We start from the raw sequence: 121343 nt of genomic DNA, 5'->3' as shown, positions 1-121343 counted from the left end.
AGAAAACACGCACCGTCGGCAGCTGAGACGTGGAAATGCTGCAGCTCTGCTCTGTCCAGGAACATGGAAATATAGTTTCCTGATTCCTCGGAGAGAGAGAAATCGGACCCCTGCGACTGAATGAAGCGCCTGAAACATGGCAGCAAATAATCGCGGGTCAAATATCTCCTATTTAACTCTACACTTTTGGACCTGCGCCAGATGCAGAACGGCGCTAACTGCCTGGGACGCCACACATTTTCATCTCGTCGTCGTGTCCGGATTCATTGTTTGCCTTTTATCCTTTCATTCATTTTTTTTCTTTAATATATACATAGTGCTCAGTATAGCACACAATGCAAAGACAGGTCAGCCCCGTCACTTCTGCTGGGAGGCTGTCCCACATATCAACCACCCTCTCAGTAAACCTTCCTTACATTCCATCTAAACCTCAGGCCCTCTAGGTTTAGGCGGCTTTAGCCCCATTGGCAGATGCCACCAGCCTTGGAAAGCCGAGCCGCGATGGATAATAGGCTGTGGGGGTGAAGTGGTTAGGAAGCCGTGGTATTTCGCACCAGTCTCTGCTGCCCTGTGACTCAACTCACAAACTGCTGCAAACACTTGTGGCCGGTGGAAATTTCCCACTATGGTTTAGCCGTGTGTGACTTTCGTTTTCCCAGAAGATTCTGAACACTTAAGATCCGGATTGTTTATGGAACTGGAGGCAAGAAGGCTTCAACAGATCTTAGGGGGAGATCGGTCCTTTTATCACGGCAGAATCCCTTGGCCATGTGTGTACAGAAGGGGTTAAAGTGGTTTCCCCATCAACATAAGTTTAGAAAAAGTTTGGGGAGAAATTTAGGGAAGCTTTGAGTTAATAAAACGTCTTCTTTCCTTTTTGGCAACATTCTCTGACCTGAAGTTGCTGATTGTTGTTGTCTAGAGACGGACTGGTGACGATGTGGCGGCTCCGGCACTTTTAGGCCAGGGGCCGCCTGATGACTTAGTCCGGCCACGGGTTACGTTATGATCAAGTAGCGGGCCAACCCGGCCCATGCCCGTGTATATATATATATATATATATATATATATATGCAGCAAGATCATCAACTTTAATGTCTGTGCCCTGATAAACAGGCATGTGTTTGGCTGAGGGTGATGGGGACAGTCATCTTGCAAAAGCACTAATGTTTTTTGACACGCTGCAAGCTGGGCGTCTGCTGGCTGGCTGAGAGTTGCATCTGAAAAGTAATAAGGAAAGCAGCCTCGCTTTTCCCCCAGAAGAGTTTTCCGTGCCCAGGAAGCTGTATACATCAAATCTCATTACTGAGCAAGGACGTGAAAATCAGAACAAGCTGCCCCTCGGTGCTTAAAACAAATAGCCCCACGTTCGACTTTGTTTTTCTCATGCCTGCGCGCTGATAGGAAGTGGAGGTGGGAGGGTGGCGGGGACAGGACACTCTGTACTCTAATGTATAGGCGGAGGAAGTCACAGTATAGAATTTCAATGTGTTCCCCGTGTGTCGGATGATGAAAGGATCCAGATGAAGCCGGATCCCGTGTTGTTTTGTATTAAAATGTGATGGAGATTTGTTTTCTCGAACGCTTCACATGCAGACTGGGAATAATTCATATTTAGTAATAAAGCGCTGCCAGATGCCATAGTGGAGTACAATAGACACATCTAAAAATCTCTAATACTAAAACCAGAGAGGGATTATGGTGTCAATGAGCCCTAAAATTATGACCCCTAAATTTGCCTTTAACTCACTATATATATATATATATATGTGGGTTACAATAAAAAAAAACATAGAACCTTCCCCGCAGATCGGCCCCATTCAAGCATCCAATCAGTGGCGAGGATCATTGGAGCACAGAGCTTGGGGGAATTCACTGACCGGATCACTGACCGAGACGTATGCAATGAAAATACTAAGCACAGGTAAGTGCAGGCGCTCTACAGGAGCCACGGACGCTATTACAAGACCCCCTGCCCCACCATTCCTCTGACTGCGCAACACTATTGTGGTTTACTGAATGGGGAAGTCCCAGAAAACAAAAAATAATATTACATTTAGCACGTGATTCTATCATACCTGCCAAGTCCCCTGTTTGGCCAGTATCTTATACCTCCCCCTGTTGCCCCTCTTTTCTAGGAGGTCAGAATGTTTGCTGGGTATGAGGGTATCACAGGGTTCTACAGCCCTAAAAGCCCCGATAATGCGTATAGAAACAGCAAGAAATGGCTTTATTACTGAACTTGGTGAATAAAATCCATTTTTCTTCTAAAAGTCTCACTCAAATAACCGCCAGCATGTTACAGCCACATACAGAATCCCGCTTCCTAGCCACGCCTCTGACCACACCCCCTAAAACAAATGTTTCCATTTTTGGACATTTGTTATGGAAACAAAAGACTTTGGAGAGAAAAAAAGAGGTCTGGAGGAAAAAAAGTTAACCCAACAAAGGCCTGAAAAGAAAGATATATATGTGGAAGCTGCAATGGTTTCAAAGCTGGAGAAGTGCAGATGTCTGCTTTCCTCCGGCACGTCCATTAATGGTGAGATGTCCTAGAGTACCCACCATGGAGGACAAAGTAAAACTAAGGAGAGAGAGCAGATTCTGAGCCTCCGTGTAGAAGAAATGTTTTGTAAGAAGGCTGAAGAGAAAGTGAAAGAGATGAGGTTTAGTATCACAGCAGGGAAATTTTATCAAACATTCCACCCCACACTTCTCCATGGATAGAATAGAAAGATAGCATTATCTCGAAAACACAGTTTCCCACTTCTGAAAAATGGAGTTTCCCACCACGAAAAGCCTTATGCCTTTAGGCATCTATACCCCCAGAGCTGGACCAGGCTTTGAAGCCTAAGGCGATGAGTTCTGAGGACCTGGACGCAGCACCCATTGGATAAACCATCCCTTTATTTCGCTGGTTCATCCACTAAATCCTAGGGGGACCCGAGTTGTCCTCCGTTGAGGTTCTAATAGTGAATTTGGAATAGTTCACCACAATAGGGGGTGCATAGGGAGCATTGGCCAGAGTTCACATTCTTGAGGGTATTCATAAGGTGTGTTGGCCTAAGATCCATTCCTTTCCGGGGCCATAAACGTCTAACCAGGTCCATCTGGCTAGGAAACACAAACTGACTTCAGCTGGGTCCAGCAGGGAAGGAGACACAGACTTACCTAAGCTTGAGCCAAGGATATCCTATACTGTATTAACCTGGATATAGTTGTTATGAGATAGAAGGTCCCACCTATAGGGTCTATTATACACAAAGGTCTTCCCTCTGCAGATCACATTGGTTTTGGTTCAGAAGTGGTGGTGTTTTGTACCAAGTGTGCCAGTGGTCAGCAAGCAGCTCTAAAGCCAGGCTAAGACAACTCGTCTGATGCTCTTCACATCACTTGACTGGTTGTGGACGTACAACATCACTAGAGGGCAAGAAGGCAACAAGGTATTATGAATCATTTTAAATATCAACTCTATGAAGATAAATATTGTGTTCCCTAATGGGTATAAAATTAAAGAGGGTCTCCTCAATCTTTTCGCTTAGAGTCCCTTTAAACCCGGTCTCTGAGGATTGCTTTCTTCAATAAAACAAAGCCCTTCCATGACACGCAACGGATGTTCCCTTTCGTGATATCTGAAAGTAGAGCTGTGGGAAGCTTCGATGTTTATGGCTGTTTGGTTTTATGGTCATGTGAGGGCGGCTGGAAACGATCCCAGGCTATTGCAAGACAGGAAGAAGAAAGAAATGTCAGCTATTTCTCCAACTGCATTCACGGAATAAACAACTCCAAACCAAACCAACAGATCTTTTTGAGTCTCATAGAATAATATTCACAGCCATCATTTAGATTTACATTTTATACATTATGGGAAACCTGTGGCTCTTCATGTCAAAGGGGAAAAAGCCCATTGTGGACACGATGATCCTGATAACATAAAACCATTGCAATGCTGAGCTTCTAACCAACCCTATGGGGGCTTCCGAGCAGACGTGACGTCTAATTTACCGGTGACTTTTTACCAAGAGGTAGCCAAGAACAGACTCATTGCGAAATATCTACTCTCCTGTCAGGACCGGTTGCTGCGTTCGGTATAGTTGTTTTTCAGGGAAAAACTTTGGGATGATTCCCATAGCAGGAAACTCTCTGGGTTTGTCTCTGGATTTTTGCCCTAATCTCAGGGTGACGGGGCAGATTCTCAGAGTCACACAGCCCGGAGCTGACCCTTATCTCTTCTCCACTGCTGTGATTCTATATGAGACTCCCAATTGCTGATCTTACTCCCAGTAAGTTGTGTTTGTTATCCCTGCTTGAACGCAGGTGACTGACAAGTCACAGTTTCCATCAGGAGCAGTATTAGAGACATTTGGGTAAAACATTTGACGAGTCCCTACAAAGAATCAAAGGGTTAATATTTCAAGAGCCTCAGGGTCATTGAGACAGTTCCCAGAGGCACCAAGAAGATGTCATTTGTCGGAGGCCAGGAGTGTTGTGCTAAAATATACTTCTTCCATCCACAGGACACGACACGTGTCATCGGCTGATAAGCTTCTGTTTGGAGATAGGAGAGGCCTGCGCATGTTAGAAGAGACTTTCTGCTTTCAAGTAGCCTCTTGTTGTGATAATCAGAGTCATACGCAGATACGGAAAATGTTCTTTCCAATAGCCCTAGAGAAACAGCAGCTAATGCAGGCGAGGATAGCCCAGAACAAAGTGTCCCCTTTCTATTAACTGTCAACGCATTCTCGCCCAAGGAGATATCCGGCCTTTTAATTCAATGCTGGGCTTCATAGAGAGGTATAGGCGACGGCAAAGGAAAGGTTAATAACGCGCATGTATAACTCGTGCTGCTTCTTGAAACAATTAGAGCGGAAGTCTTACTTTACTGAAAGTGTGGTACGTAAGTGGGACCACCTCCCAACAGAAGTGGTAGAGGCTGATACAGCATGGGATAGACAGATGGATGATATGATCTGGCACTGACAGGGGTTAAAAAAATAAGCTGCAGCCGTAAAGTGAGGTTTTACTGTTTGCGTGCAGAAAGATCTAGTACTAGCTCGGGTTAAATAACATAACGGAGCCCGAATGTAACCCCTTGTGTGCCTGGGGCATTCCGAGCCGCTCGTATTATAAATGACCTCACTATTTTTCAGTGTTGTTGCCATTGGAATGGTGCAACATTCTGATGCTTTCACAACAGATTAACACAGAAGAGCGAAAGGAAACTTTCTCCGACCCCGGAGCTTTTTATAGAACCTTTGAATAAAGCATGGGGTTCTGGCCACACCCACTGCGCCAAAAATCCTACATTTACCAAAAAATGGGTTTTCGCGCTGCTACATGGAATTCCTGCTTGAATACAGATGACTTCATTCAGAATATTGTCATGTCAGCGCTTTCTTAGGGACCGTTATTAGAATCATCGTGATGGGTCGTTAAAATGTTAATACTTCAAAGAATTCAGAAACATCCCAGATATGCCGATAAACACGTGTGACTTTGTACGGATTTAGGAAAACAGCCCGCCGTTCCCCTGCTGTTACACGTATGGTATATGTAGACGTGTAATGTGCTCATGCAGGCCCTAGGGAGCAGAATGGAGAGCTGTGGGAGCGAGAGGGAGGGACTGTTTACTGAGCGCAGGGCAAGTCGTAACTAGATGTAAGACCAAGATGTTTATGTGCGGCTGCATTTGGAATTTCGCAACATATTTCTACATCGCACAGCAGAACGAAAACGCTCAAACCTGCAAACAGATGCCCCCCACGCTAAGCATTTCAGAGCTACAAGTTTCAGAGCTACAAGTATAGATCTTTCGCACCCGCAGGACACATAAAGGGTTAATAGTCAAACCCCAAGATTTTGGGGAAATATTCTCTAGGTTGCTAAAGTAATTTCAGTTGGGGAGGGTTTTCTAGCAGGATTAGATGTGTAAAGGGTACATATTCGGATAATATTCCTAGATCTTGGGCTGGCTTTGTCAGTGTTTACTTTGCTGTATAGCTGCCAACAGTCCAGAATTTGCTGGGACTTTCTCAACGGTCACGCTTATGTCCCAGATGTCGACTGACGTGGCAAATGTTTGGTCAATCAAGAATTATGAATCGGTGAAAAAAGGGGCAACGAAGGGCGCTCTGTGGGTGGAGCAACACGATGCCATGATGTCATCCACGTAACATAGACAGCGTATTCCAGTGTGGGTAAAAACACGTGTGACATCACTCTCCCGGGTCCTGGAGTGGAGCCAAGCAGTGCGGTATTTTATCTAAATAAGCAGCTTTTCACTTGCACGGCAGCTGCGCATGTATCGGCATGCTCAAAATGGACCCAGCCTGGCCCTCCCTCCTCCGCTGGCACGCTAGCTTGCTTGATCATGGAAGACGGGGAGATAAGCAGCTCTGCAAGGCACAGAGATATTGGAATGATTTCTAGTTTTCACATTATTTGTTTTCAGACAGCTGTGTCATGTGCGCCCTCGCTCTGTTTTCTTTGTCCAATCTACTAAATAAACAAACCACACCTTTTCAGACTGCCTCGCAGGAAATAATAGAAAGTCTCAGTCTTAATCAACCAGAAAGACTCTCTGACTAATGAAAGCCCATGGGATAAGGCACTTTAATTAAGCAGGACTTCATTAGCATTACTATAAAGCATCAGCTTGCTGTAGGGTCCCAAAATATCGCATGGTTGCCTTCAGTGATAATAACCTCCAGCTCTACAGATAAAGATAATTTGATCTGTAACCGGTTATAGGACAGTCCGTGGAATGTTCTTGCAGTAAAGTGAAGGAACATTCTGGAGCTTCCACTGCTGCCAAAATCCGCTGTATTTCTGAGACACGGAGCGGGTTCGCTTCTTAACGTTGCACCCGGTGATGTATTCCATCTGAATGGATCAATCTTTTGGTTGCTATAGCGATATTTTTGAATATTGCTCCAGAATACATTTTAGATTTCAGCCATTGTTCTCTTTATAATATAACCAGACATGAGCAGGTGCAGATATCATGTGTGTGCGTGTATTAGCTCATGCGATATATACTAGTCACACTTACATGATCTATATTGGTGATAGCACATATTACAGTGCTGAGGGATGCCAGTTTTTGGATATTGCCTTCCCCACTACACACAAGTGAAGGAAGAGTAACATCAAACATTGTAGATCCCTCAGACCTCCAACGTTCCGACACCGTGCAAGCCTATAAAACGGGCAACTAGTCAATAAGGGAAAATTATGCAAAACAGAATATATTCCGAGGACTAACTGTTCCTTTAATAGAACATACTATTAGACCTCCCATCAGCAGATGATGGGTGAGCTTGCATCTTCCCAGTATGTCCCAGTTGTTACTGGGATATTCTTGGTGTTCTGGAATGTGTTACGTGTAGTCCGTGCCTTTCCTGAGCTCCCTCTCCCAACAACAACTTGTTTTTGCATTTGAAAGACATCCTCTTCAAGGGCACACATGTTACCCATACATGCCACCAGAATAACTAGCATACTATGTGGGGGAAAGGTAATGCCTTTGAAGAATTATTTACCTGGCACATTTTCCCCTCTGCAAATGCATGAAGGACTTGCCTTGCGATTATCACCTTGCAGCGAATATCAGTAACAGCGTAGATATTAATAATCCTAAAGTAGAAGTACGTTCGTGTTTTAGCACTGGGCTCTTCGCCTTAGAGGATCAAAAACAATTCACCCCTATTATAATAATTCTTCTATGTTCCAGCCGTGAGGTTCCGTGACCCGTTACATTGCGTGCCGCGAGCGTCGCTACATGAGTTGGGTGACATCAGCGGGTGGATGTTTTAAGGGCATCAGCTTCCCTTCAATGTGAAAAGTGGAACCTTTACAACTTATCCACAAACGTTCCCGTTGGAAGAAAATTACAATTTTTGTCCAGTTCAAGTACAGCATGGACAAATATTTGTAAAAAGAAATTATTAACCCTTTAAGATTGCAACCAGGCCTGGACTGGGGATGACGGAGTGGCCCTCAAACAGTGTAAGTGTGGCTGCTGGCTGGATACGTACGGCTACATATTACACTTTCTACACTGAGCATATCCGGCCAGCAGTGCACTATAGCACCCATTAGAGTAATTATGGGGTGCTGTTGACCAGTGGCCCACCGAGTCTTGAGCCAGGAAGTGGCCACCTGCTCACACTCTAGCTGCAACTTCTGAAACGTTGAAGGAACTCCTGGAGCTCCAAGGATCCCACTTTAACAAAAAAAGTAGAACCATCGTATGAAACGGTTCACAGGACCTTGCACTACTCATGATTCCTCACCAATGCCTGCTGAGCAGGAACATTTGTTCTTGTGAGACGTTGGCAGGGCACTTCTCTGCCTTGAAGACTGTGATGATGTTAGATGATTGAGTCCTCGGGCATTGTCTCTGCAGATAAACTCGTAGGCATCTTCTCTGACCCCTCTGTCAACACAATATTCAAATGAAGCCTTGTTTACCATCACTCTGTGGTATTTGAATATTGGCGGACATCTGAAATAAACCAAGGATGCAACAGATGTGGTTTGGGGAGGGGAAACGGATACGAACTATGGGTTATACCTTTCTAACATCTTAGAACATAACCGAAAGTTTAATTTCCTTTATTAAAAGCCTGTGCAGCTTCTTGTTTTAGAAACAGCTGCTCTCTGGGTTTACCCTGAAAAGGAGAAAGTCACAGATCCCAGAGAGAGAGACATTTGGCCAAGTCGAAGGCGGCCAAAAACCACAGCTGATCATGCAGCTTGTGAATGATCAGGGATATGTAACCAATCAAACGATTCCTCATCTTTCCCCTCGGCCAATAGTGTTCCTTCAGCTATTAGGATCCTGGCAGGGTATCTTGGCCTTCTTTCATGGTATTAATGGCTGGTAATTCTTTTTCATTTTTGGGTAACCTACAAGTCATGTCCTGGGATGAGACTTACGTTCTATTTCGGTTGTAAGAGGAGAGACGCATACACCTGTTTTCTGTCTGGTGTAGATCGTCAATAAACCTGTCCACTTTAACTAGCAGAAAACAAGTTGTTTTGAATATAGGATGAAATAAAATATGTGACTCACTCAGGGGAGGGCTGGCGAGGAGATCTGGGGGCTATTGCCTCCTGGGCTGCACTCATTTAAACATTCTGGGCCACCCCCAGAAACCTTTGTTCCATGTTTTTACTTTCAGCTCAACACAAAAGTGCCCATATTATCAAGGATTTTCTGCATCGTTTACACCATTTCTGGATCGTTTCCATGTTTCTATTCTAGGTAGCCCCCTTTTGATGGTTTTATGTTGCATCCCTAATATGGTCCCATCTGCTATGGGCCACCTGGTTGGGTTTCACCTACGGGATCCACTCATATCAGTAGGAACGTTAATGCCTTATACCGAAAGAACAATATTCCTGGAGAATAATCAGGTCCTTAAAATGGAAACAAAAAATACTTTTTTGAAGATTTTTGACCTATGAGTTTAAACTCATACTTGGAACACAAGTTATTAAACGAGGCTTAATCACCAAGATGGTTCTTGTAGACAGAAATAAACAGCTGGGGTTAGAGAAACTGCATGGTAGGTATTGTGGAAGTGGAGAAACCTAGAATCTGCCGGCAGATCATCTAGTCGCCCGTTTCTTCTGCTGTAAAGATTCAAACCTTCATCAGTCGTTGGTCCCATCTTAGATTCAGGAGCCATATGCCTGTCCCATGCGTGTTTAAATCCCCTCTACTATTTCTGCTGAGATGCTGTTCCCTATATCTACCACCCTCTCCGTAAAGTAAAACTTCTTTATTTCACATCCAAGCCCCTGATAGTCTAGTCTTTATGAACTCTTGTTCTAATGGTTCTCCTGCTTTGAAATATGCTTCCCTCCGGTATAACTGTGTATGGCAGAGATTAGATCTGTGGTTTCCACTGTATTGTCTCGCTGTGTATTGAGCGGATGACCGTTCATGTTTGTGTAAAGTACTGAGAATAATCTGGCTGGCGTGTTGCTGTGTGGTTTGGCTGAGATAGAGTTTAGAATTCCAGGGAATTCTTAAGAACGTTTGGTAAGTGTTCATAGGTTTCAGCCCTTTAACCTCTTGGTTGAGTACATCCGGAAAAGGTAAATATTTTGGATAAATGGTTATTTTGACACATCTGTAAAAGCTGCAGGGTTTCCACTTAAGGGCACGATTTGTCATTTAAAAACAGATTTGGAAGAAGCGGTCAGGGAGGGTTATTCTGAGGATATCACATGTACCTAGGAGAGATCCTAGACGAGACATTTACATAAATAATGCAATTATGTATCTCTGTCTGCTTTTGCCATTATGGGGGAAATCCTAATATGAAAAAACAACCTTTTTAAAGAAATAATTGGTTAGGTATAAACAGGACAGGAGTGGGATGAGGGCACAGCTGGAAAGGAGCACCTCTGAGATATGACTCTATGGAGGTAAGTGACTCTTTAGGTTCTCCAGGTCATGTGGCACCTCTAGTAAGCATTTCACAGCTAGATGTCACATATCGGCCTATAACACACGCTCTAATTGGCATCACTCATGATCGCAAATACACAGGCGAGTGTCTTCTGGCTACAGCTAAATAATAATCAATCCACTCCCAGCCTCCTTATTACATCACACGGTTCTTATCTCTAGAGCAGACACTCACAGCCTTTTTGACCATAATATATCAAGATGACCTCGTTGACTTCTTATACTCTGTGTTGTGTGTTTGTTTCATCATAGCTTCAGTTCTATCATGGGACCAGTAGTATAAAAACCGCAAGGAATGTGCACTTTACACAGACCTCTATTAGTATCAAATTAAAAAAGGCTTTAAAAAATGTGATGTTTTAAAGCAGTAGTAGTTTAACTATAATGTTTTCAGGCAGTTGTTTATTATCCATTTGTATGAGTTCTCTCTCTTATATTGGAGCCCAATCTGCTACTAGACAAACACCCCAACTCTTTATCATACTGCCTGTGTTAAAAATAGAGTGGCTCAGTCTTAATGACCCACTGGGACCACTGCCTAATGAGAGTCAAAAAAGGAACTGACTTTATTATCATTGCCATAAAGCATCAGCTCAGTGTGGTGTTTGAGCCGGGAAAGTCACTCCAAATATCAAATGGCAGAAAACAATGGCGGCCTCCAGGTCTGCAGATAAAGGGAGTTTATTGGGACAAAATGTGATAAAACCAGGTTTTTGTCAGTGGCAACGATATTACTTTATACATTGCTGGGGGTTATTGATGTATACAGCACTGGGGGGTTATTACTGAATACAGCGCTGGGGTTATATTACTGTATACAGAACTTGGGGTTATTACTGTATACAGTGTGAGGGCTTATGCTCAAGGAAAGTAGTTTTTTCATGGCACTTCCCCTTTAAATAATGTTCGGGTTAATAACATATTGGAGTCGCTGCACACAGTTTAATCTGTCACAAGCCCCATGCAGACCGGTGATAACCTTGTTTGTGGTTATTACTCCGTGGGAGGAAGTTATGATTCAGAGACACAACTAACAATGTCACCAATAGCACATAATAATAATAGGAAGATTCCACAGCATGCGGAGAGGCGATGCTCGGTGCATGAACAATTCGTTCAACCAATCAGCTTGTGCCTGATTCCACTCAACAGCCAATCATGCCGTGGTTGAACATGCGCTTTCAGAAGGTATTCCTGGGAAAAGAGGAAGTAGCCCAAGGGATGGGTTTGCTATAATTCACGACTGATAACATTTTGTTGGCCCGTGTAGCAATCCTGTGTATAAGAACTAATGACAACTGGATTATTTGTATAATCACATTTCGCTTGGCAAAATAATCTTCCCCATCCTCTCTGCTTCGGATGCCATATCTCCCAACTGCCCCTGTTTGGTTTGAGCAGTCCCTTTTTTTCCTCCTATGATACTCCTCTTTTCTCGGAGGTCAGAATGTTTGCTGGATATGAGGGTATTACAGGGTTCTACAGCCCTAGAAGCCCCAACAATGTGTATAGAAACCAGGAAATGGCTGTGTGAATAAAATCCATTATTTTTCTTCTAAACATCCACTATTATGCCTCTCCTCAGCCCCCTGATTTGTCTTGGTTGTCGGTGCCTTGCCGTTGGTAGACCTTGTGGACACTGGTGGGTATCCTGGTCAATAGCTGGTTTACAGTGATCCTCAGTGATCGTGGAGGCAGCTCTTTAAAAATGTTCTGGCCACAGAGTGTAATCCACTACATGGCAGAATGCTGATACTTACCTGGGTTCATCTGGTTAGGACAGGTGCGGCTGCTATCTTGTTAGTCTCGACCAATGTTCCGAGAAGTCACCAGTGTGTGACGAGTTCCAGTTTAGCCACATTACAGGCAACTTGGGCAACTGAATGGCCAGAAAGAGAACTTACATCAAGAGAACACCATGTGTCTTGGAACAAGTGTGACACGACTAAATTCTTCACAGAAGGCGGTAGAATGTTGGCAGATTTGCCATTGATGCAGCTTGGAAACCCAAAATGACCCCCCGTCAAAGACCCGTTTTACAACTGTGGGCCCATAAGATTGATGTGGCTTTTAAGGGTTTCATTGTATGTCCTCCATCCATCCTGGGGGGAAAAAAACATGTTCTCATGGATGACAGCCTCAAGTTAACACGGTCTAGGTCTTTCTACAGTCTTTCCTTCTAAATTGTAATTTACCGTTTTGGAAAGAAACTTAAACCCCCCAAATATTGATGGAAAAGACGCTAGACCCTCCTGCGCTAGTACAACACATTTGTAGCGTGGCCACTTTGCCGGATAATGGACGTCAATGTTTTCCAATCATAAGACCTTATTCAGCTGTCTCTAATGCCTTCTCGTTGTGTGATGCCATATACATGTTCTTTGTAAACCCCTATCAAATCTATGTGGATTGCAAGCTCTTTGGGACACTATTATGTTGCTCTCGTCCTGCCCACCATTCGTTTGGTCTCCAATAAGCATACTTTGAAGCCTACGTTACCGGCTAACTGCAAGTTACATTAAAACCATCAGCGCTGCGGCTCATTGTAAAAGAATGCACTGATACCGGTCTCTCTGACTCAACACGGGGAGAAGCCAGAACACGCAGGCAGGCTGTGGGGTTTCACGTGAACATGGCACTTATCCAATCAGGCCGCGGCTGATCTCTACCCGACAGCCAATCACAAACCACTTTCCAAGGAGTGATAAATAATTTTTTTTCTCAAGCCGTTGCAGCCAAAAAGTTTGGAAATTCTGTTTTCCTCAAACTTGTTACATTTTATTTTTATCTCATAATTAAGAAATCTCGCCTGCTTCCTCTTATTGTTCCTCGGGGTTGAGTTTCGTCCCTCGTAATCACCCAAAAGGCAAAACGTAGGCAGTTTCCTTTTAGAAAGAAGCCTCACCCTTTTAGAGGACTCTAGAATGTTCTTTCCAAGGAATAAAACAAGGGGTAGCTCCCCAGATGTTGTTTAAATAGCACTACAGGAGCAACAAGCAACTTTGGGGTAAAGTTAAATGATCATATGTTGGCTGAGGATGATGGAAGTTATAGTTCTGGCTGGCCACATCCTCCATCTCAGCAAATGGAAAGGAAAGAGTCTGTAAACCTGACATTCTTGTTGTAACTGAAAGCAATTAGCTGCTCTGTTATGAGACTTTTTAAAAGGAGCAGAATCTGAGGCAGTGAGGTCTCTACCAGCCTCCCCCCGGCACTGCCTTTATTACATTTAAACGGCAGCATATGACATCATAGCTCACCCAGCAAATACTCCATAAAAGCCCCTATCTGAGGCATACATATTGGGGATTCCGTCACACTATATGGACATATATTGCTTAGCCCCCCCACTAGGTCATAATACCCCAATCTAGGTGTGTCCTATGTAATCCATGCATTGCCTACCATAGAGCTGAATCAGTGGGACTGCACCTCCTTTTAACCCACGGAGACTCTGAAATCTGCAGATTAATCTATTTTTTTTTTTTACTAATATTGGGACATTCTGACTCATGCTTCCCTTTATTCTTCACTTAGTCAGCACAGCCACGTCACAGCAGAGATCTGTATTGATGAGTCTCTCCTCTCCGAGCTTATATTGGAATAAGCTTTGCAAGTGACATTTAATACTGTGTATCTGAGCAGGGTACAGTATTCAGCATTCTTCACAGTCAGAGCCGTCAATCACAGGGTTATATACAGCAGATAAACACACATAACATAATAATAATAACAATATAAAAAAAACTAAATAAATCTTATCACCATTGAAAACCATCATCCTAGAGATTGATTCCATTAGTTGCTATGGTGATAACACAAGCGTTACACCTAAAAGTTTTGTATCTTAAGCTGTAAACACATCATATCAATAAACCACTTGCAGAGTAATATGATTTTTGTGGCTATAATTAGACCAGTTTTATGCCAATGTACCCAATCTGATAGCTGTGGCTGTGAAATCCTCACCTGTGCCCCCGTTTCCTATATCGTGAGCTCCGTCCCTGGCAGAACACTTTATAGAGACGGGAGCGCTGTCAGAGTCAATAAGACAGCCTAAATATCTAGTGAGCTGTGGGTTTTATTTTTAAATGGAGAATTAGCTCAGGCCACCAAGACCAGCAAGATATAGGAAGCAGAAGCGCCAAAGAGCTTTAGCTGCTAAACTAATCAGCAGGAACCAATGGAATGGGTTCGCACATGGAAGGACACAACCCTACATTCATGAAGATGCACTAAAAAAATGTCCAATATTCTATCTTTAAGATGAAAGAGAAACCAAAAGATTAGTATGGCTATCCTGCATCTAAGATGAGACCAAGGACTGACTAAGGTTTCAGTTTTACAGCAGGAAAGACAGGCAGACTAGACGGGGGCCGAATGGGACTGATTTCCTCGCAGATTCTATGTTTCTATGTAGTACCAGAGATGTATTTTCTAGAAAAAAAAGTAATTCAAAGATAGTTGGGTCATATGCAAGCCTCGGCGAAGCATGTCAGAACTCAGAACTAGATGAGAATGTAGGAGCAGATTAAGTTTAGCCATCCCCACCCAACACAACCCACTATGGTGCCTACTGTTTGATCATTTCAACCGTCATTTTCTGATTTTTACCAGACCCAGACTGGTCATCGGGAAAACCCAGCAAATGCCCAATGGTCTGGTTAGCAACAATGTCTCAAATGCCTTTATTGCCCCTCATGTGACACGGCCATCTGTGGGAACTCTACGGGTTTGTCTCGGAGGTCTCCTGGGTCTCTGGGTCACGTCTCACCTTTCTCTGAGAAGGTGAGAGCATCATTTATCCATAACAAATCCCTCTTTCCCTCCTACTACCTTAAAGATATTAACCCCCCCAGCCCAGCCCTCATTCCAACACGTCCTACACAAAATGAATTGCTCTTGAAGCTCTCATATCTTTTTTTCTACACTCATGGTTATGGAAAGAGGTCTTTTCACCACGTTCCCATCATAATGGACAATTTCAATTGGCTCCTTCTGTGATACGAGTATTTTTCAAACTTTTTATCTAAATACATTTTTTAAAGTACACCAGCAGCAGTAAAACCCAGATCTAAAGCAGATGGTTAAACAGAGCGAGCCACGTTTTCCTGTTCCAATAGCGGAATCCACTTATAAATAGAGCCTGTGTCACCTGGCTTTGGTCCAGCCAATAGCGTACAACGGCCTGGGGTTATGTCACCACTAACATAACCAGTTCCCATTTTGGCTTCTTACCTTTGCTCCACTTTACTTTGTAGCAAGAGCACTAAGTTACAAGTAAATAGGCAGCCTCCTGATCTAAAGCCTCACCATTACAGGACCCCTATAGAGAATATAACAACTTGCTACTGTGCACATAGAGCACAACGCATGGGCCCCTACAAATCACCTTCTTGCATAGCTCCCTAGTGTCCTTGTTTAGAAAGCACAGTCCCTCTTTGGGACTCAAGTTCCTTCTTTCTTCCTCCTTCCTTTCTTTGCACATCTTTATTTATCTGCAGATAACACTCAGTAATGTCTGGAGCTTCAGGCTGCGTCTACCTGGAGGGATAAGAATATTTTTTTTATCTCCCCAGTTCCCACATCCCATTTCGCAGCTCAGTATCAGTCAAAAGGTTAATATGTATGCCGTGCAGGGCAATATTACCTGACTAGCAGGTACAATCATACCGTGACAAATACGTTTCAATATCTGGAGTATAAACAGAGGCATGTTATCTGGAGGACCTTCAGAAAAATCTGTCTTATCTACTTACTGCAAAGTAATAAAAACTGGAGATTATACATATTTTCCTTCTGTTAAGGTTCAACCAATTCAGGAAGCCAGTGTAGTTACTGATTAAGGTTAAGGTAGACATAGCTCAATTTCATTAAAACTGGTGAGCTCTCTCTACCAGGGCAGAAGATCGGCCGCTCAGGATGTCATAGGTGCAATATGACGTCATTGATTACTACCAAGACGAAGACCCAGTGGGCCACCATTACTTCATTAAATTAATGAATTTAAAATGACCAAGCAAAGTTTTCTAAGTTTCAAGCGGATTCAGATATTTTTGTGTATTTCATTTACATTATTGATAGCTGTTTATGTAACGTATACGACCATCATATGCTTTTCCAGGTCCGCACTGGAAAACGTCTTGACAGACCCCATTTTCTGCCCCATTTCCACCTTTGAAGACGGTATATCCCGCGACGTCAGTGGGAACGCCCAATGATCAATAGCAAGAATTGTCGGCCCACGGAGGAAAGTTCTTTAAGTTAGGGTCTTTATTTTATTTATAATGCCATTCCCTGCAGTTTATATACACATTCCTGGGGCTTTCAGGGCAGTAGAACCCTGCGATTCCCTCATACCCAGCAAACATTCTGACCTCCTACAAAAAAGAGGGGCATCAGGGGAGGAAAGAGGGGGCACAGAGATTTGGGACTGTCCCTGCTAAAAAAGGCACTTTGCAGGTGTGCAGACCTCAGAATTCGACTTTTTATTATCGCAGAGACCAGGCCTTAAAACGAGGGAATACAGTTATAGTTTTGCAGGCACCAAATTATTGTGGAATAGAATGTTGTGCTGGGTTGTCACGAAAACACGTTCTCTCATCTTTGATGTCCCCTCAGCTTATTGTCACTGAAATTGTGGCCGCGGCTCGTCTCCTCTGTCTGTATTATAGGAAAGTGCTCGAGTTTCTTGTACAACAGATCTAGCCGGGAAGGGATGGGCTTCCTTTCCTTGTAGGGATATGGTTTGGAAACCCCAGTAAACAGGTTCCAAGAACTGCACTGATATATCCCTGAGCCGCCGAATTCCCAGAGACAGCTGCAGGGCTGGAAATCAGTAAACAGCCATGCAGGGGCCGTTACTCTATTCCTGCTGAGTGAACGTCCACAAATATACTTGTTTTTCTGCATCGAAAATATATCAGCTTGTCCTAAGCTCTGTGACAAAAAGAATGTTCTAGAATAGCAGAAGACGCATTGCCGGTGTTATCACAGAGGATACCATAAGGTTGTGTACACGGTGCTGTAAATCAGTTCCCTTCTAAATATACTATTACACATTTTAACCCCTTCAGGACCGGGATTTTTAAGCTAGGGTGTCGCTAAAGGACCAGAGCCGTTTTTGTGTTTTTGCCATGTCTTTCTTCAACTGTAATTTCTCTCTTATCAAGTGGTGCACCCACACAAATCATATATTGTTTTTTTCAGCACAAGTAGGGCTTTCATTTGAAACCATATTAAGCTGGGTAGTACATTGTTTTATTTGAAATAAACTGGAAAAAGTGGGGGGGAAATGAAAAAAACGCATTTTTTTACAGTTTTGTATACATACAAATTGTACACACATTGAACCAATGGGAAAAAATTATCCCAAATATATTCATTAAGTTGTCCTGATTTGGAAACCACCCAACATGGCCAGGATTTTTATCTATTTTGACCAGTATAGGGGAAAATATTGCAAGGCATGCATTACGTTTTTGAAATGTAATTTTTTTCAAACTTGGCATGGTAGTCTAATAACTGCAATAGTTGTCACAGATACTGATTATCCCCCCAAAATTATATGTTTATGAACAGTAGATAAATCAAGGTGTACAACTAGGGTCATTTTGACACTTTTCAAACAGGGATTTTATCGCCAATTGCTGCCATATTTTGAGGTATTTTTATATTTTTTTGTTTTTTTTTGCATATGTTGCAATGTTGCTTTAGATTTTATATTATATTTTGTATAGAATATGTGCAACTGCAGAAAAAAACACCAAATTGTGTTCACCAACATCCCCCGGTTCCAACAAGGCCTCACATGCATGGTTCATGCAATTTTTGAGGAAGCTATGAGGGCAAAACTGGAACATGCGCATTTTCGTTTTCACATTTGGAATTTTCAGAAATTGGTTTCCTGGGCCCATATCCCATTTGGGACATTTTGGAAGCCCCCCACTGTAAATTACCCCATAAAAGTATATATTTATGAACAGTAGACAAGTCAAGGTGTTCAACTAGGGTAGTTTTGACAGTTTTCAGCCAGCCATTTCTTCACTGATGTCTGCCAAACTTCACAGGGACATTATTTTATTGCATTTTTAACGCATACATTTCAATGTTGCACTGAATTTCTTGCACACCATAAGTGCAACAGTGGAAGAAAACACCACATTTTGTTCACCAACATCCCATGAGTCCAACAAGACCTCACATGCATGGTTCATGCATTTTTTTAGGAAGCTATGAGGGCAAAACTGGAACATGCGCATTTACATTTTTTAAAATATTTTTTTCATCAGATTACTTGTAAGTGACAGGTTTAGGCCGCTGACATCAATCAGGGAGAACGATCAATAATCAGCGACTTAAAATGTCACCGACAAGTGATCAGGTAATAATTATGATTTTTTCATTTATTAATAATTTGTGTTTTTTCATAATTACCCTAGATGACCCCTCTCTCTTTGTAGAGCAGGGTCATCCGTGGGCTGCCATAATGATCCGATCACTCCTATTGGCCAGGAGCGATCTGATCAGTCCAGCATTTGACCTGGAAGCACCCTGGACTTTCAGGTCAGTGCTGTTATTTTTTTATTATTATTATTATTATTTTATTAATTTTTTTAAATTAATTTTTTTTTTAATTTTTTTTTATTATTATTTTTTACATTTTTTTTTAACTCTTTCAATGCTGATGCTCCATTGAAGCACAGCATTGACTGGTATTTAGTCCCCACAAGCTTGTGGGGACTAATATTAACCCTTGCAATGCTGCGATGGGGGTCATACACAATCGCAGCATTGAAGGGGTTAATTGAGGAAGAGGGGGGGTAGGGGTTAACTGAGGAAGGGTGAGGGTGGGGGGGCTGGTCTCCACACTCATGTGGAGACCAAAGAACCCCGTCTCCCTGTCCCTGAAGCTGCCTCTGGCAGCTGGGACACAAGCTCCAACAGACTGGAGATTGTAGGGGAGGAGTCTCTCTGATCAGTCCTACAGGACTGATCAGAGGACTTCTGGGGCTCGTTTTTGCTGTTGCTGGTCTGCCTGGGTTTCCAGGCAGACCACCAGCAGCAGAGCCCCCTACAAAACGGAAATTAACCCCTTCAATGCCGCGATCGCGGCATTCAATGCCGCGATCGCGGCATTGAAGGGGTTAACGCTGCACTGACGCTCTCAAGGAGCGATCAGACAGCAGGGGGGTGTTGGATCAGGCCCCCACACTTGTGTGGGGACCCATTCAACACCCCCCCTTTCCCTGAAGCTGCCTGTGGCAGCTGAAACCGCGATTGCAGATCTTTCTGCAATCGCTGTTTCTGCCTACAAAATCACTCCGTGGGAGTGATCGTAGGCTTGGGGGCGGGTTTAGAGAGGCTGTGCTGTCTGCCCAGAACTCCTGGGCAGACAGCAGCAGCAGCGCCTCCACGATCACCGCGATCGTGGTGATGTGGGGGCGTTTTTTGGAGGAGACGTACCTGGTACGTCCCGGTCTACCGGTGACCAGTAACCAGGAAGTACCAGGTACGTCCCGGTGCTGAAGGGGTTAAGGGGTCTATGATGTCCATTTTCATTCCGGGAGATAATTATTTCTACAATTTTGGTGTCCTTTGCAAAGAACATCTCATCTGGAGATGGTGGCATTTCCAAACACGTTCTCTGTAGATCCAAAGTGCCATCAAACCTCCCAAGAGGTGGTAAGTCCACTAGCCTCGGGGCTGTCCGATCTTGGGAGGTATGTAGGTAAAGAAAGGAAGAAAAGCTGAGGCAACTCCAGTCCAGCTCAACAAAGTTTTATTTTACGGTGGGCAAACAAGTGCAGGAGCCATGAAGACCCAAAATGGGACACATTTTGCACAGCCATGTTTAATTGCAAGTCATGCATGCGTCAATTAGGTGGCATGCTGCGAATAGCATACCACGGCAGAGTTTTTTCCTTTACAGTATTTTGTATGAAGTTAGGAGCCAGGTTCAGATAGGGACCGTCCCATCACCGATTCCATAACGCTTAAGACATATGCAAGAATGTTAGCAAACACTATGAGCCTGAGTCCTTTGCACAAAGGACATTTTGGCTCCCTAACGCCACTATGCATTATGAAAGGTCAAGTCCAATGAGCTGCTTCTGTAGCAAGAGCTAAACTAGCCTTGTTTTAATGCATAGTTATAGGGAAGAACGTTTTTCAAAGTCACATCGCTGATTTAATCATTTATTATTCCAGGCTGGTTCATCCCTCGGGAAAAGCTTGCTGGGGTTGACCCTTATTATTGCATAGGGAGTTGAAAGTTTAGCTGGTTGCCTAGAGATAAAGCTTAAATACTGTGATAAAGCCCTTTCTCCTTTTATAGCAGTGTATAGCTTAACAATGTGTTTTTCTCATTCCTGGATCCGGAATACCCATTATTCAGAGCGCGGCGGAATGTCAGGAAGAAGCCGGGTAGAATGTTCTCACTCTCAGGCCGCGTGTGCACAGAGAATGGCATTTTCCATTGGCTGGCTTTACTAGCGATCATGAAATCAGATCAGCGGAGCTGTAAAGGCTTCGGATATTTATTATCTGATGTCTGAGTGAGCTCAGGTCACTTTGTCATCCCGATGACTTTAGGCACACTTACTGTTTGAACAGGGCATCACTAAATATTGCCGAACCATTTGGAAGGACTTCATAAGTTAGAAAGGAGAATCATATCCAACATTGTAACATAAAAAAATGTTTATGGTATTTTTAATACGTTGACTCCCATTGAGCGATTCCCAATTCAACTTGTTTACACAGGCAGCGGGAGGTATTGTAACACCATAAATCATTCGAAATGCACAGGCATAATGGTGAATGAGGCAAATAATTAATTCACCCATTGAGATTAATCACTATTTTATCACCAGATCCCAGTTCTAGTTTCTAGAAATAAGTGCAAAATCATCTACAGAGTCATCATCTGTAAGCGAAGGGAAATAATTCCTAGCAAGCTTATTGTTATCGTTTATAGTATTGGTGAGGAGGTCAAATACTTCAGTCATCTCTGTTTTAGTAAATAGGTATAAACAAACAGATATCCTTTTGAGGGTTTCTTAGACCTCTCTGTTGAACAAGTGATTAGGTTTTAGGGATATGACATCACGTCTTAGTACCTTCAGTCAGGGCTATGTACAATCTATGACATCAAATATCTTACCGATCACCCAACATAGAGCAATAATGAGAGTGCGGGAGGGTTTGGGGGTTTTCAGCAGGATAGTCCAGTCTTTGTATATTTCTTCTTTTAACCCAAACCTCTGGTATCCTTGTCATAAATTGTGACTGCAGCAAAACCCATCTGGCAACCCTACCTAATTCTCCCATTAAAGTTTATGGACCAACCGGATGTTTGGGGCAAAGACTAGATGACATTATTGCAATTAAAAAAAAAAAGTTTTATTAATACTTTGCATCCGGCTCTCACATTTTTCTAACTATGGTTGAGAGTAGAGAGAAAGAAGCCCACTATTTAGACGTCTGCTCAAGATCCACTACCTTGCAGGCCCTGGCTGTGAGACGTTAATGCCGCTTTGACTGATTGTAATCAAACAGAAAGTAATCAGCTCGGTGTAAATGGGAAAAACACAACTTATCACATGGGTTTTCCAAAAGGGTAAGGGCTTTAAAAAAAGGTTAATGCGTTAAGTTAATATTTGCCTTCTCTCTGGGTTTTAATTCTGCTACAGTGGAGTGTGGCCAACAATAAAACCATAATGTGGATCGTTGTGAGTCGTCACTTGGTAACATGTCTTAATTTCAGAAAGATAACTCATTAAGCTAAGCATCGACCATCTGTCTGTCGCTGGTTGCACAGATTCAATGGGTGCATCTCACGGCAACCATTCCTAGGACAGCGATCTCACTCGGCTTTAGCAAATAAGACAACACATACTGCCCTCCTAGCTAAATAATGTGAGAACATTGCCAAAACCTATTACAACAAAGAAATGTCTAAAAGATCAGGCCACTTCTTGGTGGGAAGTAGAGTAGACCCATAGGCAACCATCAGCCATTGGGTTAGAAAGGTACAAACTACCTTAAACCCTGTATAGTTCTATCCTATCTATGATGGAACACTCATATTTTGAACATACATCCCGTTCTAAATGTTTTGCTTCTTTGACTTTATACTTTACAGATCATGTGATCAGCCTCAAAGTGTTTGGGGGAATTCCTTACATTCTGGAATTGTTTTCCTTGAAATACAGAAACCTGTGAACTTTAACTTTGAAAATACCGTAGCCAAAAAAAAAAGCTTTTTATACAAAAGTGCCAAGTGCAAAGTTTTTTGCCATAGAAACCAATCTGTTTTGATGGGGGTAAGACAACTTAACGTTTGACAGTATCAGTTTAACACACACCTCACGGAAGGTCTGTCCTTTCTCACCACTTTTCTATCGTAAGTCATTTCTGAAAGGTCCGTGTTTGGTCACATGTGGAAAGTGGACCTGTTTGGAGCTCACATCTTGTTTGGTTCATTCCAAAAACTGATAAGCAAGCCATGATTCTGGTTCATTGTGGTCCAAACAGAAGTCATGCTGACCATAAGTGAGACTCGTGGGCACTTTTGCTGCCCTCAACCAATACAATGAACATTCTACTATGCAGGTTATGCATTAAGGGGGATTCCAGGACTTGAGAAGTAGTCTTTTGGGGTTCTTTTGTATATTTTAAGATGTCATTTTGGCCCGAATCCAAACACATGGACTATGTATACTGCTATATAGTAACCAGTGTAATGCCTCAGTTTTAATCACTCAGGACTCTTAAGTAACAAAGGTCTATGGGGAAGGGGACTTCATTAGCATACAGTACTTCCAGTATAGGGGCAGTTCAGGTGGGTTTTGAGGTTGGGATGTAACCTAAAATGACACGCAATTGACTACAATGTGGGAGAAAAAAAATTCTATATACAATGTTTGATTTAAAACGAAGATTTTTTAAGTCCCTTTTAAAGCTGTCCATTTTTAATTGAATAATTGTTTGTATTAATGTGTTTTGTGCGCGCAGAGCCCACACCACCTGTTACTTCCAGCAATTAGCGGCCAGAAGTATTACATGCGTAGTTTGCCACTGGATTTTACAGCATTGGTTACTGCCAAGAAATTGAAGTGTAGCTTTAGCGAAGGTTATTTAAGGGGATGGAACATCCAGATACCAGATTACGCCACTGATTTCATGGCGATATCCATTCACAAAAATAAATGTAAAAAGCCAGCAAATATTTAATGCAGAATTTTTAGCTTTATTTAGAAAACAAATGTGCCCTTAAAAAAGGGACAAAATATTACAGTAAAAAATATAATAGTTTATTTCTTATACAAAACAAATACATTTTCTTTTTTTATTACAAAATTCTCAGGGAGGATATATTTTGCAATAAATTGTATACAAGCAAATATTCAGTGCTGAAATACAGTACACATTAAACGAAAAGACTTATGCGTTCTCAGAGAATTTTTCTTAAATACTCTTAAAAAAGTTATCAAAAAAAATCCAGGCCAAGATATTGCAATAGAGAAAATATTGCCTTGTGGTTGCAGGACAAATTCATAATTTTAAGAAACATAAAATAGCTCAAGTGCATGAAGATTTTATGGCTTTATATAGATATGCATAACATGATTTCAGAAAAAGCCCTTAGAAAATAAGTTTCAAGCTATTTTTTCACCAGTGCTGCACGAGGGAGCCACGTTATTGCCTCGCTGCTGAGCAAAGGCTTGTCAAAGTTCCCTTTTTAGACCATACAGGGACATTCAGTATTCCCCCCCCCCCCCCCCGGACGTACAAGAATTTCAGTCGTTAAAGCTGAAAACCTGATTTGGGTAAATATCACCGTCCGGAACACAGAAGTCTGCCATTCTACAGACTAAACATGTAAGCTTTGCATTCAAGCTTCAAACGTGTGGAAGACCCTTCTGGAGACAGCATACGGAGTTCTAGTGGTTATAATTGTCTACAAAGAAAATATCTTAAACATTCAAAGTGCTAGACGGAACAAAAAAATAACACTGCTTTTAGCCATAAAACACTATACCGTCCATACATACATGCAGCATTACAACATACATTTTCTAACAAAGAAACATTGAATTGTTAACATTAATAAGAGCTGGCCATAATTATACAACTCCTGCTAACCTCTTCTTATTAGCCACATCACATATAAGATGCTATATTGTGCAGGTAATGGGCTAATAAGCTAGTTGGAATGATTTTGGAGTGACTTTTTTTGAAGGAGCGGGAGGAGCAGGATAGGCACACAGAGGCAGTTGTAAGCTAAGCTCTTATATGGTTGAAATACTCAAGGCTCTATGAAAATATAAATACAATTTGATCGTTGCCTTACAAAAAATCCCCAAACTAAAAATGGTGTTAAAAAAATGATAGTCAGCATTCGGATCACTAAATACCTCAATGGGTTCGTCCATCTCCTCATCTACTTTGCACCCACTCATACACCTAGCGGTGAGTGAAAAGGGCAAGCCCTATCTCTTTGCATTGGTACACCTGATGAATAGGGTTATCTTTGGATGGCAAATACAGTCAAGTGCTCAATTTTGCATTGTGCTCAACCTCCTGACGTCTATTCCCTGAAACAGAGGGACACGTGAGGTTGTCGAGTTACCACCTCGATAACAGTGCTTTTGGGAAAAGTCAAGTGAGGACATTTCAGAATAAATCAGACGACTGACTTGTGTTCTGTTTAATGCACACAGGTATTCTTATTGAGGTCAACCTGTAAAAAAAAAGAAGATGTCAACATACTGATCGTTCCATTTTGTTCATTTTAAGTATTCAAACCTAAACAGGAAGTCCAACACGGAACCCACCACTGAGTACTCCACCCAAAACAATGTCCCATCTACGATCTACATACAAGATGACCTCATAGTCAAGAAAAGGACTTGTGCCTAAGGATATCGGGATTAAAGGAGCAATTATGGGAACTCACCTCTGTGTAGGTTGGTGGAGGCATGAACTTGAACTCTGGAGCATACATGAAGATAGGGCTGTCACAAGAGTTGTCCAGCTCATCCAGAAGTGGAGTGGTGGGACTCTCGAGTCTGTGATCTTCAGGAACTATGTCCAAGTAACAGGGAGGAGCTGAAGGAAGAAGGTCAACAGCATTAAGCATCAGAACAATAAACACTCTTGGTATTCTAGAAACATTGTGAATATTACAAAATTCTAAAGAGCCTCACCTTCTGGTGTCCCAGGGATGTTCAGCTCTACCCAGCTCATCTCAGAGCTAGTTTGGCTTGCCATGCTTGATGAGCGGCTGCTGAACCCAGAAGAGCTGCTACCAATAACGAGAGGCAAGTCCAGCATTATCTTCTTAGCTCCAGGAACACTGACGTAGACCTTTAAAATAAAATAGAGAAGCAGGTTAGAGTCTGTGTGCCGCATCAATCCAAGGTCCTGAACATGTATGCAACTTCACATCTTCTTTGGCCAAATCATCATCACTGGTCACATTTTGCTTACCAAAATATAGTCAAGTCCACACTTACCAGCAAGGCATATTCGACCCTCAAGATGTTGCAGCCAAGAATGGAAGGCTTTATTTTGGGGACCCGGATGCTCTTTCCCCGCCAAGAATCAGTCATGCCAGAGATTATATGGTTTCCTCTCACACTGCAAAGTTTTTGGGTGAAGACCTTTGTCTGACCATTGGCCAAGTAGGTGTGCTTGGCAACAATGGCTGCTTTTGGGACGACTATACGTGAGCAGGTGTTCTCAAATTCAGCAGAGATACAAATTTCTTCTCCTAGAACATGGAAAAATCAGCAATATTAAAGAATGTACATTATTACTGACTTAAGTAATTTTTAATTTCTTATCTTGGCATAACTAAGGTACAGCAGTGACTGTTTTAAGTCAACTCACCTTCGCAAAATCCTTTACGGTTAATCATGGCACTCATTGAGATGTGTCCATCAGGGATGAAGAGACAGGTCATCTTCTTGTGCTTTTTGCCAGAAACTGGAGACTGTCCAAAACAAAAACAACCCAATTATTTGTGACCTTAGAGACCTTACTGTATACAGAAAAAGCCTTGGGTTACTAATACAGCTACTGCTATGACCTTCTGACCCTTATGGTTAATCTGTAACATCAATTACCAAATATACTAGTCTTTAGCAGTGACCTTAAGACACGTGTGCTTGTCACAAAACTGTATACAATATTGCCAGTTAAATTCCTAAGTTAACATTTTATTGCCACATTCTAGCTTGTACAACAAAAAGAACACTTACCATCAAATCTGGAGTGTTGACATCAACAAAGTCCACCACTTCAAATTTCTTCTGGACTTCTTGGGGAGGGTGTGATGGTCTGTCTAAGAAAGCCTTGACCCTGTACTTCACAGAGCCATATTTCCCTTTGAATGTTGATCCCAGAGGCCTACAAAGGATTCATACTGGTTAGATCATGGACTGGTACCCAGTAAGGAAATTGTCATGTCAACGCAATGGAGGCAATAAGAAAGACTTTATGCTTACCCCTGGGGTAACTCAAATCCAAACTTGTACTCGTATCGGTTACCAGGTCTCATAATCACAGATCCATCTGAATCTAGAATTTTAAAAAATGTTTTGATTACATTGGTATTGATTTAATATCTAACTTCTTAAAACATTGTTGTCTTTTGGGGAAGTAAGGACTCTATATCCTAATGAGTGGCATATTGTTTGATGCTATATTAAGTGTGTTGGAGCCCTTTCATCTCTGCAATGCGTAGTCCAGTTGGATCACTAGACATTCCAAAAACAATTGTTCCTTTCAGGATCAAAGTGTCCTGCCAACAGTGTCATCCTCTACGTAAGCCACACGTCAGGATCTTATGTTACAGTATTAAACACTGTACCGATCTAATGCGGTGGGAATGCATGGCGTTTTAACGCATAAAAATGCGCTGTGTACAGGGTATATGATTTCTTACAAGCGCAAACCTGCATGTGGTCTACATACATGCAATTTCTGATACGGAACATGCAGACACCTAGCTTGCAGCGCAGAATTCTGTAGATGCACATTAGCTTTTCTGCATAGTTGTTTAAAGGGGCAGTTTCCTGCATTACTGTCACTGGTTTAAAGGGACAGCTACCACATGCTGTTGCTCAAAGTGACAGCCCCCCCCCATCCTGTAAGCCCAGAAGGTGCCCTCACCTGTAGGCTGGTCCTCCATCTGCAAGGTGTCCTCATATCTCAGATACTCCATCTCCTGCTTGCAGTGGTGGGAACCTGCGGACCACAGGACCTTAGCCACACCACAAGCCAGGATCTTCACTGCTGTCACCCTGGTCACCTCTGACACTTCCACCATCACTTTGCCAGTCACCTTCTCCCCACCACAATACACCTTCTCTGGATCAGTGAAGGACAGGTCAAAGCACTTGATTTTCTTGAAGACCACCATGATGAAAGCTCCTCCAGAACAATGTCACCCAAATGCAAATAGCAACCTTCTTAGGTGGACTCAACCCTGCAGCTTATAGTGGGGTGTGCCTCTGAAATAGGGATGCTAAAGCTGCTTAACCCTAATTTCCAAGCCTTCCCCTATTAGCCAGCAGTTATTGTATCCACTTCTCTCTAGAATTCAAGCTCTTGTAAACAAGAGCCGGAAGAGTATTTTTATATTAAGCGGAGAAACCACGCCTACACGGGGAAGTCACCGATTACACATAGCCTTTGGAGTCTGGCATGCTCACCTCGTGCACATTGCCCTCATTCGCTAGGCTCCCACGGATGGGAAGTGGATCGGCCAATCGGGAGCCGCACGGCTGCGCGTGGACACAGCATGCATGGAGCTCGATTCAGTTAGTGGGCGGGGCTTCGTATCCGCTCGTGCAGTTTTTTCGTGACGAGAAGGGAGGCGGTTGGCGCGGTGACACAACGACATTAACTGAGGCGCTCAGGTGTTTACCGCTGTCCGTGGCGTAGAAACCGAGGTATCCTGTCAGAAAATGTACCAAACTAGCTCTTCCCTGGGCAGAAAACAGCCAAAATAAGAGAATTTTCAGACAAAAGGGGTATTCACATGCAATAATTCTCCGACTCTAATACAACCCTAATTTAACCCTTCGGTATGTTTTAACACTTGGAAACACTTAAGACATGTTTCTATGTGGTTATAAACAAGTCAAAATGTTAATAAATGAATGTTATTAGCTTCGGGGTTATAGAAAACCTACGGTGGATGCATTTTTTCCTCAAGCCGCCCTAAAAAGCCTGCGTATTCGAACCAAAATCACCGTGAAAGCATCTATAGAACCATTTTATTGTTTAAAACCGCAAGGAAAACCGTAGTTATGTAAGTGCCAAATAAACAGATTAAAATTTGGAGAGATTTTGAGGTAAAAAACGTGAAATACATCAAGGTTGAGTAATAAAAATATATATATTAGAACATATATTACATTTGTTTATTTTGTTATGACACATGTTTATAACTCATAACAAAATATTTATAAATACAAAAGTTATTCATCAGGAGAGCTGGGAAAATATTTTCCCATTTGTAGACCCGATTGGTCTTTCAGGTCAGTCAAAGGGAAGAACTTAGATTGAAACAGTATCACTGCAACAAAAAAAGATACAGAATTGTGTGTCAATATTTTTACGTAACAAATATTTGTAAATATGTTTCCAAGTTCTTCTCAGAGTTCAAGGAAAACCACAGAGCTGCAGCTGTTCTTAAACCCAAATTAGAACATTGCTAATTCTGAATCTCCCCATACTTATCTTGTGTTCTATATTTTTGGGGAACATGAAGACCTCATGGATTAAACCTTTGCATATACCCTCCCACACATCTTCCTGATTGATTTCTGCTCAGTCTTTCTATGCCCTGCTTATAAAGTGTTTACAATAACCCCTTTTTAGGAAGCACGTGCCGTATCTATTGTTTGTGTGCCCCGGGAACGTTGGCAATGATTTTAGTTTGGGATTGGGTAATTCTGGCTCCAACCCGCCCGGCAAGTATGGCCGGACTCCCTGGTGGCCAAACTTTCTAGGAGCTCAGAATGTTTTTCGGGAATGAGTGTATCACAGGATCCAAAAATCACAATAATATTTATAGAAACAGCAGGAAACTGCTTTATAAAATAAAGGCGTTTAGTAATAGAAACTCATGTTCTTCTCGGTTACATAGATATAAGTCACAAAAAGTCATGGTAAAACTCCACCCCCCAGCCATGTCTAACCACACCCCTAATACAAAAGTGCTTCTTTTTGTCTATTTGAGGAGTGTAAGTCACCAGTTTATCTGTCCATAAAGGGTTACCCAGCTTAGGTTTCAAAATGTATTTATGTTCTAGAATGTTACAATATATCATTATCTTGCAGTTAACATTTTGTGTCTCCTTTGTAGGAAAAGGAAGTATTCGTTGACAAGAGAACTTGGCTCACCTAGGTGCAAGAGCTTGCAATCTCAGGTAAGGATTTTTGAAGCATATCTTTTGCTGCCTAAAGCAAATAGTTGAGCATAGAGTGTCATTATGTTGCAGTTCTGAAGTTGCAGCTTCTTCTAAAGGTAGGCACTCTATTTGTATTTCCTAATAGATAAATGCATATTCAATACACTTTTACTAGTGGGGCTGCATGGGACACTAGACTATGCCTTTAATTTTGTCTTACAAAGGGTCAAGTCTCATCTTTTATGACTGCATTATACAGGGCTAAGGAAGCTCCTGATGAAGGAAAATCTCACTGGGGTTGGTCCTTCACACTGCATAGTGAAGTTAATGAATTACAACTGCAGCTCCCCCGCAACCTCACTTTAGTGAACAAACCTCAGGGATACTGATTCACCCATCACTGCTCATGAGATGAGCCTGAAAATGTGTACCACAGACTTAAACACATAAAATACCATGGAGGTAAAAAGTATATAAGCATCTAAGATGCAGAAAAGTTAAAATGGAACTTTCAAGGGTCTAGACAATTCTTCTCTCAGTGGAGTGAAGTATGAAAAGAATCTAATATGTCAAAAATGTCAAGTGGTACTTATTGCAAAAGAAAATTGCTCCACCACCCACAGGAGAGGTTGGGACACACCGCACCCAGAATTATGATAATTACATGATGTTTTGCACTGTTATACATGTTTTAAAGTGAGGGTATTTAAAGATGCTTCTCCATATATTCTTAAATGCAGCATTAGAAACAATTCATAGTACGGTTAGATGTCCAAACCTTTCCCAAAATTCTGCAGGTTCCATGTGGCAGGGGCCTCCAATCCCATATGTACCCAGATCATAATGTTTGCATGACTATTGTACAACTGCATTAATTGCACCTCCTATTTACCACACTGTAAAACCATTAAGCTGTAAGTACATCTGTAAAAACTATACAAAAATTACATACATAAAAATATATCATGTAAAAAAGTTTGTCCCATTCGTTTTTCCTGGGAACACTTAATTGAAATGTAAAAAAAAGATGCATCTCTAAATATTCCGTGAAGTTTTTATGTGATTCAATCTTTAGATTAAACCCTTTTAAGGAGAGGGATCCAAGGGAAACATATCAAACAATTCTGTTTAATGTATTGGCCAGTTGTTTATGTGCGCCACTATATAAGGAAGTGTTCGGTTGGATGGATCCCATTGGATAAAAGCTGTCTGCCTTCCAATGACCAGAATCATACTGTACATAGAAGCGCATTGTAAGAGTTTTATCGATTTGTTTGTAAACAAAATTATCCATTTAATTGAACAAGACACATCGCCATCAAGTTCAGTCTTGAAGTGCCTATTTAAAACATTCAAAAAACACCATAAGGCATTGGTTGATAATATCTAGCAAACTGGGTCATTATTATATTCAAAATTTAAAGCGAATAATGTTTGTAAGAAAAGTTTGCAGTTTTGTTAAGCCAGAATTGTGCCGAGGACGTACTCTTGATGAGTTGTGAATTCCCAAATCCCAAATGAGTATTGCAGTTCCTTCCCCTTCTAGAAGCATGTTAACAGATCTATCGTGACTGACTGTTTGTATTTATAACATGCTCTCTAATGACTGGCCTTACCCAAGCTACCAGTGAATTATTATGACAAGCAGCATGCTGGAGATGAGTGGGTGAAATAGCTGGCTGTCCGTATGGCTTTAAAAATAGCAACATATGTATCTGTAGGTAATACAGTAACAACAAAACAGCCACATGTGTGCAAGCAAAATTGAAGGTACAGTTAAGTATTTTTTCTAATCTGTTGCGAAAAGGGTATTAATAAATGTAAAAATCTTTTATATGTATGGTAGTAGTAGTATGGTTGTATCCATCTACAATCAGAAATTAGAGAGCGGCCGCATGTTTAGGATAAAAAACCACTGGGATTACACAGCAGAAAATCTAATGAATGAAAACTGCTGCAACATAATCTTGATAGCAATGTGAATTTACTAAGGTAGCATCTTTAGAGAGACCGAGCTGGAGGATCGCACACACCGGCGCTTAACAAGCCACTAGCATAAGCCTCCTGGTCTGTCTCTAACAGATGATTCCTTGGTAAATTTGCATCACTGACGAGATTAGGCTGCCATGATATCATTCCTTAAAGTGTTATGACTGAAGCATTCCTCCACGTGTGACGTAACTTGCTGAATACTCCTTTTTAGCATATTTTTTTATTACAGGCAGATATTATTTCTCCCCCCATAGAGTGCCTAGAAGATGAAAGCTCTTCGAGCAGCGCGAGTCTCTTGGTAGAGAAGTAGAGTACCTAAAAAAGAAGGCTGCTAGAGCCATGCCAGTAGCTTTAGAGAGACCAGACAGATTAGATAATGGAGAAACCTGGAAGAAGTGCCCATCATTTAACCATAGAACGTTCCTCTTCCAGTAAACAGGTGGTTTCCACTCATACTGCTTTATGACAGATTATTACGCTGACTGTCAGCTATGAGGGTAGACAACCTTGACAAAAGTAAACAAGATAAAAAACAAAATACAATGAGTAAGGTCAGCGTCCCAGTGGAAAAATCCCACTGAGAAAGAAAGAGGATGGTTAGATACTACATGCACTGGTGAAACCACTGGTGTCCACAGCTGCCATGCTGTCCAGCAACTCTTTCCTTTCCTCCATCCCGCCCTGACCTCATACATAATGCAGCAGAACATGAGGAGCCCTCTGAGCAGGTATCTGTGGCTTTGCACATCAGCCATTTACTGGCATCCTGCCCTTTAGCCATAAAATAAACATGATCTCCAGACAAGCAATGATTACAATGGTGCCTTCAGGACCATGGTTCCAACCACGTGATGCATCTTCCGTGCCTCCTTCCCCAACATCAAAACATATGACGCGGAACCACTTTGTTTATGTGAACTGAAAACTCTTCCAAGAATATTAGGAGTCTCTGATGTTTTTAAAGAAAATACTGAAATGAAAATATTGGTGGTTTCATATCTTTCAGACTTTTTAAATAGGTTATTTAAATCTCCAGGCAATTATTCAAGTAAGCTAGGCAGCCATTATTAGAAGCCTCATGTCCTTGTTTACAGAAAATAGTATTGTTAAGGTTCAGTGACTCCTCTCTGAGTTTATTTTAGCACAACTTCAGAATAGTTTATTTCCTATTACAAAAGATCCGTGGAATGCTTTCTATACCCGACCTCTGATCACATCTTAGGAAAGCCAGATTTCTTTACTCAAGTACTTATTTTGTGCATTTTAGTTTCTAAAGTATTTGGAGTAGGCAAGCAGCGCTACTTATTTGGACTTCAGGTCAAATCAAGTCAGGTAAGTGTTCTATTAGTAAATGGCGGAGATAACCAATTACTGCAACTCCAGCTCCTAGGAAATCCAGTTCCCATAGTAATTACCAAATATCTGCTCACGTTCCTTTGCAAACGTCGCATAGTAGACGTGTAGACACTTTTGGAAGACCACTAAAGGTCTGTATTAACAGTATAAACAGCTTTTTAATAGTCCTTCCATATAGCTCTCTAGTGTCCTGGAAATCATGGGATAGTCACAACTTTAATTACACTTACAAAGCATAGTAGGTATTTATAACACTTAAGTGTTAGTGGGTAGTTCCCATAATCTTTTGTTGTTTTCTGAAAGTGACATGCTCATGGCTTTATTGGCCTATATAACTTTTATAACCATGCAAACAGGTAATTTGATTGTAGAGCACGTGTTTAATTCAGCTAGGAAACATGTGATAAATATTACTTTTTTCCAAGCAACGTGATAAGTGGGTGCAATGACCATTGGACCTCTGAAGAAACTCAGTATACACAGTATGTTTTTAACCAAAGAAACGAAATAAAAAGTTGAATAATATTAACATGCTGGGCAAGAATTTTGAACCAAAAACAAACGTGTTTTTTGTTCTCGATAATCTCGCATTCATGCTGTTGGACAAATAAAATCCATCAGAAGTCAACAGTGAAATCATGAGCCATTTTTTGGCAATGCTGTTAATGCACTAAGCATGCCTAAAGTGTAAGTATGCTCACGGCTCCATCTAAAGCTAGTTTTTAAGCAGCTTTGTACAGATTTTATCTCATTCTATCATCAGTCTTGTTTTATCTTTTGGTCAAGACTTCCATGATCTGCACTGGGCAGATGTTTGCTTTTTTTGATTAAACAAAGCTTGACTTGCTTGATAGGTTAAGCCTACAAATAGCATGCAATGTACATGCTGACATATTCTGTACCGTCTGTAGCAGCATATAGACAATATCCAATGCTAAGCTAACTCTTAGATCTAAATCACAAGACTAGCAGAAAAAGGCAATCTAATGCCGGTCAAACCTCGATAACATCGTTACCATTATTTCTCACCCCAAGCCCAGCCAGGCTTAGCCATAGGGAGAAAGCCAGCACAATAGGCATCTCTTTTCACATGCTTTCCAGTACATATTAAGAATGGGTGCTTACGTTTGGAGCAATGCACTGCAATGATGCATTGCTTCAAAAATAAGCACCATTTTTTTATTAGTATTTTTACCCTGTATTCTTCTACCGAGTCCTGACTTATCTGTATGTTTGTTACAGAACCAATATGTTTGGCCTAAAAACCATACACAAGTACAGCACCACATCTGCCAGTATGTAAAACCACAAGCTGAAACCTAATCTGGCGACGTACAGCAGGGGATGATTTTTTCTGCATAGAAAAACAGATTGGGTTGCATAATACATGCTTGAGTACAGGCACATTTTTGTAGTGTCTTCTCAGCTGGAACATTAGTCACAAGTGACAACCGCGTAATTCACAATCAACTGAGAGCAACAGGTCCCGTGCAAAACACAAGATAGGCTAAACTCATCTTTGTACTCTACGGTGTGTTGGAAACCGCTCAAGGTCAAAATATTAGAGCCTTTTACTCCTGGAGTAGCTAAGGACAGAGTTCCGATCATCCAGTTAAAATAGAATTCCTCTTCTATGTCTCCATCCACCAAGCATGTAAATCTTCTTTAGAACTAGTGCAAACAATAAAGCATGTCTTAAAACGAACATCACACAGTGAGCTTTCAATCTGCTACTTGACATGAAAAATATATATTTTCAAGATACTTAGTATTTATGTTTATTATTTTGCAATACAATATTCCACAATACTTATTTTTAACCTGCTAGTGTTCTTAAGCTGTATTTTATGTAGTGGGTAAATCAGACTCATGTGCATACAGAATTTAATATGACCCGGACCCCATTAATTGCTGAGAGGGCCCTTATAAAGCTTTGTGAATACACACACCATAGTTTACACATCAGTAATAAGGAATATACCTACAAACCAATTTGAAGGCAGAGACAATCAGCACAATATAGTCTGCCCTATTTGTAGCTGCTGTTAGACCTAAACTTTTTTAGTCCTTTGTCTTGTCTAATGCTTTAGATTTTAGAATTATTTCTTCAATTATTTATTCAAAGCATACATAAACTATCTTGCTGTATAAACTTAATTTTATAAAGAACATTGCATGCTCAAGCCAGCCTTTAGTTATTTATTCGCAAATACTTTCAGAGCACAGGGGTGCTATTGTTGGTTACATAAAATTCTGCTTGTTTCTATCAAGGTCCATGCTTTGTTCTGACAACGTCAGCATTTCTAGTTGTTTTAAAAGAAAAACTTGATGTTCTGGAGAGAATGAACTTGTCATAATCCTTATCTGGGCTCAAAACTGAAATTTACCCAAAGAGCCCCCCTGAGGACAGAATATCCTTTCCAAGTGTATGAATGATTGTGAGTGGATCTTGGTGGTACTTTGGAGTTGAAGATTGGTGTAGCTATCACTACCAATTCGTTGTCAGGTGATGAATGGATGTAATAGTTGTTTACCCAGGAAATACAGAGCACTTTTTTTTTTTTTTTATGTTTTCTTATGATTTCCTCAGGTGTGATGTCAGGGCTCTTACTATTTGATTGGTAAAGTTATGTCGCCATCTAGTGGCAAAGAGTAGGAGTCACAGGTTGGTTGTACACGTATAATGGTGCAACCTTATGTTAACAAACCGGGTAGCATTTAACTATTATAATACTTATTACTTAGAGGCAAGGCGCAAGTTATAACATCACACCATCAGAATATATTGCCATGAATGATCAGTCTTAATTATGGAAAGTAGTGTGATTCGAGTTTCTATAAGACTAAGGAAAACAGATACAGCCACATTGGTCCAACATACGATGAAGTTGATAACTCATTCAGTCAACACAGAAAAATACATTACATAAGCAGTCAGGACCTCAAATGAAAAAGACCTCAGAGGTCTAGAAAGCTTTTTCTATGCTGACTGAATATATGTATATGTATTAGACATGTGCAAAAACTTTTAATTTGGAAACAAAATTTGTTGCCCGATGTCCACTTTGGTTCACTCTTCCAATGTTTCCTGACCTTCTCACCCAACCATTCCACTTCTGCCGACCATGTCCCCTTCATCTTTTATCTCCGCTCATCTGCTATCTTCAATCTTCTATCATCGTCTGGATCTCCACGGACATAACCCGGTGGACGTCACCGCAAGCGCCAGCATATCGCCCTCAATTCAATTTGGGGAAAATTGACAACATACCCGCCCCCAACATCCTCTCCCCCAATTGAAGGATCAGGGACAGAAGGACACCATTTTGCCCCGAGTTCAAGTTATCGCAAAATGATGGACGTCACTGAATGCACCACCCTTGTGGCAAAAGCTCCGGGTGAGTAATGTTCACAGCAATGCAGATGAACAAGAAGGAAGATAGAAGAAAATATGAGAAGGGAGAAGATAAGCTAGAAGATGAAGATGCAGAGGTGGTTGGCAGAGAATGTAGGGAACATGAGACTGAGAGTGAGTGTGTGAAAGTGTAAGTGAATGTGGGCCCATGTATTTCAGACAATTCTCAGCTTGTTTCATTTTGATGTTTTCATGTCTTTGTACAAATCAGCATATTTGCCAAAATTTGGTAAATTTTGAATTTGAACAAATCTGAATGCAACAGTCTAGTATATACACAGATATATACACATACATACAGATATATATTGTAGTAAGGTACCCGTTAGGACACTTCTAGTGCTACAGGGACAGTAGGAGACCCAACATTGTTCCAGGCTTTTATTCCACCAAATACACAAGGAAACCTACTCTTATTTAAGAGTCTTACTATACAGCAATTCTCCCCAACAAACAAAGAACTGGCCTGCTACGCTGGTTCCCAGTATAAAATAAAACAGAATAGACTTCTAATAGATTCACAAAAGTCCTCCCTGTAGCACACCAGAGCTGAGGTACACCTCCTGCTCCTTCTAAGATGCAGACAAAATGCAGTGGGGCTGTTCTCAGTCAAAAAGGGAGACTGTCTCCTCCACCCTGCATTTATACCACTGTGCAGATTTAAACCCATTAGTCACTGAGATAAACTGATCTTTCCAATCTCCATCTTTCACCCTGTCACAATATATATATATAGAGAGAGAGGGAGAAAGTATTCTGAATCAACACAGTGGAAGGTAAAATAGGGAGTTTATTACACCGTAAGAAAACTGAATTTATATCCACAAAACATAGAGCCATGTGGTGCTTTAATACTGAAAAGGGATATAACCTGGGTCCAGCTACAATTCCTCCCCAAAAGATAAGGCTTTCAGCTCAATTAATACTATTATGTAAAAAAAAATAGTATTTACAATAACACCAAAGTCCAAAAAACCCCATGCTTTTGACAAAATATTTTCTTCTGTAGGTATTACACTGGAAACATCACCTTGTTACTGGGTCACCGTTTTAATCCAAAGTGATCGCTGGTAAAAGCATTTACAGAAGAAACACCATAAATCTTCCAACACCACGTAATATATCATCTTAGTTTAAAAAAACCAACAAAATAAAAAAATAGAAAGCATTTTAAATAATTCATTCTATATATATTAAATATTTATATAATATTAGCATTGTAACATTTTAATTACAGTGGTTGATTTCCAGTATTTAAAATAAACACTATATGGGGGAGATATAGTACAGTGGGATACATTGTGGTTGTCATGTAATGTATAGCGCCCTCTTGTGGAACGTTGTGGTATAACAAGCACTCTAGAATGGTCGTTGTTAACTAAAAATCTTTGTAGCGATTTGGTGTCATTGTCCACATATGACTGTAACTACCCAGACACATGAATCAGTATTTTATACGATTCCCAATGCGTTTTGGCCTGTTACAATCCCGCCAGTCCTTATGGCTTTGGCAACTGTCTCAGCTGTTTGGAACACTGAGACCCTCACTCATCAACTCAAGACAAATGACATGTGAGATCCTCCCTTTCTGTAGCAAATGTCTTTGCTGTACTTTAAAAACAAAACGCAGCAGATTCACTATTAATTAGTTTCCTATTAATGTAATTTCACAGGCCCACTCTGAGCTACTGGAAAAATTGAATATAGGCTTGTAGTATCACAACAAATGTAATATAGCAATGTTCATATTTTTCTTATTATTATGTATACATAAACAAGGGTAGGTTACAAAAGGAGACATTGGTTTGGGGAGGGATGCTTGATACACTGGAGAGATTCTACTCTACAGGCCATATGTACTCAAGGTTGTAAATCTTTCAGTCACTAAAGTGACACCACTCCAACCTTTTAGCATTAGTGCGTCCCCTTTTTCCCTAGTCACTATAGAAGGAGCTGGCAGGAGAGTTGCAGTTTCATGTAACGATGCATTATAAAGTTCCAACCCCAGTGATCTTCTGCTGCAAGAAGACCATGGCGGACCCTGTATGAGGTTATTTAAATCAGTGAGATTCCTTGAAATTCGTGTCACTGATTCAACTATACTTTATACATGGCCAGCTCAGCCCTTCTTACAGAGAATTTGCGAGATGGACCTTTATAAGTGAATTTAGGGACTTCCTACCGAAACTTTCCTACAAATTCTCCTGCCAACTCCCTCTATAGTGAATAAATGCCACTGAAAACCCACCACATTTCTCTGTATCTCTTAAATTCACATTTAGTATGGCTGCTTCTTTTCCACACACCAACAAGGCAAGTGGCAGCCCAAAGCTAAAGAATCCACACAGCGATAATTAAACAGATCAGAAGTATTGTTTGCTTCAGGTGGGGGTGCTCCACTGCCCCACTGAAGATATGTAATGTTCCTGGTTCAGGGTGAAAATCTTTAGCGTCCTCCAAAGCATGATAAGCGGCGTTTGTCAAGTTAGTGTTTCCTGACACCAGCAAATCGAACACGCATGACTGAAAATACACGTCCTCTACGGGTAACTTCTCCCTGCACAGGGATTTGGCCGTTTCCATGCTCTTGGAAGATGGTCGCCCAACGTCCTTAGTCCTGGATAACCACTGACTCGCTGGGCAGCCCCCAACACACAGCTGTAAATCCTGCTCCTCGAGGAAAGCTTGAGAGATCTCCTCAGCTATGCGTACAGAAAAAGAAAGTTGATTTGCTAATTGCCGTACGCGAATCGTGGTGCCAATGTACGAGGCCTGGATCTCGATGTAGCTCCCAGACTCCCTCTCCTGGATGGTAAGACTTTTCCCACCAGCTCTTCTGCCTCCGTTGACTGATCCATCATCAAATGCCGCTGGCAGGTTGCCCACCTCTGCCTGGTAGACCTTCTGTTCGATGCATTGCTTCATACTCTTGAAAATGATCGTCAGCTATAAAAGGAATGTTGGCACAGTTACAATTAACTTTCCGAACTCTTTTAGAACTAAGTGTATCTCATCAACAAAACACTGCTTTCCAAAACAAAAGTCCTCCAATTCTCTTCTTTAACAAAAAACCCTAAAAACATGTTTTGTATATAGTTTCTAAATACAGCTGCTATAAATTTAAAACCATTCCATGCACCTGCTTTTTAAAATTCATATTACTATAATGTCTCATATTCCTAGAAATGTATGGGACATATTATTAAGCAAAAATATAATATTGGAGAGATTAAGTAAGGGTAAAAGGGGCTTTTTTTAATGAAAGATTAAAAAAAATTTCAATTTTCCGTAATTATTGTGAACATTCCATTGCAAATCGAAATAGAATAGTTTGGATTTCAATCGGGTGGTGGTTGGGCAAAACAAAAGAGCCAGTTGGAAGGGGATGAGAAAGGGAGAGAAGGGGGCAGTTATGGGATGTAGAATAGAGCAGAAGGAGAGGAAATAGAAAATGAAAGAAAGAGACATACACAAGGAGGTATATCGACTAGTATGGAATAAAAAGACTAAGCCAATCATCGCGGGGAAGGCAGAGCGGAGTAGAAGAAATACAAAAAGAGTGGCATACAAGGTCAGGGTGAGGAAAAGAGTGAAGCACAGAGAGAAGAACACATGGTAGGAAAAGAAAGAGACTGAAAAGGGGATGGGTAGGGCTCATTTACATTAGACACAGAGGGGCAAAAGTATAACAACAATTGACGAGGTAGAGTGGCTGTGAAGAAAGTTAAAACCGGGGCTGGCTTTAGTGTTAGGGTGCAGTACAGTGTGCCATGCTGACCTTTCACAAAGGAGCACGAGAATGGCAAATTTTGTTATCTATAAAAATGCGGGGTTGATCTGTGCTGCTGGAAAAAACGTTATCCTTCCACCCACAGTCCACCAGATTTTATGAAAACTGTCCCATCTCAAGGGACCATAATGGAGCACAGTGGAGCTTGGAGGTGTCAGGTAGGTAGCAGAGTGAACTGGGGCCCTGTGCACTTCTTCCAGAGCAGCACACATCTCTTCAGCTACCATGGTTATGGAAAACCAAACGCTACTTCTTACCTTGCTTGTTACAGTGGCATTGGACAAGCTGGTGAGTGGCGTGGTGGTGGCTTGAACAAACAGGTAATCATTGTCCAAAAGAGGCCATGACCCATTTACTCTACATGTCTGGAAGTCCCCACTAAATGTGCGTACATGTGGGTCCCCGAACACCGCACAGTGAAGATACTTTGGGACTTTCCCATGCTTCTCTCGGAAAATCTTCTCATAGTCACATGCCTGTTTCCCAGGGTTTTCAGGGAGCGACTGTGGGGGTTGCCGCCTGGGAGGGGTGGTAAGCCCCTCTTTGGAGCAGTTGTGCTGGATCATGAGGTCCTCGATGATGTGCACTGCAGAGTGGTAGACCAGGTCGCCTCGACATGTACGGGCAGTGTTCCGTGTGCATTGAGAGTAGGAACGTAGGGCATCACAGTACGCAGCATTTCTGTTAGAGACCCTCAGGTTAAAGGTGGCGGAGAGGTATTCTGAATTGCATTTAACGATTTTACATTGAGCATCCACTAAAGGGGGGAAAAAAATAATGTATTGACAATTCATCATGTTTAGCATTTGAAATAATATATATTTTAAAACCTTTCTTATGCCATTGCCTGGATTTCGGCCTTCTTTCAAAGATGTCTAAGAAACTTTAGAAATGGGTTAGCTAATTTCTAGGCCTGGGCAGGCCACAGAGGGACTTTACACACCCAGTTCATGATTTGTGAGCCGGTACAACGCCAATTAAAAGACCAATTACGAATATTTGTGAGGTGTGAGTAGCATTTTACATGCTCTTTGAAAGGTCCTTACCTTGCACACAGATGATAAGCAGGAGGACTGTCTTAAACAGGACGCTATCTGACCATGTCGGGAAATGGCGTCTCCCAGCTGTTCCACCCATTCCAGTCCATTCAAATCACACCGTTTTCACTCATGCATTTTCTGTGCACAGAAACCAAGAAACATTTTAATACACGTTAACTATGAGAGATTCCATCAACTACTTCATGATGCTCTCCGCAAATCACTTGTTGAGAACTAACTTTTGGAACACGTGGTTTATGGTCAATGGGCAGAGAAATAAGAAAGTGCTCTTTTTTTCTAGACAGACCAGTAACATGGTTTGTTAGCTTTGGAATACAGGTCCATCAATCTCTTCCTTGGCCATACTACGTTTAGCACGTTCCTCAAGGACTATCCAAGGGCATCGTCCAGCAACACACATACTTAGTTTGTTTTATTTTTAAAGTTATTTTCTTTACACATGCTTGATAATAACAGTTTCAGTTGTTTATTGGTTTATGGAGTCCCACATTGCCTTCAACTTTTATTAACATGTTTAAGAGGGTGGATGAGTGGCCTCCTTCTGGCCAATGCCTGCGCCAGGACTCTTGTACTTCAGAAGCACATGAATTGAGTACTTCAACTATCCAACCATGTATGCAGCACAACCTCCTGCCAGCTTGGTTTCCCTAGACGTAGGTTATAGACAAGCTGGAGCAGACAAAGCCCTGACCCTGGAGAATTCTGGTTGTAGATAGTCAGGATAACTGGGAGGGACAAACTTACTCCACTTACTCCCCGTCCAGACGAATGCCAGGACAAGGCAGAAACACGGTGGTATTTAAATTCCTTGGGAAACATGTGCTTACATACTGTACATGTGAGCCTGCGCAGGCAGTAAATACATACATATATAGTATTGGTTGCTTATTACATGTAAATAATTGTTTAGTGGATACTCTACCTGTGCCTGGTACTCTTCCTTTAGAATGATACAAACTGGATCATATTTTGTGGCACCAAGCACGTGCCAGCTAATTAATCACTAGATTATATGTTTCTCCGTCAAAACAAAGTATCAGCGGATCTCTAATCCTTTCACCTGCTCTCTTCACGATCAATGATTAGCGGTGTCATTTAATCAAACACTAAATACATTGACATCAACTTGTCCTAGACTGATATATGTGGCCTAGATTTACCCAAAGCTACACATGAACCCTTGCCTATTTTGCTAATTGGCAATATACAACTATTAGCAACATTGCTCAAGATCCAGTCTATTGCGCATGTGCAGTGGTTAGCAGGACCAAAAGAGGACACATGGTTATTGTCCACAAAAATGCTATTTTGTTACTGAATATATATATATATATATATATATATATATATATATATATATATATTTCCAACTAATAAGAGAAAGCCAGATAGTTTTCTGTGAACTCAGTACAATGCTTAGAAGCGTCTTCTTTTTTTGCAGCTTCCTACCGTTTATACTGAAGCTATGATGTCACTCTATACAAATTAGCATTTTATTTCTTCCTTTGCATATGGTGTCACACCCTGATGCCATAAAGGAGACCCACCTGTGACCTTGATCTATGTACTATCTTGCAGCTCTGCTAGCACAGTATATGAATACATACATACGTCTTCTAGATTGTAAGCCTGACTCTCCTCATCCTTTTCTGTAAGTCTCAAGTAACTAACACTACTTGTTATGTCTGGTTTACCCGTTGTGCAACGCTACAGAGTGTGATGGTGCCATAAATACATATAGCATGAATATTACAAACATTGTATATCAATTATAGTAGCAAAGCTGATGATGATTGCGCCCACTACTTTACGGAGGTAGCTGGCCACCATCTGTTGACCGCTCTTTCTCTCCAGCACCGGGTATTAGCTGTGCCGTTTCTGCCTGTCACGTAGAGGAATGCATTGCTAATACCGCCCAGCTGGTAAATATGTCTCATGCATAAGCTGTCAGTGGAGGCCAGCCCTAAGCGCACATAGCAGAAGAGCTAGAAAAGGCGGTCGCTGTTACTGCTTTCTGTTTCCATACATATTATTTAGGATTTTAGAACCCCTGTGATACCCTCACAAACACTCTGAAAAGAAGAGCGTCGGGGGTGGAAAAAGAGGGACAAATGGGTTATATATATATATATATATATATATCATTATATATTTATATATATATATATATATATATATACATATACACATATCATTATATATATATATATATATATATCATTATATATTTATATATATATATATATATATATATATATATATATATATATATATATATATACATATACACATATCATTATATATATATATATATACACATATATACACATATATACCGGGGTGACATCACCATTTTGCCATTTTGCACCAGAATTCCTTTTATACATAACCTTCTTTAAGTATGTTTGGAGGGTTAACAATGCTACATGTACCTTAACAGAACCTAAGTTCTACTAATAATCCCCCTATACGCCTCATAGTCGCCCCAGAGCGCCCATGTCAGACTCTTTTACACAGAGCTGTGCGCACTGTCAGAGCCTTCGCTCTCCGTTATTCTCACATGCTCTGACCTCAGCTGCACGCATCTGTCGTTGTCCAGCTGACAACAACCCTGGGTTACATCATCACTCCCCTGTTTTTTGGGAAGTTGTCTATTAAGCAGTTCCCACACATACCCCTTATGTTGGGCAAGTCTTTTATTTATTTCTTTATTTCTTTATCATATGTTTGCCACCAATGACCTATGACTGTAGTGAGTGTACCATAAAATATTTATTTAACCCCCCTCCCAGTTATCCTAGGAAAATTAATTCAGATTTATGTTCAAATGCAGATGTAAGTTCAGAACATCTGGTTTTCCAGACCTCTGCTTCACCCTCTCAAAAAAATATTTATATCTTTTTTTTTTTTTTCACCTGCACCAGGGACCAAGAAGTTAATCTCGCCTGCCGCAGAGTCGTATTGACTCTGGTCTTAAATAAACCATGGGGCCCAATTGTTTTCTGAGGATCAAAGAGCAGAAGCCAAAGAAACATGCTAATTTAAACGTAATACATGCAAAGGGGGCACCCTGTTTAAAGTCCACCTGCTGTACTCTGCAGCGGCTGCAGCTGGGTTTGGGAGTTTCTTGGCTGAACACAATCTGGAGTTTGGTTAATTGCTCTCCAAAGAAATAGGAAGTATTTCCTTCCAAATCAACATGTGTCCAGATGTCAACAAGAAGATGTCACAGATGTATATTACCGTGCAAACTCGGTGCTCCCCTTCTAGTCCTGATACAAAAACGCTTACTTTGCAAGTTGGGGTCGTTTTTGTGGACAGTCGGAATTCAGTCGTCATCTTATGGCAGAAGAGTACATTTTCTCAGATTTAAGGAAAACAGAAAATGCAGCTGAAATTTACAAGGCAGGTAAAGCTGAAGTTAGGTTCGGAAACCTTCCATAATGCTTTGGTAAAGCTGCTTGTGATACATCCGAATCTGGCACGTAGGATAATACATGTAATTCATTCAATCTTTCATTGATCTTTTCCCATAGCTTGTGGAGTTGGTCATCGCCCTCCATTTCCAATCTAAAACACATTTGTGGTTTCTATCGTTGGTTGTCTTTGATATAAAGTTGCTTTGTGACGGTAACGGTGCAGCGCTTAGCTCAAAAGGCCTTATGAGAATCTTGTTTCTGGTGTAAAGGTGGGGCTCCGGTTCCCCTTTCCCAGTTGCCCCAAAAAATGGCACCACGTTAGTGGATTGAACCCCCCATGGATTTACAAATAAACCTTTTCAAAGCACTATTTCATTTCATTAAAGTAACTCAATGAATCCTAGTGAAGGAGATCAATGTCCCATCTCTGCCCTTCATGCGGTTAAATTCCTACATATGAAACACACGATCAACCTTTGCAAATATTGTGTAATTTAAGGTCAAACTACAGTTTTGTTTGCTGCCCAACAGCAAATATGTACCTTTAAAAAATCCTTATGCAAGGATTATCCAAAATCTTGTTTTCGCAGAGAGGCTTAAACTTTGCGTTTACCTTTAATGTGTTATAGATCCTAATAATACTTGGCTTAACCACTTTAGCTAAAAACGATGTTCCAGGTTCCACTATCCGGTCTTTACGATAGACAGATAATTATTCATCCCCTAACTACATCTAGTTTCGGTTATGTGCCCCATATTAAAAATAATATTTTCCTATAATGTCAAATGCCTATTAATTGTATTTCAGTGGTCGTAACCTGATTCAGAGAAGTGTTTGGAATGACCATCCCCAGTTTGCATGATTTTATTCACAAATTGTTAGAGGCAATGTAAGGAAGTTTTACTTTACTCACGAGTGGTAGATCAATGGACCTTCCAAGCGGTAGAGGCCACTACATGGGAATAGGCATAAAGCTCTACTGAATGTAAGACGAGACCAAGAACTGATTAAAGTACGAGTCTCTACAGCAGGAGAACTGGGCAGAATAAATGGGCCAAATCAGACCTGCCGGTAAATTCCATGTCACAAAAATGAAAAACAACAAAAGAATTCACGCAACTGGTTGACTATCCATGACATTTCACAAGCTGGGGCCTCATTGATTTGTAAAAAAGACTCCGGTGGAGAACTCAAGAAAGAGAACAGTTCTATGTTTTATGGAATCATGTCGGCTATAAAGGGGTTTGACTCTAAATCAAGTTTCACTGTCAACTTTTGCATACGTTTTGATACATTTCCTAATGTGCTTGTACTTGGGTCAAGATGGTCTTTATTAAACAGACCACATTTTGCCGCATTCTATGGCCTAGATACTCAAAGGAGAGAAAAAAGCTCTTATTTTCCTTTTTGGTGCACATAAGGTGACGTTCTGCTAGAGATATCACCCACGGTGCGTTACAAATATCCAATTTCAATGCATTGCAGAAGCAGACTTACTTTTCAGTGCTAGGATCCTTCGCTGATACAGGGAGAGTCGTTATAATCTTCACAGCAACACAGCAAACATTTCTGTAGTAGACAGCTGGGGCGAAAGGCTGCTTCACTTGTTTAGTTCACCTGCGACTCTCTGCAAACTAAGCCAGTGTCCAAAGCTAGAACGGTCCACTATCTTCCTGCCTTTGTTCCATAACAGCGATAATCCAGACTTACAGAAGCAGCTGTCACTGCGTATCCATGCGGACTTCGAATGCTCCTGGAGCTGTCAGTTACAAGATCCGTATCCCAGGCAGAGCTGCCCTTTACATATTAAAACTCAGGAGATCAGAAGGCGTTTTGGCGCTAAACTTATCTATCGCTCTTGTTCCAACTCCACAAGTCCGGAACTCAAACCATATTCACGATGAATCAATCCAGGGTTAGAATCTGTCCAAGTGTGTCTAATTCTAACATAAAAATTCCAAGGAGTCTCCCAAAATATTCTATCACCAAATGAAAAGAAGAAGATAAAAAATATTTCCCCCGTATTAAATGTGTGTTCAGTTAGCTAATATACACGGAAACAGATGGAAAATACCGTGTCCACTTTCCAAAAATCCCTTTTCGTGGCTAATTATCAACTTCTTCCTAGTAAAGACTGCATTACACAAGGAAGCCTCGGTTATTTCCCAGCCAAAGAGCTCGAACAGTCAGATATTCGCAAGCAGTGTTCTACCTGGTTTCTAAAATCACGCTATTTACCTTAAATCTCAATATGTTTCATGTCTTAATCATTCGCAATGTAACGTCACTTCCAGGAAGCAAATCATTTCATTTCGGGAAATTATTCCTCAAATCAAGAGTGAATATTTTATAAAGTTACCTTTATTCATGTAAGTAGTTAATCTATCAGTCTTATCGGATTGAGAAAGGACATTCTGTCTTCAGAATGTAATCGCTGCAAAGTCTTTCCATTTCAGGCAATGGGGAGCAGAGAGAACGGATATTGCTTTCCCAGGCAAGAGGGTGAAGATCATTGACTCCCAATACGGCTTTCTGAACTTACAACCCACAACTAGGTATTCAAGATCTTCTCACAGGTGGAATTTAAATGACTCTTAGCGTTTAACGCATGTTCACGGGAGGACCTGATACAGATCAGCAATATTGGTGAAAGTGGATGAAAGTCCCACACACGAATCCCACAGTACGAATCTCCATTCTAATAGGTTCAAGATCATTTCAAACAGTCGCCCTCGAGGCCCGTTGTTTATTAGTTTCAGTTGGCCAAAACTTCCCTTAACACGGAAGATAAATACATTTTATAGCAGACATGCCCTGTTTATTTTTTAAAAACAATATCGAATCTAAAAATATAAACAAAAATATACCTCTTAAAACCGCCAAAATAAAGTGTGAAACAAGTACATTTTCAAACATTTAAAACCCAAAATGTAACACTCTTGTGGTGACAAAGATCAAGTCAGTGGAATTGGCATAAATACTTGGAAGAATAAAAAAGAATAGAAAAAAAGATGATGTTCCAGTTGTATGCATATAATATAAACATAGTTCTTGGTTCTCTTTTAGGAACGTAAGCCAGAAGTAGATTCTGCTAATGAGTGATCAATGGAGAAATATCTCTCCTTTCAAGCTCGTTTTTAATAACTAAAACATTTTGTAATAACTTTTAATAACTGTCAATACATGTTAGTGTTCATTTCTACTTTGTGTTATATCCTACAACCTATTCTAACTATCCTTACAAAGTTTGGCTACTTTCACAGAATATTATCTCTAAGTTCTCTACCTCCTCTCGCTGAACCCGTCAACAACAATCAGCAACTTTACAGTACGGGAGAGGAAACGGAAGTGGGGGGAAAATCTGTTAAATGTAGCCATATTGGTTAAATAAGAATAATGTGCTGTAAAAGCTATTCATAAATACATATCATGTGCCCCCCCCCACAGAGTTACATGACCTGAGAAGACCCTCAACCCTAAACCTAAAGTTTGCAGCCTTGAAGCTTACATTTTATTTGGCACAGGAGATGGCACAGACTAAATATAGTTATAGCGGCTAACGCAGCTAATTAAAACAGGCACCTGGTGTGTGGCCGGAATAGATGAATTGGGAAGCGGCTGTACAGAACTAGACTCCGGCTAATATTATAGAGGAGGGCTGTTTTAGTACCGAGGCCATTGTCATATGCCGTAAAATTCCAAATGTAAACGCTATTGCACTAAGTGATATGAAAATAAGAGAAACAATGACACTGGAAATAGAATCGGAACGTCCGGCCGCATGGTAAACGTGATGTTACCTTCGTATGCTGGCTCTTCGCATGTGCATTTAATTATAGACAAAATAGTAGTATCAAGGGACAGGTATACACTGAGAAATGAATGACTTCAATTAACAATAGTCGCAAAGATAAGTCTCCAGTGCGGTGCTTTGGGCCAGATGTCGACCAGAGCAGGACGACGACCATGTTGTATTTGTCAGGAGGAACTCTTGGGAAAAGGGCTTGAAATGCATCACTAATGTGTTCCTAGCGGGGCTGCGGACAGCTGTGGAGTCGGATGGGAATCGGGTTTTGTAAAAAGGCAGATTTCACTGTAATCCTTTACTATTTCATTGCGCTGCTCTCGCTCTTTTAAATATTGCCATGTGGATTATAAATGCACTCAAAATATGACATATTCTGTTTGGCAGTAAACATGAACATTATTTATGTGGCTTTTAATACTAGACCCATTAATTAGAACCTGTAGCTTGGACCAGTGCAATTCTTACGGAGATATTACATTTGAAAGTCAACCTTATTGTAGCCGGGATCTGTGGCAGCCTGTGGCAAAGCCAGAATTATCTACACACTTTATCGTTGGCTTATGGTGCAGATCTACACATGCAGTGACTAAGTGGCTTTCACATCGGTCCACGTGAATCATATACTTGCACTCCAACTGTACTATTTCCCTGCCTTTTCATCAGGTGGCTCTGAGTATACTCAGGTGTTTGGCATCCGATGACTAGTGACACATCATGAGTCATTTGTGACTGGAATGGGGCTCTGGGGTAGTGGGGATTTATTTCAGGTTATTTCTTGATTGTACATATGGCCTGATGACTCCTGCTGTGTATGTTGCGCATGCTCTAGTAGAGTGGAATGAAAAGTTTGGGCCATCTGATCTGTATTTTTTTCAAGCCTTCCCTGGTCCTTGGTCTTGGCTTATATACATAACTATCCAATGCATGTTACATTTTCCCAACTGTATTAACCCCCACTCCTTCTGCTGGGAGGCCATTCTATTTATCTACCACCCTCAGTAAAGTTAAACTTCCTTATATTACATCCAGTTTTAGATTATGGTCTCTTGTCCTAACATTTCTCCTCCTTTGAAACATACTTCCGTCTGTTGTACTTATGTAGTTTAATCATATATTTCTGTCGTATCCCCTGTCATCTCTCCTCCAAGCGATACAGGGTGAGATCCTTAGTGTCTCTTGGTCATTCTTATCCTGTAAACCAGTCACCATATCAGTTGGTCATCTTTATCCCCATTTCAGAATATCCCTCTGCAGAATGGGACACAGTACTGTGTAAAACACCACTGGACACATTACACATTGTAGGGTACAACTTGTGTGGCCCCTGTTTCTATTTTAGTACCGAAGGGAATTCACCTCTCTGCTTGTGATCTTTCCATCCCCCCTTACACCCTCCACCCCACCAGGTCCTAAAATACTTATTTGTCCAACAGCAATTAGACAGCTGTAGCGTCACATTGAATGTCAGGGCATGGGTATTCCTCGAAAGGTAGCCACAAACAGCAATACAGTCATCCGCAACAAGAATACCGACCACCAAAATGGGTAACTGAGCACGAAAATAGAAAAATCACCAAGTTAAAAGAAACTCAGACCGTGCTAAATCTAGTTTAAACCATTTACATGCCAGCGGTCTGAGTAAACCAAATGACTCAGCCGTCATTCACTTCCCCGTATCTGAACCGGACACAAAACCATTGGTGTTAAAACCCGGCTTCGCTGCCTGTTAAACGCCATCTGTCAAGGACCACCGTCTACACATACTCACCCGTGTATAGGCAAGGACACGCGTTCGGCTACCAAGAACTGCAAGCTTTGGACTGGCAATAATAAATATGCAGATTTAATGCACTTCTTAGGAATCCACCCGGGTGGCTTTAATAGTTAAATGTGTTTCACAGATGAGTAGCCACAGCTAGCGTCGGTCCTCTATCCAGCCTAAAGACTGGTTAGTCTTCCCAGTTTGAAAGGCAGAACTTTCCAGCAGACGTTAGTTAGAATTCTGTTTTTTAATCCATGCATTTTTTTCCCTGTAAATGTGTTTCACCCAGTAAAGTTTTCTTACCTTGAGTCCCTTACAGGCTAGGTCTTCTTGCATGGCCATTTCTTGTCCTCCGATGCCAAATTACTGGATAACGCAGACACAGATTAGAGGGACTGTATCAGCAAGTTCAGATCATGGTATCAATTGGACACCAAAAGACCCCTAACTGGGACACAAGCATCTAATTCCAAGTGTGTGTCAAATCAGTCCATCCGGCCCCTCGCAGAATCACCCCCTGTGCTGGTCTGTAGCATAACACCACCTTTTTTTAGAGGCTGGGTGCAGTTTTTCTCAGCATGACTCCGGAGATACCAGTGGGAAGATAAATCAACACTCTACGGCACCTGCTTTTTAACGAAACAACTGTGTGTGGCAGCTTTATCCGGGACTCTCTGTAGAGCTCTGTACATAAGCTACAAGCTGGATGGAAGAGAAGTACGGGGTGTGTGAGTGGGAATGGGTGGAGGGGGGACAAAGTACGGGGGTCTAAAAAAAGACTGAAACAGATGTACGGGAATCCAGTATGCTCAATATGTCGACTCTTCCTTCAGCAAAGAATCCATCTGCGCACGCGACACGTGTGGACATTTGAGATTTTTCATTTTTTTGAACCTCCACCTTTAACACAAGTAATAATATGTATTATCTGTAACCAATAGCATGAGCTTTATGATAACATCATTTGAGGTATAACTTTGTGAGGAATCTACATACGGATCTCCTACTTTTCTCCTTAATGGGGCTCCTTTAGAGTGTTGGGGCCCTACGAAGCTGTTTAATCTTCTTATATATCAGCACCGCCTCTGAGCAAAAGTAAAGAACGTGCTAAAAGTTTTGACACACCAAGTGATGAAAAATTGGTAGGTACTGGCCTAAAAGTTTTGCCTTATCTCCAAACAAAAAAGTTTGTGTGGTTGAGTTTGTGCAGTCGCTTGCATCAGTGTTTAAGCCACCTGACAGCACCTGATGTCACAAACACAGGCAACTTTGCCGGATTTTGGCCATTTTCACACTCGTCTTTGCTTGGCCGGAAGTTTCGTCAGAAACCATTCACACAACTCTAATTTTAGAAGAACAAAAATGTTTGCAGGTTTATGATGTTTATTTATCACAGGATTATATACTGAGGATGCTTGTTGCATTGGTTCCAGTCCTGAACAATGTATTTTTGTCCTGTGACCTATATGTACGGCAAGTGTCCTTACAAATCCTTTTTGATTCTTTTTCAGTAGAGAATGCCTATAGTTTATTGTGGTTCAGCATTGGCTTCTCATAAGCTACGCGAACCTAACCGACTTAACGCTGTATTTGAACTCTTTGAAAACCACCACGGTTTGATTTTATGACAAAGCATATAACCAAGAGTGTAGAGATTCTTTATACTGTACGTAAACCATCTGCTTGCGGTTTAATAATGCAAGGAAACTTTTACTGGATTGCACTGTCTGCGGTGGGACTCAGATCCACAGCCAATGCTGCTCTCAGGCCGATGCTAACTGTTTAACAAGTCTGTATGTACAGAGGCGATGGCACTTTACTGATATGCAATGTTCGCATTACACAAGTATTAAAACCCAGCTAGTTTTTGGCAGGGGGCAGCTGTTTGATAATCGTCTCTGCTTGCACGCTGTCAATATTTAAACGGCTTCTGTTGCGTCTTTTAACCTTACAGGGGGAGCAAAATTAAATAATTCTTAAGGTTCACTTAACACTATCCGAAAAATGGCATTTTACAGCATACATAATGAACTATGCAAATTAATATAATATATATTGTATACTTGTATTAATTAGACTTGGGCACCAGGGGGCTCTTCGTCTTCGTGCTCGTCTTCGGGGAAAAAAAAATCTTCGTATTCCGCGAATATTCGCCCGTTCCTGTCTTCTCTTCGGGCGAATATTCGCGGACATTCTTCGTGCTCGTTTAATCTTCGTTTTCCTCCTGGTTGCCTAGCAGGGGTTAATACGGGGTTAATAACACATCACAGCAGCAGCAGCTGCCGTGAAGGTACGTGTGTGCAGCTCTATTGGTCGTTTCGGCAGGGGGCTGGTCTGGCATCAACGAGTGAATTGCAGAACTGCAGAATGCACTTCATTCGTTGATGGCAGGCGAGCCCCCTGCCGAAACGACCAATAGAGTTGCACACACATACCGAGGTGTACTGTCCATAGATGTTTAATAAAAGAATAGGGAATATTTTACATTTTTAAATTGATTTTGGACCACTTTACATGCCTAACATTTGCTACCTATTTACAATGGCATACTTTGCAACAACCCAACTTACTTATTGGACAGGACTGGAAAATAGCAGGACTGTCCACCAAAATCTTGGGTGTGTTGGCAGGTATGCTGATGGAAAAATGTTGGACAAGAACTAAAAAATAGCTTAGGGTTAATGTACGGTTATGTTTAAGATTAGTAGCAGTGCACTGGTTTGGTTAAAGATGGATTATGTCTAAATAATAATAATTTAATTTTAATGTTTTTTTTTAAAAAAAAAATAGGGGTTTATTTAAATGTATTTTAAAGTTAGATTTATTATTTAGTACTTGATTATATTTATTAAATGTTTATAGTAGCGTTACCTACCAAGCTATAACTACCTATGTGTATTTGCATTTTGCATACCTAGTTTAGCTAAATTAGATGGGACAGGACTGGAAAAAAGCAGGACTGTCCCTGAAAAAGTTGGGTCTGTTGGCAGGTATGTGGATGGAAAAATGTTATAGGGTGAAGTGTGAGTTATAGTGTTAATGTAATGCTATTAGTGAGTGAAGGCCAGGGCAAATAACAAGGAAAACGTCCTTGTGTTTTGTGCATTGTAAGTGTGTGTGTATGTGTGTTATGTGTGATGTCACTGTGTGTTATATGTGTTATATGTGTTATTGTGTGTGTTATGTTTGGTTGGTTGTGTATCAGAAGGAAAATAATGAAATGGAAAAGGAAATGGGAAAGGCAAATGAGTGGGCAATTGGCGACCCGCTCACCTGTTTCACCCCAGGGCAAAGCACCCAAACACTGTCAGTCTTAGACGTTTGGCAGCAGACTTCCAGAGCTCAGACACAAGGCCCTAGCGTAAGCTGGCCACTCCGGCGGAGGTAGCAGGCGTTGCCACACCGCAAACAGAGGCAGCCAGGGGGGAGAAACTGCCCTTACCATTAGGGACATTTTGGGCATGACTCTAGCCAGGAAGCGAACTGGCAGAGAAGAGATGCTGGCACCACCACCAGCAGCAGCATTGAAAAGGCGAATGAGTGGGCAATTGGCGACCCACTCACCTGTTTCACCCCAGGGCAAAGCACCCAAACACTGTCAGTCTTAGACGTTTGGCAGCAGACTTCCAGAGCTCAGACACAAGGCCCTAGCGTAAGCTGGCCACTCCGGCGGAGGTAGCAGGCGTTGCCACACCGCAGACAGAGGCAGCCAGGGGGGAGAAACTGCCCTTACCATTAGGGACATTTGATTCATGACACTAGCCAGGAAGCGAACTGGCATCGAAGAGACACTGGCACCACCAGCAGCAGCAGCAGCAGCAGAATTGGGAAAGGCGAATGAGTGGGCAATTGGCGACCCACTCACCTGTTTCACCCCAGGGCAAAGCACCCAAACACTGTCAGTCTTAAACGTTTGGCAGCAGACTTCCAGAGCTCAGACACAAGGCCCTAGCGTAAGCTGGCCACTCCGGCGGAGGTAGCAGGCGTTGCCACACCGCAGACAGAGGCAGCCAGGGGGGAGAAACTGCCCTTACCATTAGGGACATTTGATTCATGACACTAGCCAGGAAGCGAACTGGCAGAGAAGAGACACTGGCACCACCACCAGCAGCAGAATTGGGAAAGGCGAATGAGTGGGCAATTGGCGACCCACTCACCTGTTTCACCCCAGGGCAAAGCACCCAAACACTGTCAGTCTTAGACGTTTGGCAGCAGACTTCCAGAGCTCAGACACAAGGCCCTAGCGTAAGCTGGCCACTCCGGCGGAGGTAGCAGGCGTTGCCACACCGCAGACAGAGGCAGCCAGGGGGGAGAAACTGCCCTTACAATTAGGGACATTTTGGGCATGACTCTAGCCAGGAAGCGAACTGGCAGAGAAGAGATGCTGGCACCACCACCACCACCACCACCACCAGCAGCATTGAAAAATTGGAAAGGCGAATGAGTGGGCAATTGGCGACCCACTCACCTGTTTCACCCCAGGGCAAAGCACCCAAACACTGTCAGTCTTAGACGTTTGGCAGCAGACTTCCAGAGCTCAGACACTAGGCCCTAGCGTAAGCTGGCCACTCCGGCGGAGGTAGCAGGCGTTGCCACACCGCAGACAGAGGCAGCCAGGGGGGAGAAACTGCCCTTACCATTAGGGACATTTGATTCATGACACTAGCCAGGAAGCGAACTGGCATCGAAGAGACACTGGCACCACCAGCAGCAGCAGCAGCAGCAGAATTGGGAAAGGCGAATGAGTGGGCAATTGGCGACCCACTCACCTGTTTCACCCCAGGGCAAAGCACCCAAACACTGTCAGTCTTAGACGTTTGGCAGCAGACTTCCAGAGCTCAGACACTAGGCCCTAGCGTAAGCTGGCCACTCCGGCGGAGGTAGCAGGCGTTGCCACACCGCAGACAGAGGCAGCCAGGGGGGAGAAACTGCCCTTACCATTAGGGACATTTGATTCATGACACTAGCCAGGAAGCGAACTGGCATCGAAGAGACACTGGCACCACCAGCAGCAGCAGCAGCAGCAGAATTGGGAAAGGCGAATGAGTGGGCAATTGGCGACCCACTCACCTGTTTCACCCCAGGGCAAAGCACCCAAACACTGTCAGTCTTAGACGTTTGGCAGCAGACTTCCAGAGCTCAGACACAAGGCCCTAGCGTAAGCTGGCCACTCCGGCGGAGGTAGCAGGCGTTGCCACACCGCAAACAGACGCAGCCAGAGGGGAGAAACTGCCCTTACCACTAGGGACATTTTGGGCATGACTCTAGCCAGGAAGCGAACTGGCAGAGAAGAGATGCTGGCACCACCACCACCACCAGCAGCAGCATTGAAAAATGGGAAAGGCGAATGAGTGGGCAATTGGCGACCCACTCACCTGTTTCACCCCAGGGCAAAGCACCCAAACACTGTCAGTCTTAGACGTTTGGCAGCAGACTTCCAGAGCTCAGACACAAGGCCCTAGCGTAAGCTGGCCACTCCGGCGGAGGTAGCAGGCGTTGCCACACCGCAGACAGAGGCAGCCAGGGGGGAGAAACTGCCCTTACAATTAGGGACATTTTGGGCATGACTCTAGCCAGGAAGCGAACTGGCAGAGAAGAGATGCTGGCACCACCACCAGCAGCAGCATTGAAAAGGCGAATGAGTGGGCAATTGGCGACCCACTCACCTGTTTCACCCCAGGGCAAAGCATCCAAACACTGTCAGTCCTTGGCGTTTGGGAGCGGACTTCCAGAGCTCAGACACAAGGCCCTAGCGTAAGCTGGCTACATTGGCGGAGGTAGCAGGCGTTGCCACACCGCAGCAAGTGCAACCAGGGGGGAGAAACTGCCCTCACCATCAGGGACATTCGAGGCATGACACTAGCCAGGAAGCGAACTGGCATTGAAGAGAGACACTGGCACCACCACCAGCAGCAGCAGAATTGGGAAAGGCAAATGAGTGGGCAATTGACGACCCGCTCACCTGTTTCACCCCAGGGCAAAGCATCCAAACACTGTCAGTCCTTGGCGTTTGGGAGCGGACTTCCAGAGCTCAGACACAAGGCCCTAGCGTAAGCTGGCTACATTGGCGGAGGTAGCAGGCGTTGCCACACCGCAGCAAGTGCAACCAGGGGGGAGAAACTGCCCTTACCATAAGGGACAATTAAGGCATGACACTAGCCAGGAAGCGAACTGGCAGAGAAGAGATGCTGGCACCACCAGCAGCAGCAGCAGCAGCAGCAGCAGCAGCATTGGAAAAGGCAAATGAGTGGGCAATTGACGACCCGCTCACCTGTTTCACCCCAGGGCAAAGCATCCAAACACTGTCAGTCCTTGGCGTTTGGGAGCGGACTTCCAGAGCTCAGACACAAGGCCCTAGCGTAAGCTGGCTACATTGGCGGAGGTAGCAGGCGTTGCCACACCGCAGCAAGTGCAACCAGGGGGGAGAAACTGCCCTTACCATAAGGGACAATTAAGGCATGACACTAGCCAGGAAGCGAACTGGCAGAGAAGAGATGCTGGCACCACCAGCAGCAGCAGCAGCAGCAGCAGCAGCAGCAGCATTGGAAAAGGCAAATGAGTGGGCAATTGACGACCCGCTCACCTGTTTCACCCCAGGGCAAAGCATCCAAACACTGTCAGTCCTTGGCGTTTGGGAGCGGACTTCCAGAGCTCAGACACAAGGCCCTAGCGTAAGCTGGCTACATTGGCGGAGGTAGCAGGCGTTGCCACACCGCAGCAAGTGCAACCAGGGGGGAGAAACTGCCCTTACCATAAGGGACAATTAAGGCATGACACTAGCCAGGAAGCGAACTGGCAGAGAAGAGATGCTGGCACCACCAGCAGCAGCAGCAGCAGCAGCAGCAGCAGCAGCAGCATTGGAAAAGGCAAATGAGTGGGCAATTGACGACCCGCTCACCTGTTTCACCCCAGGGCAAAGCATCCAAACACTGTCAGTCCTTGGCGTTTGGGAGCGGACTTCCAGAGCTCAGACACAAGGCCCTAGCGTAAGCTGGCTACATTGGCGGAGGTAGCAGGCGTTGCCACACCGCAGCAAGTGCAACCAGGGGGGAGAAACTACCCTCACCATCAGGGACATTCGAGGCATGACACTAGCCAGGAAGCGAACTGGCATTGAAGAGAGACACTGGCACCACCACCAGCAGCAGCAGAATTGGGAAAGGCGAATGAGTGGGCAATTGACGACCCGCTCACCTGTTTCACCCCAGGGCAAAGCATCCAAAAACTGTCAGTCCTTGGCGTTTGGGAGCGGACTTCCAGAACTCAGACACAAGGCCCTAGCGTAAGCTGGCTACACCGGCGGAGGTAGCAGGCATTGCCACACCGCAGCAAGTGCAACCAGGGGGGAGAAACTACCCTCACCATCAGGGACATTCGAGGCATGACACTAGCCAGGAAGCGAACTGGCATTGAAGAGAGACACTGGCACCACCACCAGCAGCAGCAGAATTGGGAAAGGCGAATGAGTGGGCAATTGACGACCCGCTCACCTGTTTCACCCCAGGGCAAAGCATCCAAGCACTGTCAGTCCTTGGCGTTTGGGAGCAGACCTACAGAACTCAGACACAAGGCCCTAGCATAAGCTAGCTACACCGGCGGAGGTAGCAGGCGTTGCCACACCGCAGCAAGTGCAACCAGGGGGGAGAAACTACCCTTTCCATTAGGGACATCTGAGGCATGATTTCAGCCAGGAAGCGAACTGGCAAAAGATACTGGCACCACCACCAGCAGCAGCGTTGGAAACGGAAAAAGGTGAATGAGTGGGCAATTGACGACCCACTCACCTGTTTCACCCCAGGGCAAAGCATCCAAAGACTGTCAGTCCTAGGCGTTTGGGAGCGGACTTACAGAACTCAGACACAAGGCCCTAGCGTAAGCTGGCTACACCGGCGGAGGTAGCAGGCGTTGCCACACCGCAGCAAGTGCAACCAGGGGGGAGAAACTACCCTTACCATCAGGGACATTCGAGGCATGACACTAGCCAGGAAGCGAACTGGCATTGAAGAGAGACACTGGCACCACCACCAGCAGCAGCAGAATTGGGAAAGGCGAATGAGTGGGCAATTGACGACCCGCTCACCTGTTTCACCCCAGGGCAAAGCATCCAAGCACTGTCAGTCCTTGGCGTTTGGGAGCAGACCTACAGAACTCAGACACAAGGCCCTAGCATAAGCTAGCTACACCGGCGGAGGTAGCAGGCGTTGCCACACCGCAGCAAGTGCAACCAGGGGGGAGAAACTACCCTTTCCATTAGGGACATCTGAGGCATGATTTCAGCCAGGAAGCGAACTGGCAAAAGATACTGGCACCACCACCAGCAGCAGCGTTGGAAACGGAAAAAGGTGAATGAGTGGGCAATTGACGACCCACTCACCTGTTTCACCCCAGGGCAAAGCATCCAAAGACTGTCAGTCCTAGGCGTTTGGGAGCGGACTTACAGAGCTCAGACACTAGGCCCTAGCGTAAATTGGCTACACCAGCGGAGGTAGCAGGCATTGCCACACCGCAGCAAGTGCAACCAGGGGGAGAAACTACCTTAAACATTAGAGAGAAAAAATTTAACTTTCCAAGCTAAGAGCTGGGTAACCCAATTTGGGCAGATTGAATTTAAGAAAGGCAATCTGCTCCATCAGATGAGGTGCCATGCGTGAGCGCTGTGGACTCAGTATGTTTCCAGTCATAGAAAACACGCGCTCACTTTGAACAGTGGTTGGCGGACATGATAGAAGCTGCTGCGCAACCCATGAGAGTGCAGGCCACACACTCTTCTTTTCATCCCAGTAGCTAAGAGGATCAACATTAGGAGCAGAAGGAACTTCACAGAGGTAAAGTTTGACCATTTCAGCAGCACTACTCTCCTTTCTGCTGCTAGCTCTGTCAGATGGTCCAACTATACTGCCAAGTGCCTCTTCCCAAAACGCAGCTGCTCCACTCAGCTGTGTTGTGCTGCTTGTGGCACTGCTGCTGATGCTGCTGCTAGGGGTAGCAGACCACATCATCTCTTCCTCCTCCTGCACCTCACCCTCCTCGGACAGCATTCCCATTTTACGCTGCCAGTCACGCACCTTGTTGACCAATTGCTCCCGGTAGCTACTGAGAACATTGAATTTCAAAGCTAGCTTTCCCTTAATTCTTGGATCACAAAGGCACGCTAGCATCATTTCGGGACTCTCTTCCATTCGCTTGCGAAGGTGTACTTTTAGCAGATCCTTCAGCTTCCTGACTATGGCTGCTACGTCAGGATGTAGAGTGCCACCTTGAACAGCCTCACGGTTTCCAAGGAACACATCCATCTTGCTGCCTAGATGGGAGAACACTGGGATTACCTGGGCCAGACTGGCAGTGTTTGAGCTTAAATTTTCTGTGGCATCCCTGAATGGTTTAAGGACTGCCACTAGCTGGGCGATCACTGTCCAATCCTCCCTATTCAATGGAGAGGTAATCCCTATATTGTGCTCTGAGGCAAGATTATGGATTGCCCTCTGCTGCTCCAAAATCCTCTCTAGCATGTCTAACGTGGAGTTCCACCGTGTACTGACATCCTGACGTAGGCAGTGTACGGGAAGACCTGACCTCTCTTGCTCTTCCCTCAAAAGTTGGCTAGCCTTAACACTATGGTGAAAGTGCCCAGCGATCTTTCTGCAGCGGGACAGAACTACTGCTGCCACATTAGTTCCTTCTGACATTGCTGCCTTCACTACAAGATGGATGATGTGGGCTGCACAGCGCACACCAACAATATGACCATCTCGCAGCGCTTTCACCATATTGGCACCTCCGTCAGTTACCACAAAACCAACTTCAACATTGGTGCCCGCCTCTGCTCCCACCCAAAGGCTAAACATTTTCCTAATCGCATGCAGAATATTTTGGGAAGTGTGCTTTTCATCCATCACTTCTGCATGGAGAAGGAATGATCGGTAGCCTGCTGCAGCAACTTCCTTAGACACACCGGGCTGCCACCAGTGTGCTGTCAAAGAAAGAAAGGCATGCTGGGCGCTAGGTGCACTCCACAAATCTGTAGTGAAATGAACACACTGACCAGCAGCCTTGGAAAGCTCCTCTTTCACTGCTGCAACACAGGACCGATACAGCGAGGGGACAATGTTCCTGCTGAAAGTGGAACGTGACGGAACTGTGTATTGTGGAGCCACAGCCGCCATCAATTGTTTGAAAGGCTCCCCTTCAATCATGGAGAAGGATGCCCCTCCAACAGCAATGAACTGACCAATAAGTCGCGTTACTTTATTGGCCTGCTGTTTGGGCATCGTTCTCTTGGAGTGGAATGCCCCAAATTCTTCCAGGGTGGGCTGGGCATGCAGTGCTCCAACCTGCCTTGGTCTCTGGCTGCCAGCACTAGTTGCTGCTGCTGCTGCTGCTGCTGCTATTGGCTCAGAAGAAGAAGCTGTTGGGGTTTTTCCACGGCCACCAGCTATGCTGCCTGCACTAAGTTTTACCTCTGCATCTTTCCCCAATAGCACAGCGTTGTGTTGAGTGCTGAGGTGATGCTTCATGCTAGCACTGGTAAAATGGCCAGACACTTTCCCTCTGCTTATTAGCTTCCCACAATGTTTGCACTTTCCATAGCGCCCTTCTTCAACATTTTCAAAGTGCTCCCAAATTGGGGCGCGCATAGCCTTGGAGTGTGCCTTGGGTGCTGCTCTTACTGCTCGGGGTGGATGAACAGAGGCAGAACTAGTGGTGGTGGGACTGGTGGTAACAGTACTGGCCATAGTGGGACTGCTAATTGCTTTAGATTTGCTAGGTTTTGCTGCTGCTGCTGGTGGTGGTGATGGTGATGATCGTAGCGGAGAAGGTGGAGGCTCAGGGGAAAATTGTGCACTAGTCATTTGGACACTGCTCCCTGAGGAATCTGATTCCTGACCACTCATCTCCTCTACTTCCTCTGGCTCATAGTCTAGCTCTTCATTAGCCAGATCGAATGGAATTCCTGCTAGGCTGGAGCTAAGACTGATATCGTCGTGAGACTCGTGACTAGTAGTAGTGCGAGCAGGAAGAATAGACTCTGCACTTGGCCTCTCAGTCTCAGGCTCCTCTGCTACCTCGCTAGGTGGAGTTCCACTATGTGTAGCCCTCTCTCTAACTGTCTTTACAAAAATTTTGTAAGGACTTGGTGGCTTGCTAGAGGTACTAGGAGGACATGGCGTGGCGGTACCAGTGGGAACAGTAGGCGCAGCACTAGTGGTGGTAGAGGCGGTAGAGGTGGGGGTGGTGGTGGTGGTTTTCCCTACAAAGGAATGAGATCGCTTTGGTTTGGGACCCCTCTGAGTCTTGCTGCTAATTTGGCTCTGCTTGGTACCTTGCATGCTGCTGGTGGATGGGGAAGATGCTGCTTGGGGCAAAAGGCACTTCTTTTTAGTCACTGGGCTGGTACTACTTGTGCTACCCTTTAACTTTGAACGTGCTTCTGGTGCTTTAGGCTTTCCGTAAAAAACCATAGAGCTTGTGGGCCTAGCCGCACTACTACTGCCTGCTTTTGGTGCCTTTCCTTTACTTGATGATCCTTCAAGCAATGCTTCCCCAAATGATAAGCGAGAGCTTGGCCTACTTGGCCGACTAGACTGACGCAAAGGCTGCATCTTAGAACTGGTGGTGGTGCTGGTGGTGGTGCTGGTGGTGGTGGTGGTAGATGGAGCTTGTCCCTCCTTAGTCCCAAAAGGAGGATCCATTTCAAATTTTGTGTTGTGTGTGTAGTGTAGTGTAGTGTAGTGTAGTGTAGTGTTTAAAAAACTATAAAAAAAAAATAAAAAAATAAAAATAAAAAAAAGGAAAAACGAATTAAAGACAAAAAAATTAGAGGAAGTTCTCTTCAGTGCTACTGCTTAAAAAGTAAAACTATGCACTACTGCACTGTGCTGTGTGCAATCTGCCAAAATCCTAAAGTTATTTAAATTATTAACTCAAGATTAACTATTTAATAACTAGCAGTATTTTATTTTTAATTTGAATTTACACGGGCCTAAGAGCTTAGCCTACTACTATGCTAGCCTAAAGCTATATTTCCTTACTATAAGTCTACCTCTAGGCAGACGCTCTCAAACCCACTAAGCTAAAGTGAGGTTAAATCAGATTCAGTATATGATTTATTAATTAATATTAAGTTATATAATATTAATAGATTAGAACTAATTTACTTATATATTATGTATTATAGATAGAAGAATATAGATTATGAATTAGAATTTAGAATTAGAATTACTTATATTATAGATTATGAATTAGAATATTATTATTTATAATATATTATAGATTAAGATTAAAGAAGATTAGAATTATTTTAGTACTACAGCTAGTAGCTTGAAGCTTTGCTTAGTACAGCTCGTCACAGTCAATTTTTCTTGAAAAGAATTAGAAATAAAATAAAATGTCACAGCAAAACAGTTATCTTCACTGCTTGCTGCACTCACTAGCCCAACAAGTTCACTTCACTGATGGACTGAGGTGAGCAAAACACTAAGGGTACTTTTAATAAAATTGAAATAAAATGTAAAATAAATGAGAAAATCTTTGCAAAACAGTTAACGTCACTGCTTGCTGATCAAAAAAAAACACAGCACTTATGCGGCTGCACTCACTAGCCCAACAAGTTCACTTCACTGATGGACTGAGGTGAGCAAAACAAATGAAATAAAATGAAAGATTAATTAAGAAAAATTGACTTGGTCTCTTACTGTTGCTAAAACAAAGCACAAACTATAGAGCTGCAGCACCAGTACTAATAAGATTAGCTGAACTATACGCTAGTAGTAATTAATTAATATTATTACTTTTATTTATAGCTAATTTAATTAACTATTAAGATAAGAAAGAATTAGAGAATTATTGATATTACTGATTTTAGATTAGACACTAGTAGATGTTCTGAATGTCTACAGTACACTCTACACTAGTATACTATTACTAACTATAACTGACAAATATATATATTTTATAATGAATTCAATTATTAATTATATTAATTAATATTACTGATTTTAAATTAGACACTAGTAGATGAATGTCTACAGTACACTCTACACTAGTATACTATAGTATATATATATATATGACTGACAAATATATATATATATATATTATAATGAACTATTAAATTATAGATTCTATTAAATTGTAATTTATAAATTCTATTTAATTTATTTAAGCAGGACAGGCAATAGGCACTAGTGCCAGCCCAGGGCAAGGGCACCCCAGTGCCACTGAGGCACTGGGTGCACTGTCAACTCAACAGCACTTACACTAAAGTTGATGACAAATTAATTTTAAAAAAAATAAATTAATCAAATTATTATTATTAAATTAATTATATTAAGTAGCACTGAAGTGAGGATGAAGTACACTGTGAGAAAGGCTTACCAGTCTCACACAGAACAGAACAATCTCTCTCTGTAACGCTCGGATGCAGCACAGCAGTGTTGCCAAAGCAGTCACAGCGAAAAATGAATGGATCTCTCAGGCAAGCTCTGGTCTTATAAAGGCGCCTTCAGAATTCAAAAAACAGCAGCACAGGCATTGGACGAGACCCTTAGCGTTACGTCACAAGAGTGAGCTGATTGGACAGACGAGGATCAGCTCACTCCTGTTTGAAATTTTGGCGGTTGCGCGGCAAAAACGAAGACGATCACGAAGAATCTTCGATTCTTCGTGATTGTGAGTCTTCGTCTTCGCCTACGGTTTGCCGGCACTGTATTCTGTTCTACGTTCCTTCGGAACGAACAAAAAAACGGCCTCTTCGTGCTCGTTTTCATGTTCGCCCGAAGACGAATGCACAAGTCTAGTATTAATATATAACCCTCTGATTACATTGCTTAATATAGATACATTTGGAATTAGAATGTACAATGCTCTGATTGCAGGCCACGTGTAAGTTCCGGACATTTTTTGCAAAAAAAAAAAAAAAAAAGAAAGGTATATGAAATGCTATCCCAGTCTCATTACAGATGCCTGATAATATATATAGATATAAAGCATCCGTTCCCAACCCTATTGTGTCTTCCACAACCTCAGGCCCTCTACCAGAGGCCTGGGAGTTTGAGGGTTCTGTGCAGTATCTTAGCTGTTCCTAGCGCTGAACTCTTCTGGACAGTCTTCTGATGTTCCTGGAATCTGTTGGAGCCACTCTCCCAGCTTAGGAGTCACAGCCCCGGTGCTTCTGTGACCACTGGGACCACTTTGCCCTTCACTCTCCTCATCTTCTCTAGTTCTTCTTTTAGGCCTTGGTAGTTCTCCAGATTCTCATCGTCCTTCTTCCTTAAGTTGCTGTCACTTGGCACTGCTACATCAATCACCACTACTGTCCTCTGGTCCTTGTCTACCACCACAATTATCTTCCTTCCATGTCTGTTGCTGGTTCAGGCATTCTCTCAGCAGCTCATCTTTTAAATGCCACCTTACTGATGTACTCCCAGATGCTTTGGGTTTCATCCAGGACAGTGGCTTTGACACTTACCAGATCCTGCCCGCCATCTTTCCAGCTGGTGTCCGCTCTCTGGGTGTTGGACTTGGGGTAGAAACCTCCATACATTGTGAGGAGCTTCCGGGTCTTCACATTCACAGCATACATGTCCTCCATTGGCCAGCTCACTATGCCAGCAGGGTATCTGATGTCAGGGCGTATGTGTTGATGGCGCAGATCTTGTTCTTCCAGTGGGGCTGGCTCTTCGGTATCTGCCTTATCCTTTAGTGGTACTTCGATGTTGGTGCCCTCCTTGCCTCCTCATCATGGTTCCCATGTGAGTGTGGAATACCAAGGTACATGTAGCTGGTCTATATGTCTGCTATGGGTCTATATGTCCCATGTTCCATCCCATCAGTCTTTCCTCTTTTTACTACAATCTGGCTGCACTTCTCCAGCCCAAAAGTCCCAATATCTTCACAGATATGCACAATATATATATATATATATATATATATATACCGTATTGGCTCGAATATAGGCCGCACTTTTCCCCCCACTTTAAGTCTTTAAAGTGGGGGTGCGGCCTATATTCGGGGTCTAGCGCCCGACGCTCGGGACATGCAGTCCCGGGCGCCGGGCAGGCAGCAGGGTTAGGATACAGATCCCCCGCAGCGGTGCAGGGGACCTGCATCCTACTCCCCCCGATACGCTCAGACAGCCTCCCCTGCCAGCACTTCCCACGGGGGGGGGGGTGCCGGCACGGGAGGTTGTCTAAGCGCATCGTCCGCACGATGCGTTTTACCACCCCCCCCCCCGGGACTTACCGGAGCAGACTCCCGGGTGTCTTGCGGGGCCGGCGGAGGACATCTACGCAATACGCGTATACAACTTCCGGTACCGGCACATCCAGTGCCGACACCGGAAGTTGTATTGCGTAGATGTCCCCCGCCGGCCACGCAAGACACCCGGGAGTCTGCTCCGGTAAGTCGGGGGGGGGGGTCAGAGGAGGACAGTGGTAGCATATCTCGGGGGGGGCAGAGGAGGACAGTGGTAGCATATCTCGGGGGGGGGCAGAGGAGGACAGTGGTAGCATATCTCGGGGAGGGAGGACAGTGGCAGCATATCTCGGGGGGGGGACAGAGTGGCAGCATGTTTTTTTGGTGCTTTTTTAAAGAAAAAAAACTTTTTCATTAAAAAAGCACCAAACTTTTAGGGTGCTGCCTATATACGGGGGCGGCCTATATCCGAGCCAATACGGTATATATATATATATATATTATGATTTTAATGCATGCAGTAGCTGAGGATGATGTATACAATAATTACACTAGGTGGCAGTGTTGTCTAGCAATTACCAAATTAGCAGATTTTAAGGACCGATCAAGTTGTTAGACGTACTAGTAATTGGTATGGTAGAGGGACACTTTGCTTTGTCCTAGAACCATGACTAAGGATCTTGGCACCTGGTGCAAAAAACATGAAAAACATTCTGGCATCAGATGTTACATCTCCTGCTGATGTCACACATAGATGGAGGCCCAGCTATAGAAGCGCAATGAGGTGCAGGGGCTTTGCAACTTGATGGATCAAACATGCCCCTTGTTATCCCTGGGGAGGCTTTCCCTCTTATTCCATGTAACTTATGGCCATGCTTCTTCCCTAAAATATAAAAAAATAAAGGCATCAAAGGTGATTTTGTACCTTGACACACACACACACACACACACACACACACACTGTAATGCATTGCATGCTGCCATGGACAGGGGGTGGTTAAGTGAAATCTGTATTTTGGTGACAGTGATTTTTTCATTAAAATCTATAGATGCATGTTGGCTGAATTCTAGACATAATAAAGCATGTACATTATTTAAGGCTTTAGCGTTAACGCTATTAATCTCTTTCCTAACGCCCGTTGATATGAAAAGTCCCAACTATATATATATATATATATATAATCTTCATCTAAGTAATGAACAAACACAATCTAGTTGAACTAATATCACACTAATTATTGTATTGTTCTTATCCGTATTGAATACATCATTCAAATATTCACAGTGTGGGCTGGAAATAGTATGTGAACCCCTAATCACTTCAACAAAAGCTAATTGGAGTCAGGAGTTAGCAAACCTTCAGTACAAACACGATTGGAGCTACTTTGATATAAAAAAAACACTCAAACATTTGGAATTAGCTATTCTCAAGAAGCAACTGCTGATACGAACCATCAGAAGACCTACAATCAAGAATTGGTGATTTGGATAAAGCTGGAAAGGGTTACAAAAGTAATGTCAAGGAGTTTACATATTAATCAGTCCACGGTTATACAAATTGTTTATAAATGGAGAAGATCTAGTACTGGCTACTCTGCCTTGAAGTGGGAACCCAGCTAAGATGTCTCCAAGGGCACAACACAAAATACTCACTGAGGTAAAAAAAGAATCCTGGAGTAACAGCTAAAGACTCGAAGGAATCATTGGAACTGATTAACATCTTCGTTCATGAGTCTACCATACGCAAGACATTGAACAGGCATGGAGTCGATGGCAGGAGACATCAGAGGAACCTGCTCCTCTACAAAAACACATTGCTGCACTTCTGAAGTTTTCCAAAGAGCACCTTTACACGCCACAATGGATTATGAAAATGTTTTGTGGATTTATGGAACTAAGGTTGAATGGTTCAGGAGGAACACGCGGTACCACATATGGAGTAAAAAAGGGCATTGCGTACCCGCATGAAAACGTCATCCCAATGGTGAGAAGGTAGAGAAAAAGATGCAAGCAATGAAATCAATGAGGGCGCAGTCAGCATTTTGACCACTAGGTGTCAGTATAACACCCTTTTATTCTATGCCTTCCTCATCCCCCCCCCCCATGGACAGGGGGCTTACACATGACCTGCGTGCGGAAGAGCCCGTATTTCTCACCAATGACATATAAAGGAATTCAAGCACTTCATTGGTATATACACCTTGTTATATAGTTATATATTTGGTACTGGAACCTTACAATCAGATTATGAACATATTTTCTTCATCTACTAAATTCACAGATAATAAATGAAAATAAATGTACTTGAATGGAAACAAGATGTTCTATGGAGTAAATTGCATTTTTTTATTTGCCTAAAGCTGAAAAAAACTACTTCAGAAAATACGCATCTTTACAATAGCATTTTGTTACAATTAGGCATGTATTTTTGGAGTCCTATGTAGTCCACAAGGTAAAACAATTGCTTAATTGCATTAAAACATTTTGCATTCTATATTCATTTGAATCAACCAAACCTTTACTTTATAAAAAAATACCTAGAATAAAAATAAGTAGATAATCAGGTCAAAAATACATAGATTTCAATAATGGTTAAAATCATTTAAGAATTCAGTAAGCGTAAAATATTCAATATGGGTGAAAGTAAATCTATTTAATTTTATTTTCATTGTGTTCCATATATATATATATATATGTGTGTGAAAGAAGCTGAAAAAAAAATTAAATAGATTTACTTTCAACCATATTGAATATTTCACGCTTTCTGAATTTATGTATATATATATATATATATATACTTAAGTCCAAGAGATCAAATAATATCAAAATGTATACAAATTATTTTTGTATATAAAAAAGTATTAATAAAATGATTTAACTGCATTTTAATAATAGACAATAATATAAAACTGAAACCATTTAACCAAGTGAAAAAGAAAATCATAATGAGAAAATCAACAAAAACGAATGTTAAGAGATTTCGTATTGGGGTTGCATTTAAACATCCATCATTAATAGCTTGCATCTTTCAAATCATAAATATAAATTAAAATAAATAGAATAAAAATGTGAGCTGAAAATATTTTGACTTAGAACCAATAATGCCCCAGATACAAACAATTATTTTTTTAAAGGCAAATTTGGGCTTTATATATATAATTTGCTTTTAGGTCTGGAACTAAGAGTAAGCAATAATGTAGCCTGTGGAACATAATATTAGCGACGCATTAATGTGCATGTATCCTTATAACAATGTCTACTCTAGTTAATTTTGGAAAAGAAGCAATTACAAGTCTGTAAAACTGCAAAAAAGTGACAATAATAATAATAATAACAATAATAATAATAACAATAATAATAAAGTAACTAATTTAGAAGTATAGCTATCCTAATATCTCTAATGCTGTTGGCCAGTACAACAATTTAAAAATAATATACCGGAGAGTGGAAAAAACAGGTAGTAACCATACTGAATAGTTTTATTCTAATGACTTACATTTGAGGTTTTTATTATGCATTACGATTTTTCCAAACAAAACATAACAAAACAATTGGTTTTATTATTTAAATAATATTTCTGAATTGATATTTGCGCAAACTCAACTTAACATTCATCATCAGAGGAAAATTTCAAGGCAGAACAGTGCTAGATATTGATGTAGGATAAATGAAGCACATCACATGCACATTGTATTATCAAAAGAGAGGAAATCTGGAATCAACCCACAATTTGGGGGTTCCAGGACATTTCTTCCCCTACATGAAGTGTTAGATAGATCAATAGATAGACATGTAGTTCAATAGATAGAGAGAGAGAGATGTTATAGCTATTGATATTATATAGGTAAATGTGATTGTATAGATAGATTTATAGATTAGATACATTTATAAACAAATAATACATAATGTTAATAGATTGATAGATATGTAGATAGATGGCATAGTTATAGGTAAATGTAATCGTATAGATAGATTTCCAGATTAGATAATAATAGATTGATAGCTATGTAGATAAATGTTATAGTTATTGATAGTTTTATAGGTAAATGTAATTGTATAGATAAATGTATAAACAGATAATAAGTAATGATAATAATGAATAGACATTTTGAATTATCTGTGGTTATTCTATCATCTCTTTATTATTTTCTTGCTCTGCCAAAGAGCTCTAAGCTTAGAGCGTTTTGTTTAATAGGTCCCCCGAGTATAGGGTTGGCACAATTCTCTGACTGTCATTTGACAGCTACCCCCTACACCCCCTCTCCCAATTACAGCCCCACGGCACAGAGCCACTCTCACACCCTTGACTCCTCATTGATTGACGTGGCCGTGCTCCCCATGCCTTGCTCACAAGAAGCCCCCCTTTCCTATAAACAAAGCTAATTGTCCTCTGTTGTTGGATGAATAGCCACAGAGAAAATCACTGCTTGTAAGAGATAAGGAACAGCTTTTGATTTAAGAAAAAAAAGAGGGTTGAAAAATACTTAAGGGAGAACTTTTGGAACATTTGCATCGTTAACTGCTTGTTAGCCAGAAAAAAAAGAAGGACTCAAATAGGGATAGGGAGGTGAAAAACAAACGGGCAACAAAATAAATAAAAGTAAATACATCTAAAATATATAAGTCATTTTACAATAATAACTATAAACTTTAATTATCAGGATGTAGGAAAGATACTTAACACCCATATATTATACATAATATTGAATGATGACAAAAGTGATGCCCATTCCTTTAAATATATTTATGTAGAAACATCACCACCAATGACCACAATTTTGTTTTAGGGGTATGGATAGTGGGCCGGCTGGGGATTTACCAACACTTTTTATGTGACTTTGTGACCTAATGGTAACTTTGAGTTATTACATACCTAGGCAATAATAATGTAGGATATCTACGCTACCATTCAAGAGTTTGGGGACGCAGCTTTTTATATGGAAAACGAGGATTTTTCACTGTAACATAATCATGTAACGATCAGTTAGCCTTTAAAACTTATACTTGGATTAGCATTTACAGCATGCCATTGGAACACAGGAGTGATACATTTACAACATTAACCCCGCCTGCGCTGTATTTCTGATACATTTCATGTCATTTTAATGGACAAAAATGTGCTTTAGTTTAATGAACAAGGACTTTTCTAAGCTCCCTCGAACTTGAACGGTAGTATATAGATATATAGATATAGATATATATATATATACACACACATATCTCACTATTTGTACAGTCTTTACCGTGCGTGTAGTTTGATGCATTTAAATATAATTGTCCCTCATTTACCTTAATTGAGCCCCACACACAATACAGCGACAATTAGAGAATAAATGGATGCTGTTATCGAAATAAGTATTTCCCCATTGACTTGCAAGAGCCGATCCAGAATGCTCTGTTGATATTCATATATTTAAATGTTTAAATGAGCAACTTCTTCGTCTGAAAGAGCCAATTGTCTGCATACAGCCAGGGGCTATAAGCTGTTTCCACTGTAATTTCCATCTTTGATACATATGGTAATGGTTTTATCGGCATTTACAAAGACACTCAATTGTGTTCCGAGGGCTGCAACTATTATGTGAATTTATGGAATAATCAATGAATAAAATTGGTAGATCAGTATTTGACCGTTTCATGCACATGTTTAGATAAAGCCGGGGACAAAACTAAAAACTGTGATAAAATATCCCCCATGTTATTATTTCAAATCAAAATGTATGGTCTGGGATAGCTAACAGGACAATTAGGGCATTATCTAATTAACTAATTTAAACTCCCGTAAATGCATAACAACAAAACATGTTTCACTGGTTCAGTGATATCTAAGGACTACTTTATAACCTCAGTAACTGGACCCGATGTGTCCGGATGGTGTTTTGGAGCCTCAAGCTGTTCTCTGACTGTTGGGTTAGGATTGTGAACCCAACTGCCCACCATCATAAAACCCCTGATACAGGCTTAGAGCTTCACTTATTGTTTATCGCTTATTTTTCAGTTTTGTCAACATTTCATCAGACTTTTTTTCTTTTCCCTTCTGTAAGCGCCCGTCTTCTGATCGTCTCTGCTGGGCTTACCTTCCCATTGCCAGCACGTATCAGCTGCGAACGGCAGTTTAATAAATCCACAGAGATAACAATCATACTCTATGAGATTCATTCAGTAAAGTAGGCTTTTATGGATTTGGCAATTTCACTGTAACTACCTGAATGTACTAATTCCATCCAAATTATAAAATAATTTGCTGTTATGCAAATCTAGAAATTTCCACTGAGATTCATGTTTTCTGAGCTTGACTGTGAATTAATACTACAGCCTACCAAATAATTACTTGAATAATAACAGTGGCCAAATACATCGGTCCCCCTCGTCGAGTGCTCACCCTTTTAACCAAGAGTAATGAAATGCAACTAAATTAGGTTCATTGACAATTATTAGTGAGAGGAGAAAGGCTTTCCATAATTCCACCAAAGCACAGCTTGGGACATCAATTGGAGATGGAATCAGAGGAGCCAGTGAAACAAACTACATTTACTTGCACAATTTTACTGTCCGAAGCAGAACAAAGATCGGTGTCCACTCCTGCATGGCCCACCGGACTACGTTCTGCATTCAATGTTGGCCTTATAGACAAGGTGAGTTGTTACGGTGTAGGACTGTGTAAAATCCAGCAAATACACCCTTAAAAGCTGAACGTTACATTCAGAACAGTAGGTGGATCTACTGCGTTTCAAACCGGATCCAAGTACCAGTTCTGTCTTTCATTAAAAAAAAAAAGTTGTACGTTTCTTCTCTCGGCACAGATACAAAGAATTCTGCTGCTTTATCGGTCGAACTCTTAAGGATGCAGCAGGTAGAAGACACCAAGGCTTAACCCCTTAACGACCAATGACGTGCCTGGCACGTCATGGCATTAAACAACATTTTTAAACTCAAAAACCATTAAGAATTAAAATGAGAACTCTGTGGGTACGTGTTCTGGCATTTTGTTTTTACCAAGGAAAATAGCAGGGTTCCTGTGCCGCAGCCTTGTGTTTGGTGCTTTGTGACCATAGTATTTCTGCAAAATATGTAGAATTCTAGCTTAAACTAAACCGAAAGCCCACCTTCCCTTTGTTATGTGGTATTGCAAGATACCGTCTGGACAGAAAATACTATACACTATATTATTTATTTATTTATTTATTTATTTATTTCCATTAAGCTTATTTTCATTCTGAAAGCTTTATAATAAACTGACAATTATTTTATATAATATTGTTCAAACGAAAATGTATCTTTCTTAGAGTAGCCAAACACCATTAAAATATGAATTTCTCCTTCTTAGTGAACGTCTGACAGATATCGGCAGCGTTGTGCTGCATCATTTGTTAAACAGACCACCGACTGCCCGGGACCGGGTTGAGAGAGATGTCAGGAGGTTTTCATGTCGAGAATTGAAATTGCAGTGAGGGTAGCGGGCCAGGAATTTTAATAAATTAGACGTGTCATTCATACGGATTCCCTAGTGAGCCGACGGGGTAAGGGAAGGCTGTGAACTTTTTGCCTGGAAGTGCAAAACCACAAAAATATCCAGAAACAGTAAGAAACAAAAAAAAGAAAATTACATTTCCTACGGCCAATTTATGCAGTTAAATACCACCTCGTAAAAATATCATACTGAATTATGAAGCCGTAACGGTTACAACATGTGACGCAGCTATCTGAAAATCACTGATCCTCCGCAGAGTTCTTTCTCACATCTGGAACGCATTCGGTCTGTATTTCCCTCTTTCTAAATGAGACAATTCTTGTATCTCTCCAGTGCTTCTCTGCTGAATATAACACTTTTATAACTGATTGCAGCAGTCCCAGAAATAATGATTTCACCGTGCAAAATTATGCCTTATTCACATTTTGTATTTATTTTATGCGGCACAAAAGCAGGCGCTCGTGGGCTGTCGCCATGGAAACTGAAGAAGCATCCTGAAAGTTTCTTTGCGATTTAACCCTGAGAGAAAAGAGTAAAACGACAGATCTGCTGAGGTTTATTTGTTTAACATGGTAAAGAGTGCAACTTATGTTATGTCTTAAGTCGAACAGCACCTTTAAAAGGCGTTACACGGTTTCTAGGTGATGAATGGTGCTTGCGTTTTTTTAAGCCTTTAATTTTTATTAGGTTATAGATTTTCCATTTTCCAAGGGAACTCACTTAATAGCGTGTCCTGCACTCATCTGTATGTTGTGCTATACTCTCCTCAATAGAAGGCATTTGTAATTAGTATTATGAATCTTATTTCTATCATGTCTGTTGTAAAACCCATTATGTTCTGAGCGTTTTAGGAACTCACCTAACCTGCCTCCTATCTTCTGTTTCTTGGACGCATCGGGCAGCCGGTGAGGAGGAAGACGGCAGGCGGTGGCAAATATTATGCTCCAAGCGCAGTTTACTATGTTTCTATTTAATTAAAATCAACTTTTTTAGATGGTGTTGGATCTTTTACGGTTGCTCCTGTGCCAAGTAGTCAGAACGGCTGTGACTTTATAGATCCCCCGCGGATAGCTCAGCACAGCTTACTCTTGATAGAGGTGATGGCTAATATGTTCCACCAGAATCTTATTTTTTATTTTTATTTGAAAAAATCATTCTTTTTCTTTATATTGAACTGTTGGATCCAATACTATAGATCCCCACAGATCGATAGGTCCAAGCAGGTTACTCTTAATGCTGTTTGGACACCTGGTCGTGGGCTCACCTGCTCTCCTTCGGGACATGTCCGACCCAACTCCAGTCTGCACTCAGAGCGCAATACATTTAATGTTAAAGAGCCGTTTCAAAGGATTTTCTTAGAAAACAAGTCGTATCTACGGAGATATCTACTACGTAGTTTTCTGTAACGGTCCCAATTTTGCCTTAACCCGTAGAGAAGTAAACAGGAGATACATGGTTGGCAAAAAAAAGGCTAAAGTGCCAGCCACATATATTTCATAAATCACCAGAAATACTTTTTCTTTGACACGATGTACAAAGAAACTCTGTTAACTCTGTTGCTAACATTCTTGTGACATTTAATTAATGAGGGACCATCAAGGTGTGGAGGATGCCAGATATTGGTCAGGGATCGGTACATGAACCTGCCAGCTTAATATTAGTGTCAATGTGCGGCGTGAAAAAACTCTTTCCAAATACTCATTGGTAACACCGTCGGGTTCATCTTTCATTATTTTTCTTATCTTTTATTTATATAGAGTCAGCAATTCACACGGCGCTCCTTACAGTACATACATTCGAAGAGTATGACAAAAGTAGAAGTGACAAATTAAGACAATACATTGGGTAAAGAGGGCCCGGCTCGCCGGCTCACCGGCTCACATGGAAATTCTTTCTCATAAGCAATATTTTTTGTTACTGACCAAAGAAATGTGGAGAAGGAGGTAGGAGAAAATCCCCAGATCTACCATCTAAAAAATGCAGATATCCCTATTCATCCCCTAGCTATGGGCACAACATAGGAGCTGGAACCAGCAGTGTGCCCCGATCCTGTCCGTCATCCTCGGAACAGAGACACAGCTTCAGTGTAGTAGGCAAAGGAGCGGGTGGGATTGCGAGGGAGGTCTCGATTACTATTGATCCTGTGAAGAGTCTCACAGTGTGATACTTCTTTTAATTACCAAGCTTGGCAATTCACTGCAAGCATGCCCCATGCAGTTTCACCCTCCCCAGTCAGAAAAACAATCCTTTCTTTACATCCCCTGAACATACTAACTTTGCTTTCAATACAGAGCCCCTCTGAAAGGAGGCCTCCCTCGGCCCCCCCGCCCCGCTGGTGTTGGGACTAAGTTAGGCATGCTCTAATCCAGTCCGGTAATGAGGTGTAATTAGCTCCAGCATCTTTTAACTATACTCCGCTGTTCAATTGGACTTAGGCAATAATTAAAAAAAGTTTGCTCCAAACCATTCCTTTGGCATCTGCGCTCGGCCACCAGTTTCGCTGGGTCGAGGGACTGCCCGGCAGCTGCTTCTCCTCTGCTTTTCAACATTGATTTGATTATTCTTGTTGGGACAAAAAGACTCTTTTTTTTGCATGTAAATTGTCATTCCTATAGAAGTAAGCTCCAGACAAGAAGATAAACACAAGTACTTATTTTAGCGCGCCTTACTTATCATTGTAAACACCTTGCCTCGCTGTTAAAATAACATGTTCTTTAGTCCCCCCGGGCGGTTTGCGACCCGTTACTATGACTTTAATTTTTAAATATATAAAATGTCCTTGTATTATCCTCTAAATTCACATATAAAAAGCGTAGTGACCAGTTTGGTTACCCCAACTATTTTAAATTTGTAGTGTGGAAAGCGGGGATTATTGGCTTAGAAAATTCTTTGTTCGTCTTCTGTAATGGGACCCCCACTATTATAATTCTGCCATACACATATTCTTAGTAAATATACTTCTTACGTTTCTCTCTCGGTTTTCTGTTCAGAGGGCGTTCTGCCCAGTCTGTCTGACTGTTTCTATTTTCTCTCTATTATTTATTCTTTCCTATGACTTTGTGTGCGAGCTTTCCGTGTTTTCTCTGTAACTCTCTGTGCCTGGCTACCTCACTCATTCCCTCACTTTTCCTCATCTCTGTCCCGTCGCTCTCCTTAAGGACCGGCCTGACTGTCTTTCTGCAACTCCCGAGCTGACTCTCTCCCCGTCTTCCCTGACTCTCTCCCTGACTCTTTCCTAAGACTCCCTCGCTCACCAACTCGCTTCCCATCTCTCTCTCCATGACTTTCTCCCCCTGTCTCTCTCTCTGACACCCTCCTCCTGACTCTCTCCCTGTCTCTCTCATAATAACGCTCTCCTTGTCTTTTTTCACCTAGAATCTATCTCTCCCCGAGTCCCTCTATATGTCTATTTGTGACTTTCTCCCTTACTTTCTCTTTCTAATTCCCATTTGTTTCCTGACTTTCATCCAGACTGTATCGCATCCTTCCTCTCCATGAATCTCCCTTCTTACCTCCCTCAGACTCCCTGTCTTCCTTTGCCATTCTGGAGATTCTTTCTAAATCCATCCCTTCCTGTCTTCTCTCAATAGTCTTGCTTTCCTTCACTCCTTCTCACCCCCATCTATTTCTATAGCTTTCCCCATTCCATTGCTTCTTCTTTCTTCTAAATGCCCAACTCAACTAATATATACACTCATAGAGTATTATGCGTATAAATGTATACTAATACCCCACATCCAATTAACCCCTTTCAGTGTGATATACTCATTGCTTTGGCACGCAAAAGGTTAAAGGGGCCATCTATCCAATTGCCTATAAGAAGGATTGACACGCTTGCATGCGCGGGGCCACCTGTCCCTTTAATGTGCTCTCTCACTTGTGTATTTCCCTGTCTTGTCATGTCTTGTAACCAAAAATAAAAATAAGTTGTTTTAAGAAATGCCTGGCTTTTGTGACCTCTATCTATTTCTGCTTGACCCCTGATCTTTTTTCCTCATGACCCTGATCTTCAACTTGACAGAGTGATGGATGGCCCAGTCTCTATGATTTATCACATGCTTTAATATTTCGAGAGCAAACCACATCCTCGCGCCCGATGAGACGGGAATTAGCCACAGGGGGAGGGACGCCATCAGAGGCTAAAGACTCTCCACGAATTGCCAGCCTTTCGCTACCGGGTGTGCGCGCGAGGGCGCCGCTTGGCCTCTTAATGTCCACAGTGATTTATGTGCAATCGCTAAGATTAAATTGGCCCATGCTAATAATAACTAACTAGTCACCGCTGACCTTTTGATGACGATATGACAAATAGGACTTGTGTCTTCATTGTCTTGATGTTGGTGCGTTGTGTCCAGGGTGTGGGGGTTTTTTTCTACACGCTGCTTAATTTTTTCATTCATGTTTGCTTAAGTTTCAATCATGCACTGACTCATGTCGTCAGTGCTCGTTATGACATCAGTGGGACTTTTGGGAATCATCACGGTCTACTTTTACTTGAGATAGTTTTTTTTTATCAATTCGCATTGGAAGACAAAGACTTCATGGATGTTCCAACCAGAAGAATGGGGCAACAAGCTTCTTGGCTACAAGCATTTCTTCATTTGGCCATGGGATGCATACGTAGTTCCTAAAGGCTAATTTGTGTTGGTCAGGCTGAGCCGACGTCCATTTATCTTTGTCTGGAGTATATGTTTGAAATCTATTCTTGCATAAGAAGGTGGGAATCGTAAGTGCATAGAGCAGCCAGCTTGGATTTTGAGCTATAATAAACAACTTATCTATGGCCACCAGACAGTGGATTTGGACAGACCTTCTTTGCTCCCTTTGTACGCTTTTCTCTCTATGTTCAGCATGGTATTCTACAATGTTCTTGTTTTAATTTCATGAAAACCAAGCTAAGACTTACAGCGTTTATTTAAATACCCATTAAAAAAGGGCATTTGAGATCTTTTTTTTTTTACCACTTCCAAGACACCATGTACCTTTTATAGAACATAATCTAGAACCCAGCTCCATAATACCTTATGTACCTAAACCAGTTTCACAGGCTTACACGCAGCGGCACGCTGGTCAACCACTTCCTGAACCCGGGTGCTTTCTTACCATTTATCGAAGCGCAGGCATTACAGTCGGGTAGAGAGTGCCGCTTCTGAGTATACAGAAAAAAAAAGATATAATCGTCCAAGCAAACCAACGACGCTTACAATTAGGATCCTTCATCGCCGAGCGAGCAAGGCTAATAACCAAGGAACGATAACCACCTGCAAATAATCACCTTAAAAATGCTGTGCCGCAATAGTTAATAGCCAAGCAAGAATTCCGGGACTATATTGGAAAATGTCCTTGACCCTCATTAGTAAGATTACACGCTTAAGTGCTCTGAGATGTTATGACATGTGCAAAATTTATGAAGCTCCTTAACACCTTACAGAGCGTACAATATGGTAATTAGAGAAACCCAAAGAGTTTTCCGATAGAGCCCGTGCAGAATACCCATCAGAGCCGCGTTCTGTTCCGGGGAATGCTCGGATTTATTCCCAGCAGGGGATGAACACTTCGGAAGAAATATATATCTGTAATTGTTCGTTTATGCAGTTTACCAGTAATTCTAAATAAACACTTTTCCGGAGCAGTACATGAAATAGCCATAAACGAAAAAAAAAAAGAATTCTATTTTCTTAAAAGAAATCTTTATAGATATATATATATATATATTATATTTTTTATTTTTTTTTTTTACTGTGCAATAAATCTTTGATCTGCACCGTTTGCTGTTAGGAAATGGAATATGATTTATATCAATTTTTCGGAGCTTCAGATGAAAGGAGACATCAGGTATAAATTAATTATTGTAAATTAATTATTTCTAAATGATGTCAACTTTTAATTATTTATATTTCAAGAAAAATCTGTCTGTGTTCAGGGTTTGATTTCCTATAAGTGCGAACAAGAACTAGCCTATAGTGTAACGGGGAGAGCATTGTGTGCTCCTTAAAAAGGCCAGATACTTTGATTTTTATTGTCTACTCGTTCCATGCTTCTAGGACTACAGTGTAGTTTATACACTCTTATTCAACCACAATTTTGCACTCATGGAAAAGAAGGACATCAGGAGGTAAACCGAAAAGCTTAGTCCCCAAAAAGGAACCATTGGGGTATGACAACAGAAGTAAACCCAAAGTTCATTTCACTCCGCCGTCAGGACACAAAGCCAATGCGACATACAACTCTGTATCGATATGTCAATATATCAAGTCAGAAGCTGTCTTTTGTAATTAGGCTCCCTTGTACACATACAAGAGCAGCGGCTCACATTTATGGTTTACAATCCATTAACCAAGAGAAGAGGACACAATGAGGGCCCACTAATGACCCACAATATCCACTTTGCAAGCCATTTGTTATGGCGGGCTATTACCTCAATTGTATCGAGAGCAAAGTGAATGTCTTCAATGAAGACATTGCTCCCAAGGATGGGAACCAAAAGGAGGAAGGTCCCCTTTGACTTGTCCTGGGAAATTTCCCATCCAAACCTTGGCAAGACATGTCACGTTGATTTGTGTTCTGCACTATAGGTAAAACGGGTCACTTGTGCTTTAGATGAACCGGGGGACATGCAAGAGACTTGGCGTTCCCACGTGCAGGTCATGAGGTTGGGGGAATCCCAGTGGACCATCGATCTCATAAATGGAATCCTTTTGGGCTACATTATTAAGGTTTCTGTCAAAGCTAGCTTTTCTAAACCCAGGGTTAAGATATTTCTAAATCCTCCTATCCAATGAACTAAATTGTATGAACATCTATTAACTTAATTACAAACAAGTATATAGATTGAGAAAATGGCTTTTGAATGTGTTGGAACTCTTCCCAATGTAGGACTTTACCTTGGGGCACCATATGCAAATGAACTCGTTTAGCAGAGAATAATCTATTTGCATATGGTGGCACAAATGGCCGAAAATCCAGTAATGCTCCCTAACACCCTGCGAGCTAGAAGTTTGCTCATATTTCTACTATTTATACCGTGTAGGCAACAGTATGCTTTTATGTATCCCTTTTAAAGAAATGGTCACCCTATGGTAAATATTAGCTTATCCGTGGAGAGGGACAGGGGTCTATGATGTCATCATCTCTGTCGAAAATAAAAAATGACGTATTGGGACAAAATCAGCATCTATAGGCGTGTATACAATTATTCGGGCAAATCTTATTGTTAAGGTGAAGGCTACAGTGGCCAGGCAAAGCAGCGGAGGCTATTATTTGTATGTTTCAATAAATTAACACTTTGCCTCTTCATTTGAGCCTGAAAATGTATTTTCTCTGTCGGATGCGTTCGCTATATTTCTAAACATCTTCATCTTTCCTTGTTTTCTTCTTTCTTACAATTAAACGTCAGGGGTAAAACATCATTTAAACCTAGGAATTAAAACATATGCATCTCTTACTTTGTTTTTCATGATTTAATATATTTTTTGCAAAGGAAAAAAAATAGCCAACTGAAATGTATGGCACAGATAGGCAGGATGGAAATGATCAGAGTTCTATTACATTAACGTGTGAAGAACTAAGGGGTTGTGTCTGCAGTGTATTTCATCTCATCGCATTATACTTAAAGAAGGACCATCTCTCCAGAAAAGCCGAATCATTCCTGTCTATTGTACCAAGATCACGTTCTTTACCCCAACGCATTTAACTCACTTAGTAAATAAATCACTCTGTTATCTGAACGACAACCATGCTATGTTTCTTTTGGTGGTGAAAAGTTTAGTGGCCCCATTAAATAAAAGTCCCATAGGGATCTTAAAATTCACCTCCTCATTTAATACATGATAAGGATTTTTTTCTCTCTTTTTTTTTTTTTTTTACATCTGTGCAATTTTCTGTTAATTTTGACAGTTCTCTATGTTTTGGGTTTTTTCCCATGCGGGGCACGGCGGTGGCAGCTGTCATCTGCTATAAAAGTATTGATTTGTGGAGTTCTCAGCTGGCAAGGGTCGGTTCTGCGAAAGGCTGTGGAGATTATGGGAAGGCTGGTGGACATTAGCTAGAAAAACAAGATAGTGATGGTCAGTGTTCTCTCTCTGTATGGGGGGGGTAAGCACAAAAGGGGGGGTAAAAATGAAAAGTAGAAAAATGTGGCAGTTTTAATTAAATTCCATTAAAGCTCTCCCTCTCTGCTACACTTTGCTAGCATGTGCTCCACATTCTCATGCTAATTGTGGGACATCTGTACAGGGACTCCTTTCTCATCAAAGACGTCTCCCATCAAAGACGTTCCTGGGAAACCCTTCACCTTCGACCTTTAGGGTCACCCTCAAAACAGTGGCCCTATAGATCGGAGTACTGTACAGCTGTAGTATCCTTTTACTCGGACTATCCATCGGGATCTCGTTCTGTAGGCTGAAACATCTCAGGCCTGTTCTCTCGGTGCTGCCCACTTTCCAACTTTCTTTTTAACCACAACCTAAAAAAGGGGGTCTTTATTGTGAACATCGAACTGTTTCCTTTGAATGTTCTACCCATTGAGGTTTTTGCTTACATCGCCGATACAGTTGGGGTCACTTTCTGCCCCCTCACTCTTTACTGATGTAAGCGGCGGTAGATCTAATTAGGAAAATTAGACGGTAAGCTAAAATCTCTTTTTTGTTCTATAGAGCTATACAGAAGCATCCAAGAAAAAAATATGAAGTTAGATTCTCCCCTCTCTTTGTAGTGCATTTTTTCAAACAGCATATTGTAAATGGTTCCAAAATTGGGCATCTTAAAATTCAACGAACGATATAGAAACATTTTCCAGCAGATCAGACCCATTCAGCCTCGTCTGGTCTGGCTATTTCTCCCGCTGTAAAGATTCAAACCTTAATCAGTCGTTGGTCTCGTCTTAGATTCAGGAGCCGTATGTCCATCCCATGCATGTTTAATCCCCTCACTGTATTAACATCTGCTGAGAGGCTGTTCCATTTATCTACCACCCTCAATGAAGTTAATCTTCCTTACATTCCATCTAAGCCTCAGATCATCTCCTTTTAGATTACGGTCTCTCATCCAAACTTTTCTCCTTTGATACATTCTTCCCTCCTGTCACCCTCTGTTATTATGTACTTTATCCACATACTTCTGTCATATCCCCTCTCATCACTCGCTGACAACCCTGACATCCCTAGTCATATATATATATATATATATATATATATATATATACGGTATATATTAACAAATATATTAACATATATAACAGATATAGAAAAATATATGTATATATTATATATATTATATATATAAAACCCCAGTCATATCTTAAAAATAATTAACAAATAGAACAAATGTAATTTCTGTTTGGAATAATGTTGAATTGTTGTAAAGTTTTTTTTAATTAGCGCTTCTAAAAAGTAGAAACAAGAAATATATCATCGATATTGTCACGCTCTACCCAGGCTAAGGAGCTGCATATCTGTCTTGCTTCAATTTTTCTGTTTTGCCGTAATCCATTCCTGGAGTTCCGTATGATCAGTTCTGATCTTCCATTCCTTGCTTCTGCTCCGGCTCTTTGCTTCAGCTCTGTTTCCTTTATAAGGTGAGCCCCACCTGTGTGTTCTGTTTGTCTCGGTCTGCAGCCTACAGGTATGTCTCTCTGATATGTGTTTGGGTTTCATGTTTGGTTTGTTTTGTACCTCTGTTAGCAGGGATTAGCGTTAGGACCCACCGTCATTGGAGTACTTTGGTGTAGTGGTGGGCTAAGCATACTATGGCCACAGGTGTCCTGTCTCGTGTCCCCGGCAGCGGGGGTGTCCTGTCTCGTGTCCCCGGCAGCGGGGGTGTCCTGTCTCGTGTCCCCGGCAGCGGGGGTGTCCTGTCTCGTGTCCCCGGCAGCGGGGGTGTCCTGTCTCGTGTCCTCGGCAGTGGGGGTGTCCTGTCTCGTGTCCCCGGCAGTGGGGGTGTCCTGTCTCGTGTCCCCGGCAGCGGGGTGTCCTGTCCATGTCAGATCTTAAGTATTCCTTGTCTTGTTCCCTGTTGTGCCCTTTAATATGTATATCTTGTCTGTTATGTTTCTTGCCTGGTCTCCCTATCCCTTGCTCGCTATGTTTCAGCTATTACTCTGCTTAGCTTCTATACTCCCAGCCTGCAGCATCCTGCATGTGATTCTAGTGATATGTTTCATGCCTGCTCCAGGGCATGGAGCAGGCGTTTCATTTTGGACTACATCCGCTGATATGTCAGGGTGCTGGTACGTGGCTGCACAACCCTAGGTGCTCAACACCCTGGAGAGTGCAGTCGCCCTGCACCAGGCCCTGTCCATCTCCGCTCCTGCACCGTGACTCCTGCACACAATCTTTGGGCGCGCTGGGTCATTGCAGTCATCTGGTTTATAAAGAAGGCTGTTTTGCAGAGTTTGTCTATAGCGTAGTGTACAAAAACCTAAAACAGCCTTTTCTGACTTTTCTTTGCCTTTTTTTCTCGTTTTTACGGGACAGGAAAGTGAGCCGTGGTGAACTGCTTTACAAACGTTCTTCTCCGTTACGTTTCTCCATAAGGATATCATTTAATGATGTTTGCGGAGATGGCCCCAGATTCTCAACCCTTTATTACTATTTTTGTGATTTTTGTGAAGTTGCAGCCGACTCCTCTGGATTGTTAGTAAGTTATATGTGTTTAAAAGTGCTGCTTCAAATATAAAGCGTAGTAGATCTGACTTTTTACTCTTCGCCCTTCACTCAGAAACCTTTATATAGTTTACACGGCTACAACGCAGGCTTTTGTGTCATGTGACAGTTAATTGATCACAGCAAAAATTATGAATAAGCCAAAATTTGACACAAAGAACTATTTCTGGGGAGGACTTGCTGCATTTAGTGTTGGGTAGATGGAATAAATGTTCAGGGAATACAGGGTGTTTCTGGTGGATTTGGATTGTGCATTATATCTTAGCCACAAGTGTGCTGGCTTCACCATAATACTAATTAATAATAATGAATCATTAATAATAATAGAATACTAAAGCTCCCCATCATGCATATGTTTAATTGGGGGGTGTTAATGTATTTAATATTTAAAATATAATATATAGGACCTTGTTTTAAAAATCTACCTGGCCAAAAATACTGGAACGCTCACAGAGCTTGTAGATGTTACTTAGTATCACAAAGTATTACAAACAGATACATTTCTAATAACAAAACTGTTTTGAGCCCCAGTGGTAATTTGTGAATACCTATTTTGTATCGGAATAATTAATTTCACCCAATGTTTCCGACATACACAAAACCGGCTCTATTTTCTGTAGATTGTAAGTAAAAAAAAAAAAAAAAATGGTAAGCATTCATTTAGGAGTTGAAACGATCCTCACACCCAGAGGAAAGGATGGCTGAGTTACAAATTCTTTAAATATATTTCTAATTTATATAATAAATAGAGCGCCAGCAAAATGCAGAGGGGGCCCAGGGGCCATGCTTCTGAGAAACTCAGTACAATTTACCAGACGTATTAGATCCCATATATTTAAAACTAAATGCAAGAAGGCTCAGTAAGGAATAATCTAAAATTTAATTAATTCTTATATATATATATATATATATATATATATAATAGCTAATTATTGGGGGGGAAAAACATTGCCTTTGTACCCTAACCTGATATGCACTGTTGATAGATATAAATATATATAGACTTTTTTTAGTTTAGAGAGGTAAGCTTCTGCTTAAATACTTCTTTTTTTTTTTTTTTTTTTTTTTACATATTATTCACAAAGGTTATGGAAAAAAAAATTCGATTTGAGATCGAGGGCCACGTCTGAAAAGAGATCTCCCTCTTGCTTTCTCCTCAAATGGTTGATGAATTATCTGCTCGGCTTCATTAAGAAAAGGCTGTATGTGCGAGAGACCACGCATGGGTGACATCGCTAAGCTCCCTCTTTTCTCAGCGGTCTTTTGGCTGGCTTGAATCAAGACAGGAACAAGACAATTGGAGATGGAGAGGAAGCTACGGGGTCAATGAACACTTATGGGAAGTGATGCTAGCTCAGACAAAGCCGCGTGTCAGCTGCCTGTCACGGCGTACTGGCAGGGGAGGGAGGTGTCCTGTTAGGTCACATGCGGGGGCTTTTTACAGGGGACACCGTGCCGCAAAACAGGAGAAGAACTTCACGCCAGGCGTTTCTGGTCAACTGGCCTAACATGGAAATTGGTGTAAGATGATTTCAAAGGTCAACACACTGCTTGTGGGAGTTTGTCTAACGCTCCATCAGGAAGCCTCTCCTTTCTCTTCTTCCAATTGTTTCCAATTCTTGCAGACGACCCTGTAAGAATAATAATCAAGTCTCATCATATGGGGACGTTCACCTCCCCATCAGACCTGAAGATGGGTTTATATATGTAGAAAGCTTCGTAGGGTAGTGCTTACTCAAGCTGGCCTGTTACCGTGTGACAGCCTGTTATGTTTTTTAATCGGCAAAATTACTTATAACCAGTATATTAGACAGACAGTCTTTACTTAACACCGAGAGGTCTCCTTGAGAGAGGTTGGCTCCATAGAAGTTTCAATGTGTGGCTAAAGGTGGCAGGACCTGCATTGTCTGATCTTTGAATTCTGTCCCTTCTCTTATCGTATCATCCTTACAAAGGCTGCCTAAAGAAACCAACAAAAATAAGCAACATGAGGGAGTGATAATGGGGAGGAATAATCATGCAGATGTTGAAAATGGAAATAAAGACATAGTGGCCGTATGGATGCACCCACTGATAAGATTGCCAGGGGCAGCATGGAGGTTGGAGCAGTGAAGGTTGCTTGGGCACTAACATGATTACACATGACAGATGCCAAATATCCCAGCGCCAACCCTGCATTATTAACCCTCCCAGCGAGCCTACTGAGTACCTGCCTTTCCCTGGAACAATTGCAGAAGAACCTTTGAACTTTATAATGCATGCTGGTTATTTCTGCAAATCTGTCATTAACAGCAGGCTTAAAAGCCGTTCATAAAACCCGGTGCCAGTAACAACTTAAATATTTCTGGCCGCGCTTATGCCAAGTGTGAGTGAAGAGTGTTTGATGGAAATATAGTTCCAGACTGTCACTAAACACATCTTTCAGCTTTCCCCGCAGTCCTGACGCGGCTGCATTGTGGACATAAGACATTCACGTATATCTTATTATACAGAACACCATGCTGTCGTCAATTCTACTGATTATCTCTCATATTGCTTAGAACTGTTGAATTCGATTTGGGAATCCAGCCCCCCACTGTTTGGTGGCGCTGTACTATGATGTCATCAAAAATGGCTGCATGTGTTTGCTAGGGCAGGACAAATCCTGGGACTCTTATAATATTACATCTGTCTCTATTCCTGCCTTCCAAATTACTAAACTAGCTCCCGAAACTGTTTCTGTGTCTCCCATAGTCTGCACAAAGTCCCTCTAACCGTGCCTATGGGCAATAGCACACAATAGTACTATTCTCCAACTTGGGCCTTCTGCCTCGGCTCCACCAGACCAAATAGCTTGGCTATGGGCTATTTAAACTCTTCCGAGCCCAACGTCTTCACCCAACCTCCATGACACAATTCTTGGATCGGTAACACGATAAATAAAGAGTGACTTGATTTATCCCTGATAGGTTTAATGATTATAAATATAATATGTATATTGTTGGTGGTATTCATTTTCATATTGAACACTAGCTGGTCCCAATTTTAGGTTCTCTGCTGATACTTTATTATATTCCTTTAGAAGCCATAAAGCCTATGGTAACAGATTTTTGTAAATGGTTTGCATAAGAGAGGGACTTCCGAGTGGTCCATTTCATTTCTTCTGGGTCCAAGGCTGGACTTTTTCCCTACTTATCCATCCCCTGCTGTATCACTTATTATTAAGTCTCTGAATTATAGGTCTGCACAACTCTTGCCAGAACTCAATTGCATATTAATGGAATAAGAATAAGAGCTTATATAGCAAACTGACTGGCACGATAGGTTAATGAAAAAATCTTTTATCGATCTTTACCGATTGTCTCCTCTCATTAAAGGAACAATAAAAGAATAATGGCGGGATCGCCAGGATGGATCATGGCGGAATTTGCAAAATGCATAGATCTGAATTGGAATGCCGGCTCGGCAGGTTAAGGCTCGGTAAGCCATTTTATTTTCTCTGTGACAAAAGCTACCGACATGTGAGTTATAAGACCTTCGCGGAAGAAGCTCATTTCACACAATATGTAATTGTTACAAATGTACGATTTGCAAGGGCCATAATGGGTGTTTACGAAAAGGTAATTAAAATATAATGTTTGTCGGAGTTCCATAAAGACATTTAACTGGAAATAGCCTCTGAAAATGATCAGAAAACAGTTGACAGAAGGTAATTATTTTTAATCAGATATCAAAGGCAATAAATGTAGGCAGATTTCAACAATAATTGTAATTTTCTTACTAGAAAATCAGTTGATAATTTTTAGTTGAAATTTTCATTAAAACAGATTTAAATATAGTTTGTGTTCTATTATTTATTATTATTATTATTCGTTAATCTTCAATGGAAAAATAATAGTAAGGCGGTTAATAATGAATGTATTATGCAAGCGACTTCAACTTAAGGCTCTCCAAAAGATAGCTCCCAAGCCAATGGTAAGTGCCAGAGTGGGGGGCATGTGTATTTATAATTATATATGTACGTATATATTCTAATCTAGCACAACTAAACCTCAGAGAAAAAAAAAAAAGCAATTTAAAAAAACTCGTGCTCCAAGTCAGAGAGGTATCTAAACTCACTGGAAAATGAAGAAAAATCAATTCTCTTTCCCAGCGAAAAAAGGAATTCTCCCTTGGGTTTTAATAAGCTTAATTTCTGTTGATCCAACAGCATGCCTCAGTAATCTGCGTGCTGTTACGGGTACTTACCGTCTGTCTGTAAGTCTACTCTTACATACCCTAAGGCCTCATGGCCTCTGGGGGGCTTCTTGTGCCAAGTGATACTTTCATTGCTTGTGTTTACAGAGTTCCTTAATAACTGTATTCATGGCATGTAGGTTCCTGAGCAAAAGGGAACAAAAATCTTCCTTTTTCTCCCACCCTGATAATGTATCTTTTTATCGTTTGGTAACTGTTCAAGCTAAATGTACACTTAATGAGCCTTCGTCTCCAGCGAGGCTAAACATGACACCTTTGTGCTCAAGGGATTGTGGCGTTTAAAAGGACAAACAATGTTTTTTTTGTGCATCTATGAAAAGTAGTATAGAAGAGTAGAGTTGTGCTGTAAAAAGTGTTTTGTTGTTTCCTTTTGTTTCCATTTTATAGTCTTTTCTCCTGGTCTGCTAATTGATCACATGGCCTGCTCTCGCTTCTTCTTTGTTAAAAACTACGGCTGGCTCTCAGATTATGGCTTTGTTTCTGCAGAGCTTTTACGCAGAGACCAGTAGGTGGGATGGACCAAGAAATACACCGTGCTGCTAAGACTTACATGTGCAAGAAGACAACATTTAAGAAAGCAGTCATAACAAACCAGTGTATTAGACAGACAATCTTTATTAGACCCTGAGAGTTCTGCTTGGAATGAGTCCCGTAGGAGATCCCTTTGGTTAGGGAGCTAATTCCATAAACCTGCTCATCTCTGCCATGCTAAAGTGCAGCCGGTCTTATCCAGCCCTCAGTCGCGTTTGTCATTCGGTGGTCTTAAAGTGCCAGGGCTACCTCATTATTCTCAATCCAGTCTTGCCAAGTAGCCAGCAGTTGTCACTGAAAAGGCCTCTTTATTTTACTACTTCTAGTAGGCCATTCCACCCAGCGAAGTCAAATATCCCTGCATTCCATCTAATCCTCTGACCCCTCTAATTTTAGACTAGATTAGATGTTTTAGCATGTCTCCTCCTGTACTTTGTTAAACCCCCATTTATTTAAATGTGTCTATCATATCCCCTCTTCCTCATTTCCTCCAAGCCGTACAGCGTCAAAGATCTGCTCTGTGAAATGCGTAGGGATTATGAATCTGTCACAGGAGGATGTGCAGAACGGCGCGGGCTCTCATTGTGATCTTGCTACCCAGATTCAAATCTCTTAAACTCTTCGAGTAGAGAATTATTTCAAACCTATCCTTATTCTATAGGCCGTATCTTCTAATCTGTGCTTCTCTTGTCCCCCCCCACACGCCATTGTCTTTCTCTGCGCCCCCCCCTATTTGTTATGCACAGTTAGTTCTTCTTTATCAGAGTTTATTTGGGGGAAAGCAGCGATTTGATTGTTCTATTGTATATTCTTACATATATTTGAGGTCCCTCTGTAGAATTTTGTACCCCCTCCTAACAGCTTGCTAGTACAATCTTATTATTCTCCTTGTCAATTAGATTTTTACCATGTCTCCATATTTTTCTTTTTAGTGGGCATTTTGCAGCTCTGAATGGCAGTGCTTACTATGCAATTATCCAAGACAGAATGGCATTTGGAGAAAAAAATCTCAAACGCTGCATCCCATAGAAATATGCACGGCTAATTTGTAGTCTCCACATCGCAGTCGGGTTTTTTTTCCCTTTTTTTTCTATTGTAGTCTATAATTTCTAGACACATAGACAATGACTCGTTTGTTGAATAATTAATTGCAAGCCAACGTTAACCCATTCTGGAATACCACAAGCACTAGGATTCTCACCTAAGGATCAGGCATCTAATTGCCCGATCCCTGAACCTCTAGCAGAATATTAAGTAGATGTAGAATCCGTCATATTGGATAAATAGGTATCACTTCATGTACACCGTTATCAAGGCCATCTTTAGCCTATATGAGGGCCCTATGGCAAGTGTACCCCAGGACAGTGGGGGGCATGTGGAGCCAACAATGGCACTAATTGCTCCTTTGTGGTTTGTGCACTTCCTCTTGGCGGACTCCATCATGGGATATTGTAACCTGGCGGACTGTTAACATCGGGCTTTAAAAAGAAATGTGATATCAGAAGTATGGAGTTTTGGTGGCTGTTGAGGGGGCCAAGATACAAGATGACCCTGTCTATCTATCTCTCCATCCATCTCTCTTCTTATCCATCCATCTTTCTTTCTACACATAGGAACTGGCAGATTAGACCCATTCAGCCCATCTAGTCTGTTTTTCCTGCGGTAAACATTAAAACCTTCATCAGTTGTTGGTCTCGTCTCGGATACAGGAGCCATATGCTTATCCCACGCATGTTTACATTCCCTCACTATAGCAGCCTCTACCACCCTCAATGTGAAGTAAACTTTCCCTATATCGCATCTAGTTTTAGATTATGGCCTCTCATTGAAATGTTTCTGTCTTCTGCTTTTGTATTAAGCTATAGTATCTCGGGTTAAACATAAAACCTAAAATAATCCTGGGCATGCGGGGCAGGAGGCACGGCTTGGGAGGAAATGGTTCTACTGGTCCCGTTTTGTGGCGGACTCGTCTATACGGGTGCGTCTGGCTGACATGTAGGGTAGCCGCTGGGACCTGGACGGTGTTCTGAGGTTTGCCAAGCCATGTCCTTCTGTATTGTTATTTTTCTGTTTCCTGTACTGGTGTATATATATTTCTTTATTTCTTTTATGTATTTGCGTCTACTGTATTGTTATTATTTCTCATTTGATTTTGTTCTTGTGTTCTGTATACCACACCTTGCCCTGCTGTGTCAGGACTCCCTCGTATGTATGTCCCCGCCCCTATTTTTTTCCCCCTTCTCTGTTGAAAAACAAACAAAATTCAATAAAACTTTGATTTACAAAAAAACCTAAATCTTTGTGGAATTATATATACAGTATGGGTTGGCGTCTGCGTGATGAAATAATTTCATTCATTTTTGGAATTAAGTGTGTTTATTCTAATAAGAATATTTCTGTAGTTCCATTGGACTATGTAAATTTTTTTAGTTGTGATCAATATAAATAATAGGCTTCTCCAATTAATTATAAAATATGATTGTAAAGGATGCTTTAAAATTAAAAAAAAAATTCTTAATAATGCTAATATATATATATATAAATTAGTCTATAAAATCGATAAAATAATTTTAAAATAGCAAATGGAAATATGATATATTTTTATAGTTTGTCTTTTTCTTTATTTTGATTAAGGCCATTTGAAACAAAATTTGCTAGAATATTTTGAGAAATAATAAAATTGTTTAATAGTATATTTACTCCCTTGCTAAATCCGTTAATTGTTTCAATTACCAGTTAAAAAAAAAAAAAAAACATTAAAAATGTATTTAAAAAAAATTCTCAATTCGAGCTTAAACACAAATTAATTTACATTTGCGCCTTTATGGAGTTCTGATGAAGCCGAAAGATTTTAAAGGTGAGTCTTTGTCTTAATTAGGAGTTTTTGTTTAAAAGTGTCCAACAGGGACAGATCCATGTCCAGATCCCAATGGAGAAGCAGCTGACAAATGTTACGATCGCTTCTCACACCTTAGATTCTGTCCTTCCTTTTTAGAAGCTTGACAAGGTCGAGAGGGGGTCAAAGTATGCCTTCTCCTACCCCCTCGGGCTAGAAATGCAGTAAGACAGGGTGTATTTAAAAGACAGTCTGGTACTCTATAAACGAGGGGACCAAGCGGAAGAGCGTGAAACTCTAAAACAAAAAAAAAAAAAGGGGACAGTGTGTGAAAGCTACAAAAGAGCCTCTGAAACTCTACAAAATGTGGGGTATTCTCTGTAACCAAAGGACCTGGAGAAGAGTGTATACTCAGCCTATAGCGAGGGAACTAGTGAAGGGCCGCAGGTACCCCAATATACTGATAAATCATGACAAAGCAAGCAAGACAAGACAATGAAGTGATTTCTAGCAAATTTTCCAATCGAATCCTTTGCCCTCCTCTCTCTGATCCTACTTTCTTCTGTTAATTCCCTCCTCGCTTCTGCGATTTGAATCAGTCTTCGTCGCCCACTTTGCTCTTTACTTATCTCAACAAGAGTCCCCAAATACAAGTGTCGCTCAGTGGAGAATGCTTGGAACCCAATCCTGAGTGTTGCCCGCTAGCTTAGCTCGGTTTTGTGTCAAGTTATCTATTTGTTTCCCGTCAGGCGTCTCGAGGTGCAGAAGATTTCACACTACCTTCTTCCCACATCTGTTATCACGTTGCTATGTAATGTTATAATGCTTCTCCACGTATGTATTGTTCACGTCTTGTTCATTACAGTACTGCGTTCACTCCTCGGTGTTCATACTTTCTTCTTTCATTGCTTAGACTTTCTGGCTTCCTAGTATACCTAACATTGAAATTTTGAAAAATTGTTTTCATAAAAACAACTTTAGAATTTCATCTACTATGTTATTTGTTTTAGGGCTTTTTTTGTGAAATAAGATCAGTTTACTCGTTATGGTGGAAAAATATTGATAAATTAGTTTGGGCCAAAAAAAAAACCCACCTTAAAATCCTTGGAATCGCTTTATTTTTAATGGTTCTTTAAACCTCTCTCTCTGTTGCAGAAATGGGGTGCTTCCTGATGGACATTATGGTGTACAAAGAGTTATGGCCGTTTAAGGCATGTGCGAGCTGCCATTAACCTTTTGAGTGCTGTGGGGTGGAAGATGTTAATCATAAGGTTTTGTAGATTTTGGCTGATTTTTCCAGCCCTGAGATCTTAACCTGAAGGGCTTTCCCAAGGCTTTCACACAGGAGACACTTACAATGGAAACGCGAGAGGAGAGGATCCCATCGGCGTATTGATTACTGACTATTTACAGATTAAAGTGGATTTAGGGAAGTCTGTCAGTGGAGCAGATTGGTTTGTATCACATCTGCTTTACCCTGTCATTCCCGCAGCAGGCTGCCAACTCTACGCTGGATGCAACGCAAATAAATCCTATTCTATGTGTGGGTGCAGCAATGACGACTCCGTCCCTCCTGCCCACTCAGATAAGATGCCTTCGTAAATAACCAAAAATGCTTTGTTTATCCAGCTGTGTTCAAGTAAAAAAAAATAGAAACAAAATAATGCTAATTATACGCATATGAAAAGGTAAAGCTGCCCAACCTGCTAGGACTAGGAGAAACCGCCTTCCCTGCAGCTTGTGCAGATCTTCATCTGTTTTGCCATTAATATCACTTCAATTTGGACGACCAGCCCCAGATCCCTTTTTTCCTCCCCTGATGCACCTCTTTTCTAGGAGCTCAGAATGTTTCCCAGTTTATGAGTGTTTCACAGGGTTCTACGGCCCTAAACGTCACAACATGTACATCGACGGAAGTATCATCAAAAAAGACTTTATTTAAGACTACTGAAAACCAAGAGGTGAGAAGTAGATGGCTTTCTAGATCTATAGAATGTAATCACATCAGATGGTAGGGAACATTTTTTTGTTGCACAGTTGGGCAATTAGCAGCTGACGATAACCCCATCACTTTGGGAGCTTTATCGAAGCTGGCAGGTGTTCGGACGCATTCCCCTATATCTTTTTTTTTTCTTTAGACGCCATTTTTTTCCCCCCAGCGTGGCAGACAGATTTCGGCAAAGAAAAAAATCACAGATCAGCGCACCACCAATGTGCTGCATCTGTTACTTGGAAGGAGCACGGACCTCTCATTAATTCCATCAAATGTAGCCACAGACTAATTGTCGTGCTGCATGCTCATTAATTGTGAGATCAAAAAGAAAGTTATTCAACAATGATCTGTGGAGGTGGAAAAATCCTAATTAGGAAGGAAATAGAGAGAGAGAAAACTCACTCAACTGTTTCAAATGAAAAACATGTAGCATAATTCCGCAGTACAGGTGCATGGAGTTCCGCCAATTAAACAGCTGAGCTATTAAAAATCTTACGGGCTATTATCGCCCCGTCTCCGGGGACATAACCTCTCCCTTTCCATCTCGCATACCCCTACATCTACAATTATAAAGAATCTTTATATCGACCCGCTAAACAATATACATTCTGTTCTTTAACACAAAGATGTCGTCATCTATTATATTATTATCAGTTCAGAGAGATTTCACATTCTCTAACTAATTAAACCCTAATACTGCAGATGATACACTAGAAAGGTCCGGAATTTTTTTTTTATTATTATGGTTTCCTATATGTAAATATATATCCCTATATTTAAAAAAACAGTAGATAATGGTTTAGTAGATAATAATGATCGTGGCATTTATGTGGCATTTGGCAAATTTATTCTCATTTTTCAAAATTTCTGCAAATCGATAAAAATGAGATGTTTCGTTATGCTTCTCGCAGTTTGCCGTAGAACTCCCTGCCATTTTTGACTCTTCATAGTTCTCTGTAGGAGCAAAACTGCTCTTTTCAAATATTTTTGCTCCTTTGTATTTAAAGTTTTAGAAAGTTATGTATTTCACGAGTAAACTACTTCTAACTCATAGTTTTCGTCAATCATTTGCGTGAACTAATCTTTGAATTTATTCTGGAAGAATATTAATCGCGGATATGGGATACCAATGAGATTCGAGAGTGTATATACCGTATGTGTATACGTGTGTGCGTGCGTGTGCGTGCGTATGTGTGAATAGAAGATGAAAATGTAAAAGCCAGGCAAGCAAGAAGATAGAAAAAGTGACAAAAAGGGTGTCAGCAAGAGATAAGGCAAAACATATTTCAGAGAAAAGAACAGAAAGCCGGGAAAAAAGGGCTTACTAAAATCTTTAATCTCCCTTAATCAGAACATATAAAAAAAAAAAAAATCTATTACATTTTCTATATGAAAACTTTCCTTTACGATACTTTTTTCTAACCTCTCAATAAATATTTCCATGCAGCTTTCCTACACTTTTTACCATCTCTGTAACTGCTTGAAGATTAAGAATAAATGTATCATTTGCTTTCTATTTGAAAATCAGGTTTTCTTATGTCAACTGCGGATTATGCACAGATTTACAAACACATGTCCATAATCGTCATGGCGTAATCATTGCATGTGCCAAGGTCCAAGGTGGAATGGGCATGAAGACTGATGGAGAATGGGGGACGATCGGGAGGAGGAGGTATTAAGAATGGATTTTTTCTGAACAGAGAATGAAAGGTTCCGTCGTCAACATTCTGTTATGAATACAGCTTTTGGATTTCTTTTTTATACTAAACTTAGACAACATCAGATATATTATATATAAGATGGTGTAAACGCTATCGTCATAGGTCATGCGATAACATGCAAAACATACTCCGCATTAATAATAATGAGTGATAATGGTGAAAAATGGTCATTCTTGGATCTGGCTCCCGCTCACTTTTCTTCTTCTTTCTTTCTTTTTTTTTCACTCTTAATGTAGAAACTGACACCGCTTAATTTATAAACTACATTATGGAGTCACTAATCTACTAATGGAGTAAAATCCCCTCCACCCCCCTTCTCTCCCGGCTAATCCTTCACTCACACGTTAAGTTGGCTAATACCACAAAAAGCTATAAAATGGTGCTTTTCCTCCAGATCCCCGAGCGCTCGCTTAAAGCCGAACGCTAAACGGGCCAGAAGCAAAGCCGGGGAGGTAAGAAAAGGCTGCTTTTATCCATGGAAGACGGATTGAGCAGATGTTATCAGCGGAGCTCTCACAGATACAGAAGTGTCCTTTTTAGCACCAAACTTTGATTTATACCAAATTTAATTTCCAATACATTTCTGCAGCCGACATTATCAATCAGCGTGATGCCGAAGCATCGGATGTTACCCGGGGTGTCAATACTGAAACTGCCGTTTGCCTCTTAATGTTTTTAAAGCAAAATAAACGTACGCCGCTATGGATATGTTTGAGACATAAAACGAGGATGCACTGTTTGTCACCTTTTTTAAATTGACGCAATCCTGGGGATTTTTATTACTATTATTATGCTTTTAAGTAAGATCTGTGTTGGGCAATAGATTTTAGATCAACACGGCCGGCTGATCTTATAAGTTTACTACGTCTGCAGATGGTGCTTTCCTTACAAATTAGGGGCGTTTAGATCTCCCTGTTAAAAAAACATTTCGATTTTACCCAATGTTATTGCTGTAAACAGTCGGCACTATGGGGGGTTTTGCTGCATTGTGATCCGGGGGGGGGGGGAATAGGACAAATCAGGCTCTGCTGAGAAAGAAGCAACAAAAACAAATTCAGTCTTTGCCAACATTTCTCAAAGCCCAGATTAACAGAGTCCATGTCGCTAACAAATAGGGTTTCATCTGCAACTAGAAATTCAGAGGCAAACGAACCTAAACGAGGCAGTAATTCATTTTACCTATATACGATTTTACATTTTGTAGAATTAAAAACTGAGAAATTATGCTCCCCCCCCCCAGCATCTATAAAATGTCAGGAGCTAGAATAAACCCCCCATACCTTTCATGGTCCCCTATTTAGTTTGGTCAGTCCCTCCTTAAGCCCCTGTGTCCTTGTGTTATGTCTTAATACGTTTATTTTTACTTTAAAATCATTAAGAGGCAAGCAGCAGTTTCAATATCCCACAAACTCACCCCCCGGTTAACATCTGATGCGTCAGCGGCTCGCCGACTGAGGATGCCGGGTGCAGAAATGTGTTTGAAATTAAATGTAATATATTTTTAGGGCCCTGTCCCCTAATGCCCCACTCTGCTCCCCCCTGATGCCCCTTTTTTTCTAGGAGCTCAGTATGAGGGGAATCTCAGGGTTCCACGGCCCAAAAATAAGTATAAAAAAACTGCAGGGAATGGGTTTATTTGTTAAGTTGTGTAAATAAAATACATTATTTGACTTACAGCTACCAGTAGGTCACACAGTCACACGAAAAGCCTGTAAGGGGCAAACATATTGCATTTTATTTGCTGTATAGAGCAATCATTAGCTGCCCGTACCTGTAAAATCACTCAAGAATTTCATGTTCCGGAAAGATTTTACGCCCGGCTGAGACTGTCACATAAAAATAAAACTGTTGCAGAACAGAAGCAAAACACAGCTAAGAAAAGTTTATAAATCCAAAATAAATATCCACCTAAGCAAGCGTCCCAGTACTCATTTATCTACAATTCATGGGAGAGTTGCTTCAAATAACTTTTTCTTTAGGATGTGTTTTTCAGAAAAAAAGAACCCATTTAATAGAATAAAACCCGATGGGCCCAGAATGAATCTATAAGTAGGGGGTCTTTTGTCCAGTGCCGCAAAATGGGGATTAGGCCTCTTGATCGAGGAAGCAGCCGCGCTCTCCTGCAACAAGCGCATAAATCATCGATGAATCCGCCTGCGAAGTCACTTAGGCCTTGCAGATTCAGACGGAGGAAGCGGACGAAGGGGACACGCGGCGAAGATGATTCAACAATGCGACAAATTGTCACCCCGTTTATGGGAATCAGAATAGTTATTATAAATCTTCTCTGCAGCCCGTCACTCCTGCGTTTCCATTTCACCTCCAGTCTGCAGCTCAGTGCAAGGCAAGGGAGCCAAGGACTTCTTTTGAGTGGGACTGCATCCTGCAATGGTTTTATTATTATTATTATTATTATCTTTTATTTATATAGCGCCAACAATCTATACATATACATATACAATACATATATTCAAGGGGTCTGACAAGACGAGAATTGACAGACAGACTCGGCTCAGAAGCTTACAATCTTGTGTTATTAACCAATACATTGCCAGACAAGCCCCAAACATCTGGGTTTATAAAGTGTGGGTTTATAAAGTCCAAAAGTGATTGCCTCGCCCCTTGTTGTGGTTAATACTGGAAATGCCAATCCATTGGGGAAAAATAATTATTTATATATATATATCAGTATATATATGATTGGATGGGAGACTTTTAATACACAGGATCTGTGTGTAAAGAAAACTAGATTTACACAGTAACTTTTACTAATAATTAGTTTCTTTTTTTATTACTTAGGCGTCAATAAATAAGCAGTAAATGAATGACTTTATTACCACGCGTCTGAAACATTCTGTGACGCGCTCCTGTCATTCCGCGGGGCAGGTGGCGGCTCCAACACTTTCCGTAATAAAGCACTTTAACAAAGTCCATCATTCTCCAGCGCTGTTATCAGCTTTAAAGTGCGTATTTACACTTTGCAGGCGTGGAACACGTACCGCTCGGTGCTAGGAGATATTTGGGGTGAGATTGATTTTTTTTTGTGTCCTTGCCTTATGGTTTCTGACCGTGTGTAATGATTCATGATTTCCCAGTTTTATGTTCTGTAATAAACATTTTTAAAAATCCTTTCTTTTGTAATGATTAAGGAGTATTATAATATTCATATATATATATTTATTTATTAAACAATAATAGAATAAGTAATACAATATCCTTCCACCCTTGAGAGCTTTTTCTCCCACACCCCCCCATTCCTGTCACATAGACCCCTTTCTACCAAACCCATAGGACCTCATTTGGCAACATGTCAATGAATCAAATGAGGCTTTATACACCTGACAGGAGGCCTACAGCAAGGTCATCTCCATGCTTAGATTGAGACCACTTAGCTCCGCCGTTTCTTAGCAACCAAATACAGCCACCCAGCATCCTTCAATAGCATCCCACCCTCCCAGCGCGATCACACCAACCCTTCCAATAGCACCAGCCCGGGTGACAATGTCCCTTATCTGTCTGCATATGGTGCCCATTAACATGCGGCCTTCTGGAACACCCCCTAATTAAAAAAAATAGAGGTTACAGCCACGGAGACCTCCACCCAGCCCATTTCACTAATGAAGAACTTTGAAACTGGTCTCCCTCCCAGGCCAACGCGTAGTTTGTTTTATTCGCGTGCACAATAAGTTGGACATAAAATGTTTTTATATATATATATATATACGCAGCAAGCAATCGTCTTGTTATAAATTAACTCCAGAAGCTCTGCCCTTGAAAGAAAAAAGTAAAGTTCTATGATTAAGATCTCCGTCCTTTAATTATTTCTATGACTTGGTTTCCCATAATGTCCCTCTTACGTAGATACAGCTGCCAAGTGACCTACCAGGAAATTGTATATCAGAGACGGTGGAAAAAAAGAATGAAATAGCAGATTGTTAGTGCCGTAGGTCACCTTCGACTCTATGTATTCTTTGCTGTCAAACCTCTAAACGGAACACTTTGGTTGAAGCACAATTTCCGCAGATGTGTAGATTCATTTTCTAGCAAGAGCATCAATGTGAGGGTCTCCTTATTTTGGCAGAATTTATAGATACTTGAAATTGCACACCCTATCTGTAGCAGATGGACAGTCAGGGAAGTAGAAGTTACAGGAGAGGGAGTGCAAGGTATGGCTGGAGAAGCAGAACGCGAAGGTGGCTCATCTTCAGAGGTGTGAGGGCTTAAGAGGAAACAGAGGTTTGTGCCCCACGTGGGGCTTTTCTGCTTCATTTAGACACTTAGGATGGACACATTCATGTATTAGCACAGACTGAAGGGAAAAGGAAAAGAAGTCCTATCATCAGAGCATGGTTTTAACTTGCACCCTGCCACCGGAGTCCTATTCCTCTCTCAGGTTGCAAAGGTTGGGTACATAAAGCCACCTCTACCTTGTGCACCAAGGCAGAGGCAGACAACTCATTCATTTGGCTTTCCCTGTTCCCATAACTTAAAACCACGTGTTCATGGAATCACTAGCCTTATCCAACCAGAAGCTGGGATATTTGAAAGGATTCACCTCTCTTTCTATAGTCTATAAGAAAATTATTGAATCTCAACTGTATAATGTGACCATTCCTTCTGAAACGGTAACATTGTGCTTTGAATCATGATTTATTCAACAGAGCTCCCAAAGAAAAAATAATTTACTACTAATAAAAGGACAAAGCCATGGGAGAATCCCAAATGATAACTGTGAGATTATTGTTAGAAGAGGTGGCATTAATATATAATCTTAAAGACTCCTGATCTTGAAGCTGTCAGAGCGTTAAACCGCTGAGACAGACAGTTTGATGAAACACGTTGGGATCCCGCTGATAGGGTTACTTCGTTTCTGGCCTTAACAATAAAGCACAAGATATCCTGAAATCTGTATATTGCCTCCCAGCACAGCTAAAAGATGGATTTCTTATCCACATTCTAGAGAATGAAGGGTGGATGTCCCTGGCACCACTTGAGAGGACAGAATGGCTCACGTGGACAATGGAACTTACCGTTGTGGGTTATCATTCGAGATTTGGGTGTCACATCCTGATCACACAAGTCACCGATACCGGCGGTTCAGTCATCTCCTCGAAAGGAGATTTTTTTCTGTATGTGGCATGTTTGTAATGTCAGTAGGGGACCTAGCAATGTGCGCTAAGTAAGCAGAAGAGCAGGAAAATGTACGCGTTCCTTCATTTCAGTGGGATTTGCCGGCATTGAATCCGGTGTTTGCTTCAGGTGAACGTTGCCTTTCCTAGCCAGGCTTCTGACACTAATAGACAGTCCTGACCTGAGCTGCGATCGGATGCCCCGTCCGTGAACCAAGGGTATTGTCGCAGGGTATTTTCCTATTGCTGCAGTAATGCGTGCCGTGCTTAAGGAATTAATGTTAATGCAATGCAACACAAAATAAATGATTGCGACAGATATAACATACACATTCCTTACAACAGAGATGACTGTAAACCAAAAAGGTCAAAGATTTCTGCTGTTTCTCGCAGTGCGTCGGGATAAAACCTACAAAGACCAGATTTAACAGAAATACTTCATCTAAAAGCTAAGTAAGGTTTAACAAACTTTACGAATGGGCAACTTGGACTGCGCGGATACTGTTTTTAATAATTTGCCAGATCAAACAAACTTAACAGGGTAGTGTTGCTGGTTTTCCAAAACAAAAACAAAACAACAAAAATCCACAATTCACACCGAAAAAAGAAATATCTTACAAACATAACTTTAGAAGAGTGGAGAGCACGGAAACGGAGGGGAGGAGGGAGGAGAGATATACATGGCGTTTCGTGAAAAAACAGGCAGTTCATACATATCAAATGCCCATTCTGTCCTTTTTATAAATAGTCTATAATTGAACGGCCCGGCGAGGGATTAAGTGTCCACAGCTGATTCAGTGCTTCGCGTTGGAAATTTCAGTGCTTGCCAACCTTTGGCATGAAGTAGCCAATACACAAGTGTCGTCCACCATCAACCACTTATTTTCTCTTTCTTTACCTTCTTTTATTTATTTTGAACACACGACACATTCTTGTTCCATTCATTGAATTCCTTGTTGTAGAACGTCTTAGAATATGCAGTAAACACCAGGAGGCATTCGACGTTCCTCCCGAGGAACACTTGCTGGTGTTGGTAGGAAACCGTACATTCATTTATTTATTTTTACAGTGGAAAACTCAAGTCTGAATTGCACAGTCGCATAAATAAACAGGTGTCCCCCACCCGCAAAACCATCGCTCTCCGTTCTTCGTAAAGAGGCGATATTTGCTGGGTTGTTTTTTTTTTCATTTCTGTTATCATGGGGGATCCTACAAATGTCCAGTCACTGCGCCCTAGAACTTTGAAACCCAATATGAAAAGAAAATGTTGTAAGAAAGATGAAATCCTTCCTGGATCATCAATTCTGGGTGCCCTGTTGCTCGTGAGGATGCTCTACTTGCAAGAGCTGGGTTCCAGGCCGATTAAAACACTTATTATGTCTTTTGCTGGCCCTGCTCGATATATGAAAGGGTTTTTTTTCTGGTTTCTACTCCAGAAAGTTTTCAAACGTCAGTTTCAAGACCGACCGGTTACTGCATAGGCATGTACGGCCAGTTAAAGCTGGACCCAGACAGGAGCATGTCTCGGATTAAAGTCTCGATAGGCGTCTTGCCGACAAGGCGGACAAAGAAGAGCTGCTCTATAACGGGTGCTGAGACAATGCGCAAGGAAGGAAGGCGGAGCAGGAGTCTCCCAAACCGGGTCGGCTGGTTAGGGTACTGGTTCCGAACATATTCTTCCAGCGCGCACTGGGATTTCTCCTGAATGCTTTCCACATGGCCGATGTCTGACAATCCCACAGCATCTGGAAAAGCAAAAGATCATGAGTGAGTTATCTGCTGAATCTACTCCACGTCGACAAAACGCGGTCAAGCTAGATAAAAACGCAGCCTTTAATGTACCTCACGTGCCTTTCCTAGGAACACAAATAAAATGAAAAGATGAAGTATATCCTATGAATACAAGTACATTCCTCGTCACTGTGGTGAAGTGTGTAGCGGGTACAAGTCCTCTATATAAAGAATGAGAAGACACTTGAACAGGTTTGCACCTTACAGACATCCTCAACGTTTGTGGAGACAATTCTTTTTTTGTTTCTCACAATATGGTTTCATATTTTTCCGTTTCTCCGAGTGTTGGGAAATAGGACGATCTTTATCGCAGGTATACGGGGCTGTGGTTTACCGTCCGGTTATCGGTGTGCCTATATCAGCATCAAGTATTCAAACTCTCATTGAGAACAGTCCAGGGCCTGATAAACAGCTTTATTCCAATTAATGCAACAACTTCAAAGGGGTGAAAAAGTATTCTTATACGGCTCTGTGACCTTCTCGTATGTTTTTAAGTAGGACATCTAGAAGAACAATATATTTCATGTAATGCTTAAACAAATTCCCTGCTGTTTCTATATGCATTATTGGGGCTTTTAGGGCTGTAGAACCCTGCGATACCCTCATACCCAGCAAACATTCTGAGCTCTTATACAAGAGGGGCATCAGGGGAGGAAAGGGGGCTGGGAGCTTTATGGCAAAAGAGGGACTACCCAAACTAAACACGGACACATGGGAAGTATAAGCTTACAAAATGCTTAGCATACATGAACACTTAGGTCGCTCACCTCCCTGCGTCCTTGATACAAAGATTACTGTGGCTGTAGGTCTGTCGGAAGGAATGTGTAAAGCATGCATTGTATCAAACAGTCCACACTATGCCCGACACCATATTTATATAATTACTAAGCCGAGCAGGCGGATCGCTGTCGTCACTGCTTGCCTGACAGTTGTTCCCGGTAACCTTACCCTACCGCCGTACACTGGGGAGGGAAAATTCCTAGCGTGTGGTTTGCAGCAGCGTACACTGCTCAACCTCAAGGGGATCGCTGGCTAAGTGGCGTGAGCTCAAAGAAGGAATGTATTGATTGATCTAACACTGTAACAATAAGTCTAATTACAGCAGCCCATTCAGTGCCATTCAGTGGCTGGGGGAGAATTAACCCTTGAAGGTGTGAGAACTCTCTTCCCTGATGTTTCCTAAAGTCTTTTCTCTAACTGGAGTGAATTCTCATTATATATATATATATATATATATATATATAGGCAGGATTTGTTTTTGTTTTTTGCAGTTAATCAAAGCGTTACAAAAAAGACGAGCTGGTTTCCAAGGTTACGCTTATGTTTGAGAATGTATATTATGTAACAATTTCTTTATTTTAGAGAATAACATTTGTTATAAAGGGGGACTGTTTCTTTTTAAGCGAGAGGTGCTCCGCTGTGAAGGAGGGCGATGGGAGTCCCGGTACTGGATGAGACTGGATTAAGAGGGACACCCAGTCACACAGGCACTGAAGGTCAACTAGACAAGAGGGCTTTGTGACTGCCTGACATTATATATCTGACCTGGGAGGCTCCTCTTTTGGGGATGTTGTCTCTTGTGAACAATAAATCATTCCCAATCATTGTTGCTGCTGAGGTTCAACATCAACTTCCCAATGCCTTAACCCCTGGAGTGCCCAAGTGAGACGCTTCAGCTAAATCTGCTACTGGCGACTTAGTAAAACCTAAAGCCGCTGAAAACAATACAAACTTTATATAAATAGCCTAGAACTGGATATTTGTGTTCTATCCTCCGAGGGCCAAACATAATAAGTTACTGTTGTAAAGGTAATAACCAATGTACTAGACCTATTGGCAACAGAAATGTAATGTTCCTATTAAATTCGGTTAGAGAGATTCTCCATGTTAAATGTTTAGAATACCATTAACATAAGTAATAATAATTATTATAATAATTATTATTATTATTATTATTATTATTATTATCTGTGTACTAGGATTTACAAACAACCTATATCTTTTGTAGTCTTATTTTTGCTCTCCCATATAATGGACCGATTTATCTTTCACATGCTCGTGTGAACAAATAAAGGTACACTGCCTTGACAAATTAGACAATCTGACATTGCTAACAATTAAGCGATCAGAAAGTAATTGACATCCACTAAAAGGAGGGGGAATGGTGGATTTTGTTAAAAGATGTAGGAACGAAATATTAAAAGATACAGATTTAATCAGCTCATTTCCCTTACAACTTAGTAAATCAAACCCTCTACTAGTTTTAACTCATGTTTTAGCAGTTTGTGTACTGATAGTTACTGTGTATTACACATTTTTTATGGCAGTAAAACTGTAGCAACCAAAAATATGAAAATACTTGAAAAATGGCCACACAGAGTGACATAAATTATGAAGTAGTTGCAGATATTAGGAAATTTTACTATAATAAGTGACTTTCACTGACTCCCTGCGAACTACTGAGTTACAAAGAAGCAACATGAGCAGCCAATCAGAAAGAGGAGACCAGGTGCGTGCTGGGATGTAACTTGTTCTAAACAGCCTATCGATATCTTCTGCTGCTTAATGTACAGCACTATGGGATATGATGGCAATATATAAATCAATATTAAATGAAGCGTGTACTTTGGAATACATTTCTCCATTGTCTGCCGTATCTCGTACGCTTTTGATGTATGAGTTGAACCGAGACCACTGCTTTTGTCATGTGAAGTCTCTTTCCTTCCGGTTTGCTGCTTCATTAAATCTATTTTCAAACCGTTTCGGTGTTTGTCCTGCTAAGGGGTAGGCTAGAGGGAGCTCCATTCTGTGTCTTTTTTTGTGTGTCATTAAATGATTTACCAGTTTTATTGGGGCGAGGAATGCCATTAACCAAAACCTGTCTTTTTTATATGGAAATATACATTATTATCTTTTAATAATATACACGCTTTCCCCTGACAATTCTTTATGGATATTTAAGTGCCAATTTTTAATATCATTTAGAAATAATAAGATCACTAGGACAAGGTGCCTTGTCAATAATATCTATAAGCATTGAAGCACAATATTAAACATTGATTGATGGAAAATGATTTATTCTGGGAAATTTTTAGGGATTACATTTAATTACGTGTTCAATGGTCGACAAAGAAAAGGGTAGTAATTAACTTTGAATGCAGTCAATTCCTGCCAGCCGGGTTAAAGATTACTATGACCCTTTAACACTAAGATGTACAATGCAGCCATTGATTTAACGGAATGGATACAATAAAAATGTAGGATAGTCCCTACTTTTTTTTTACCGCCTTGCAGTTACAATTACTTCTACCTTCTTGTCTTTTTTTTTTGGAAATTTTGGAAAGCATCTCCACTTTCACATTCTAATCTCTTGATTGTAAAGTTGCCAGAAGAACTTTCTAAATTGTTTGCTACCCTAGAACTACTAAAACTATTTCCCCTTACAATATAGTCATGTAACATAACTAGGGAATACACTGGATGTTCAAAAAGACATCTCATTATTTCCCTTGGTTATTGGGCACATGGCTAATATTTTGGAAGATTATTGGACACTGGAATAGCATCAGATGATTATTAACTTCCATCCAACAGTTTCTTGTTACACAGAAAACAGTCATTTCATCATTGAATACCATTATTATTAACAGTGACTGCGGTGACTGTGATACCTTTGACTGTTGGGTACCCTGAGGCATTTACCTTAATCTGCTTAATGGGAACCCAAAACTGAGGATGTGACTTTGCTACAACTTCAAGGAGCTCACATTTAATCTGGATGAAAATCACTTGATGTGGAGAAGCAAATTAAAAGTAGAGTCCACTGGAGCATTAGGTAACCTTAAGGCCATTATTTCCAAGAACCAATCTCGAAGCCCCCATTGAACAGATCAAACCTAGACATTATCTGTCACTTACAGGCTAATGTAAGACGCTAATTAAGGCAATGAATACTGCCAGTGATCATGAGAGCGTTTCTATTCATAAAACCAACACTGCTTTGGGACTTGGCTAGAAGTTACTAGATGTGCAAAAAGGTTCTGCTGTCAAATTCCATGTGTCTATGCTAAGCAGGAGTCTAAGGGTTGGCATAATGTCACACTGTTATATCATAACTATAGCAAATAACGTTACTCACCAGGTGTAAACAATGCAACGGCTTTCAAACAGGAATACTCGGCAGAGTCGACATGAAGTGCCTTCAGCTTTTCCACCTGCTCCTGAAAGACCCTTATATGGTCCATGAAGGCCACCACACGGTCAGCAGACATGGGCGAGGCATGAAGACCAGCAGCTGCCAGAAGAGGAGCCACATGAAGGGGCATGGAACATTGGGCTGCGTTCAGAACGAAAAGCTCGCTCCATGTCATGCGGAGCAGGGATACTTGGTCCGAGAGCTGGAAATCAGGGAAGAAGGGGATGTTCTTGGCCCACTCGATGGCACTGAACAGCAAACGGGCAGCCAACTCACATATGTTCTCAATGCCCATGATGTTGTTTGGCTGTAGGCACTGTGCTCCATAGCGGGAGGTTGGGTATGGCTCCGCTCGAAGAAGCAAGGAGATGAATCCTGTTAGATAGGAGTGGCCATTGTAGGGGTCGACGTTATTGATGGCATACTGGCCGGGACTGGTCTGTGGGTGCGACATTCGTCCTCTTTGAACTGCTGTTGGGGAAAGACAAGAGCGCTGATCACTATTTGGTTCTGAATTAAATAATAGCTCAAGGAATAGGTAGATTCAATAAAATAGAGTATGACAAACAGAAGTCCAGTTGCCCAATAAATGGCAGCTAGGTCTCCTTACCTCCAAAAAATGGGATAGCGAAGCCAAAGCTTTTATTATTAAAAGTGATGTTCCACAATTAAATGCACGATCCAGTATGTGAAGTAAACAAACCTAAGCAGGCTTACCATTTTATTCTTTCCAGAATGTGTAATTATATGAAAACAAGATGATAACTGCAACCTATGAGTACCTGCGTTTCTGTCACATGACGATTAGTTACAGAAGTCAAATGAACCATAGTAAATGAGCAGCCTCTTTAATATACATTTGACGTAACTATTCAGATTAGCACAGATTACATCCTGCCGGACTTTAAGAACGTAGTGATTTTCCATCCGGACCCTAAACCCTTGTGTGTGTATTTGGTTCAGAATTCACTTTTCCTTAGTAAGTAACATTTGTAGAAATATTCACACGACCTGTCAAAACCCTTATATCCTGTACAGAGAAACCATGCCGATGATTTTCCCATAAGAAACAACAAGAGGAAAAAGTAGTCAAACATGTATATAACAGTTCCATGTCCTACAGGACCAGACAAAGCTACATAGGAGTTAGAGAGGTTTGGATATTTTAGCGCAGGAGGCCTTGATTTACGGGATCATCGCCATATAAAAGTGGAATTGCTTCATTAACTATAAAGAATAGTTTATTTATTTGCGATTTTATGCTCCTGAAATTAATCTTTTAATAACTACTCCAAGATGAGATTATACATTTTTACCCAACATTACAGTAACACAGGCAGTGTTTGTAAAAGTCCACATGATGTAAAGTAGCTGTGTTTATATGAGTGAAAGTACAGCGTCGTCCCTGCGCAGTAGACCTCTCATGGTCAGTGACTGTACGCTGTGGTACGGGGCAGTTCAGCCATACTAAAGGCCCATCGATGTGGATCAAGTTAGTTTATGGTGTAATGTGGTGTGCGGGTAGATTATGCCCCATGATGATTTTCTCTTGCTTCTTGGGGCGACTACAATGACAGATATCCATACTTCAGAAACAAAGAAGACAATGATGGAAGGCATTAAACCAACACATGATATCAGTTTATACGGCTGATGTTACCGACAGAAAGGATGATCTCTAATTGGGTCGAGGGCACAGAGATAACGTTACGGAGGATTTAGTATTACCTCCGAAACATGTAAATACCTGGGTGATGTACAAATACTGATATTATATATCAGATTGTGAAATAGCTTGTTATTACAGAAGAAATGTAAATAATCACTGAATGAAAGAGGTGTGCTCCACAGTTCAGAGCCAAGATGGCTGCCTGCTTTTCTTTTTACTTTATCTGCAAACATAAAATATTTCTACAAATAACTTACAAGTTAAGGTGAAGGGGCATTTTAAGAACGTACAAGCAATGTTCCATCTAATTTTTCTTAGTTGGCGTGCGCAGAAAATTTCTCTTGTGCAAAAAGTTTCACAGAGCAAAAATTTTGTGCGCACAATATCCGCGCCGCATAAAGTTTCAAAAGAATTATAATTTTTTTCCTTTTTTTGGGAAAAACTGTTGTGCGCACAATTTTTGGACGTGTGCGCTCTCTAAAAAAGCTATGTGCGCGCGCACAAGCGCAGAGCTTACAGGGAACACTGCGTACAAGAAATAATCTTTTAAATGTTCCCCGTTTTCTTTAGAAATAATTGCATGAAAAAAATGTAAAGAATGAATACAAAATAAAATTATATTGGGAATCGATTCTCTTTGTATGAAAATGAAATGTAAATTTTGCAGTAATGGGCGGCCTCACTAGAGGAGCGGGGATCATTAGAATAATGGAGAGTTGGAGTTAACGTGCTGGCCATACATCTCTTCAACCCTCTAATTACAGGGGCGAAGTCATGATTTTCTGACGCGTCATTACAAGACTGGGAACCGTCCATCAAGCGCCTGTTTCCAGCTTTAACTTAACTCAGTCCTTTCGTCCTCTTGGTCCATTTTGGGGTTATCGTGGCCGCCATATACTTCAGAACATAATAAACAGAAGAAAGCGGTGTCTTGATTTTATTTTGGATCTCATGTCCCAGGCTACTATAAAATAAAACCAGTGCTATAATGAAGCTTTGCTACACGGTTAAGAGCATTATTTAAAATATTAGCCAGCAGCCTCTGTGGAAGGGATGGCTGCTTTTCAATTACGCAAAATTACTGCCCCAACCCATTTGGAATTTTTCCTTGGGGCAAAAAAAAAAAAAGAATCCACAGAAGGCTATGCTAAATGATATTCTCTTCACTACAGCCCCCTCCCCAGAAATCTGACCCTCCAAAGAACAATGCGGAAAGAAACACTTTATATACATCTGTCAGTGAAAGCGTTAATGGCGTTAGCTCTGTCGCATACTGCAGCGGGACCGCGGAACTAGTCCTTTCCCCAATAAAGAAACAAAACGTCCAACGGAGGTCAAGTGGGTAGAAAATATTTGACAGCCTCTGAGTTGGTGAGATAATTGGCAAGGTGGTTAACTTTTAACTGCCATGCGCAACATCGAATCCCACTGCAAAAAAAAACACAATGCAGAGGGTGCCTTTCTTTAAAGAAGATTTATAAAGAATGTGCTGAAAAATGCCAAATTCCTTCAGTAATGAACATAATAAACCCAAAATTCATAGGAGGGTCTGGGAATCGGATCGGCAGCGATCAGTCATATAGTTCTCCCGGAGAACTACTCCCTAACTTCTACATGAAACTTACGCCATACAACCATTTTGGACCAGCAACAGCCAAGGGAAAACACCCCCCTTTTTGGAAACGTTTTTGGAAACAATTTTGTTGCAACCTCAAATATCAAATATTTCAATTTTTCTGAGGAGTGATGTATACATAGAAAGATACATACAGACACCCAACAGATATTAGAATTATATTGATCTTTTCCATCAATGTGTTTGTGTGTTACACAATGTGTTTTTCTTTTGCTTCTGGGCGCACTTTATCAGCTAAAACACTACAAAAGAAAGAAAATTCCAAATATTATTAGCCCTGCCAAGGAACGTACTGTCCCCTCACCAGCCCGTATGGGAGTCCTGCACGGTTCTGCCTCTGATTCTGGTGCGTGTCCCAAAACACCTCCCTGCAGATGTTACACATTTGTGCAAAGAACTAAAAAAAGTCAAATTGTCAGGGGCCCACAACGCGAGGGGTCCACGTAGAGTTTCTTCATTTACCCCCTAGCTGTTAAGGGTATGGCCGACGTGGTCAAGAAGCACCCACAATTAGAAACACTGATGGATAGAACACTAGAAAGGAAAAAGAAGGCAAGGGGGAGAGAAAGGTCAGAGAAAGAAAAATGAAAGGAAAAAAGGACATTTACGTGTATAAACATTCAGCACCGTATTTTGGCCTCGGAGATCCTTAAAATGCAACAATTCATTTTGTTCTAGGGTTTTGTTTTGACCTATGAAAACTGAATGATAGGTTGTTGCCATAGAAACTAAAAAAAAATCATAAAGGTTCCGGATTTTTTATATGATTAAACTTTCAGAAGAAATAGTAAATTGACAGATCTGCTAAGCGCTATGTGCTTAACATATAGAGAGAGCAATTATTGTTTTGTGTGAGCGGAACACTGCGTACAAGCGATAATTACTCCCTCAAGTTTGTTTAAAACAAGCAATATAAGGTTAGATATAAAAAACATAAATATATATATATTACAGGTATTAGAAAAATACATGGTTTTATGTAACTGGAATTTCTCAGTCTATGCCATAGATTTAAGGGATTATTTTATCATTTTTATATGTATAGAAATTAAATCATGGGAGTTCCAAATCACAAAAAGCCCCAACTCCCGTGTTTTTACAAACGGTCATTGAAGCACAGGGCTCAGTTTCTCTTGTCTTAGCCAAACTTTCTACTGTCGTTTGGTTTATTCAAACTTTTTAATGCTCTCACGTTTCCCTTTTTATATAGATCCTGTCACTGCCTCTTTCTGTAAATTAGCTATTGACTTTAAAATGAAGAATGTCCGTTAGTAGAGTTTTTCTGTCTAATGATGGTTTTTCAAATACGAGAAATATTCACCTGGGGCTAAAAGCAGAGAAAAAAAAAACCTTCGCTGAAATACTCAGAAATAATATCTATGAAAATTGTTTCAGCCAATAAAAGAACGAGGAAGGGAGCACAAAATTGTCCCTGTTGAACGCCAAGTTTTTCATGGAGTGCATTAACCTCAAATTGATTAATCCACTCTTTAAACTGGACGTTGGTGGTTATCTAGCGATCGCCAAATTATTTTACTCTCTTCATTTTAATGTTTGGTTTTGTATTCCTGTGATCAATAATAGGCTAATAGGATTGAATATTTTTCCACACTTGGTAGTAAAAATAAGTTGTTACCTGGCCAATTCTTCAAAAATAGTTATCCCCTCTAATTTTGGAATTATAGAATGGGACGGAATCCAAACAGATCGGAAACCGGAAGAATGCAAGGTTGTGACGCGCTTTGACGTAGGTTGGTGACATGAATCCCATTCGCGCAGAAAGCCTTTTGTATGCTTAAAGAGTTGACGAACCCCAAAGAATTTCCCAACATAATTCATTCACCAGAGCGATTTGTGCGCGTGATCACCCAAAATACACAATATTTTTGGTACATATTTCTGCAGATCTTGAGATATACTCTTGGCCTTTTGGCTGCCTAGTAGCCATGGGAATATTTCTAGGAGGCCAAAATTCTCAGGGTACCAGTGTGGGGTGGAAAGGAAAAAAATAGAATAATGAACGTGGCCCTAAAACAAAGGCGATCCTTATGGGAAGATTTAGGAAGTTATGGAAAGCAAGAGTTTTTACTCTACTGTTGAACAATGAAGTCATCACACCATAGTAACTGCTTACTGTCCCCTAATGATTATGGAAGCGTGAAGTACTTTTCTGTTTGAACCAACATCCTGATTGGAAAATCTTTTAACGTTAAGGTTTCCCTGAAGATGACTCTGAAAGCAGAGGCGCGCTTCAATCTGTTTAAACCAGCTGCGCTCTAATACATCACCCAAGACACACCCTACTCAGTACTTGTAAAACAGGAAGTGATGTCATAACATAATGGCAGCACTTGCAGTTTCTTGTTCAAGCACCAAATGTTCAACATACAGAATTATGAACTTGTATGTAACAGATCCACAGATCCATACCCGTTGGTTTAAACGGATTGGAGGAATTATGAACCATCAACAAAGCACCACGTGTTTCATTTTTAATCAATCATTCTGAACTCATCCCTCAGAATAACGTGATCATAAAAGAAACGACTATAGATTTATTAGAAGTGGGAACCATCACTCTCACATTCTCATTCTCATACACATCCGATTATGTCAACTCATAGCCGTTTTATTACAATACGGGCATATTCTAGAAATCCTTCTATGCCACAACAAGCCACGTGTCTAGGCATTTTGTAATGTCCTAATGTAAGATGTTCAGAACATCCATGTGAAATATATTTAAATAGATTTAGAATAAAATTCCTTTTGCTTCTATATATAAGGCAGACTTTTGGGACGACGACACATTTCATTTATAAAATGTATCTGATTTTTTTTTTTTGATGTTGGAACATATTCCTGGAGATATTCATATGGTGAATGTGTGAATGAACTATGACCCAGGATTTAGTTCACCTGTTGGTTAAACATTTAACCTGTTGGTTAAACATTGGAAATGCCCCTACCCACAAAGAAAATTATATATATATCTATATATAGATATATATCTATATATATACATATATAGATAAAAGGTGATCATTGTTGACCTTGTTTGCATGCGCCTACCCAGAATCCCTTGTGGTTGTGGCAGCACCATGATATATAATGTCATGTATGTAGAGTGTTCTAAGGGCATGAACAGATCACTTGTTACACACACACATATATATTGTAAGCTTGCGAGCAGGGCGCTCTCCACCGAATGTATCGGTTTGTCTTAGTCTGTCAATTCTTGTCTTGTCATATCCCTTGCATTTATGTATTGTATTAAGCGCTGCGTAAACTGTTGGCGCTATATATAGAAATAAAAATAAAATATAAATAAAAGAATAATAATATATATATATATATATATATACTTCTGAAATGATTTACCCCCTCAAACAGGAAAGCTTGCATTAAAAGTTCATAAATAACTAAAACAAATATAAAACTATTGTTATATCACTGGTGCAGCTCAGAAAAGTGTCTTCAAGTGTTCATGAAATGTGGATATATTGGTGAATATCATAGAAATATCACGAATCCAGTGTTTGCCTGCCCCCCCCACACAATAAACTTGTTTGAACAGTTGTGTGTAAGAATGTATAGATATACACGTTTTGACAATGTATACAAAAGAAAAGGGGCAAGATTTATGGATAGAAACAAAGCGTGGGATTAAAACAAGAAATTGAACCAAGGAAAAAATGGTTAAAAAGAACTAGGCGGACAATAAATGCAAAAACCCCCATAAAGTTTAATGTGTGAAGGTGCTTTGTGTATTTGGCGCATGTAAGCTAGATGTGGGCTGCACAGATCAACCAGCTATGAAATCTATCATGGGAAAATGAATTGGAAATGTATGAATCTGCGGAACGCAAGCATACAATAGAATATTTTTATAGAATATTAATTAGTAATGATAATATTTAAAATTCCACATTGCAAGCGGAGGCTAAAAGGCCAAGTGTGCCAAATGAAGGGAGACGGTATATTAGCAGAACAGGTAATATTTCCCAAGGGGGTGATACAGATCTTAAATGATACATCACATGCAAACCACTAGCAGATCTCATCAGTCTGAATTTATAACATTATGGTAATAACTCCAAAGCTTGGGTGTGTGTCTTTGTGCAGCATGCGGAATGCATAAAAAATGCTTAAATTGCTATAGAAATCTCTGCATTGTTAGACGTTAATCACGCAAATTATATATTTATATTAAAATATATTTCTAGTATATGTGTTCCAATATCTCTTTCCTATAGCTTTGTATTCTTCTTTATAATTATAGAACTCTCTCTTTCTCTATATATATATATATATATAAATGTAGTGTCTTTCTTTGATAACCATACATATATTTTTTTGAAACACACTAGTACGCACTTACACATATACACAAACTGACACACACACTTATCTGTGCTGATAAGGTTACAGGAATGTTGTTAAACTGGATTCTTGTTCTGAGTGTGAATTTTCTATAAGAAATGTTTAAGCCACCCTACTGTGTAACTGCTTTTTCTACAAAGGGTTAAAGATGACTCTGGAGCAGTCCTTGGAGACCATATTCTTGTGATAGGGGTTGGTATTTGTACTGTGTATAGCACTTCTGGCCAATTGAAGCCATGATACACCACCTAGAGCTCTCTGGTGGTTAAGGGGTTAACAGTGGCTTAAAGTGCATATGGAGGATCAGTGAACACCCAAAAATACCTGCAGAGCAAACATACATCATTCACATAGGAGGCCAACATTATGTTTGATGGTTAACTCACTGTTAACCCATTGTGTCTGGGAAGGTGACAGTGACAATGCCTGGCGGTGAAAAGGTTAAAAGCCAGCAACCCCTCAGCTTTTCCGGCTTACATGCACACATGGAACACATTTAACTGCAAACAAATGTTGCATGGGCACACACATATATATTAACATGCACACACACACACACATATATATTTACATGCACACACACATATATATTAACATGCACACACACATATATATTTACATGCACACACACATATATATTTACATGCACACACACACCATTATTGTTTTATTTTTACCAGGCTTACTTTGCCTCAATTTATTTTATAACAACATATAGTAATGTGTTTCTAGATAAAGATCTCACTTCTATTAATTACTATTATTACTATATTATAGCAATTACTATTATTACTGTTATTAAAACACATTTGCCATATTTAAATAAATATTACAAACAAGTATTAAAAAAATGAGTATTGTGAATAAAAGAACAGCACAACACACTTGATGTGTGTATATATATATATATATATATATATATATATACACATAGATTGTATAATCCACATATATGTTCACAATGAAATAATTACTACTATTACTTTTAAAGTCTGATTTTAGAATTGTTTGCCATGGTTTTCAGACTATAATTATTATCATTAAGTTGTATTAATGTATAGGCTGAGATCCCCATATGGCAATGAGCAAATGTTTTTATTTAAAAGTAAAGCTAAATTATTATGACTTGTACATTAAAACGCTATTATATTCTAGGAACATTTGGCAAGCTCTCAATGAAAGACAATATTTTTTGTATCCTCTAATAATCAGGATTGAGTTAAAAACGCTGTGTAAACCTGGCAGATTATCGCTGTTACTATCCAGCTACTGGTTTCTCTACTGGATTCGTAATTTGTGTTAAATAAATAAATATAATAAATCCCGTCCCTTAAAAGCGGGTTTTCTTACCGTAAAACTCCATAAAACACACACACATACACTTCAACCCCTGTTATATTTTGGTGCATTGTATCCAAAATGTTTTACCACTCACATAACGAATTCTAAATCCAGAATAACATCGTGGAAGAAGCCGTGGGCTATTAAGTCTATAAACAGGGGGTGCAAGACAGCGTTTCGAGAAGTTCTACTGAGGAATGCAAGCAAGGGAGGTCTAAACGTTAACTCCTCAGTGCTCTGCCCTGCATCTCAGGACAGAAACCCCCCCCCCCCAGGTTGTCAAAACTCACCTTCCCTTCTCATCCCAACTTTGAGGCACTTTTTAAGTCGGCAGTACTGGCACTGGTTCCTGTGGTGCTGATCTATGGGGCAGTCTCTGTTGCCCCTACAGGTGTAAGTCAGGTTTCTTCTCACCGATCTCTTAAAGAAGCTCTTGCATCCTTCACAGGTGAACTGTCCATAGTGCTTCCCACTTGACTTGTCCCCACACACCATACAGTCCACATTGGGCATGCCTTTGTCCCCTGAATGAACTGGGTCTTGGCCCGGGGCAGTTCCTTTGGGGGTGCTTGGTGTCTGTGGGGGTCCTCCTGGATCCTGGCTACAGATTCCTGGTGGGTTGCTCACCTGGGATCCTGGAACTCCAGGGATATCTTCCTGCCAGGGGTTGACTACCATTGCCATAATCTTATACTATGCTCAGAGATCCACAGCTCCAGGAAGACGCGATCGCAGCGTCTTTAAGAAGAAGGCTGGGAATTGATACAATGTTGCGAAACTTGCAGAGTCTACCCAGAGCAATAAATGAAGAGCTGTTGTTTGTTTTTGGGGCTATGCCTTGTTGGTTTTAGGAGTATATCCTCTCTAATCCAAGACCTGGCTTCTCCAAAACGTGTCCAGAGTCCAGAAAGCCTTCAAGAAAACAGGAAGACGTAAGTGTGCCTTCAGAGACTCCTTCCAGCAGCAGAGGGAGGCGAACTCCTGCATTCAACGTCCATGTGTGCCTTTACTCCCTACGGAAGGTGTCAGCTCCTCCACATACATATATATATATATATAAATATATAAATGTATATATATGTGTATAACCAGAGACCACGAGGAATCAATACTCTACACCTAAAAAAATAACAAATTGACATTTTTACAGATTAACAGTCAATTCGTGTTTCTTTCTTTTTTTATATATATATACATAACTGGAAAACTTAAATTCAGAATCTAAAATACTTTAAATAATAAAAATAATAAAATGTTTACAATAATATTTACAAAACTTCAATCATATGAAACATAAGTCAATTTTATAAATGTAAATAAAAAGAAAAAACAACATTGTTGCATTTTACAATCCATTCGCATTATTTATTTATTTGTTTAAATGATTTCATAACCCTTTTAAAATTATTGAATATATTCTAATTTTTAATCACAAAGTGAGAGTGAATACGTGTCAGTACAAACGGTTACTGACTTTATATTTAACATTAAAATACAATACATCGCATCAAATGAATTTAAATTTATTATATAAGATACATAATATATAGTACATTAAACACAGAAAAATGAAAACGATCCTGTCTGCTTTCTACAACCTTATTAAAAAATAAATGAAATGAGTGTTATTCTCCATAGTAATATCTGATCAGTACTTGCTCAGTTACTAAAGAAACCCTAATTTTTAGAAATATTGAATACAACTTTAACTTACTGAAAGAATTAACCCTACTGTTAGCCTCCTGAGGAATTCGGGCTTTTGCAAAATGAACCATAGTATCGGGTTTGGCAGCTAATGCATGCACTCATCCATTGTCAAGCAGGACCTCAAATAAAGCTAATCGTTAAGAAATAAAATAAATTAGTAAAATCCAGAAAATGTGTCTACAGTACCTGTTGGAGATCTGTAATTTCTAAATCGTGAGTAAATCGTGGCTTTGGGTTCCTCCTGGAGTAGACACTTATGGAAGTCTGCAGCTCTCACACATGAAAAGGACAGAAACTTCTGAACGTGACACAGATTTTGCCTCCTTTAAAACCCCAGCCCCCTTTTCTGTTGTTCACAGCTTCCAGGGAAAGGAGAGATAGTGCTTTAGCTGAAGGCAGTAGGCTCTTGAAAGTGACTCATGTTCTGTGTCCATGGAGACTCTGCTAATTAGGACAAGCATGCCATATAAGGACTTCAAGATGACTTCACATTTGTGGTTGGGTTGTTCATAGCCCGGGCATTCTGATTGGCTACAGAGGCTGGAGGGGATGGAGGTTTGGCTGGTCAAAGAGGCTGGATTGTAGAGAGGGGGGGGGTCAGGGTGCCATCATTCAGACTTGCTTACACAGAGGACACATTTTCTTCTGAATACATACATTTCTCGATTAATAATAATTATTATTATTTAAAAATATATATTTTAACTCAGAAATTAATAGATGATGATAAATAATAATAAAGAAAAGGCTGCAAGGAAAATATATAACTTATTAACTAGGAACTACACTTGGCTAATCCTTCTGATATTATGGCTGCAGGGTGAACTGTATCTTTGGCAAATATATTTTATGTGGTTTTTATATTACATATAGTTTCAGCAATGTCACCAAAGACAGATCATTTTTAAATAAAGCATGAGATGTATTCCTGTCTGGAAAAGCTTACAATCTTATCAGCCTATAGCGGTTGTAATAGAACCAAAGTGATTTTGTTAATTAGGGACAGATTAGATAAGATAAAACGGCTTGGAGGAAAATTCATATTTAATATTTAAAATTTTGATTTTGGTTGATATTCAAATTAATATAAATTAAGTGAATCTACATAAATATATACTGATGGATATGTAATATATATATATATATATATATATATATATATATACTATAAAATAATGATATACTATAATATATTGTAATATATATTATCCTACAAAATATATGTAAAGTGTTAATTTCCATACAAATAAGAATCATATTTCTCAGGTTTCAGTGTTTTATATATTACTAAAATTGCTGTGGGGAACCCTTTTATTAAGAAAGAATAATGTTGTTAGGACCCTTAACATAATATTTTTTTGTAAATAAAAACAATTTTTAGTAATCTCTAAACACATTGTAACTTTCTAGTCCAATGAACCAATTTTTGTTTCTCTTTACTATATGTATATAAGATTTTCATAAGCAAAGATATTGATATGTTGGGTCTATTATAATTTGTTAAATTGTTTTGTCTCTGTTGCAGAGGTGGCAGGTGGAGAATGTACCTCGTGGGGTAAGTAAGTTCTTGTTCTGTGGGTTAAATAAGTTTGGATAATTGTGGGCAGTGTGGATTTCTTGGAAAAGAGAGGAGTTTAGAAAAACACATATTGGTTGGTAATTAGGCTTTTCCCTGTTATTTTAACACGTTTAATGATTGGTACATTTATCGATGCCTTAACAGCTGGATAAATAAAGGCTTCATTTAGCAGAAGGTTGGAAATTTGTGCTACTCAGGGCAATTTTCTGTAGAATTAAAGTCATAAGAATGCACTGCGTGTATCAAACTGTATTCACTAAGGGGTCATTTTTACGACTTTCCACAGCCACATATTATTGACACAATTCTGTTATCTCAATTAAAATTTAACCAATGAAATTTAGGTTGATGTTACAGGAAAATGTAATATTACCTTATTTTGAGGACATATCTTTTTTGTACTTAGTTTGTACATTGTTTATTTTCTTATGCAAAAAATGGTATTGTTTTACCCTTCTCTATTATTTCAAGTAATGCCCTTGTGTGCCCTTGGAATATTATTGTGCATATACAGAAAATTGTTCGGTTGGGTTCGGTATATAAATATAAACATTTACATTGCTAATAATTATATTTTGGGAGGGAAAAATCTTATTAAATATTTAAAAATACATTAAATTATTATATTTAAATATATATATATATATATACAATGCTAATATATTTTAGTTATAATACATAAAAATAATAAAATGCATTAAACACAATCCAGCTTGTGGAGACTAAAATATATATTGATATTGATGGCAATGTATTTTTTTTTTGGCAAAGCTAAGATGACACATACAGGAAGGGTCTGGGGTACAGAAGCTCAGAGCCTGGCTGCCTTTCCTAGGCACACTTATCTTATGGACCCTTTTAAGCTTTGTGGTTGGTCAAAGGGTGCTGTAAATAAGCTGTTTCCTATAATTGCTCATAAAATCTTTCACTTGAAATTCCATTATTCATTGCAAGCAGAGCCAAGGGGCCCACCAGACACATAAATTTGTTTTGGATCCCTTTTAGGCAAAATTCATTACCTTTATCTGGAGTGAAATCCTGCTTTTGGGGTCAGAGATTCCTTTTCCCTATGATTTATCACCCAAGTAGAGAAGCCATACCTTAATTATTCACCCTGCGATATGGGTGACTCGGCTGTGTACCCCTCATCAATTGGGCTGACCTCCGTGCTAAAGAGGGTGTCTAACCCCATGAGCTAGCAATTAAATTGTTAAAGGAAAAGCCTTGAGAGCTCATTTAAAAAAATATTTTAGCAAATAATCATAATATATTTTAGTTATAAAGCATAAAAATAATAAAAAAAATATTTGTGTTTTATTCTTATAACATGATGATTCAGTATGGATGTTTTTAGGGAAAAAGCTGTTTAAAAATATAACCCCACTTTCAAAATTGGTATACAATCTTAACAGTGTGCAACCCAAAAATGGAGAAAATCGGCTATAAATGCTAAAGACAGATTCATACATCGATTAAGACGGCACATAGGGTCTCTTGATCTGTCCCCACTACCCATTCTGCTTTTTCACCAAAAACGTCATATTTCTTGGCTTTTCATGATAGCCTAAGGCACACTCTAAGCACTTCTGAATGCCTCACCCACTCAACTGGAAAATATCAGTATTTGGAAGACTCTGGACAATGCTGTCATAATCTGAATGCTTTAATGCATGCAGGTGACGAGTATCACTTCCACTGAATAGAGTCCATTAGGTCTGACCATCTTCAGACTTCCAAATTGACTTTACTGGGTGGCCATTCGCAGTAGGTGCCCTTTGTTCTTGCAAATAAAATACTTTGCACATTAGCCTCCAAGCTTACAGCTACCAAGGTCTGAGGAAGGTCCAAGGAGACCAAACCGTAGCCTTTCCGGATAGAGTGGAATAGAGGACACGTGTCCTCTCTGGGGTGAACCCAATTCATCAGAGATTCAGTGCAGCTGGTAAACTGCTATGGCAGACTTGACAGTGCATAGCGATATCAGATAAGCAGGATTAGTCAGGTGTCATAAACCATAGAATTTTCCAGCTTCTATCATTTTTTCTGCTATCTTCTTTAAGAAAAGGCCATGAAGATAACGCACCTTTTTTCCATCGTTTTCATCAGTCCCTCTAAGTAATCGCATCTCTTACCTTGGAATCATCCTCAAAAGCCAGGCACCGGGTAATGATACTGCTTATCATATTTCCACCTAGCATGTGATCTTTCCCAGGTATTATGGGTAACGACATGCCTTAAAACAAACCATCGACCTGGTGTTGATTTCCAGTTTTATCGGGACTCTTAATGATGCCCAACATAAAATAACTGTCTGAGAAAACAAGTTGTGGGGCGATGCTTCCAAGTACTCTCGAGATTATCAGACAGAGAGCTCCAAAAAGTGATTGGTCAAAGAAATCTTATTGATTGTTTTTACATGATTTTTTTTTTAATTCTGAGGGAGTTTCTTTAAAAAAAAGAAATAAAAACTAACTACGGTATATTGCATGTGGGAATCAACCAACAAACTTTGGCTAAACTTCCAAAGAAGCAACATCCTTACAAATGTTACATTTAAAAAAAAAGGCGTAAAATTGATGTCAGAGTTTCCAACAGTCTGTAATTTGCTGGGACGCCACCGGCAAGCAGATTGTAGTCCCATCTTTCAGCCGTTCTAGCGGGGTCCCAAATATCTAATCGGCACTGTGCTTGCGAATCTGTCGGCAAAGGGCAACAACCTAGTATAAAGCCATTGATGTATGGTGGAGCGCAGCGT

The 121343-nt window shown here is 40.9% G+C and overlaps 3 protein-coding genes and 1 long non-coding RNA gene across 7 annotated transcripts; 1 reads left to right on the top strand and 3 right to left on the bottom strand.

The window, feature by feature from the left end:
* Positions 1–24622: 24622 nt before the first annotated feature.
* TXNIP (thioredoxin interacting protein) lies at positions 24623–28091 on the bottom strand. Its single transcript, XM_053474943.1, has 8 exons — positions 27665–28091; positions 26998–27070; positions 26752–26899; positions 26381–26483; positions 26005–26261; positions 25696–25855; positions 25446–25597; positions 24623–25229 (listed from the first exon to the last, which is right to left on the bottom strand). Exons 1-8 carry the CDS (start codon positions 27912–27914, stop codon positions 25197–25199), a joined length of 1176 nt encoding a protein of 391 aa, XP_053330918.1. The 5' UTR covers positions 27915–28091; the 3' UTR covers positions 24623–25196.
* A 118-nt stretch (positions 28092–28209) lies between these two features.
* On the top strand, positions 28210–87300 carry LOC128504752 (uncharacterized). Its single transcript, XR_008355488.1, has 3 exons — positions 28210–28446; positions 29868–29931; positions 87198–87300. It is a non-coding gene; the product is annotated as an uncharacterized LOC128504752 (long non-coding RNA).
* HJV (hemojuvelin BMP co-receptor) lies at positions 37708–51188 on the bottom strand. Of its 3 annotated transcripts, XR_008355487.1 has the most exons (5): positions 50821–51188; positions 41513–41644; positions 40724–41223; positions 38213–39622; positions 37708–38181 (listed from the first exon to the last, which is right to left on the bottom strand). XR_008355487.1 is itself a non-coding variant. In XM_053474941.1 (4 exons), the coding sequence occupies exons 2-4, from the start codon at positions 41601–41603 to the stop codon at positions 39008–39010; spliced, it is 1206 nt and encodes a 401-aa protein (XP_053330916.1). In that variant the 5' UTR covers positions 41604–41644; positions 50821–51188; the 3' UTR covers positions 37708–39007. The 3 variants fall into 3 exon arrangements, 2 of the variants coding, with proteins under 2 accessions (XP_053330916.1, XP_053330917.1); XM_053474941.1 differs by having other exon boundaries at positions 37708–39622; XM_053474942.1 differs by lacking the exon at positions 50821–51188 and adding an exon at positions 46445–46768 and having other exon boundaries at positions 37708–39622.
* Positions 87301–100772: 13472 nt separating the features above from the next.
* On the bottom strand, positions 100773–116360 carry LOC128504918 (nuclear receptor subfamily 2 group F member 5-like). Of its 2 annotated transcripts, none has more exons than XM_053475184.1 (3): positions 115593–116360; positions 106217–106744; positions 100773–102032 (listed from the first exon to the last, which is right to left on the bottom strand). In XM_053475184.1, the coding sequence occupies exons 1-3, from the start codon at positions 115984–115986 to the stop codon at positions 101758–101760; spliced, it is 1197 nt and encodes a 398-aa protein (XP_053331159.1). In that variant the 5' UTR covers positions 115987–116360; the 3' UTR covers positions 100773–101757. The 2 variants fall into 2 exon arrangements, with proteins under 2 accessions (XP_053331159.1, XP_053331160.1); XM_053475185.1 differs by having other exon boundaries at positions 106217–106741.
* Between the last annotated feature and the right edge of the window lie 4983 nt (positions 116361–121343).

Source organism: Spea bombifrons, chromosome 9 (genome assembly GCF_027358695.1).
Source record: "Spea bombifrons isolate aSpeBom1 chromosome 9, aSpeBom1.2.pri, whole genome shotgun sequence".
Classification (NCBI taxonomy): Eukaryota; Metazoa; Chordata; class Amphibia; order Anura; family Pelobatidae; genus Spea; species Spea bombifrons.
This window is presented reverse-complemented; position numbering and strand designations above follow the sequence as displayed.

Bases quoted from the DNA above. Each gene is read 5' to 3' on its own strand.
- LOC128504918 (XM_053475184.1), bottom strand. From the start codon at position 115,986: ATGGCAATGGTAGTCAACCCCTGGCAGGAAGATATCCCTGGAGTTCCA. The intron at 106,745-115,592 runs GTGAGTTTTGAC...TTTCCCCAACAG, and splicing joins AGTTGGGATGAGAAGGGAAG to CAGTTCAAAGAGGACGAATG. The intron at 102,033-106,216 runs GTGAGTAACGTT...TTGCTTTTCCAG, and splicing joins CGTTGCATTGTTTACACCTG to ATGCTGTGGGATTGTCAGAC.
- HJV (XM_053474941.1), bottom strand. From the start codon at position 41,603: ATGGGTGGAACAGCTGGGAGACGCCATTTCCCGACATGGTCAGATAGC. The intron at 41,224-41,512 runs GTAAGGACCTTT...TCCCCCCTTTAG, and splicing joins GCTTATCATCTGTGTGCAAG to TGGATGCTCAATGTAAAATC. The intron at 39,623-40,723 runs GTAAGAAGTAGC...TTCCTTTTATAG, and splicing joins ATGCCACTGTAACAAGCAAG to CTGACGATCATTTTCAAGAG.
- TXNIP (XM_053474943.1), bottom strand. From the start codon at position 27,914: ATGGTGGTCTTCAAGAAAATCAAGTGCTTTGACCTGTCCTTCACTGAT. The intron at 25,856-26,004 runs GTAAGTGTGGAC...TTTATTTTAAAG, and splicing joins GGGTCGAATATGCCTTGCTG to GTCTACGTCAGTGTTCCTGG. The intron at 25,230-25,445 runs GTGAGTTCCCAT...TTTTTTTTACAG, and splicing joins CTCCACCAACCTACACAGAG to GTTGACCTCAATAAGAATAC.